At 36.8% G+C, this 117,350-nt stretch overlaps 1 protein-coding gene across 9 annotated transcripts; it reads left to right on the forward strand.

Annotated features, from left to right (window-relative positions):
* Positions 1–505: 505 nt before the first annotated feature.
* rgs3a (regulator of G protein signaling 3a) lies at positions 506–111,226 on the forward strand. Of its 9 annotated transcripts, none has more exons than XM_055040464.1 (17): positions 506–775; positions 14,257–14,324; positions 23,960–24,041; positions 25,136–25,241; positions 25,597–26,029; positions 27,727–27,766; positions 27,942–28,270; positions 30,156–30,233; positions 33,571–33,682; positions 38,790–38,833; positions 51,322–51,456; positions 78,375–79,340; positions 98,363–98,433; positions 106,943–107,044; positions 108,025–108,086; positions 108,901–109,067; positions 109,160–111,226. In XM_055040464.1, the coding sequence occupies exons 2-17, from the start codon at positions 14,310–14,312 to the stop codon at positions 109,358–109,360; spliced, it is 2,943 nt and encodes a 980-aa protein (XP_054896439.1). In that variant the 5' UTR covers positions 506–775; positions 14,257–14,309; the 3' UTR covers positions 109,361–111,226. The 9 variants fall into 9 exon arrangements, with proteins under 9 accessions (XP_054896439.1, XP_054896440.1, XP_054896438.1 ...); XM_055040465.1 differs by lacking the exon at positions 506–775 and adding an exon at positions 12,577–12,591; XM_055040463.1 differs by lacking the exons at positions 506–775; positions 14,257–14,324 and adding an exon at positions 20,445–21,132.
* The last annotated feature ends 6,124 nt before the right edge of the window (positions 111,227–117,350 follow it).

Genomic DNA, 117,350 nt, shown 5'->3' on the forward strand with positions numbered 1-117,350 from the left:
TTAATTATATTTTCATAATGTTTAGAGCTATTAGACATCTCTGTTAGCTTTACATTAAATTTTAATTTGTCATGTCAGCAACGTACATCTGTTTATATTAATAAAACAGATTCACTGAAGTACAATGAATCTGTACTTCTTTTTCTGTGCATTAAAATTTAACCTGATGAAACCAGTCAAGCCGAAAACACAAACTAACATGTAAAGCACACGCAATAATAAAATTTAAGTTGGAAGCAATCCGTTGTTCATTAATGCATGAAAGTAAACCATGAAGAGACAATGGTCTTTCTTATATTATGTGCTTGGCCACTGGAAATAAGTTTTTATCTGCCTTCAGACCAGGAGGCGGACTGACCAGGGAAGGAGGGATTAAGAGAGAGAAGGAAAAAGGGATTAGGACAGCGAATGAGGGGGAAACGGAGAGAGTAGAGTGGAGAACACGGGAGAGGAGGGAGGGGCCTGGATGAAGCCCTAACGCGTCACAGTTGCCAGAGAGCGAGATTGAGACAGAGCTCTCCAAAACCATTCACTACTGAAGCAGATCTGCCCCTACACTCAGACACACACTCACTCAACTCACACTCACTCACACACATTCACCACACACTGACACAGTGGTCTGGACAACTATTTGTTTCTTCGCAACATCTCTGAGTGCTCCCTCTTTTTTCTGCCTATGTTTCTTCCACTCGTAGTTGATGGCTGTGCTGGTTTGTGTGTTTGTGTTGGAGTCATGCTTCTCTGTGCCAGCCATAAGGGCAGCCTAGACTAGGTGAGTACCACGTTTATATTATTCTACTTGACAGTACTCACTTCACATGGTTTGAAAGTTGTATGAACAGCTGCACAGCTGTGAATTTGCAACTTGGACAGGCACATAAATTATTGAGGGCGTTATAAAAATTTGAATCTTATTAATTTTTTGTTCTCCTGCTGCTTTTTCATTTACTTTGTGTCTTTTTGCATGTGGCCAGTATTATATAAGTATGTTTTTGCAGCGCTGTGGGCATGTTGCCTGTCTGTCAGTCCTCATTTAATTTGTACTTGGTAGGCTAAATTGGTCACAATTATTTTCCACAATATATCCCTGAAGGGGTTAGCCTACCCATCGACTGGCTTATTGATTGCCTAGCATCAGTGTGACCCTTTGACACAGATATGTGCTCCTATTTCACCCCTCACAGCTCAAAGGCTCTTCTTTCTATGATACTTTCCTATCTTTTTTTTCAACATAGCACAAGTTTGGATTGCTAATATCATGGATATCATAAGATGTTCACAAACTCAGCCCAATTTACACTGCTTGGCTGAACAAGGCTAATCTGCCTCATGAAACTTTAAAATGAGTTTTATGCTTCTGTGGATGGAAGTAGGACAGGAGGATCAGATTGGACAAGACCCAGCCAGGAGGAAATAATTGCAAAGCTTGCATGTGGAGAAACTGACTTTTACTTGGGGACGTTATAAAGGCAAGTTGTCCTTCTTGCTGTTAGATCTGATCATTTGAAAAGCTGTGCAGATATTTTCTGCTGATAAGGGGAATGTGGGAAATTGCTGGATTGCCACTTTTAGAACGTGGCTAAAAAGTGAAAGCCAAATGATTTATTGTATTATTAAATGTGTTGTCTTCATCTGTCGCTTGGACAGTGCTGCCCTACTACTGTCTCATCTGGCCTCTGCGTATGTGTGTCAGTGGAGGATGCATACTCATGCATGCTCGTGTTCATTGACTGCTGGCAGAATATAAGCCATGGAGGTGCTACTGCAGGATGACATGTATTAAAGTGAAACACTCCAAAATCAATTACATTACAATGGCATCCAATAATCTAGCTTAGTGTTTCTTCCTCTTGCTTTCTGACCATTCATATTTCATCTGTCACAGTGAATATTCATATCTTCAGAATGCTCTCGAGTGTTTCCTTGTCTTGTTCATTTCACGCTTCTTGCTGATGTGTAGTTGTTGTTTACTTGTTTTTTTGTTTCCTCTTATCAAGACTGAATCCTTTGTCACATTCCCTTTCTTCTCTTTGTGTCACTGTCTGTTCTCTGACGCTCTGACAAAAGAAACTTTTTTTTACTAAACTAACAATGTGACAATTTGATAGCAGCCAAACGGTTGTGGATGTTCTGATTCAAGCAGTCTGACAATAATCTAAAGGGCTGTATTTCAGTGTCCAGCTCTACTGTGACATCATTTTACTGCTTAGTGTTTCTTACTTTGCTGTGATTGGTGGTGTGTTAGTGATATGGCACTGCTAATGTAATACACCTATTGCATTTGGCATTATTGTATTTATTCTCACTGGATAAATCAGATTTACACAAATCAGGGATTATACTTGTATTTTCATTGAAATCCTTGTTTTTTTATTTTTCTCTTTATACTTGCAACACCTTATATCTTACGAAAGGCCAGGATCTCATCGGCATCAAGTGCTAACTCTTAACAAGAAGATTGTTTTCCACATTTAATGTTTAAATGAGAAAAAATAAGATGGTACAATTTTGCTAACAAAAAAAAGAAAAAGGAAGTCTTTATATTTAAGAATTTGTAACCAGAATAAGAACCAGATTTTATTTTTTGTTTCTCAAAAGTTTACTAGGACGTCATTACAAAATTTGCTATGTGTATATAATTCTCTGCTTTTTTAAGCAACATTTGCAATTTGGAGGCTCATCTGGGTCCTGCCACCAAGCGACCCACACAGGTTTTTTGGATGTTTATTTTCCTTCTCTAACAAAACAAAATTAGAAAAGAGCTAGACCTTGAAGTTGACGGCCCGTTAAAATGACACTTGAAATATGAATGAGGCAGAACCAGCTCAGTTTGAAATTTCTTGAACTGTAGATGAACCTTGTTTTATTCAGGTTAACTGCTTCAGTGTAGGAAATTCAAAGGCACTTAGATTAATCTCAAAGCAGAAGCTGCCATATGTTCAGCACCTTATAGTCCCGTGTCTTTATTTTAATGAGCCTTCCCTCTAAGGGAAGGCTCTGAGTAGTGTGTACTACTTATTGTATTTCTGTTCAAATGGAATCTATTAAAAATCTAGTATTTTATTTGGTATTTTTCTGTAATTCAGTCGATAGTTTGCTTTTATAGGGCATTTTAACTCAACAAAATTCATTTTTACAGTCTGAACTAAAATCTTCTCACAGCACACAGATCTGAATGTAATGATATTTCTGTTCAAGTAGTTGATAAACTTGAACATGGACACCATAGTTGTGCTGTTTATTGAAATTATGGGAGTTAATCCCTCTGTCAGAGATCTGTGCCAGGTCAGAGTGTTGTCAGTGTCGGGTCAAACCTCTAGAGACAGAATTATCTTTGTGAACAAACCTGCCAGCATACCTGCACTTGATGTCGCAACAGCCTGAATGAGCAGGGAACACATGTTGTTGGCTTTGGGTGAATTGCTTTAAAATGACCTGATATGTAATTGTTTCTATCAAACACAAAATACAGTTGGTTTCTTCTTTTGATACCAAACTCATTCAGATCACTGAAGAGATCAACAGATAACTTAGAGTTTCTTGTGTTGTTTCTTAATTGGGCCATAAAAGAAAATCCTCTCAGCGCTTATCACTTTCCTCCTTTGCTTTTGTTTTTCTCGACAGGGCTTTTGTTCTAGAGATGCCATCAGAGCCCATCAGATTGACATCTGGGTAGTTTGGAAGCACTATGAAAATCCCACCCTCTGTCATAGTCTTTAAGTCTTTTATAAGTAGTTTTCATGGGTTCCAGAGCTGTCCGGCTTACCCCCTGTATGTGGGGGTTGTTGCCATGTGAGAAGAGTGATTGGTCTTCAAAAATGTTTAGGTATAGATATCAAAGTATAACATCCATGGGAAAGCCAGGACCCTGATTTTCCCAGCAAAAACATTGAATCAAGAGGTACCTAACTCTGAAACTAGGTATTAACTTTAGTCTTTGGCACCAATGTTGATATATACTAAATAAAGATGACAAGAGTTTTCTGCTGAATGTAAGAAATCAATTGGTGATAACTTCTTAACAGAACCTCTCTTCATAAATCTTAAGCTCTCCTTTTGAAACTGGACACATCATTTATGTGTAGATTCTGCAATATTCATTAAATCACTGGAACATACAAAAACAAAGAATAGGTTGATTAAGCTAAATGTAGCTTACAGTGGTAGAAAAAGAGTTTTCAAACACCAGCTTTCTTTAATTCAGCCCTGAACAATTTCTTAGAAAGTGATACTTAATACGAAATGTCTCCATATTTTAAAAGATTAATCGTTTGGCAGTCAAAATGTTATTAGTCATGCTTCTCTTTGCTTTCTTGCGCTATTGTTGCTCAGATTGTCCCTGTGTTTGGTTCAGGCTTTCTTTTGCAACAACAAGACCAAGCTGCTGAGTGTTGACAGCTAATTACACTGTAGGGCTGTAATAAAAAGGCTGCCATGTTAACTTTGCTAAACAAGACTGGAGAGACTGAAATAGAAAGGCTGAGCATGAGTGGCAGCTAAACAGAAAGGCAAGATGGGGCAATTGGTCCCAATCTTCAACCAACCTTTATATGACATTAAATCAAATCTCTTTATGCCCTTGTAGAGTATTAAATACTAACAAAGTACCAAAGTTTTATTTTTCATAGTATCACTATACATATTATACAATCCTGGAAGTACAAATATAAATTCTTGCATCTTTATGGACACAAAAAAGTATGCTTTAGATTATTGGCATAGATGGAATAACTAAATATAGATATATTTTTTTAGATTGTCATTGGTAGAATTATTTATATTATTTATTATCATAAGTTAATGCATTTCCAATAATTCCACAAATTTTTGGAAATTTTCAAAGTACTAGTTTTAGCACTTCAAGTCTCTCTTTTTTTATTACTAAAAACACAATATCCAATTTATGGATATTGGCGTTTATTATCTCAGATTGGTGGTGTCAAAAATAGGCATTTATTTTCTTATCTGCTGCATGCAAATTGTTAGATTTTAAAGTATATAAAAATTGCATTTACAGTGGGAGATGCTGTCAAAAAGTCCAAAAGGATGCATATTTTCCCTCGTATTTTAAAGAAAGACATAAACAATATAAATATTTAAAGTCATCCCAAACACACCACCTGGAAGAATATTATTTAATATGGATAAATGTGGGATGCATAAAATTAAAAAATTAAAAAACACAAAAAGGTCAATGGAGCCTTGAGGGTTATGGAAGGAAAAGTATTGTACGAAACTGTAACGATTATATTTACCTTAATTTTAAATGTACTTGTTCCAGTTTTTTAAAATTGGAACGATGTATGGTTTGAGGGTTCAATAGATTTTTAGATGAAACAGTTTTTTTTTGGCTTGCCTCCATTGTGCCAGTGGAGACAAGTGACCTGTAGTGCCATGTACGTGTGTGTGTTTTTGACCATGGCTAATGCACTTCCCTCCAAAAGGCTTAGGATGGGGGTCTGCTTATGTGTAAAAACAAGAATAGCAGAACACCCACTGGGGATTGTGGATATAAAACTGTGTCATCTGCATTTTTGCACACATTTGTTGCACATTTTTCCAACCCATTCACACTCTGCAGCCATCCATAGACACTGCCAAGCTTTTCCAGATGGCACGCTGGGCCTTTAAATCAGAAGATTATATTGAACACCATGTGATTAACTTGAATCAGGGAGATTTTACATTGACATTGGGGGAGGGGTCTTCTCATTTGCACTGGTGAACTCTTGCTATGTGTCTGTGTGCATGTTTGGGTATATGACAATGCTAGATAATTGGTTTGTGGGTTCATGAAGGTCTGACATGTCTTGCATCTGATGCTTGAACTGAAGGGTAACACTGTCTCCAGGCTCACATCCACTTGATGTGAAGCAAAGCATTTGACCCAGTGGTGCTCCCTGAGCTCTGTGCTGCTATGTGACACATCTCTTCTGTAACAGCTCATATAAAACGCATAAAAACAAAATGAACTTAAGCGAACTTGAAGCCATTTACTTAAAGCAAAAATATACACTGTGATAAATTTTAAATGTTATTCTAGCTACATCATCGTTATGCATCGTCGTTCCGTAGCAACACAACCACATTAGGCTTAATGAGTATTTAGTGTCTTTGAGACTAATCTGAGGTGGCAAATCATTTATCTCTGGTTGGAAAACGCTCCTATCAGCTTGGATTCAGACAAATAATTTTTGAGGTTAACAAGGTGTGAATTATACCTTGACATTTGAGCTGGTGCAGCACATTTTCTTTCACAGTACCATAGCAGATCTATATAGTTCAACAATGAAGACTTAATTCTATATTTCTGTAGTTCTCTGGTTTTAATGAGTTGTCTACATTCTATATAGATTGCAATTAAATATATTCAAAGGGTCTAAAAGGGGGGGAAAAAATCTGTGCAGTCAGAAGTCACTTAAAAATGACTTTCCAACAACTTGAGGAAGACAAATGTAACAAAAGAGTAGATCTGCACATGGTGCTGAATTTAAAATGCAATCCTCATGACAAACAGGGTAACATTACAAACATAAAGCTTTTACATGACCTTTGTTTCTCACTAATTATAGGAGGGATCTAACAACTTAGATTGCAAACTAGTCTCAACTTATACCACAAGTCAGATGTAGATGAAAATATGCATTACCAACTACAAACAAAACCTTTGCTGTTGTTGTACCTAGAAGCCAAGTTATTTTGAAAATAATGAGTCTGATCTTGAGTAAAAGGGACTTGCTGGACTTTTATTGGCTCTTGGCTTATTTATTTTAGTCCTACTAGGTTTTCTCTTTAGCGTTGACACAAGATCTGCCGTTTAACAACCATTTACCTGGGTGACTAAAAGGCTGTCCTAACTAAGTTCACATTTCTTTCAGGTTAATAAAACCCCCACTAAAGTCAACCTTTGATTGAGAGCTTTCAATTGTCAATTAAATAAACGAAATAGCGCTTTATGCTGCTCCCACATCAAAAACTTTGAGGAAGCTTGACAGGAACTGCCACATCTGCTCGCTAACATTAATTAGCAAAACTGTATCTTGAGCCAAAAGCGAGGGAGATTAGCAATGATCCTCAGGCTCTTTAGGTGGTTTAATTGGGAAGCTTTGAAGAGAAAACCTGAAAGTGGTCGAACTTGAACAATTATTTACGCATTTGCTTTAGCTTTAATCAACTACAGTTTCCAACAAGAGCATACTTTAATGCCACATAAGTCTTTTGTTTGTTTCATGTTCAGTTATTTTAATGAAAATTATTAAAATTTAATGATTCATACATAATATTTTATATTTTTATTTCATGTATGTTTTCTGAGAGCCAGTTCAACATGAAAACTTACCAGTGTTATTACTGGTAAGTTTTCACTCTTGCACAGGCCCAAAGCATGACCAATCAGGTAATTTGCTTAGAAAATGGATGCTTATTATTTGCAATCATTTCTGCACCCCTTTAAGAAACATTAACAATATTATCTTTAACAATCCAAATAGGTTCTCATTTCTTAATTTCCTCTTTTCGTCTGAATTTGTTTCTTTTTTTCATGAAACATAAGTTAAGACACATAAGTTGCTATAAAAAAAACAACCTAAAATCGGTGCAAAAGCAATTAAAATTTAAATAAAACAAATCGGTGGGATGAATTGCAAGGATCCTGTGGTGCCACCGGAAGGTCTGTGCAAATGCACAGGGACATCTCAGAAATTGTGTTTATGCAAGTGCTCCACAGCTGAATTAGTCTCCTAAATAATTTCTTCAGGTTGTGCTCTGCCAAAAATTGTACAATGTTTAACACAAATCGCAAACTTGTTTTTCCCAAGTTCAGTACAAACTTCTCTGGGCTTCAACAACTCTATTTTGATTTCCATTCTTCTTGTCATTTAATATTTGTAAGTACATTTAAAGTGCAGAAATTACTACATTTTTGCCATCTTCTCCTACATGAGCATTAATTATTACTGCTTATGAGCTGCTTAAGAAGTTTCGGGGATTCAGACCCTTTCCGAGGCTCTTAAATGTCCTTATTTTGACTTTGTTTCAGAGCTTTAAAAGTTTGAGCTTCACAGAGCTGGCTGGGGTTTTAAACAACACAAGACAAAAACAAAGCTCTTGTTTTAGCATAGGAAGTTGTCTATTTTTCTGGATAATAATTCTATCTTATTTCCTAATAACTGGAAGTGACAAAGATATTGAGAAGAATTTGGACAAGCCATTTGAAACTTTTCACCTTATTATTATTTATACAGTTATTTTATGCATAATTTTCTCAGGATTTACTTATTTCCTAATTTTCCACAGTTGTCATCTGCAGACAATATTCATCCATAAAGTTATGCCCACTGAAAGGTGATCCTGAATAATAGTTTTTATTTATTCATTTATATTTTTTACACTTTACTTCTTGGAATATGAAATTGAGTGTTTCATACTCGCTATGCGTCAGTTTCTTACCCAGCAGAGGAGATTTTTTTTACCCTGACCACCTCATCCCACATCAGTGTCTGACCTCACAATTGCACTTCTAGTAAAAAGTTTTTATAAACACTCCTAAACCTTGTAAAAACCCTTTCTGGAAGAGTTGAAGCTGCAAATGGAGGCACAACATCATGATAAACGCTGTCAATCAGGAATGTGATATCACCAAAGTTAATATGTGTGTGAAAGGAATTAAGCAAATCATTTTAGCATTATATTGTAAGTACCAGCTAGAGTTGTTTTTTAGGAGTTTTTGTTCAGGAGTCTGATAATCAACTGGTTGAAATTCAGAACAAGAGCCAATTAAATCACATAAATCACAAATTGGCCTTGCATTTTTTCGCTGAGAAAACTTGGGTCCCCGCACCTATAGGTTCCCAACACACACCCACGCACACCTACACACACACACACGCCTACACACCCCCACACACACACGCACATGCACACACACACACACACATGGGAAAACCTTTGGTTTACAGACTCAACTGCGACTTCTCAGCAGGATGTCGGTAAGATCATCTAAAGTTGCTAAGGGGATTGCTTAACAAAGCAAAAAAATGTCTGAGATGCTCAAATTCCACAGATAGAGAGGAGGTCTATTCTTACAAACTAGGTAACAGACAAAATGGCACACTATCTCATGTTCTTAGCCATGCCTTTTCTGATCAGAGCTCTTTTATATATAAGGCTTATTAAATAGTGTGTGGTTATATATTTCTTTTCTGGCACATTTGATACATAATCCTTATTGGATCATCCTTTTTAGTTTAACTGAAATATTATTGTGCAACACTTTGACTGAGTGCCCAGCTGATATTATCTATGTTCTGTTCCGGCAGGAAGGGAAATGTGTTGCCTCCACTGTATGTATGACCAGCATGAAGTGAATTGCATCCTGAAATTAAGAGTTTGACTTACTCAAGAGAGGCAAAAACAGAACACAAATAATTTTGGTTTGTTTGGATGTATCTGGTGTTCTTGGGACAGACTCCGGCTTATTTATCTGACCTCCTCCAGCTTTCAAATCATTTTGATGACTTGCTTTAAGCAGTGCTAAGGCCTAGGCAGGTCTACAGGAGTCATCCAGCCTTCGGAGTTGCAGTTCCTAAAGTGTGAGGTCAAACAGACTCTAATGTGTCAATGTAGTGGCTTTAAATATACTATAAAAGTTGTTTTAGAGTTCTGTTTTCTATTTTTGTATACTTTGCTCTATTTTTTAGACTCTGTTATATAATAATAATAATAATAATAATAAAAATCACACATGTGAATAACAAATAATGAATAATACATTGGAACTCAAACTTTACTGGCATAAATACTTTGTTGGTGATGTTAATATATCTCAACTAAAAGCAATGCATATGACTCCAGGATAAAACAACTCTCCATTAAACAGTCAGAATTCAGAATTAGAATTCATTTTTACTGTCATTGTGCACAACAATAGAAATTCTACAAGTCATATAATTAAATAAAAACAATAATAACTATGCAATATGTCATAATAAATATGTATGTTTAACATTTAAAGCAAGAACAGTTTGCATATTTGGAAAACTATGCTTGAAATGAACAAAATTATAACTTTTTCATGACTTCATTCATTCATTTTCAGTTTGATCATATTTTGTGCTAATTTATATTACCATAGTTTTTGTTGTTTTTCCTTGATTTTTATGCAAATCTATTGTGGAAGCTATATCTAAAAGTGATAATGGGTATTTTTGGCATGAAGTTACATTTTTTTCTTCTGCATAGCAATACAATAGTGACATTGATTATTCAGTAAGTCAGAACATAGTCCCAGTGTTTTTTTTTTTTTTGTGAAACAATGAAGACAACTATTATAGCTCATTGAAAAGGTTTAGTTTTTTTCTTTTGAAGAGCTTTTCATAGAATGCATAATTTTAAATACTTTATAGTTACAGTAAGAGGAAATTAAGAAATATAAGATTATTTTGGATATGCTTCACTTCATAATATTAGCTAAAGGTTTCACTGTCATTAAAGGTTTGAAATGTTGAGTTAGCAAAAAGAACAAACTCAGCAGGGAATCTCTGTGAAGTATGAAGTTCAAAGAGGACATCATTATTGAAAGAGAGGCCCAAAGAGACCAATGGCAAAAAAAAAGTCCCATAGGTATACCAGTCTTTCAAGGATATAATGCATGCACCGAGGGACACCAAATAAGTCCTACTTTAAAATGCAAAGCATTAGCAAGATACTAGAAAAGAAGTAAGAACAGCTGCCATATTGCTGTTGTGTGTTACAAAGTAAATTACATCAAACCTTTTTTCCTGGCTGACCCTGTTCACCCCAAATCTTCAACTGGGCTGTTTGATTTGTGTGTTTACACTGTGGTGCTGTTTATGTGAATTATGTTTGCTGTTGCTGAGGGAATCACTCTTTCCTCTTGTGTAGCCCAATGTGCTGGAAACGGATAAGGTTTCTCAGCAAAAACGATAACGGCTGATTCTCTCGCAGCTTTTACCATTTAACTTGAGCAAAGCTAGCCAAGCCGCTGTGCAAAAATGTAACGTGACATGTTTTAAGTCCACCTTCACCACATTTTTAAATTAAATAAACAGACAATTCTTTCTGGCTTATAATTTAGTGTTGTAAAAGCAGAGCATGTGATTCTGGCAGTTTCACTCTAAAAAGTTCTTTAAGTTTAGAGGGAGCTTATCATTTTAACAGCCTTTCCATTAGATTAGGCCGGTGTGTCCCAAAGTCAGCTACTTTCCTCCTTATTAACATTTCTGGAATTGCACTATTACCGCAATGTGCACATTGCATTTACAGTAACTACTTGGACTGTAATTCATATTAGGTAATATTTCGGTACCATGCGCATTTGTTGTTCAATGCAAAAACAAAACAGTTAAAGATACATTAGTTATTTTTGTTTCCAAAATAGTAACAAACCAAACCAGAAGCAACTATTTGAGTAAAACCTTGTGACTGAGATGAAAATAATACATTTAATTTATTTTCCCAGAATCTGCATAAACTACTTCTCATCTGGGCTTTATTTGTAGATTTTTATTTTAGTGCATAATAATATGTATCAATTCAAGAAATTGTGGACTTCTTTTCATCATTTAGATATTTTTTTCAGTAACCTCAAACATTATAAATAACTACTTCATTCAGACTATTGATTTGTGGTTTCAAGCCAAAATTTGTTCAGCTTCTTTTTCGATGGAACTATGATGTACTCATCTTTGTAAAAGTGTACTGCATTGAATATAAATCTGAGCATTGGGTAAACTTTTAAAAGTCTAAAAAAGTTTTAAAATATGCTGTTTGACAGTTTAAAGTATAATTGTATAGTATAAAGAAATAGGTAGTAGACAATAGAATATCCCACTAGAGATATCTTCATGGCTCTTTCCAGTTTGGCTTATAGATTTTGGTCACAAAACCTGAAGCCGTGAGATAATTGAAAGTTATGTTTTCCCTTTTGACTTTCGTCTCTTTTTATTGAGTGTTTATTTATTGACATCAGGTGTAAATAGGGGCTTGGAGTCAAGTGATTGGGCAGTACAACAAGAGAGAGCAAAGTGAAGGCCTTCTCTTTTGTTCTGGGAGATCCAAGAGTAACTGGCTTAACATCAATAGAGTGTGGAAACCTTTTGACTTATTCTGAAATCTATTTCCCTGTGTTTTTGTAGAGTCTGTCGTTTCAAAACATCTGCTCCATTTATCTGTCTTGAACTTGTCTAGTGTATACTTTTCCCACTATCCACTGTTTCTGTCTGGTATTATTCCTCTCTTCTTCCCCCTTTTTAATGTCAGTCATGCTCTGTCCTCATTGCAAGCTGCTCCACATCTTCACCCTACTGCTTGTTTCTTTGTCAGACAAAAGGCCTCTGATCTGGGCTCGACGCCAACCAGGTTAGCTTTTCTCTTTTGGTGCATCCCCAGGCGGTTTGAGATTAACGTGTGACTTAATCTCTCTTTCACGGCCTTTATAGATGAATTCAACAATGGGCTGTCAGGAGTGTCTGAAGAGGAGGTCAATGACTGTTTCTCTCTCTCTTTTTTTTTTTTGGTGTGAACTGTCAGTCCAGCACAGACGTGGGCACTGAGATGCTGTTTAACAAAGTAAATGAATGCTGTAAAATGTGATATTAACTATAGTGTTCAGTTCATAAAGTGAATTTGGTACATGTATTTTAAAACGTAAAAACAAAATAAGACTTAAGATCTTGTTTAAATCAAAGATGATCTAAAGGGGGAAGAAAGCGAGAATTTTGGCTTTTGCTATCTAGGGTGTAAAAATAACCTGTTTAATTTCAGTAGACAATTTTGATACTTATAGAAAACTAAATTTGGCTGAAGGAAGGAAAGAGGAAACAAATGTCTCCTATAACACTGTTATCTTTCCTCCCAATTGGCAGGAGGCATAGTTCCCAAGACTGCTAACCCAGGATGTCACTGAAAGTTAAAACATATTTTCTACTTTTTACTTTCGCAGGAAGTAGGACACATGGATGAGAAACGTAGACACTTATTCTGACAAATTTTAAACAACACTAAAGAATATTACATTTGTTTATAACTAATTTATATTTATTTTTATTTGTGGAGGAGTAAGTCAATAAAAAACACTCAGCTCAATCTAAATTCCCACCTTCTTCTTTTTGCCTACAAGCTCAGTTTACCACTGCAGCACAGCTAGCTAATATTGGAAGCTACAAAAGTATCAGATAAAAACTCAACTGAGATTATTGGTTAAAAGCTGCATTTTATTTAATCAGTTGTTTAACTTTTTTTTGCTACAATAAGGAGCCTCTGCTGACAATAATTCATATGTTGTGGCTGTGTGTTCAATAAGGCTGTCAAAAGCTAAAGTGGTTTGTAAATTGCATATCTTTTGAGAGGTGTAGTTTTTTTTTTCAAGGAAACTTTCATCAGAAGGCAAAGTATAGTACTTGCTGAAACACGTTTACGACACAGATTCACACATTTAACTGATCGACACCCTGTCAGAAATTATTTGAACTGAGTCGACATAATTTGAAGCATTTCACAGCTTGAGGGAAGATTGAGATAACAGTTTGAAGGAACTGTATATATGACACAAGGTCATACATTTCAAACGGAGAGCCTGTGGTTGCTGTAGAGAGACAAAAGATGGATTGGTGGCTGAGAAGCGGGAGAGGCAGAGGGAAGGTGGATCCTCCAAGGAAAAGGTGAGAGAGATACACAGATGGAAACAGGAGATTGAAATAAATTAAAAAAAGTGAGACAGGCAGATCTGTATTGTGGCCCAACACTGAATGGTCCCTTTCTGAGCAATAGCTAGAAGGACACTGAGACGTGAGTCCCTGTAACCACAGCAACTTCACAGGAGCTCTGTGACAGACGGATAATAGAGTGAGAGAGGAGATCCTTTTCTCTTCCTTACCCCTCCCTCGCTCCTTCCCTCCCTCCTACTTGTTCTCACTCCCATTCCTTCCTTTGGCAAGTTGCTGGATTCTCACATCTTTACGCAATTTTCTTTCATGCGGCTGGCCTGGTGTGTGTGTTTGTTTTAGTTTTGTTTTTTTTCTTAATTTTACCTGTAAAGTTTGAGGATCAGCCTCATGGATGCTGCTTCCAGCAACTGAAGGAATAACTCTAAGCTCTTATCTCTCTAGTCACTTTTATGGACGCTTGCAATTGTTTGAAGATAAAATTTTCCGGGAAGCTGTTTTACATTGGATCAAGGGGAAATGTGCTCTAAAGGTACTGTCTCAGCCCGTGATTCTTTTGTCTACATTTCAGAGGCTGTGCTGTCAAGCCATGGTGCTGCCCCTGAGACTGATCAGCCTGAGAATATGCAATGCTTAACAGTAAGTGCTATTTAGCGTTTTTTAGTCTATGTCCTTGTGTGATTCAGCGATTCTGCTCTCTGTGGCTGCATGTGAACGTTCTCAATATAAATGATCAAATGTGTATGAGCATAATTAATAGAGCTGTTACTGTGTTTCTCTAAAGCTACAATATTTCTCGTCAGAGATTTTTAACTTTTTCATTTTAGATTACTGCGCAAGTGCTTTGTCTTTTTATTTATTGTACATTTATGTGTGTGCACGTGAATGGATAGGCCTTTTTAAAACAAAATAGTTGACCCGTGACTTAGCATTGTGCCAAACAAAGTCATCACACAGAAACATGCCTTCAGTAAGATGGTTAGTGCACAAATTCCACGTTGCGCGTCCTTTGCAGCCGTAGCAACTAATTAAATTACTTATCTGAGCTTTTTAGCAGTGAATAGAGGATGAAGTATTTCTTTTCGAGACGAGGTTTGTCAAAAATGCTGGCTTGCATGTGAATTGCATGTGGAGAAGAAAATTGAAATAGTTCAGTCAGAAGTTATTTTGATTAGTTTTTTTTTCATGCACTCTCTTCTTCTTTATATTTTCTGTTTAAAATATTTCAAGGCATGAGATCATTAAAGAGCCTGCTTGCACATCAGTACCACAGGTGAGGCGCTGCATTAATTTAGTGAATAGTAGACAGAGAATAAAGACACCTCAAATCAAATATGAGCCATAAAAGGAAAGGAATACTTACAATAGTACAGACCTTCGTGCATAGTGAAAGAAGAGGTTTTCTATATCCATGAGCACAGTTTTTCATGTCGTGCTTTGAGAAAGTGTTCTGTAGTTTGTGTCAGATGAATGAACAAAAAAACATGTTTAGTGGACAAGAACAGCTTGAATAACAAAGAAATTTTCATGTGATTATTTAACTTTCAAGATATAGAAAGCAAATCTGGCTCTTGTTAAATTATTAAATAATTGAGAATGACCACATTTATTGGATATCTGAGTTCAATTTCACAAAATCATTGAAGCCCGTAGGATGAAGTGAGAAAAGTCAATCAATCAATCAATCAATCAATCAAGTTCTCTCTATGTATAGATAAATACTTAGGACCTGACAACCTGAAGTAGGCTGAAAGATCACAAAAGCAAAGCTTTCATGGCCAGTTCTAAAGAAAATGTTCACAATTTGTGAGCCAAGTCAGAACCATGGGACTTTACATTTACCATTTGTTTATTGTTCAACCATCTCCCTGTTTTATTCTGATTAAAACAACTCTGCAAAGAACAGTGACATAAAACTGATGCCAAGTTTCAGCTCAGTAGTTCCACCTACATTTAACCAGTTTTATATTGTACGTTTCCAATTACATAAATATGTAAATATTTTGGGTGTATTGATTTGCTATGGGTTATTTATAGTTCATTGTGTTTGCATTATTAGTTTTTTTCTTTGGTGTCCCATAATTTAGGTGCATAAAGGTAATACTTTCTGGATGCTATAATGCTATAAAGCCTGACCATAAACTTGAAGCAGAAAGTCAGAAAATAGCACAGACAGTTCAGCTTTAGTAGCTACTTAATAAAAGATGCTGAGGGACCCTTTGACCTTGCTTTGGTAAAAAAAGAAAAAGTGGGTCATAGAGACAGCTGTACCCTACGCTATGTTTATTGCTGTGGTTTGATGACCCGTACTTTAACTCTGACTAAGCACCCCTGTGAACGGTCAGTCTGTCATAAGACCAGTTGACTTCTCCCATTATCCTTGTCAGGGAGGAATGTGCCACTTTGACGAGGACCATTTGGAGAGAATAATTCAAACCATAAAGAATGTTTTGAAGAGATTTTCAACAATTCAGAAGAATGGTTGAATTAACAACTTATTCTCTGATAGAGTCAAGAGTCAAATTTAAATTATTTTCTGGTGTTACCTCAGTTAAATATATCAACAAAGGCTCACTACAGACTCAGCTGGTGCTGGTACCAATTTTGGAATAACTTTAATACTGTTTAATTTAAATTATATTAAAGTTTTAGTGATTGTGAAAACATGGCTCAAGTTAGTTACTTTAAAATTTACTGGTGCAGTCAAATGACAAAAATCCTTGTGAATCAAATTAAGTGGTTCTCATCCATTTCAGCTGTTTTCATTTCAGATCACTAGAGCATTCATTAATTTATTAAAGGGAATATTCGATAAAATAAACCCTTTTTTTGCTTCACATCGTGCTATAATGTTGTCCCCTCATCAAAACCATACCTGGAGTGTTGCCTTGATTCTTTCATGCATGTCTGAGAAATCCTGCTGGCTAGTCTGAAGGTGCCTAATGAGGGAGTTGTAGGGGAGAGGTGAGCTTTGCCATGAAGGTGGTGCTCAGTCCACCCAGGCACAGATGAATAGTTGCCCTGGGAGATCAAAGGATTTATCAAATGTCCATAAAATAATTAAGGCAACACTCCAGGTATGTCTATTATAAGGGGATAATATTAGAACTTTATTTAAAGCTCAAAAAGTCAATTTTACATAATACCATCCCTTTAAAGAGACAGAGGCCCAATTTCAAGGTGGAAATTGCAAAGTCAAAATTATTTTCAGTTTTAATTTTAAACAGTTCAGCTTCAAATGAAATCTTCTACAGGGATGGTAATTAGCCACATTTGGACTAAACCAGAGAATTGTCTAAAAAATGCCAGATACTGGAATACTAACTTTGGAGACCACTGTGGATGTTGTAGGTGACGTATGAGGAAACACTCAATTCTCACTTGGAAATTTTCACATTTGTATTTGTGAATGGTTGTTTCCTTTCTCTTTCCCCTCCCTCCCTCTCCCACTATCCGGCTGAGTCGGAGTAACATATGATTAAGCAGTTTGTGAAGCACATTCTCAGGGGAGATTTAAATCAGACAGGGGAGAGCACATTCAGACTAAATTAGGGGCGAATGGAAAACCTTTCAGTCTTTCTCCTCTTTTCACTTCAAGTTTTTTGTTGCCGTATTCTTGTTTCTTTCTAGACCACTGAACGTTTTCCCCTCTCACTGTGCAGTGCGCTCCTTCACCTCGTTGTCCTCTTTTCCCTCCCTCTGTTCCATGTCATTTCTGTCTCTGTCACCCCATGGTCATAACCCTGACAAGACAAAGAGCTCCCTGGTACCATCTGCTGCCCACTACCTAGTAACTCAGACAGTTTTCAGTGTTTGTTGGCCTTACCCATAAACCACTTTGCAGATCTGCATTTTTTTTAAACTGCAGAGTTTATTTATTTATTTGTTGCAAGCTAAACTATGCTTGAGAGGTGAATTGTGACCGTCAGAATTTGTGCCGTTCAAAAGTAATGTTGGAAATATCTCCATCTAGAAAACCCAATAACACTTATACACTGCTCCTATATTTTCCTATAACTGTACATGCAAAGAAGAAAATAGTAGCTTCCTAATGTAATGGATAGGACGTTACATGTTTGTGATTGTTAGCAAAAGGTTCCACCTTTGGTATGTTGTCCCCCAGCATCACTTTGCTTGTCAACCAGCATTAGCTCCTTAACAGTCCCTGTGGAAATGGACTTGACAACTCTGTCCATTAGGGAAAAGATAAAAAGGAATGGTGAAGGGTACAGGAAGAGAATAGAAAGTTTATTATTTTTAACTTTGTAAAAAATTGTAATATGGTGTTTACTTGAATGTTCTTTTTCAGTATTCGGGCCTGCTGGGACTAAAAGCTCTGTCTTCTGTTAAAGATGCAGAGGACATTTTCACCCTCCTTTATTTTGCTCCTTCATTTGATGTTAAAGGTTTTTAATAGAAGCTGAAAGCAGCACATACATGTTCGTAGAGAGTTAAAATTTAGATGAAAGGATGAGTCTTTTATTACCATCACTGTATGCACAAATCAGTTATAGTTCATCCTAATCAGTTTGAGATCTGCTCTAGAGTTAGATATCTCTGTCAGTCTCTCAATAAATACAGCTCAGCTTTAAATAGCTCTTAGTATGCTATTTAGTATATTAGTACATTAATTAAGTCATATTGTACTTTTAACCGATATATATTTATATTAATATATATTTGTCCTTTTCTTGTAATAGCATAATTAGTCTGGAATGTTACATTTCTTGCTGAAATTATTATGAGACACTTATTAAATGATCTTAACTTGGCCTATTTAGAGATCTTAATCTATCATGACATATTTAATTTTATGGTGGGCTTTTGTCAGTCACTAACATCCTAAATGAAAATGAGAAAGATTAAGCTTTTATTCTTAAAAGCATGTTTGAGGTTGTCTCTAATATAATAAAGCACTCAGGCTTTTTATGAACCATGCCAATTTTAGTGTTTGATGGAGGAGGTTTACAGTTTCATGTTTCCAAATGATTATGCCAAGCAGGAGACGGTCACATTGAATCCAGCAGAGAAAGGCGTCCGTCAGAACTGCAGTCCCTTAACTCTAAATGCACCAAAGTACAAAGTGCATCCTGTTGATTGGTGTGTTTATAGATGGAAGATAGTTTGCATCGTTTTTTACTGAACAGTTTTTTAATTCACAACTTTTATGTTTCTCCTACAAATAAGTTTGCACAAGTTTTTAATTTTGATAACAAACTAAATTACTTTTGATGGCTATTTGAAGTAGCTTTAGGGTTGCATTTGGAGAATTGCTCTGCTCCAAGAAGTTTATTTTAATTCTGCCTTTCAAATAAAAATAAAACATTCTACCTTGTGTTGAGTAATTATGACTGTGTAATCAATCTATCACTGTTCAAATTCCAACTGCATTGAGCTGTGAGTCTGAACTTGGCCTTAGACCCATCTTGTGTGTCCACTGGCTTGGAAGAGACGTCCTCCTTTGATAGCTATTTATTCAGGTCAGAAAGAGTGAGATGGGGAGACACAAAGTAAGACAGAGATCCCACACTTCTGAAAACCAGATTGGCCTCGCCTGGCTTCTCGACAAGCTTTTCAAAACTCTTCTTTTAGTCCTCTGCCCGAGACGTGTTTTCTTCTCTCCCTCTAATCCGTCCGTCTGCCCATTTAGAGGTGAACAGCGCAATGTGAAAGAGAGAGAAAGTGTTTTTGTGAGCTTGATGGCTAACCCTCGCCCTTTGAAAAGGCAAACAGGCACAGGCTACCATTACCACTGGCATAAAGAGACCCTAAAACAATGGTGTTTTCTGCCACTTTATTAACGTTGTAGAGACAAGTGCAGCATTGCTCCTCTGTCACTTCTCTGTCCATGTTTCATCCCACGAGCCAGGCATCCAAGCAATTAAAGGAGAAAGAGGGACGCTGGGAAATAATGGGGCTGCTAAGGGTGAGACAGGCCACTGCAGTATTGGTAATTAAAGAGGCCTTTTCCCCTGCTCTCCTTTTAATGTGTTTATTATTTGCAAAAGTCCATACGGATTTTTAAAAAACAGTTATGTTTGGATAACTGGAAGAAGAGGGAGGCGGGGGCGGGGGACTTTTTAAGAGTTCACAGGCCTGTGAATTTCCGTACGTAGCGGTTTGAGGTGAGAGGGAACAGCTGAAAGGAAAAGCAGAGGAAATATGGAAGTTGAAAGCATAACAAACAACCACAAGGTCTGGACGTAGACTGGGGAGTGTGGGAACGATGCTGGAAAGAGTATGATGAGGTGTGAAGTGTGTGTGAGAGTAAAGTATGTCCCTGAGCAAATCTGGTGTCATTGTGTTTCTGTTGGGAAACAAGGCCATTAAAGTCTCTTAGACACAAATGCTGTAAGCAATCTGAAACATTTTTGCATTAATAAACAGTATTTGGAGATTGACACGAATGTTATACAGCGACTTCATACACCTTTATTAATATAGTTTTCATTAGTACTATTTTGTTTGAACGTGTCTCTGCCATGCCACCTATGTTAGAACTGTAGCACCTCTCGCAACCTCATAGTGAGGACTCAGGAAGCAAACTGGCCTTATCGGAGGCAGACACACAAAGCCGCTCGGCCTGTAGGATGGCGGGGTATGCATAAGTGCATGTGTGTCGGTGTGTGTGTGTGTTTTTGGTGGGGGGGGGGTGCTGTTGAGGTGGGAGGCACTTCCTCCTATTCTTCTACTGTTGAAGAGTTCCCATGAGCACCCCTGCCAGGAGCTACAGTGTGGCCTCAGCAGGCTGAGCCAGCGCCAGTCTCGCCTGCGTGACGCCACGACACACACTCACACAGCTGATCTCAGTAGCTTCTGCTGCTACTGTTGTTCTGGGCATGGAGCGGACAAGACAAATATAAGTTGGAAGAAGAGAAGGAACTCGAGAGTGAAGATTTTACCAAAGTTGACGGACAGTAAGTGAGACGTTTGGAAGCTGCGGTTGTGAAGAAAGTGATGGAAAGCTTGCATACATGAATGTGGATTGACGTTCTTGAAAGGAAGACGGTGCAACTGGAGGTCAGTGGTTAAGAAGGAGAAAAAAGAAAACAGGATTGAGAGTCAATTTACCCAAAGTTAATGCAGAGAAGATTCAAGTGTAGTTGAAGATTCCTTTTGGGGCCACCTTAACTGAACTGACAACTGGGATATCCAACATTAAGGTCACCATATCCACCTTTTGGAAACTATCATGATGATACACAACACGCTGAAGTCCACTCAGCCTTCGGAAACCAGCCACAGGAGAACAAACTCTGCCGCTCAAAGAAAACTGTGGCGATACTCCGGCTACAGAGGGGAAAACCAGGTGGAAAGCCACCGTCGTAGTGTGTGCGTGTTGACTGCTGACCTAAATGGTGGAGATGGTGGAGGGAGAGGAGGCGGTGGTGTAATGCACACTATCCACGGGCTGTGTCACCTTTGCATCGGATGCAGGCTGCCTCAGGTGTGTAAAAAATAAATAACAGGAAGAGGTAGTAAAAGGATGGAGTTAAAAGATGCATTAGCTGTTTGGTATCAATCTGTGTCACACCACTTTAAACACTAGCACATCTTCTTTTTATATATATATTTTTTTATTACTGAAGAGTCAAATGCACTTTTTATGGTCTTTCCACAAGTAAATGCAGGGGATGTATTTCTTTTAAAATAGGTGCACAAGCTCTCTGTTTTTAAATTATTTACCCCTCACATTGTGAGAGAAAGATCTGATGGAGGAAAAAGCAAAAATGGACACGTTACCGAAAGGATACAAATTATTAAAAGCTGCAAGGAATAAAAACCTGAAGGGGAAAAACATGAAGAGTCGAGTTAATTGTTTCCAATCTAAAATGCTGTTGCAGCTTCAGAATAAGATTGAGTTCACATGACAGAAATACAGCAGAACATGTAATTAGATATAGTGACTGAAAATATCTCGCCAGATAACATTGTCTAATCATGTGCATATATCATGACGTGTCTGGTAAATTTCATTTAGTCTGTGTTAAACTGTCAGCAGTTAATGTTTACCCTTTCCTGCACTGCTGGAAAGTAGATAAGACATGTCCTGCAATCATCGGATGGAGACTGGAGACTGACCTGCTCCTCCCTTCATATAGTCAGGTCCAAAAATCCTGGCTTCACATTATGGTCTGGGGAGTCAAAGGGAAAAAAAAAACAGACATAAAGAGGAGGTTTGCATATATTTTCTTCTTGTTGCATCCTAATTTTATAAGCAATAAATAAATATAACTGGATTTCAAAACATTCAGTTAATCTTGCCGATTTTTCATTTTTTCAAACAAATACTAGTCAAATACCAATAAACTGACCAGCCAGTTTTCACTCAAATGTTTCTAATCAGCAGGTCAAATGTTAAAAGTTTAATCAGAAATTGTTTTGTTGGTTCATTTTCATCAACACTTTTAGGTCTTGCTTTTTGATGCACTTTGTTTTGAGATCATACCCACTTTTGCATGAAAGCATAAGCGGGTATGATCTTATACCATTAAAAGAACAAGTAAAATCCAAAATTGGCTAGAAAAATAGATGGCATGTGAGGATTTATCATAAAATATAATCCAAAAAAAAAGTGAAATGAAAAGATGTGAAGTTAAAAAGAATTATGATGGTATATTTTATGGCTTCTTTTAGGTAAAAGATTCATTATTTTATTTTTCCCCATCTTGAATTAAGTTTTCCTATTCTCTTCTCATCCCTATTTGTGAGGAATGAGAAGAGAATAGTAGTTTTTATTAATGTTCTGAACTTTGGGTTTAACAGAATTGTTAGTTTTTATTTATCTGAGTCGGTCATTGGTGTACCAGCATCTGGCTTTCTTTTCTTCCTTAGATGAGAAAGATTTCACTGAGATGTTTTGTCTTTTCTAAATACACAAGAAATGGCTGTTCTTATGGTAAGGCTTTGATTAGTTTATGGTGATCTCAGCTGTTCAGGGAGGAAAGTCCAGGACTAAAACGACAAATTAAACACACTGGTGACTGAGTGTGTACACAATAACAGGTGATGTCCAGAAGTAAATTTTTATTGCAGGCAAATGAGTCATCCGATTGTATCCGTAGCCCTACAATTGTTTTTTCAAACTGGTTAAGTATAGCGACAGTCTAAAACCGAGCCTTATTCAACAGACTGAAGCTTGCTGTAAGATGTCAAAAGAACAAGTATTCAGGGCAGATAAAATCAGTGGGCTATGAAAACCTACAATTTTACCCGACATTTTAGGGTCATCATGAGCTTTGGGCTTCAGAATAATCACCAAATTTCTCCAAGCTGCTGCGTCCAGCTCATAGGCAGATTGCGCATGCACATTGCAGCTTACTATAGAAAAAGAAAGAAAGGAAACAATGTGAGTTTCATGTCCATGGCTTTTATTGGATGGAAGGTGAAATGTTTTGGATGGGATTGTTTACTTTGGCGCAGACATCAATGAGTTCTTAAGAGTGGGTTGCGGTGGGTTACAGTCATCCGAACTGTCATTTTGTATCTGGTGCTCTGGATACAATAAATGTGAGATTTTGAGTAGAGAGAATTATGTGTAGTTTTAAAGAACATTGAGATTGGTCTAATTATGCCACTACATCCTCATCTGTCAGTAAGACCTGCTTTATGACTTTCAAAGGTAGATTAAAGCTGTTGAGGTACACATTTTATGAAAATGTAATCATTTTCAAACAACAAGGACTATAAAAACTCAGACAACCTCATTAGGCAGTAAAAATTATTCTGCTGCACTCCATGTCATATTGCTGTTCAAGCAGATTAAATATTCATTACCTTAATTGGAGCAGCATATGCAGAAAAATTATGATCTATATTCACTCTTTACATTAAGAAAGAACAATTTTGGCTATGTGTGAATATAAATGCAATTACTAAGCTTCTTTAAATATTTGTAACATCTGGAATTACCAAGAATAAACTTTTATTTTTGTTTTTCCTTTTTAATAAACCCAAAGTTCAGAACATTAATAAAAACTACTTTACAACAACCATTTTGTTTTTCTTTCCTTTCCAACTGTTGGATGAACAGCGATTTTCTTTCTACTCCAAAACTGTTTTTCTTTCGCACTCAGCTAATTGTGTTCACTAGGAATCTGCTGTCAGGACCGTTTTAATAGGAAGTAGTAGCAGAAAACAAGTCTACTTAATCGTCCCGTAGGAAGGAAGCTGATTATTATTATTTTTTTAATCCTTGAGCAACAGGGGTCGCAAAGAGAGTAAATCACTGTAACACAGATTGACTAAGATTTTTGTTTGTGTGTGTTTTGCAGGTGACCATCCTTCGAGGGAAGGATGGATATGGATTCACCATCTGCTCAGATTCCCCTGTGAGGGTGCAGGCTGTTGATCCAGGCAGGTTTTGTGTGCTCATGTCAGTGTTTATAAGATTGCGGTCAATCTCCAGTTCAATCTATAAAATGTTTATTTTTGCCAACACTTTTATTGCTTCTGTCAGTTTTCAGAATAGTTATATTTTATTGATTAAGCCAAATATTAAAAATCAGATTTTTTTTTTCTCAGATTTTTTTTGTTACTTGTTTTTTTGTTACGATGGACTATGGCAAATCTGTTGGGGTGAAAGTTCCTCTTGTTTCACGCTGACCTCAGATTGGTGTCTGTTTTTTTGGATTTATGCTTTCGAGGCAGGAATAGGGTTGAAAGTGGTCTCTTGACTTTATACATATTTCTTCTGACTGTAGCATAAACATTTTAGAGCAGCACAGCCAGAGTCCTCACTTGAATCTAATCAAGAATATATGTAGGGAGCAAAGGTCAGGGTGATGGCAAAGTGTCCTTTATTTCTCAAAGACGTGGAACTCAAATCTTGAGTAAAAAAATAAAAAATAAATAAAAATTATTTTTCTGTAATGCCAATGAAGATTAAAAAAAAAAAACTAAATGTAATTATACAGATATTGGTTTTTCTTTTCCAATTTGATCCTTCTTTTACATGGTTTTATTATATTTGAAAAATACCAGTTTGGTTTTCTTCCTTATATCTTGATTGAGTTAAAATAATATTTTATCTAAATCTGCATGTCATATGAATAATTTAGGTCTTAATAGTAGCATGTTAATGTCTGACAGGACAGGAGGATCACGAGAAAACGAGCCAGATGTGTTGATAGGTTAGGCCATCCTGTCAAGCCAGAATTTACTGTCACATACCTATAAAATATAAAAACATATTATTCTGATTGCGCTGTGTTGGATTTAATCAGAACCCTGTATATTACGCAACTTATCATCCCCCTCCCCAGATGGCATCTGTCCTCATTGAGATATATTCCTTAATATGACAGGCAAGCAACAAGAGATAACTTTTTCTGAAAACATTCAAAAGATAAATGTTGTGTCTGTGCAATCCATAATTCCTTCTCTGTCGAAAATATAATAGTAAAAGAGATACAGTCTTCATGATTTCAACTCTTCTTTCCTTCTTACAGGGGGTCCAGCGGACCAGGCTGGTCTGCAGCAGCTGGACACACTCCTGCAGTTAAATGGTCAGCCAGTGGAACAGTGGAAATGTGTGGACTTGGCCCATGCAATAAGGTAACCAGAACATAGGAGACCAGTTCACATACTTAATTTACAGTGCATTTTGAGATCCATATCCAATGCTTCTACCAACACGAGTTTGGAAATCTTCCAGTTACATTTACTCTTTAGACAAATTGAAATAAATGTGTAATGCAATGCAGGCTTTTGACCAGTTTACCTTGGAGACCATAAGAAGTAGCTGGTGGCTGCCATTGCTTAGTGACTGAACTAATTTTAAGCCAAAATAATTTTTTTGTGCGTTTTTAATTTACTTCTTTACTCCTCTGTCTCCATTTAAGCAACATTTTAATCTATTCTTTCACACAAAGATAGATATGATTTCCTGTATTTTTTTCCTCTGTTGTAGAAACAGTGCCAATGAAATTACAGTGGTGGTATGGCGCACAGGTCCCTCGGCTAAACCTAATTTTGAAGGCCTTATCCACCGGCCCTCTTACAAACCCTCAACCTCAAACTACGACGCTCCCTCCCCGCCCACCCGCAGGCGCGCACCAGATGTTGGCCCAAGCAAAGCTCCACCAGCTGTGCCGCCTCTCCCAGCGCACCACCGCCCCACTACAGCCCGCAGGCTGCTGGTGAACGGCTCTGAAACTGGAAACGGTGTCGGTGGGAGCAGAGGGACGCTGGCGTGGGGAGCCCACATGGGATCGGCTGAAGAACTGGATGGTAAACCACGTCTCCTCCATCATCCTGCAACCGCCACATTAAAGGGAACCAGGGTGAAGGCATCCAATGGGGACAATTACATCATCCTGGCACCCATCAACCCTGGAAGCCAGGTACCACAGACTGGTGGAGGGCTGCATCTTTATCATCTTCTTCGTCCTCCTCATCCTCATTATGGTCATTTGGTGGCACAACCTAGATATGTTTCCTTACCTTACATCCCTGGCGCTGATAGATAGATTGATTGTCTGTTCAGTGTGTCCGTGTCCTGTGGATTAATGCTGTTTCAGTGATTTATGCATGTTTTCGACACATTTCATGTTCCACATATAGATCATTTTCTTAGTGACTTATAAAGATAGATTTTAATAATACAGTATAATCAAGTTTTTTTGTGTTATTTGCTTTGTTACATTTCTACCAACCAGTAATTATTTTCATTTTCGAAAATAATGCTTTTGTGCATAATTTATCTACAGATATCATCCAGATACATTATCTTTGTGTCATTAATTACATATACACACCTTTCATTTTAATTTAGAAAATCCTCAAAAATATCTCTTTGAGGTATATATAATGAAATCAGTTACATACTTTCTGTAACATGCATGTACATTCACAACATGACATGTCAGTTATATTTTATTTTGTATTCGAAGTAAAGTTTCAATCAAAAAAATGAAATAAAGCAAATCAAATGAATCAAAAAGACTGATCTGAATTTCTCAGCTAACACAATACTAACAAACATGTTGAATCAAAATATTCAGGATCTGTTTAAAATACTGCTGCAGTCCCTGTTTAAGTCAAATTTGCATCTCAGCTCATATAAGGCTGTTTTCATTAAGCAAATCTTTTAAAAGAGCTTAAATGATCTATAATCTGTCTAACTAACTCATCCTTTTCTTTTTGTTGTTTTATGTCTGTCACTTGAAGCTGTCTGTATGTTGTGCTTAAAGTATTCCTCTTGCAGTTTCTGCATTTGTACTTTCCAGCTTAAGGTTCATAAGAAGGACAAAAATGAGTGTTACTGTCTGAGTCATAAGAACAGTTAGATGTTCGAAGATAAAGCAGATAGACTCACAGAAATAACTGACTAGTTTATTGAAAAAAAAGTATAGCCTGAGGAAAAATATACTTTTATACTATCATTCTGAGTAAACCTTTTTCTTCAGACAGCTTAAAAATCAGTCTCTGCACCAAAGGGAAGCAGAGCTTTGTTGAGTTTAGACATGCTAAAAATAATAAAGGCCCTTTGGAAATGGGTCATGTTTGTGGCATCTCAAATGAACAAAGTATTATAGTTCACAAAAATGCTTTGAAAGTGCACACCAACTCCTCTGTTGTCTCTTCTGTTGCATTGTAGTTTTACAGTAATGAAATACCTTGAAATGTTGCGATGCTTCCCAAATGTTACTTTAACTTCCACATAAATCTGATTAGTATATCTGGTACTGACTTCCTCTACTGCAGATTGTATAACAATGAGACCAGCAATACCTGACAGGGTTTACAGACTGATTAGGTGGAAGATCCCTGCTGCACATTATGTTTCACACCAAACAGCACACAATTGTGTAAATGCATAACTCAGCAACCTGAGTCAACAGCATCAGTAGTTGCTAGAAAAAAATTATAAACTCTCACAGCCAATTAGTGTTAAAATGTTTTGCTAATTACAATTAGCATAGTGTGTGGCATACATTAGCTTAGACTTTTCGAAAAGATCTTTTAATTTTATTGATTGTAACTCATAGATTTGCTGATACAAACAATCTCAGTGTTATTTCATCCTGCTTGCTTTCAGATACTGAGGCCTGTGTATACCGACAACCAGGGTACATTAGGTAGGACATGCACTCTAAGTTATATTTTTATTATTACTTTGAATCTAAACCTTCACACTTTATTGTTTTTACAAATCTCTTAAACTTACAATGTTCTTTGACTTGACTGTTTAGTAGAAAATCAAAAAAAAAAAAATAAAAATGGATGACTTTATGTTTTTGATGTGTTTCTTAGCTTCAGGTTACAACAGATTATACTCCACACAGCAGACTACTGGTCCACAGCCTCAGAGCAGTGCTGGTGGTAGTAATGCTTTTTCTGGTGGTGGCAATGGTGGCGGAGGCTTCTCCAGCCGTACTGGCTTCCTGCGACGGTCTAACAACTCCAAGGTGTCAAAAGGGTCGTCCACCTCCCCCACTGTTGGCCTTGCTAACTATCAACAACAGAATGCCAATTTTGCTAACTACCAGAACTGTACGATTGTCCGCTCACATACTCCACACGCCAATTATGGATATGTCAAAGTCGCACCGAAGATCCTCATCTTCCCTATATTTGTTCAGGTTGGTCAGTCTTATATTCTTTAATGTTTTAGTTGTGAATTTTGACACAACTTAAATTCACATATTTTGCTATACAGGTAAATTGAATTTTGCCATGGTAGTATTTTACATCTGATTCTTGTTCCTTATCAGGTTCTTAACATCTGTGATGAAACAGATTGTTTTTTTTTTAAACCAACAGCTGTAACCTTGTTTTCTTGACATTCAGTCAGACAATTTTTTTTTTTTAATTTTCAAGTCATTTAGTTTTGGTGAGTTCATTTTTGCTTGGTAATACTGAGTGAGCAAATCATTTAGAGATTTAAAAATATATATTTCTTCAAATACTGAAGAGACATTTTAATAATGACCAAACAATGTGGATGTCTTTCCAGAAAGTTCTTATAGTACTTTGCTTTCACTTCGGCCAAGTCCTCATGACAAAACCACTTGTAACTGATTACAAATTGGGTGCTGCATTCCTTGTATACACCTTTCCAGCTCTGCGACATCCATTTTACACTAATATGAGTGGACAGAGTTTAATTTGTTTTCCTTAAACCACTTTTAACTTATTCAACTGTATGCTCACAGTCATTGTTCATTTGGAAATACCTTTTTTCCCCAAGCTCATTTCCTGGTTGTTTTCAAATGCTTTAGTTGTTCCACATTATGTCCCTTCCTCATTTTGCTATCTAGTTTTTTTTAAGTGTATCTGTCTTTTCTTTCTGCAGCAAAACACTCCCACAACATGTAGCTGCAACTCCGATGCTTTAGTGTTGAGATGGTGTTTTCACCATCCATCTCTCTCTCTTTTTTTTTTTTTTAATTTACCATTGGTCTCTGAAAACAAACACAAACATCTACAAAATTTTGTGAGCTTTTCTGTGTTCACTAGAAAAAGGTATAAATATAGCATGTGCAGACTTTTCCGTGAATGAATTGGCTCAGAGGAAGTATATTTAAAGTTTGTGACTAAAATATACTTTTGGCCTTTTTAATTTAACTACACTTTTTTAGTCATGAGTTTGCTATTTTCATACAGCATTACACAAGAGATGATTTAAAATTTTAGTCTTAAGGCTTTAGCAGTTGTATAAAGAGACTGGAGATGATTGTTAAATATGACCATAGGGGATAATAAACTTAACAATTGCCAAAGAAATAAGTATATGGTTTATGCTAGAGTTGGCTTGGGGTTTTTTCAACTTTTCACTTGAATCACAGTGGATAAAAAATTTACTACTGAACTTTAGAGCAAGATTGAAAACTCCAAAGTGAAAAAGTAGGAAGCAGATGGGACTTTAGTGAAGTAATATTTCGTTACTAAATAATTAGTTCTGCTTGTAAAACACACACTGCTCTGAATATCAAAGACAACATTTGGAAATATGGCCACAATGTCAGAAAACATTTCCTACTACAATTGTTTTTTCTATCAAGCATCCCTCTGAAATGTATATCTGAAAATGTACTCAGACATTGAGACGGGCCCTTTTCACACCCTGGACTTCAGAGGAAGTCCCCCTCCTCCCACTCATGTTGTGGCACTTGTGCATTTTTTGTGTCTGTCTTTTGTCACCACACATTTTGCTTCTGTGTCATGACTCACTTTGAGTCTCAGTAGAGTAACTTTCAGTTGTGCAGTTGCTAGTTACAAAAAAATAATACTAGCTCTTTGAGACTGACCAGATCAGTGGGATTAAGGAATCATAATGGACTTGGTATTGTAAATTTCTTATTATCTGTTACATGCAATTATACTTGTTTCTTTGCAAATCCCTTAACATATGCTCATGAGTATTGCAGTGATGATGGTTTAATGCTTCATGGGATTTGATAATTGCTTTGCATATTGCTAATATGGTAAATAATTTTAGCTAATATGATTTTCTCCTGCAACCAGCCTCTGGATCTGTGCAGCCGAACACTCATCATATCCGAAGAGATGATTCTACATGAGAGCAAACACCACTCTTTAAAGGTGAGTCAGATTGAATAACATTGCATTGAAAATGGATTCTGGAATGAGTGCACGTTTGTCTGAGTGAAATGTAAATATATGCAAGAAGAGTTATCGTAGTCTTTTTTAGCGATGTAAAAATGAGTCATCTTTTGAAGTGGTTTACATGGAAAGCTATCTAAAACTCAAAGTAGGATACTTCACTTGGCTGAGAACAGTATTCACGTATTTTGGAGCTTCCCTGTTGCATCCAAAACATACGTCAGGACGTCATAGTATTTCTGACTTTGGCTATCAAGGAAATTGTTTTACCACACGTTTCTCAATCACTCATGTTTTGCTGGAAGCAATCTTGATGCTTTGAAGGTGCTTATTTAATTCCCAGAAAATGTAATTAGATTTTGTGGCACTTATTGCATATTTCTGTACTGGACAGAACCAAATGGGAGGAAAATGTGCCAACATTTTGTGTGTATTTTTCTTATTTTTTTATTTTCATTTTGCATTGCATTAACAGATATCTGCAGATACGATTCAGAAGAATTTATTCAGTGAAAAAAACAAAACGTTTTGTAGAATAATCAGCTTTACACAGTATTTAAATTGATTTAGTTCATCTGTATGAAAAATAGGATAATCATTTCTGCCCCAGAAATGTAAAATACTCTTTATGCATCAATTGCTCGAATTTTATAAATACCATCATTCTGTGCTATTCTGTTTTTTCATGTCAGTGTGCAATAAAGCTAATAAATTTTGGCCAGTGGACTGTGGGTAATCAGACAGAAAAACCTGTGACCCATGTTCTGTTACAATTCTGTAGAGAAAGTTTTAATTGTGACCACAGTACCCACATAACGTCTTTCTGCTTACAAAAACTAATGAAGAAAATGCATGGTTGCCTCAACTTTTACTATTTAAAATGTGCAGGTAAAGTAAGGTCAGTGAAGGCTGGTCTACAAAAGGTGTCTTTTTTTATTAAAATAAATATTTTGGGTGCCAGACATCTCAGTGGTAGAGGAAGCATCCCATACTGTCCTCCATACAGTTGTCTCCGGATCGATTCTCTGCTATGAGCCTTTTCCTGCTGATAAATAAAGGCCACAATAACTTAAACAACAGAATAATTCTTATTTTTTGTAAAGTACATGTGATCTCTGCTATGCAGTACAGTAGATTCTCATTGGGGTTATAAAACAAATATTTTGCTGCCAATGTTTGTCATGAGGGAGTTTCTCTCCACTCTGCTTCTTTAAACAAGCTGTTTTGCGCTCTGTGTCTGTTGTTGCAGCTTTATGAGAGTTGAGCGAGTTTCTGTGTGTGGGGGACGACTGTTCACTCAAATTGTTGGCTATGCAAGGTTTTTTGTGTATGGCATTGGGGAAGGAATTAGCTGCTATTTATGTATTTTTTATGATTGAGAGTATTTATGAAACAGAAGAATGCAAGCATAAAACTACAATAATTATGCTATCAGTTACATATTTGATCCAAAAAAATCTATCATAAGGAGTGCAACTTAAACTTGTTTGTTTGACAAGAACATTTATTTAAATGTTTTCTTCATTTCATTCAAATTTTTCAGAATATTTGCTTTGCTAAGATTCTCCATTATGCAGATGAGACTGTGCTTTATGCAAATGGCTCGACTTTGACGGCCCTGCTGAGAAGCTTGAAATTCACATTTAATAAAATCAGATCCAAGATGTCTTTAATTAATAACTTCCATATTGCAGATAGGTTTGTGACCTTTACCCAGGCGAGATGTCATGGATAATTAAGGGATATTGTCTAAAGAATGGTATTTGGCTGGATGATAGCAATTCTTTGATTTGAAGATTTATTAAAAAAACCCTGAAGGTTAATGTAGGTTTTCTTATCGAAATAGGAAACACTGAATGGACTACATGATTAAAGGTTCTGCTGTTGGATTATTATCTACTTAGTTCCTACTTCTATTACGTAGAACCCATCAGTTTCAAACCCATATATTTCAGTCATTGAGAATTTGTTTCTTTTTCATAATTGCAATTTAAAACACTTAAATAACATAGTATTAAACCAAAATACTTGCAGATATTTGTGGTATATCCTCTTAGAACACAAAACATTCTTTTCTGAACTTGTGTTTTCTTATTTTCCCCCTCTACGGTCGTGAAGGTACCCCCTCTCCACCCAGTTCCTATGGAACTTACATGACGAGATGACAACTCCTTTCTCTCCTCCAGGCAAACCACCAGCGAAAATCGTGCATGCAAAATTTGGAGTTCATATACTTAGATGTGCACATGCGGACTAGCGACATGACACATTATAGTTGAAAATGTTCAACTTCATTTGGCTGCTGCATGCTATTGTGTGTTGGAATCACCCTGAGTGGCAGAAAACTTTTGCCGTTTGCTGTTGTTTGTGTACCAAGCAATGGAATAATTTTCAGAATATGGTAAAAACTCTCACTTACCTACGAGTACAAACTTTTACTTGCCGATTTTATTTTGCACAGGCATTTTGTTCTTCATTTCCACTTTTCACTTTTGACTTCTCAAAGGACTTTTATTGTTAACAAACAAATAAATTGGAATCCAAAGAAAGCACAAAATGGAAACTCACAGAACCAAAGCCAAAACTTCGGAGATCATTTAGAAACTATATACGTATTTTATTTATGTTTGTTACATGGGGTGCAATGTCAAAGTGCTCATTTCACAGTGTGAAAACAGTTAGGTTGCTTTTGCATTATCTTCCACCCACTCAAATTTCTACACTTTCAGACTGAAATTATCTCTCTGTCTCTCACACACACGCACACACACACCCACACACGCACACACACACGCACGCGCACACCCACACACACACGCACACACACACACTTTATACACATGGGCAAGAACTAAAAGCCCTGCCTGCTTTCTCACGCCCTTAAGAGGAAGCAACAATGCAAAAGCATTTAGTTGAAATTTTGAACATTTAAACTGATCACTTTCTACTCTATATATTTGCTTCACGTTGCATTGAACAACCTGCTGATGAATTTTATGCCTTTTTTTTAGTGTCACGTTTACCAAATTGGTCAAAATGCTTTTGTTTTTGTTCATCTTAATGCATCAACAAACTACTTAAATAAGTCTATCATTTGCTTCTGTGTTTGGACATAATGCAAGATCAGTCAGTAAGACATCTACTGGATCACAGGTTTGTAAGGTGTGAGCCACAGCAGCTGCCAAGTAATGCACAAGTATCATCACCTTTTCTTCTGCCACTCACACTTACCAATCCCCTGGCTTCATTTACTTACTTTCAATTTCCTGTTTCTCTCTTTGTAATTGTCTTTCCCTCCACCCCTGTTTTCTTGTAGGTCACAGTGTTTGTCTACAATGATCTGTTGCTCATAACGAGAGAAAATGAACCTGGAAGATGTAATGTCCTGCAGAGTCCACTGTACCTCAGACACCTTCGTCTACAGGATGGTAAGTTTGCCTCAATACCCCTGTAAGATTCAGAGATTTTGTGATCATATGCAAATAAAAAAAGAAAGAAAATTAAATACTCCATATCCACTAAGAGTAAAACCTTGTTTGACCTTCCACAATTCAACACTGAATAATAAGAGAAACCAAAAACTATACAAACAGAATTAAACATGCGGTACTGTGGCTGTTGAGATATTTTTAGACTTAGACTTCCTTTATTGTCATTGTACAAAAAAAACACAAGGTGAATCTTGACAACGAAATGTCATTACTTGGCTACCAGTGTAGCAGAGCTAAAACCTTATACTACCCAATAAATAAATACAATACAAGTGCGTATTACTGAAGTATATTTGAACAAGTGCAGAATTTTCTGTTGCCTTGTCTTCGATGTGAACAACTGACTTCTCAGGCCTAATTCAGGGAATATCAAGCCCATCAGAGTCACACAGTAACTGAGCATATAAAATAAATAATGCCGTAAACATCTACGTTTTTGAGTAGTGTGCGGAAACAGAGGGCAGTGTCCAGTGGCATGAAAGGCCCAGAGCCAAGATGTAACGGGACAAAGAAACTTGAAATCTGATCTCTGCATTGTTCAGAAACCTGCTACAGCCAACGTCAAGTTCAGATAATAAGTAGGCACAGCTGGATATTAATTATGACACAACAACTTTAGCATTGATTCATAAATATGAGTGGGGTTGGACTGAGTGGACTGAGTGGAGAGTCTTGCAGTAAGAGTGGAAGAAGTGTAGAAAAGACAACAAACTGTGGCTGTGAAATCATTTACATGGAAACATCAGTGATGACTGTGATGAACAAAACCAATTGGAGGGTACCAGCGGAGAGTTTCACCTCGGTTTTTAAGAAAGAGATAACAGCATCTGCAAAAATGCTGATTTTTTTCTGTTTTTTGCCTATTTACAATCTCCGTTGAATGTTTCAGATAATCAAATAAACTTTATTATCATCCATAGAGTCAACATAAAGATTAAACAACTGCTTTCAACTGGTGATTTATTTTATTAAGGGAGAAAGCATCAAAGCCAAAAAAGTAATCGAATTTAAAACCTATTAACTGGTTATGCCACAGTTGGCAGCAACACCCAGCATTGATTAAAGTTGCAATGACTCTTAAATTTATAGATAAGGTCATAGCATGCACTGCTTCCAAAAACTTTTTTTTCCCATCAATTCACAATCTTTTCATAAAGTCTTGGGAGTCATCAACATGTTTTTCAGCAGCGTCTTACCTCTCATCATGAAAAAATAATATATGTCGCCAATAAAATGACTAAAAAACATTTGATTTATCAACTGATTTCCCATAATTTAGCTCAAACGATCAGCTAAGAGCCTACTCATAGCTGGGCTGATACGGAGAGTGAGAAAGAAGTGGTTTTGAGCTGTACTTTAACTTCCTTTGCTGTGGAGCATAGCACAAAATTAATAATATATACATGTCCAGGTTTGATTGTGTTAAAGGAATTATATGGCGGCAGCGTGGCTATGCTATGCATGACATGTAAAAGAATAGTCTTTTTGCCCTCAAGCATTTCTGCATGTGCAAAATTTCCTTATGTAAACTACAACGTGCTTGGGGTCTAGATTTGTAAATCTGGTTATGATTAAGTCAGTGCCTCACCAGCTATGAACCTCACCGCACGTCACTGAAGTACACATACCTTAATGATTTTGTCCACGTATCTCTGGCAAGTGAGACCTCCAGTGATTTAGATGAATCACTGGAGGCAATCACATTGCCTTCCTAAACGAGTTGCCAATGTGAATCCTGGGAGGGTTCATACCTTTTCCATGCTTTCTCCATTTGTTAGCCACCTGTGGTTCCCTGAGTCTCAAAACCTTAGGAAAAACTGAGCAACTCTTTCCAGACTAATAGACATCAGTTAATCTGTTTCTTGCCTGTTGTTGTGTTTTCATTTACAATGAGGCCAAATATGTTGGTTTTTGAGATTGTTTAGGGTTCTTCCTGTTTTCAGACAGGTTGATTTAGCAAATGTGGTGGCATTCAGGTCTGTGGGTAAGATAGTGAAATTGAACCCTGCTTTCTGAAAAGGATGTGGTCAAGCTCTCTGTGAGGCCTTAAATGCATTATTGAGAAGTTACATTTCAAGAGACATGAAGTTAAAGATAATACTTATTTTTACTTATGAAATGATTGCCTGTTCTGATAGTTGTGGTGAAACTGCTTTGTGTGCAACTGATACATAGATTTTGTTGAGCGAGAATTGAGCATATGTGTAACCAGGTTTGTAATTGAGAACTAATGATGATCATCAGAAACCTCAAAACACTGACGTGGTTCTCAGTTGCAGTACTAGATTAGCATGCTCAATGGACAATGGAGTACTTTTTATATTCATAATATAAACCATAGATGCAGATGTGAGTTGCTTTGTCCTTTCTAGACACTGCTGATCTCCTCTGGGCCACTTTTGACCTCCCTGCTGTACCCTATCAATCAAAAGTCACCAGACTAAGGACTCAGAAGGGTCTGTGTGTTTGCTTTGTGAGGGGATACACACACAGTTACAGATATTCACCTCCACCCTGCAGCCTGTCATTGTTATTTCACTTCGGCAGCGTCACTCAGGAAGGAGGCGCCGGGGGATTATGTTTGTTTCAGTGAGGGCGTGTTGGACTTGTCTGTGTATGTGCATGTAATGACACAGGACGAGTTCAATACAGGGGCTTTCCTGTGTTCCCATTACCCCAATACTAGCCCGAGGAGCGTGGGAACCAACTAAAGTAGTATGAAAGACAAAAGCGAAGAAGAAAACACTATCTTTACAATCGAGCACAATATATTTCTCCTAAAGTCTTCAAGCCTGTGCTAAAATATGGAGCCAGTCATCAATTTATGAAAGATCCAGAAGGAGCCTTATAAAAAAGAAAATAGCCTTCCTTATTAAAAATATCTGCAAGTTAGTAAAAAAAAAACAAACAAAAAAAAACACCTAAAAGTAAGCAGAAAAAGAGACAGACATCCTAATCAGGATAAGATAAAAAGACTGCACAGAACTATACAAAGTTAAGCTTCAGAAACCTACTGCAGTAAAATGTTTGTTTGTGGACCATACTTTATTTTTATAACAAAGGGGTAAATTGTTAAATAAAACCACTATTGATTGCTTGCAGATTTAAAGTCAATATTTACTCATTTAGTGCTTTTATTTTGGTGAGACTGCTGGTTTTTAGGAATCAGATAGTTGTCCAAGAGCGACCTCTGCTGTTTGGTATAAAAAATTAGGAATGGGAACTTGATTTTGCATAGGGTGTTAATTTACTTGCAGAAAATGTCAGTGAATATCTTGTTCTTGTATTATGTTCTTGTATCTTGTAACAAAATTCAAGATGTTCAAAAAGTTCATAAATGTCCTAAATAATGAATATAAAACATTAGTTGGTGATCTGTTGAACTAATGAATAAACAAAATGCTCCTTTAAGTTAGCTTTAAGAAATATGTAATGACAAAATAATAATTAGAATGAAAATAAACTTCAGTTAAATAACATCAAATTGTCCCAAGTAATTGATTAATTGCTACTCATTTTTTGAAGATTTATTGGTTCTAGTGATCTTTATTTGAGTGGTCAGACAGGAAAGTGGGTAATGAGAGAGGAGGAAGACATACAGTGGGGCCTTCTGGCCAGGATTCGTACCTGTGACGGCTGCGTCAAGGACTAAGACCTCCATGCATGGGTTGTGCTTTTATGCCTGAGACACCAAAACACTCAATAACTGCAAAAATGATGAGTACGCCCTGTGCTCCAGCAACACACAGAATCACCTTCAGGATTACTAAGTTGAGGAAATTGTTTTTTTTTATGATCTTATCAGTCTCATGAGTTTGTGGAGGAAGTTTAGCCCATCTTTACCAACAGCACTGCTTGAATTTGGTTACAATAGCAGATCTTTGTTTGTGTAAAGCACTGTTAAATTCAGTCACAGCCATTCTAGTATTTTGAAATCAAGGACATTTTTGAAAACAATTGTTTTGACGTTTTTCTCCCAGCTATTGTGTTGTATATTTGCTGCTATTCCATGACTCAGTTTGGGCTAAGCTTCAGCTGTCAGAGAAATTGTCTCACATTTAACTCTCGCTTTGGCCTATGACGAGAACTGTTGGGTTTTTCCAGATTGTTCTTTTGTAATTTTAGGTTTCCTTTGGTTCAATAAATAATCACAGTAGCATTTGTTTTATTGTTTTGTTCATTTGAAGCCGATTTAAAAAGAAATTTGGAAGCTGGCAAAGACCAGATGCGTTTTACTATGTTGCGATACTTTAGAGCGTATCCTTTCTTTTTTACTTTTACAATGACTGGATGTGAAAGTAAATGTTGCAATGTCAGCTTGTTGAATAGAAAGCTGCAAAAATGTTTATCCTAATGCAGCAGTTTTAATAGCCAAAGCTACAGAAGAGAGCAGGGGAAAAAAACATATAAGCTAAGTTAGTATAATGATGTTTGGATGCACTTTTAAAGAACATTAAAAATGAAACCAAGACAGATCAAATTAAGCCTCTGTGCATTTAGTCAGCATTTGTATTCTGTTTTTTTGGTATTCTTTATATCTATTAAAGTATGAATCTGACTGTGATTAAATAATCTGGATTCACATATGTCTGTAGGGACAGTGGAAAAAATAGAACAAATTATTGAAAAAAATCACCATAAAGTGTGAATAAAATATTCCTATTGTTTTTATGTTTTTGTATTTGTTTCTGTGTATAACGTGATGTAGGTTTTGGATAAGTGCTCTTATACGTGCACAGAAGTGCAGTGTGGGTCTAAGTGTGGATGGTCACTCGATTAAAACCATTTATCTTGCCTCCAGAGCCACAGGCTTGTCTCCCACAGCGTTTCTTCTGTGAATTATGGAAGGATGTCTATATGGCTGACCCACTGTAAAAGCTTTCCATCAATAAAACTATTCTGTCATAATTGGAAATCAACAGTGCTGCTTTATGCACAAGATGGAGGGAAATGTGTGAAAATGGGACCAGAGGAAAGCTTTCTGTTAAGGAAATACATTCCTTTAAAAAATTGAACATAACCTTATCCCTATGTTGTTTTACAGATTATACTGATGGGATGAGATTCTACCTGATTCACATGACCGAGGTAAGAGAAGGATTAAATGTGCTTTCTGAAGCAAACGAAGAAGAGAAAAATGCAGGATTTAATGTTAACAGCCTGTTTTGTCTGTGAGCCAGAGGGGCAATAGACTGTGGTCAAAATCACATTACAGGGAAGACTTTGAGGATTAGCAGAAAGCACTAATGAAAATGTCTTCTCTGTCTTTCAGAGAGCTTCTTCTTACAAACATGCAACAAAGATTTTCACGTTTATTCCCCAACTGCAATAGTGAAATAGACCTAAATGTTCAGGTGGCTGTTTTCAATGAAGCAAATAAGATTTGAAGAAGCAAAAATCCAGAAATGTAGCACATTTTAACATATTTGAAAATGTGATTAATCTGTTTACACTGGGATTTGTTAAGCTCTCAGATGATTCAAGTTATTGTGAAAATGATCAGATTTTCTTCCATCTGCTCTTAGAGCTCTCATGCTGGCCTTCTGAGATGAAAGAGAAAGAAGAAAATGACTCTTGAGTGGTTAAGATTTTGTCAGATTTAATGCCATATAAAAACTACAGGACTGTGTTGAAGTCCTGAACTGATGGACATTTTGTTAGATCTGCTTTATATCTTTGTCAAGTATCTGGATTTTTTCCATTTTCAAAGTGGTGGTGTGCAATCATTGTCTCACTTTTTCATTTTGTGCAAAAGGTCTATGAAAATATGTACATAAACATTTACGAAACTAGGTAATTCTATCTGTCCCTCCATCTGTGTCTGTCCAGACACTCTTTATCCCAAATCATATTCACTATACAAAAAAATCTAACTACATTAAACACTTCATAGATGTTTTAAGGAGTTGAATTTCTCAAAATGTACCATTTTCTTCATGTTCACTCTTTTAAGATGTAGTTTTACATGGCAAGATACAAACAGTGTGGCCACAGCTTAAAGTGGCTTGAAAATCTTCAAAGCTTTAACCCCAAAATGGTTTATCTCGAGACCAAAAATGTGAGGAAACAAAGAAATTTGTGCATAAATTAATAACAATTAAAAAAATATAAATACATAAAATTATTGAAAGACTATAAGCTGTCAGGTGTCTTGACTTCTGGTTGCTTCTCTCACAGAACAGATTTTCACTAAACCCAAACTTCATTTCCTATGGACACAAACACACATTGTCACACTATTTTATCATTTGAAATGTGCTGCACGCCCTCATTAGGAGCTTATGAATCTTTTAAAAGAGCCTTTTTCCCCTCCCTGAACTTCCAGACAGAATGAGCTGCTATCGGTCCCTTAGGCGGAAAAATGAAGAAGGAAAAGTTTCCAATATTATGCAGGCTATCCAATTAGGTGACATATATAAATAGAAATGGAAGTGAGAAACTCTTTGAGTATGAGTAAGTCTCTAAGAGTGGTTGCATCAGCTCTTGGGTTGAGGAGTGAAAACAGTTTCAGAATTGCATTTTACTCTTGTGCTGCTTCTGTTTGTAGATTTTGTCTTTGGCTTGCACATTGGCGTTGTTTCTTCCTTCAAATATGTTGCAGTAACTGTAATAAAAAGTCAAACCTATATGTTTAGATCATAGTAACAGCAATGTGACAGAGTTCGACACTGTAAGCTTGACAAGACCTCTTGATGTTCCTGCAAAACAGTGAGCTGAGAAAACCTCACCAGCACTCCTCCAATCCCCCCGTTATGGCAAACTAATGCACTGTGCTGGATGACAGATGGCAGACAGAAAGACAGACAGAGAAGTGGCAGCAACTTCCTTTGTCCTATTTTAGATTTATTCGTCCTGCGTTCCTGGGAGATGCCACCGACAGAATCTCACACACACACATAAAATCTGAAGTCATCTGTTTTAGTTGATACGGCCGTCAGCAGTTTATTTCGTACCTCAGGGAGTAAACAGTAGCCACAGTAAATAGCACGCAACTCATACTGCTGCTCTTATTGCTCACAGCCACTGTGGGAATGATTTAGAGTATCATTACTATTTAACATTTACTATTTAAACTATTTATACCACATTGTTTAAGGAAGGAATTTATCAAATGATCTACAAAGGCACTCTTTCATCTCTTTTATTATTCAGGTAGGATGGTATACAGTGCCTTTTAAAAGCATTCAGACCTCTTGAGCTTTTTCACAATTTATCATGGTGCAATCAATTACAAATGGCTGAACTCCTGTTTTCTTCTACTGTGAATTCTGAAGGCATCTGGTTGCAATTGACTTTATTTAGACGTGTCAACATAAAGAAGACTGAATCCAAATGCACATTACATTTCTCAGATTTTCTTTTTTGTTGCAAGAAGTTTTGAAAATAATACATAATTTTCTTTCCACTTCAAAATTACTCTACTTTGTGGTGCTCTGTTGGATAAAATCCTAGAACAAATACACTGTGGTTTGGAAGTGTAACAGGACAAAAATGTTCAAGAGACATAAGAACTTGCTCACATTTGCCCCTTTTTGTTAAATTTATTTGTGTGTTTGAAGAAATGCACAAGTAAAAAGCAGAATTGAAGAGGCAAAAATGAAAGACTGTACTGTCGAGCACTTCTGATCACAGATGAAGGTAAACACACAAAGCAACCCTCAATGTCGACTTTGCTGCATCTGACAGGGTGTGGGTGTTTGTGTTTACTCAAATGAGAAATGTGCGTAACGTGATGGTCTCTAATTACATTGCTCTTTGTGGCTTGTCTGTGCAAAGATCACAGATGTGTGCACTCTACCAAAAGCAGCAAGTAAGAAAGATGTATGTGACACACACTTCTTATTGCTTGGTTTTTCATTAAGCACTATAAGGAAGACTCTTCTGTCTTCAGAAATGAAAAACATGCATCGTGAAAACTGGGTCCTCCTACCATCTTCACTTAAAACACCTGATAATATTGTATATTGGTTCAAATGTAGCATATTTGTTTTTGAAAATCTTTGAAATAAAAAAAACCTTATAATTAAAATATAAAATTAATAAATAAATTACAGACTTTTATTAGCATTTACTGAATCACTATATGACAAGAACTCACTCTCTGATTAAATATTGAGTGGGTGCAATATTTTTTCTGTGTTGCTCAGGGATGCCAATAATACAGAGAAAGAGATCTTGGACTTTATGTGGTTTGGATCAGTGTCTGAATCTTTAAGTCCAAGTTATTCCTACACAAATGAACAGGATACCTTTTACACCTACTGCTGCCGTTGCCTGGCTTGCTGAAAACACAAAAAAGTAAAAACAGAAAGTAAGAAAACTTGCATATTATATTAATAAATGGAAGTATTTAATGTCTAATTCAGAGAATTTTGACTTCATAATTCTGGAGTTGTTTATATTTTACTACATATTCACATCTGTTGAGTCTACTGAATCCAATGCAAATAGTTGCATCAGTCAAAAGTATCAAAGATGTTTAAAAACTCAAAATGTTGATAGAAACATGAATGCACGCCTGCACTAATTATTTTAATACATTTTCTTTAACCTCGCCTGCGTTCTTCAAAAATAAGAAATAGCTTGTCCAAGAACTAGCTCCCATCCTCTGCTCACAAGCTCTCATACTGACTGCATCTGAGTCGACTCCTTTCCTTTGTTGACTCCTGTCCTTCTCCTCCATCGCTGGAGGTCATCCTATTTTAGCACTTGCTCAGAACGATCCTGATCTAACCCAGATTTACGTGAAAGAAGAACTCCGTGTGTGTGCGCGTGTCCGTGTGTGAGCGTATTTGAAGGGCGGGAGGTGCAATTACGTGTCTGGAAAGTCCAGTGTCTGTTAGGTGTCTGTAAGTGTGTCAGTGACGCATGGAGAGTGAAAGAAAGGGAGACTTGTGAAGGTAAACGGAAAAGCATATAGGGAAAGGAGACATCGTAGGAGAATTATTGACTAGTGAAGTCCATCTGGGTCATCGCAGAGTGATCATGGGAAACTTGGCTGACCGAGTTGGGCCTAAGAGACGGTTCGTCAGGGAAGCAAGCTCTCTGCAGCGGCACCTGCTCTCCGACAGTGGAGATGTAAGTCACAGAATACAGTTAAAATGGTTTAAAGGCAGAAAATTTTCTGTTCTACTTGTATATTGTAAATGTGTGAAGCAAATTTAGCTAAGAGAAAAAAAATATTTATTCGTATTAACCTACATTTATAAATAACCTAAAGGTGAAATTGGTGAAAATAAAGCTTTTTTATTTCGGTTGTATAAGATGAGATTTTGGGTTTTCCTAAGATGCCGGTCTATCTGTTTTAATAGTTTTATGGCCTTGACATTATTTGAGTGATAAGGATCTTTCTAAAATTCACAGGGCATCTATTAGTGGATGACAATGTATTTTTTCTGCTTGTGAAAATCGAGAATTCAAATAATTGTGCAATCTGTCATTTTCTGCAATTTCCGAGAAGACTCCATTAGTATCCAGCTGCTCCAATTCCAGCCCTCACTAACGACTACAAAATTATGAATAATCTTCACTTACTAAAGACCATCAGTACCATTATACCAATTCACTCAGCCCACATTAAGTCTACTTACATTTACTCCTCATATCACGTTTTTTTTTGTCTCATGAACTCATATTTAGTAAGATGTTATTGGCTTAGAATACTAATCAGCCTCTGTCCACTTGTTGCGGTGTTCAGATATAATGATTGAGGGGAGATTAGATAAGCAGCTGCTGTGCCAAAATAGGTGAAATCACAGTGTGACGGCTTGCATACAATCTGTAAAACTCCAAGGATAGTAATACACTGTAAAATATCCCAGTGACTTGTTCTGCTTTGCTCCCCCCTCTGAGCCAAAGTGCACTCAGTAGGGGGAAAAATTATGGAGGTGTCCCAATTTATTTGTCACCAAATTTTAAATTTTTTATTGCATCTTAACGCATCTTTCTAAAGGTTTTCTTTTTGTTTGAATTGATTGAAATGGTGTATTCGTAGGTCTGGTAAGGAGCTGGCTGTTACATCTGTTATTTCCAGATGTAAATATACTTTGGGTGCTTGTTTTACAATAATTACATTTCAATAATCTTTTTTGCCTTTTTTTTCAACTCTGCTTTTGTTTGAATCTTTCTTGACTTTTAGTTGATCATTGGCTCAATGACACACAAGCTGCCACATGCAGTCAGGGCCTGGTGTGAATTATAGACTCCCAGAGGCTTTTGTCAGCAAAATATCTACTTTGTAATAGCCATTTATAACAGAACCAGGGCAGGCATGGTCCGTTATGGCTTGAATTGAAGCAAGATGCACCATCATCCCTCAGACTTAGCCACAACTTAAAGGTCTTTACAGTCAGTATGTCAGGATGCGGTGGCAGCAGCGTGTAGCAGTATATCTAAATCTAATCCCTTCGATGCCTTCATCTTAGTAAAATTATTGCTTTAAGATCTATGACAGGCTCAAAGTGTCGTCATAAACTGCTTTGAATAGTTTATATCCCTGGTCCACTGAGATAAGGACAAATGGTGTTCAGTATGTAAAGTATTTATACACCTAAGTGGAGAGAAAAACTCCAAAAGTAATTGCATAATTATTTATGTATTTGCCATTTATGTATGTGTGCTGCAAATTGAAAAGAGCATTTAGTTTGGTGTCTGTTTACTAAATCAAACACACACAGACTGATGTTTTTAAGTCATTATTGTTAATTATCTTGATTTTCCACTTATAGCTAATGAAAACACATTTACGAATTAAAATATTATATCTGACCTTTGATACTTGCTTAAGCGCTATTTTCAAAGGCACTTTTAATCTGACACACAAGCCTCATCAGAATATTTTCATTTTTTGAGTGCGGTAGCATCAGATTTTACCACTTAACGTTGTTCAGGACAACACAGCTGGAAGGTTAATCTTTATCTTTTCGATCTTTATATCTGTGCATGTAGAGCTGACGAGATTTAATTTCGTGGAAGATGATATTTAATTTAAAAAACTATCAATGCAGTTTCTAAACGAAGAAGCTGGTGAAACAAATTGTGCCTGAGAAAACTGAGAGGAAAAAAAAAGTAGAAACATCACTTAACTAGTCATGTGCTTATCATTCTCCCTGGTGGCCATAGGAAGGGCGATATGCCAAGAACTGTAGTTTACATGCTCCATTCATGTCAGTTTTGGATCTCACACCAGGCAAACAAGCTAGAAATAGACCAAAGAGTGTGGGAAAGCCACCGAGTCTGGAGGAAATTGCTTTCTGTGTGCAATATTGAAGTAATGCTCGCTTGCCTGCAAAAGATTTGGCCAATAATTGTTTAATTTCAACATGATCTTAAATTGGATGCTGGAAATTAGATTTTTTTATGGCCTTCAAGACAGACTGTAATAAGATATGAGGAAGGTATTATGACTAACATTTAATATATGCATTTCCTCCATATAATGCATTAAGAAAGATTTAAAAAATGTGGTACGCAAACCTTGACTGAATATTTTACTCCACAATCAATGCTGCAAGTCTTTTGGGGAACTTAGGGTCTTTACCAACTTTTCATGTCTGCAAGCTGAAATGTTTTGGTAATTTTTAGCTCAACATAATTCAGATTGGACAGAGAGTGTTTGTAAAATCAATTTTTGCATCTGTTCATTCTTCTTTTATGTATCAATTATCCTCTACTACTTGTTGGTCTATTTCATAAAATCTTAGGGTATGAATACTTTGGCAAGGCACTGTATCCCATCTAGCAAAATCTACACATCGGTAAAGTCAGTGCAGATAATTATGTGTGAATTATAAATATCGCAGGAAATTGGCACTTAATGGACAATTTAGTCTGGAAAGTTATCTGAATCATCATGTCGATGGACTGTAGCTATAAAGGGAGTGGCAATTTAAAAAAAAATAATAGAGGGAAACAATGTGGAGGACAGGAAGGTCTAAGCAGTTTCATTGACATTAGTAGGAATAATATGTTGCAAGATTTAGCCTTCAGCATCATCATTAACTCTTGTCACTTATGTGGCAGCCATAAAACCCATTAAATTCAGCAGTCATAAAGTCATCATTTTGAAGGAAAAGCATATTATAGCGAGAAGAGAGGAGTAGAGAGTTGGACAGAAGAGTTTAGATGTGAAAGCTTAAAACAATTTTTATCATAATAGTCCATCATAAACGTATGAGTCATGATCTCTTGATTAGCACCAGTTAAAATACAATGACTAACAGAAAATGATGCTGTTTGTAGTGATGGTGGGTGTGGGTTTTCATTATAATTTCTGATAAATATGGTTCTGATGGAGCTCTCTGTGAAACTGTAACATTCTAACATTCAGTGTTTCTAGAACCCATTTGAGGGCCTTGTTTTCCTGACATTTCCACAAAAAACTCCCAGAATTCCCTGCTGCGTTTTTACCCATCATTAACTGCTGGGATTGTGTTTTCACTCAACTCCATTTTATTACCATAATAGAGGCTGTGGTTATCATATTAAACATGTTCTTACCAATTATAGTGCTGTAATCATTTGTGGTGGACAGATTCATTTGAGAGGGCTTCTTATGGAATTAAAAAAAATAATAGTACAAAATTAGCCGTCTGCTTTTATTTATTTATTTTTTCTTGAGCACATAACTGAATAACAAGTGGTTTATCTGAATGCCAAAGATTTGTTTCAAATCACACAATGCAGTGAGCAACAGGCTGAGACAGAGCAGTGGGTGGAAAAAAAAACATTCAGCATCTAGTGACCTAATGATATTTAAAAAAGAAATAATCCCTTCATATTGTTATTTTTGCCAAATTAATGTTTTAGTTTTGGGAATTTATACTTTAATTGAATAAGATTAATTGTTCTCTAGTTTTTGTATGCAGAAATAATTAGGCATAGAAGGACAGAGACTCCCCTATCCGGTTCTGGCACAAGAACGCTGTTCAGTTTTCTTATCTCAGTGCAATGCAAAACACTTGGCATGTTTCCACAACTGTCGAACTCTGCTTGAATCTCTGATAACAAACATATGATGGCTGCCATGTTGCAGCGGAACATCTCAGCTGGCTCATTATCGCCAGGCGTTATGAGGCAAAGAAAGATCCCAGTGAAGCCATTCAAACGTGTACCTACGCAGTTTAGGTGTGCTGTGGTGACAGCGAACACGCTGAAAACTCATCTGCCAGATGGCTCAGGGGGAGGGCTTCAACCAAGGAGCACTTTAATCAATCTGATTACGGGGAAATGCTGTCTGTATTTTTAGCTACGCCATGGCAGACCAGTGGCCATTCATTGAATTTGGTTTCATTAAGTCTTATGTGCATCTTGTGGAGGGGTGGATTTATAAACGGGGTGAACTAATGTAGGAGACAGAATAGGGGGGCGGACGAGCAATTTTAGCTAATGTACCTTTTTAGGCGATTCTTTTCTAATACAGACACTCACTATATTGTTGAATTAAGGAGGGATTCATTTGTGACCTGGCTCAGCCACTTACGAATTATACGTCGTCCAAAAAAGGGTACCACGGCTGAGTGACTGCATCCTGTTTTAATGCCAAGAAACTGCATCAGTATAAACATTCCTAACAAATCTGAAAATAATTTACAAGTTTGGAATCAAAATATCAAATATTTCCAAAGGTTTTTCAAACACTAACCATTGTGTTTGATTTTTCTTTTTGTCATTTGAGTGAAACATCAGTAGATATTAGCTGTAATATTCAAATTTATGGTTTTCTACTGAGGTCTACAGTATTTTGTTGTATAAATTACAAGAATCTGGATCAAAGGAATGCACAATAAGGATGACTTGGGTCAATGAAGGAAACCCTCACTTATGACGGTATGATTTCTAAATTATGGAAACATCTCTTTTCTTTGGCAGATGAGAGGTGCAAGCCTTCCTGTGTCTCTGGGACTGTTAGATTCGCTGTCCAAGTTTGTTGTCTTCATATTTTGCTCTTATAATCATTTTCTAAACACAGAGCCAAATTGTACTGTGGAATTCAATCAGGTGCTGTGCAGGAAAAGTAACTTTGGTTTGTATGTTTGTCTGTGCCTTTCCAAATACTTATATTTATATATTTTATATATTTTTTAAACAAGAATAAAATGATTTTTAATTATCACTCATGTAGATTAAAAGAAAGATCTGCGTCAGGTTTCTGGTACTACGTTCTAATGTCATTAAAATGTCTTGCTCTTTGGGAAGCAGTGGGTACAGGATTATTTCCAGCATGATAGCCGTGCTTTTTTCACTCCACCCCGTGGATTTTTGAGGAGCTTTTTGTGAACTGCTTGTGACCTTTCACAACATGTAGTGTGCAACTCTGTGTATGGGAGCACAAAAACAATCTTTGATGGAAATACAAGATTTTCATCCAGAGCAATATGGAACTAGTTTACCCAGAGGATGCTTGTTTGTGTGTGTTTGACCATCACAGGCGTTGCCGTACCCTTATAGACTCCAATTCGGTCTAAATGATGGATATCAAAGAACACCCACATTGATTTCTGCCTGGTCTGAAAAAGCACGTATTTTATCATCTTGTGCTGCAATTGAACAGTCAGGTTCAATACAATAAATGCTTTTGCTGCAGTGTCTGAGCTGATTCGCTTTCTAAGTTTTGCCTCTTTATTTCTCTTTCCACCCCTTTGTCCTCTTTTCATCTAAATGCTCTACTTTAGATCAATACACTCCCAGCCTTCTCCAAGCTTTAACTTCCCTTTTCCTTACATCAGCAACAATGACTCAGATTTAACTGCAGAGCCCCCCAACAGCAGCACTCAAAGACGCATGGAAAGACTCTGTGGTGTTACAAATAGTGTCAGGCATGAAAAGACCTCATCGCCTGAAAAACAGGCAAATGTATTCCCCAAATGACTCACCACTGACCAGGGCTTCAAGCGTCGAGACAGGCCTAGAGGACTTCGGTCAATCTCTGAAGACTTGAACAAAATGGGTAAAATTCTATTCATAGCCCGACTTGTGCCCAAAAAAATGTCAGGACGAATGTTTCTCCCTGGCACTGCCTGAAACTGAGCAACTGAGGTGGATAAGAACTGTTATGTAGGACAGTGGGGACGAAATGAAAACAATGTGTTTCATTGGTTTCATTTTCATCACATAAACCAAACATAAAAGAGTAATGGTGAGCATGGTCTCTAATGCTGCGGCTCAATAATTTATCAGGAAGCATTGATTAAACATCAAAGAACCAAATAAACAATCTTATGTTTGTCCCTATACAATAATTAAAAGCGTTTCAAATAGGGCCGGGAGATTTGAAAAATTCTAACACAATTAAATGCTTTTCTGTGTTGATATATAAAAGTCCCAAGCTGTAACTTTTTGTGTTGTGTTCCTGATACAACCATAACTCTGATGCACAAGTGGCATCCTCAAAAAACATACAAAATCTATTTCTAATCCTCCAGGGGGTTTGATTTTTTTTTCTTTTCAAAATGACTATTATGTTTAAAGTTGTGCAAAAAGAGAGCTAGCCTATCACCAAAGCAATGATAGGCTTTGCATAAACATGTTGCAACATCTTTGTGCAACATCCCTTCATGGGATTCACACTTCTAAGTCATTTTTACAAAGAAGTTAGATAAATGATGTTGAAACACTTGACAGCTGAAACTTTGCATTGGTTTTAGTGACCCATAATGTGAAGTTGACATGTGAAACTACTGTGTAACTTAAATACCATAGCATGCTTGTTATTGAGCTCATATTTACTTAATTAATAATTTAGAAGCAAAACAGGTTTTTGAATTTAAATTGTTGCTTATTTTGCTAATATATGGTTTCTATTAAGATGTGATTAACTGTGATTGATTAATTAATTACAGACTGCAATTAGCTTGATTAAAAATGTTAATCAAATTCCAACATTTATTGAAATAGAATTTCGACACAGCTACTATTGACAACAAAATAACAAAAAAGTTTAATATGGGTAAATCAATATATGAAAACAGTTATTTGTAAAGCAGTTGTTACTGTCAGTATTGTGGAAAAAAATAATAATTTTTATCAATCAAATCTAATTTGTTTATCAATACAGTGAATTGTGGAAGTCATGCATCTTTTCCTCTTTTTATCACATTGTATCCATAAACGTTGTTTTCTTGGGAATGGGTATGTTAAAGTGAGTTGGAGTTTGACTTCAGTCTAACATGTTAATATCCATTGATGAAAGCAAACATATCCACTGTGTTGGTACGTTATGTACGTTTATGGTGACTTCTTGCTGGAAGCTGAAACTCCAGTCTTTCACAGTCTCCAAAGGTTTTATCTCAACATTTTCCGTGTATTTTAACTCTGTTCATCTTTCCATCAATTGTGACTTGGTTCCATGCCACTGCTGCACAAAAGCATCCACACACTATGATGCTATCACCGATACTGTAGGGGTGATATTTTCAGTGGCGTGAGTTTTTTCCAGCACACACAGAAATTTCTGTGGGTCAAGAAATTAAATCTTGTCTTATCCTACCAGGGCGCCTTCTTCCATGTGTTTGCTGAATCTCTCACTTCGCTTGTAACAAATTGTAAATGTGACTTTTTAAGGTTTCCATACAACAACACCAATGTTGTGACATATTAGGTGGATGTTCCTAAATAAGTTGTGATTTGCCTGGTGTTTTTTCAGTCTTCATTAAGTATTTTATTAACTCATGCTCACTACCAAACCTTCAATACAGTGACAGAACATCTTTATTTATACTGAGATTAAATTACACACAACTGGACTCTAATCATTAGGTGACTGGATTTTATTTAATACATATGGACTAACTTTTTCAAATTCTTTTTCTTTTCATTCATAACCCTTTCTCCTTTTTTGTTGGTATGTTAAATAAAATTAATTTGGTTGCAGTTCTAATTGAGCCAAATATAAACAAAACTCAAGGGTAATGAATACATTTAAAAGGACAACATTTGTTTATAAAATAAAAATAAAAATGAACATGCACACATCACTTTATTCCATTGCACACGAGTGAGTCAAAGGTTGAGGACATTGTGATAATTACAAAGAGGTATTTTTGTCCTCTTGTGCGAAAAGCACCTAAACCAGCAGCCTCTGCCAACTCCTAACCAGTTTAGCATTGGTTGTCAGATGTTCTTCCTCTTGTACTTCCAAGTGATGTATCGATTTGTTCACTTTCAGTGAGTGCCATCTACAGTCTGGTTACGCAATCGTTCCGTCAGCATATCAAATTCTGCTTGAAGTAGAAGCGAGCCCATTATTCAAGTTCACTAAAGCGAGCATTTCAGTGTTCAAGACAGAAGAAAATTAAGAATGGATAACATCTGAATGTGAAGGCATTATAAAATGCTGTAAAGGAATATAGAGCTACAAGAAAAAGCTTGTAAAATATTTTTAATGCTACAAATACTTTAATAAATCTCAACTTATAAAAAGACTTAAAATCTCAAGTTTTTTCTTTTAAAGGAATAGGAAACATAGTTTTCTCTTTATGTGTCTGACATTAATTGCTAACTGCCTGCTATCTTTTCTCATCCAACCCCCACATGTTTTATTTTTTTTTGCTCCTCTCTCTCCCCCCGTCTGTCTCTAGAAGTGTGACTGCCTGCTCAGCCTGGAAGCCTATTCAGCGGACCAGAAGCGCCGCGTGTGTCAGTGCCTGAAGGACAACATTGACAAGCAACTCCAGCTTCACAGGAGGGAGCCCTCCGTTCCGCATTTTGAACAGGTAGGACGCACGAACACGCATGCACATCCAGGAGCGTTTTCAATTTCCAAAGATGAATCAGGAAATAGATGAACACATGGGAATGAATATATTTGCTCCTGCCGCCCCACTATCACAGACGCCTTGTGAGCATCACATGCTTCCAAGTATATACGGTCTGAAACATTGCACACTTGGAAACAGTTTTTGCTGTTATAAATAGCGGCCCGTATATTTCTTCAGCACTTTTCTTTTATTTGGCTTTACTGAAATAGTATCTCTGCTTTATTTTTGAACTTTGTGTAACTGATCAGGTGCCGAGATGAGATCATTTGGAGCTGTGCTTCATGCTGCTTAATTTAAAAATCAGCATTGTAACTTGTCAGGTTTTGGTTTTCTATCTGAGTAGTGGTGTGGACCATAATAGTCTATTGAGAAAATTCATTTACATCCACAGAACTCTACATTCTGTAGACTTTAAATGAAGCTTCTTCTTGTTTGAAGCTTTTATTGGGTCTTGTTTTCAGAGTTTCCATGTCACAGTACAGAGCTCTTTGATTACAGAAACCAATTTTACTTAAAATCAATGCATTAGGGTAAGAATATGCCAGTTCAGCTAATTCAGATAACTTTTTTTTCTTTCAGATCAGCCCACATTTAGGCAAAAGGGCATTGCTGACTTTCAGCAGTTTGCTGAAGCTAACTTTTTTTTAAAGTATGGTTTGATTCTAAAGGCTTTCATATTCCTCCAATGTATTGAGAAATACTCAACTCCAATGAATCACATTTCACACTGCTATGCATGCTTATTACAAGCATTCTGATTGAAAGTTGCAGTTTTTTGAATGAAGCAAAAGGAATAAAAGAACCTTTCATCTGAACTGAATCCTCTCCCAGTTGTGACCATGACCAGTGCATAAGTCGTACATTTCAGAGCAAGTTTGTAGAGACGGTAAGAGAGCTGCCTCCTACGACCTGTTTTGAAAGTAAAATTGCAGAGCGAAATCCAAAGAAAAGGAGATGTAAAGCTGCAAACAGGGAGTGTTTTAAAACTCCAGTCGAAATTAGATAAGCATCCGGGCTCCAGCGCTCATGGCTGGAGCCGGGATGGAGAGGCCCTTTGATCTATGTTATCTTGATTTGAAGATAATTTTAGCTTTTTTCTTTAATCTGAGATTTTATCTGAGATGCCAAACACGGAGAGCACCTTTGAGTTTGCACTGTGATTTAGAAGTGCTTCTTGGCTTTGTCTTTGGTTGAAGTGAGACTGAGAATGCAACCCTCAAGTTATTAATCTTAAGCTCCACCATGAGAAATAAACACAAAATTACTTTTTGTTGTTTCACTGTCAGGATCTTTAATGTCTGGTAAATAATCAGTCATAATACAGACAGTTCTTATTTAGTGTGCTTGAATTATTTGTTGAATTTTATATTACTACCAGTAATATGAATTTGTTTTGATTTTATCTGACTAGATTAGCACTACATAATTTATTTTAACAGGATTCCCAATTCTTGTTAATTTAAATGCTAATGCCTTTTCTGTTTTCTCCAAATCTTCACTTCTTTTATGTTTGATGGGCGAGGTAGCCATGCCATTCTGTTCCCAGCTCATTTGAGTTCAGCTGAAAGGTGAATAAAAGAGATAAAAACCTTGTGTAGAAGGCCCACCTGTTGTACATTAGGACTTCATTTCATCAGCGTATTAAAGAGAGGAGTAAAAAAAAGGAAAGAAAGGCCGGCAATCTTTCATCCCTTTTTCATTGCTTTTTTTCTGTATTATTTCCTCTGTTTCAATATACAATATATTTGTGATGCATGTGTGTTTCTGCACTTTAAATCCTTCTGCACTCAAGAGATTTATCCAAATACGCTGCCATATTCAAACCACTTTGAGATGCACTTCTTCAGCCTTGCTCAGGAATTTGTCTGACGTTGTCCTAAGACAGTTTTTCAAATGTAAGTTTTACAAATGCAGTGTTTTGTCTTAATAATGTGTTAGAATGTTCTCTATTAAACTCCACAGCAATGCCAAAGCCGGGTGCATATGTTGTAGTTTCCTGTGTGCTCATATGGTATCAGTTATGTGGATCTGAAACAAATGAAAACCAAACACAGGCAACAGTATTGGACATAATCAATGATCAATGTGGCAAGCATGCCGAGTCATATATATCAATGCTTCTTAAGAAGTATTTAGCAAACTCTATGGAAAACCTCCTTTCTGTCTCAAGTCAGACATGTTACAGAAACATCCTTACTTCACCACATTTCCTGTTATTTTAATTTGCTCAGTGCTTTTCTTTTTTTGAAGACATGTCTCACAGTGAAAAGGATGCTCTATAATTTATTTTATTGTTTCAATCTGACTAAACAGGCAGGCATTATAGCTTCAAACCTTTAATATCTTTAAGAAAAAACAGAGATAAAAGTTTTGTTCTCATGATGAAACGACTTGCCCTCCTTCAGGGCACATTGTTAGTTCTGCGATGCGTCACTGCAATTAATGTGCATCAATTTGCTCCTTTAACACAAGGACGTGTCATGATGGGGTGTTCAGGGAGAGAACAAATTATTGGACGTCAGTGTTGAAGCTTCTGAATGGAACATATTTGAAAAGGATTGCTGGACGCAATGGCATGGCACATAGACCACCTACCACAGATCACCTTATGTGTTGAATTTTACCAACCCAAATAAGGCGCAGGAATTAAAAGATGGTAGCAACAATCATTTTAATCGATCGTCTTTTAGTGTGAATTGATGCTTAAAATACCTCCAGAAATAGGTTCTCCAGGTGGGTAGAGGTGCATTTGCTTCCATATTGGGAACATGGGATGTTCTGAGATTATCTGTTGGTCAGCGTCTCGTGTTTCTCATTTTTCAATTATATGATCTGCTTTTTTGCCTGTAAATAATACTAATTTACAATAGATGCAACAGAGCTAATAAATAACATCAAAATAGACACCCCAACAATCTCTAACTTGAACATAAACCGGCTAGTATTAACTAACTTTTCAAGGTAGCCTTATTGCAGATTCTTTAGTGTCTATTTTTAAAGCTCAGATAGTTTTCCAATCGCCACATGATGGAAACATATCAAAACATTAGAAAAAATGAGCAAAGAGCCTTTTTTTTTTGTAATTTGTCTTTCATCTGGCTTGTTTTCATGGTCTTTGTGCAGCTCTTTGGATCTTTTTCTTGTAATCGCTTATTGCAGTAAATGAAAAGGTTAACTCTTTCCTGAAGGCAATGAAATGCATGCTTAATCATAGTATTTTATTTCTTGACAAATTAGTTCACTTTTGATTGCATTTCTCCAGAGTACCTTAGAGGCAAATAGTTTGTGTTCAGTCACCTTTAACTATGTTTAATTATATGCAAATCAGTTTTGTCAAGTATGAAAGATGGGAAGATAAAGTCCTTGTGTCTTCTGCGTGTTCCTTTGGGGGTCCCCATTTCTGGAAAGGAGGGCACACTCCCATAGATAGATGTGAGCATACATGTGGGTCACATCCTTCAACAGAGCCAATCTACTTTACATAAAAAAAACAAAAAACCTCACAATACTTAAGTGTATTTTCTTGCTAAGTAAGAATTTGAGATTATTTATTCCTCTGTTGATGAGTGTGAAACTGTGCTTTAGGATTTATTCCACAATCATCACTCCTTTGAACTTAACCAGTTCTTCCTTCGTCAGAGGTGAGCTCATTTAATTTCTTCTTCACTGTTACTATTGTGTCATCAACACCAAAAGACATTTTTCAATCTGAATCAACTCCACATTTTATGTAATAGGCATTTTTGTGCTTGTATTCAAGAAGTGCTGAAAAAGAGCTTTATAAAATTACCCTCTGATTCTCACATGTCAGATCCCTTATGTCTCCCCTTCACACACAAAGCCGAGCAAATTTGCACTTGGCTAAAGTGCGCACCTCTCTCAAGAGTTATTTTCTAGTGTGCAGGGAAACCAGAATACTTCTTTAGGGAAACACGCTCAAAATCCAAATCCATTCAGACTCTGTTCTCATTCATGTCTTTTTTGGCAAATAGGCTTATTTCTTCACAGTGTTGATGTTTGCAGCTGCCCTACTTTCTTCAGTCCCTGAACATTGTTGATTTATCTTCAAAGAAAAAAAAACAGACTTTTTCAGTGGGATGGTCAGTAATCGTCTTGTGACTGTAAAAGTTTGGTTTTAAGAGTATTATGAAATATTCTTAGGCCTCTGAGATTATCTGTTGGTCAGATACTGCACTATGTCAGAGAAATAAATCGGAGCAATTTTTTAAATTCTGATTTCACTGACTCTTTGCAGCCTGATTTTAAAAAAATATGACAAAAAAAAAAGTGATGTAAGATTGCATGGAGCCCAGATCAGTGCTGTTCAAGATTATTGATTGATATATGATATTGAAAGTTTTCAAGAAATTATAAAATTTTTGTTCAAAGGCTCATTTTTTTATTGCTTTGTTTACCAAATGGCTATCTGTCCTTTGAGTGCATATCTGCATTGTCAAACCAGATATTATTACAAGATAAAACAATTAGGCATATTCCTTTCTTCACTATCACTTACTCTTTTAAGTGGATGATGTACAATGGATATATTTTAAGTAATGTGGTTTTGATTGTATATACAATTGAATAATTTTGATCTCAGGAAACCAAATCCTTTCAGCAGTAAATGCAGCAGCATACCTCAAATATGCATTTAAAATCTTGCATTTGATGTTATTTTTATAAAAGAAAACTAAGAAAAACATATAGCCTTGTGGAGAAAAGTCCTAAAGCCATCAAATGTCTCCAAACTCTTCCACTGGAAAGCTTCTGGTCCATTTTTGTCTCAATAGCATCAACCACTAAGATGCAGGAAAAATAAATTTGCACAACTGTGCGGACAGGCACACACATGCACATCCACACACGCACACACAAAAAAAGGGAATCTAAACAGAACCGCCTGTATTGAAAATGACAGTCACGTTCACACTGTTAGCATTTGATGTGTAATGCTGGCACTCCTTCTCTGAGTCAGAAGAGCAAAGCAAACTATGTGGAGTTGAAAAGTTGTATAATTTTCTACTTGAGCACAATCAGCACATTCACATAAAAAGTGAAGAAAGATGACTGCTTCTGCTAATGAACAGTTCGGCTGTCCTCCTCTCATTTCACATTTATGAGAATCTGCTGCAGCTACAGACATGGTTACATTCAAGTACTTATGTTGGAGGGAACTTTGACGACTGACAAGGGGGCCTTTCTTTGGTACCCTTTGAGTGTGATGATGAATTACATTCTCTTCCACTCTAATTCATCACATCCCCCATACATCTCAAGCAGGCACGTAAGCATTCAGTTAGAGATACGAGAAGTTCAGTGACTGAGAAGAAGTGCTTAGAAATGTGAAGCTTTTGATAGGCAGATCTTTCCTCCTCACAACACTGTTTAACAAGCAGCACCAAAAAACAACTTCAAAATTAGTTATTTGCTTTTATTTAGTTGGACTTATGAATAAAATAATTAATGAGTTTTGTCTAATTTTACCACATGCCCTCCTTTAATTATCCCAATCCAGAGATTTTTTGTTCCCTTATTTTAGTGTGTAGAAAGCATACAATGGATTAAACATCAAACAATTTTTATGCTACAGACGTTTTTGATTAAAAATTCAGTACATAGTGTTTTAAACATCAGTTTATTTTTACTGTTGCAGCGAGAATACACTCTTCATTTTGACGTTTCATATTAATTTGGTTAATTTGGAAGATTTCTTTTAATTTGGTCGGTTTTCCTGCTATTTTGCTCCCATAACATTTGTGTTATGCAGTGGTGCAGGGGAGAAACCTTTTCCTTCTTAATTTTCAAAATCTTTTTCAGCAAACATTTGGTGTCATAACTCAGACTAAGTTGTATATTTTGGTTCAGCTGTAATGTACATATTGTTTTGTCAAAATTCTCAGTAGTTATTAATGGATTCAAAAGCTGGACTTTGGCTTGTCAAGCAAGAAATGGGGATCGTAGAATGATTATGAGAAAATAAAATAAAGTTTACAATTACTGCTGAAAGCATAATTTCACTCTTGTTTAAATGTTTCAAGAAGTGAGTTGGTCAAGCTCAAAAGTCTTTATCAGTGGTTCAGTAGCTGAAAACATTTTTCTGTAAATCAACAAAACATCTGTACCATGCTGCTGTGGTAACCTTTAACCTCATCCAGATGAGTATGAGTGTTTGTCTTCTTTTCTTGTCTAGTTCAATTGTGCTGCATTTTAGCATCGTAACCATCGAGTGATTCACTATGATGTGTCACCAATTGATTGTTCAGATTTGTCACATTTCAGCTGTATCTAATTTATAATTTACTAAATTAATTTTGGTGTTCTTTTCTTATTGTAAAATCCTTATGGAAATCATTGTTTTCAAATATTAGATTTGCTGCATCACCTTCGATGCATCTGTGATTGGTGTGCACACAGTTTTAGATGTTGGCATTTAAACATTTAACAAAATCAACAACCCTGACAATGTTATGATTAAAATTTAAAAAAAGATTATTTGCAGACTCTCACTCTGAGATTGATGTATCAACTTACACAGCTGTACATATTACTGCTTCATCTGGATTGAGCCAATTGACATTAGGTCAGCAGGTCAATATTACAGAAATATTAGCTCTGATTTCTCTTCATCCTTTCAAAGTTGTTTGAAAGACAAGATTAAAGAAGAGATAAAAATATGGGGAGTGACACATGAACTTATAAAACTTTTTCAAGTTTTTATTCTTTTTCTACTCAGTCGCCGCCCTTAGTCTTGAATTTACAACATCTAAACATAATTTTAATCACGGTAAACATCTAAAGCTGCACATATAGAGTAATTAACGTGCCTCCTGCTCTTGTTGGTTCACTGTGCTGAAGCAGTTTCCCCCTCGGTGTCTCTAATTAGATATGGATGAATTCTATTCGTCTTTCCTTTGCTCATCACCTCCGTTCACACATCCAGGCTCACACACACCACTCACACAGCATGCTATTTTTGGGGCATGTTGTCTTGACATCCAGATTTAGCACTCACTCATTTGAATATGGCAGATGTGAGTTACCTTTCTGAAATATTTGAAAGATGACGGACCATTCATAATTTATAAATGTGCTAGTTTGCTATAATAGCTTATTAATTGTGGCAGAGCACAACATCAAAGATTGGAAAAATACAGAAGGCATGAAAACTACTGAAAAGGACTAGAAAAGATCAGCATGTCTGAGACTGGTTAAGGTTGAATGGAATCTTTTCTTTACTTTTGCACACAGATGGTGTTATTTGACTACATGTTTGTTTGATTTTTTTTCTTTCTTCTACTTTCTTCTCTGTGGTTGAAAATTTAAAGTGACAGAGCAATCCTTTTTTTTCTTTTGCCTTGTCTTGGTTTTATTATTTCTGCTTTTTCTCTTTTAGGTCTTTACATTTTCTTATGTTAATAAATGAAACATTTCAATTCCTCTCACAAGTCTTTTTCTATAGTCTAAGTTGAAAAATAAAAGATAACACCCAATTTTTTTAGTTTCTATTATTGGTGCTTTGAATTTAAAGCATATTTAAGGTTGTGGAAATTAATGGTTAATTAACTCCCACAACTTAATTTGCACCTCTAGTAATTTGTGATTGAATAAAACATTACTATCTATGCTTGTGAATATGCTTCTTTAGTGCTGGAACCTTTAATTAGAGAGAAATGCTCTGGTATTGCCTTGTATTGCTAGTAGTAGTTATCCTCACAGTTAGCAGTTCCCAGAGGCATAGCTTAGAGGTGACGTCAATCCCAAATCCGAGTTGCGACTTCACACTGAATGCAGGAAAAGCACCGATTCTTTCTTCCACTTTCATTCCGTTGCTCTCTGTGAGTACCACTACACTTTGTCTCCTCTTCTATCACCCGGCACCTTCTCCTCTCTGATGTTCACGGACACATTCATGCAAAAACAAACATAAACGAGGCTGAACAGTGTTAATCATTGCGACGTGCCGTGCTGAATTAATTCCCCTGACTTTCTGAAAGAATTAATGATTTTCCCAGGATGGGATGTTGCTTAGCTTGATTTTAACTTACCTTTTAACTATTCATAACTGGATTACATAATGGAAAAGCATCCCCACAGAAGGTGCTGTAGATAAGAGCCGTGCAGACTCAGTCCTAAGAAGGGAATGCAGAGCATGAAGTCCATCCCTCTCAGGTTCAATTATGCACATTCTTCACAGTGAAAAATGATGCCTGCTCCACCAAGCATGTAATGGAACTGGGATAAGAGTTTAATACCTACATTAATAGGCTCACTTTGATCCAAAGAGCCTTTTTGATTAATACAAGCATTTATACAGCTGTGACATTTAGAATTGTAAACAATTTGCCAGCCAATAAAAAAGAGTAATCAGGAAAAAAGGAAAACAATGAAGTCTAGCTTCCCTTAAGTTGATCTTTTACCTTTTAAATGTCACTCATTACTTCATGCCTCATCTGGGTATGTTCTCCCATACCTTTGGCTTCATAGGAATAGCAGGACAGCAATCCAATCAGTATAGCCAACGGGGTTTGAAATAGCTATTTAGGCAGCTCTTTCTATATTAGCACATGATATGATTAGGTAAGGCCAGATGAATAGCTTGCATGACTCCCTTTAGGTGCAAAGCAGACACAGTGAAAGAAAGCAGGTTAGTTTGTGTGTGTGTGTGTGTGTGTGTGTCTCGTTAGAAGCAAAAGACACTGCCCTAACCATTCTGCTCCTTTACAGGTTTTAAATTGAGGCTTTGATTCACGGCCGAGCAAGTTCTAAAAATAGCGAGTTGGGGAAGAAAGGGGGAAGCGATAGAAAGGGAGAAAGAGGGAGGGAGGGAATGAAGGACACAGGCTGCTTTGGTCTCAGCAGAGTTAGTTGTATTTGATCTTTTTCCATCAGCCACCCCCCCCCACACCCTCTTCTAAAGGTTTTTAATACATCACATTTTCACAACTCCTCCTTTTCACAACTCCGTCTCTCCCTCTGATTCCATCTTTCTTTTTTTTTTTTTTTCCCAAATCCCTCTTTTAGCCCCCCTCCTTCCGCCCACCTTTTTCCTTCTCGCTGTCTTTTGCGCACACGTTGGCATGCACGTTATCACTGAGCTGGGGCAGAAGCCGGGACTGCAGCAACAACACAGACAAGAAACAAGAAGCAAGGAGGAGAAAAGCAGCGCTGAATTGTTTTTGAGGAACACACAGAAATACAGAAAAAAAATCTCAGGATAAGTAGTCTGCATCTACTTGTGCGGCTGCTGGCAGTGTTTGTGGATGAACACTGGCGTCGCACACTGGGACACACAGCAACAACAACACACTTTATACACTCATTCAGACAAGCAACAGCGCTGCCTGTCCAGATGCCAGTGTCTAAGGTAACGTAGATGAACCTCTTTGGGATTCTCACTCTGAGCTCATTCAGAGACTTTTGATGTGGTGATTAGATTTTAGGCATGTGCTTCGTTTGGGCTTGTTTTATTTTATTGCTGGTAGAGATTCCTGTTTCTGTTCTCCTGCTGTTCAGTTTTTGACTGATTCGAGTTCCTGATGTTCCACAGCCAGAAAGGCTTAATATCTGCTTTTAGTGCATGAAGTGCACAGTTGTGTTTTTAAAGAAACGTGTACTAGTGTTCCTTTGTTTTGCTTTGTCATTGGACTGTAGTCCCATGTTACAGCTTTTAGATTTCCTCAGTGATTGACAGTTTATGACCAGGGCAGTGTGTGAGATGTGTGTAATCTTCTCTTCATTGTCAATCTCTGTTATTGTTTATTCAGATAACCGTCTCAGGGACTGGAGAATGAATGAAAGAATAAATGCCGTGAGCTAGTGTCGGCCGCTCGAGATAAGTTTTTTGAAGACTGACTCACCAATTTCTGAAAGGCTTATTTTGAATTTATTTGCCTTTGAAACTATTGTTGTTGATGCTGAATGCACTAAGATCAGAATTGTTCATACTTCAACCAGATTTGGACTCAAAGTGCCATTTAAATTATTGTTTTATCTTAAACAAAGTTCATGATTGAAAATGAGACAGATGTTTCTTAAAATATATTAAAGATAACAATGTGAAAAGAGTATCAATTTATTAGTTTATTAAAAAATTATGTTTCAGTGCCTTTTTCAGTAATCAATGGACACAATTTCTCTGGAATTAAATATCTTAAATTAATGACCAGATCCGAGTTTTATGACCGTATCTTGAGCTCTAAGTCTTTGAGACTGCATGCCAACTTGACATTACACTTATCTTTATCCCATATCACAGATTCTGCAGATTCTCTCTGTGCCACCCCAAAAAGATTAGCGTTGCTTTGAGGTAGATGACACAGTACCAACATTTTTTATGTCTAATATAAAGTACAAAATCACTTTTGAAGCTGAAAATCAGTGACATTTCATTGTAGATGTTTTATCATAATTTTCTTAACTTTTTTATTATTATTTATTTATTTTTTAAACAATAAAGTCTTTATAACTTTGGCTGAGATACAAATATTTAGCTCTACAACAGAAAGTAGAGTCAATGATAGTTTAGCAGAACCCACAAAAGCAATTTAAATCTTTGGGAGCTTCACTATCAGTTCAGGATGTGAACAGTAGTTATAAGTTCAGGACATACAAAGAGCTACTAGTATATTGCATTTATATTTGAATGTTGTTTTTTATGTCTTATATGATTGATAGCATTGAGATGCTTGTAAAAAATCATGTCTTGATTTACTTTGGTTTCCTCAAGACTGTGCTTATTGAACTGTGAACCCTATGGGGTTCCTACCTCCACTTTGAAATCTACTTTAATATGCATTTCCAATGTTACAAACATAATTTTACTTGTAAAAGAAGAACAAATCCATTCAAGAAATGTCAAAAATTTGGTAGGTATTTGTCTGGCTTGACCAAAATCATCTTAATCACTGAAAGTCTTAGCTTTTCTAGCATCTAATTAAGAAATGAAATAAACTAATACCAACTCTAATATATATTGCTGCTGTTGTTTCTGCAGTTTTCAATATAGTGAAAACAACCTAAAGAATCATCACAATAACTGTCTATTCAACTAAAGCCTGTTCTGTACCTGAGTACTTGAGTACCTAAAAATCCTTCAGTCTGCTTAATAATGAGACGGTTGCAGACAGTAACAAATATGCAGCCATAAATTACACATTTCAACCTCCATGAAATCCTTCCAGTCCTCTTCTATATTGAGACTGTTCATTTACAGAAGTTCCATTCATGTCATCCAAGTCTGGAAATTTGGCAGGCTTTGACTGAGCGCTTACAGAGCACAAACATATCTATATTTATAAACCCTTAGAGTTCATACTAGGAAACAAATATGATTATTGTGAAACAAAAGATTATCAGCAACAACTTTGTTGAATAAATGCTTTAGTGACATTTGTATTGTGAAAAAAAATATGCAAGATTAAATATGTAAAATTGAGCGTGTTTTCACCATACAAGTTTGACATTTGATTTTGATCACTTGCAGATTTCACATGCAGTATTGTGATGGGGTTGTTCTACATTATCATTTTGCTCAAAGCACAAAAAAAATCCATATCAAGATTTATAAAATGCTCTAAAGTACCAGCAATTTGTACAGAAAGAGAGTTTAATAACCTGTAGCCAACCATGTTGTTTGCATTTGCAGCCAACCTTATAATAAACTGCCTTTTAGGGCTGCGAGCACAACAGCTGCTGCACAGAAACTGAATGTCTCCCCTCCAGATGCAAACCCTTTAAAATATGACATCCGTCCAGCTTTATACATGGTGATTCTTTAACAGTAGCTGCATTATGTGCACTCAGTTGATGTGTGTGTTTTTCTCCCTGTATGTGCTTTTCTGTTTTTACAGCAGTTATGTGTCCATTGTGTTCTTTGTGCATCCTGTGGGACCATACTGTAGTGCCTTAATGTCTTTGCAAAGAAAACTGAGGGCGGGAGTGGTGTAGAGGCACAAATGGACGCAATATGGACACACACATGCTGAACAATATTTGCAGACACACACGTGCAATCACAGAGGGCATCACAGAGCAGTCACTCTGTTCTGGAGAAAGCCATATTTCTCTCTTTCTCCATTCGTTAGCCTCTTCTCATTATCTCTGTCTCCTCCCCACTCTACAGCTTCTCCTTTCCTTCCCACTTGTTTGTGCAGCTTGGGAGCCTACCTACTTTGTCTCTTGGGCATTTTCTCTCTCTCTCCTGCTCTCTCTCTCTCTCTGTCTCGCTCAGACTCTGTAGATTTGCACAGTTCAGTTGGCCTAGCCCACACTGACAGAATCACACACCAGCTCAGCTGGTCAGACACAGTCACACACCAGTGTGACAGCGGAAGTAGGCCACTTTAATGGGGATGTGTGGAGAGCCTCTGTCTGTCTTTAGTGGATTGTAACCTAGAACTGCTTCGTCTTGCCAGGTAGGGTTTCTGTACTCTTGCTTTATTTTTCCTCTGTTCTCATGGCATCATTAATGTTCTTTGGGGAGCAATTTTTTGTAAATGATTAGTCAGCAATTTATACTGTTAGTTTTGACATCCTGATATTGTTGTAAAGCTGGGAGACAAGTATAGGGTTTCATTATGGGGAGAAGAAGGAGAGAAGACCATGAGATGAGAGAAAAGACGGCAAAAAGTTATCAACGGCAAATTATCACGAGACAAACTTATGGCCATCCCAGATGAAGAGTATACATATAGCTGAACTATCCACTTTGTATTCATTCAACCTTCTCTTACCCACCATTTAACCTTTATTTTCTCTCCTTTTTCCTCCAGTTCTTCTCTTCTGTAGCTTTATTGTCTCTTTTTCATGTGATTGTCCTTTTGATTCTACCTCACGGTGCATAAACAAGAGTTTTTCACCCTTAGTTTGGTCCTTTAAGTTTAGTGCTACTTGTTGGCTATGTCCCAGCAATAAAAGTTAATTTGTCATGTAGCTGGGAAGTCATAGTGTTGGAAGATGGCCATTAAAAGGACATACTCTAAACCATGTCAGAGTCAGGCTGAAAGTGATACAAACAAGAGGAGGGAGCAAAGTGGGGGACCACAGGGAAAAACAACAGGAAGCACACTGAGAAAATTGCTTTTTGCTTCTCCTCATTAGAAGAGTTGTTGGGTAATTCTCTTCTCACAATGGATAAAAAAAACAAGTTGAGGAGAATTAAATGCAAGATGTGTAGTGTGACTGTTAATATGCAGCAGAATAATCAGTAACATCATTTTTTTGTTGTTTTGGAGGGAGTTAAATCTAGAACATCATGGCTGGATGTAACCACAAGAGTCCTACAGTTATTCATAATCACCAGCAAACATCTGTCTATCCCAGGATGCTGCGTACACATGCAGACAAGCATGATTGGGAATTATCAGCTGGCTCCGCAGTCTCAGCTTGAACAAATGAGATGTTTGTTATAACCCAGGAAACAGAGTCACATACATAACAAGGCCTTGTTTGTCACTCAGAAAAACACTCACAATGAACAGGAGAAACAATAGAACATACATGCACATACCCACGGTACGCAAAACATCACGCCAGGAGCATCATTTATTTTCCAGATATTTACCTTTACATCACCAAAATCTTGAAATTTATAATGTTATGCTTCTTACCACCCTATTTGAAAACAAGTCCTCTGAAGGTGACTGTTCAAACTCATTTATGCTCTCATATATTTTTCTGTTAAGGTCTTTTCCCATCTTCCTCAGTGGTCATACTGTCTTCAGCTGTTTAGCGTCATGGGGCAAGTTACGTCAATGACATTTTCTCTTTGAACTCGCAGCTTACACCAATAATGGCTTTGCAAACTAGACTCATCCTCCTGCCCTCCCTGCTTATCGTGGACAGTGCTTTGCTTGTTCTTAGAAGGTCTCCCTGTTCTTTCGCGCATAAATTTGCAGAACAGAGACTAGAAATGGGCTACACTATTCCACTCAATAAATTTAGCGTTAAGTATCAAAGTGTGTTCATGTGCATTGATCATTATAACTTTGTTGTGTGAATAAGAGATGTTGAGTTGAATTAGAGTGCCAAGTACCTGGTACAACTCCATGATTTATGACTGACCCAAGAGTTAACCAAACCTTGAACTACTCAAAGAGTTTGCTACAGGTAAATGTCATTGTGGGAAAGCACAATCCCTCTTATGAGTCTTAGCAACAGTTGCTGTCAGATTGCGCTACTCATATTTACTGGATTAAGTAATCATCAGTGAGTCCAGCACCACTATTAATAATCACGCACAAAGTGAAAAGCAAAAGGATATGGGCAGGACACCTAGCATTCATTGAGTTAACAATGAACTATTTTGAGGTAAATATATGTTACTCTGTCTAATAACTGAAGCTTGGACATATTTTAGTCCTACTATAAAACAATGACCCAAAGGAAATGAGCTTTTAAGCTCATTGCAGCAATGTGAGAAACATCTGACCGCATATGAAACACAGCTGCTTCAGGTTATTGTTGTTAAAATTAGTTCTTAAAAGCTGTGAAAGCATGACATTTGCTTTAAGGGTTTTCCCACAGTGCTTCGCACACCATTCCATTTTATGTTTAACAACATAAACATAAGTTGTGGTTTATTACTAGAACTATATATAGATACTTGAATATTATGATTAAACTCAAATAAAACCAGAACAATGGAAACATTAAATAGTGAAGAACAGAAACTAATAAAACCAGATTGGTAAATAGAACATTTATCTTAATCTGGATATTTTAATAAATACAATGATACAATAGACATATTTGTGACAACAGTATGGTTATTATTATTATTATTATTATTATTATTATTATTATTATTATTATTATTATTATTATTATTTTATGCCTCTTGCATCCATTCATCACAATTAAAAACATAATTTTTCAGTTGTACAGAAAAGTGTGATGCAGTCAATATAGGGATTCAAGCGCTTTGAAAATATAAATTATATTGTCAGGATTTGTGTATCCAGACGTATATAAAAGTCATCAGTGAATAAATAAATAACTTGAGACAAAAATAGCAAAGCTGCCTCCAAGACAAAGTCAATTTGTTTTAGAGTTATTATTTAATAATGTCTACTTTTTCTTTAGATACAACAAAAAGAAATTCACCAAAAATAAACAGTTAGGAATGAAGTTGAAACCAAATCTTGCATTTCCTGAAATATATATATATATATATATATATATATATATATATATATATATATATATATATATATATAATATATATATATATATATATATATATATATATATATATATATATATATATATATATATAATATATTTCAGGAAATGCAAGATTTGGTTTCAACTTTTTTTATATAATATATATATATATATATATATATATATATATATATATATATATATATATATATATATATATATATATATATATATATATTTATAATGTGTCTCTTGTATACTTTATACTTTTTCACCTTCTTATATCAGACTAAAAGTTTTCTATTTTAGATCAGTTATTATCAATTTTAGAACATTTTGAAAGATTTATTTAGATAATTTTTACTAGTTTCTTTGAATTTACAACATTTGAATATTCGGTGGGATTTCTTCTTACCTGTTTGACTTGGGTGACAATATTTTGCTGAGATTTAGTCTCAATCGTCCATACAGAACTGGTTGGTACTAAGTCTGGCTTTTAGTTGCCTTTTTAGGCAGCTGGCCAAATTTCTATAAGATTGAGATTTTGCGATGGCTTCTCCAAAACATAAATTGGCTTTATTGTTCAAATCTCACTTGGCAACAAATTTGTTTGTATCTTTAGGTTCTTTGTCCATGTGGTAGACTCTTGTGTGCAAATGCTTAAATGTGTGTCTTGAGATGTTGCTTCAAAATTTCCACAAAATCACACTGCCTGCGATGTGAAACACAGCAGTTCCTCCTTCAGCAAATACACACACAACACATTGCGCCCACCAAGCTTTCACATTTAGTTTTGCAAGCTTCCCACTTTTTTTACCCTAAATGACTGAACACTTGAATTTTTGTTTCATTACAACACTGGATGTGGCTGTAAGAATGAGGGTGGGTTAGCTTTTAGATTAACTGGTTTTTCCTCACTGAACTGTACACATAAAATACTAGCTTTAGCATAACAATGTCAACAACGAGGTTCAGAAGCTCAAAAAGAGCAGATGTTACAGTAAAGTCATCTGTGACATAGCAGGTTTTTAAATAATTTTAATTCATTTCACAATTTACTCTAGTTTTTAATTTAGCTTCCTGTTTCTCTGAATATTGAATTAAATTGTGCATCAGTTAATTAAATAACTTGTCAGTTTCATTATAAGCAGTGAATGAATATTGATATTAAAGCAGTGAATGAATATTGATATTAAAAAGGTGAGTGAAAGAAAATCTGTACTAGGCTTATTAAGTAGATTCAGCCCCAAATTTCCACTTCACAATTTATTCCAAGAAAAACAAAGATAAGCCAATGTTCTGCTTTTCATGTTTCATGAACATGAGAGATTTATGAGCTTAGACTTCCCAATAATTAACCATCATCTCCAAATATGAAGTCACTCTAAAGTCTTTCTGTTAAATATTTGGCTATAGTACAACACAACAAAGTTGATGTGTTGCAAATTTTACTGCATTTTATGGAGTAAAATGCAAGAGATACATTTGTTTTGAACATTCAACAAGATGCACTTAAAATATGTGTTCAGAATTTCACTGTTGGAACAAAAATGTTTTTTTTTTTTACTTTGCTGCTTCACAAAGTTAAAAATTAATGGGACAATTTACAACTACTGATTGTAAAAAGAAGAAAAAAAGATTAAATAGGTCAATAATCTTTTTCATGCATTGGTAGTACATTGAGCTTTTATGATTCAATGTTCCCTTTTATGATTTACAACACCTTTTACACACTCACCCTTCCTTCCTTCCTTGCTCCTTGTTCTCCTTTTTCTTGTTTTTTTTTTCTTCCTCTCTTTTGGTCGGATCACAATGGTAAATAAATAACTATCACTATCTCACCCGTCTCCACTCGGTGAAATAATCGCCAGAAGAGTCTGGCGCATTGCAGTGAATATAATAAGGCTATTTAGGGATTGATCATCTATTTGTTCAAGCCATTTAAAAGGCCTTTGGCAAAAGCAGCAAGCGGTTGTGACTCCTATACCTTCAGATTGGAGATCGTTCTGGATGGCACATGTTACATTTTTAATATATATTTAGATGACACAGACGTAAAGGCAGAGAAGCATAATGTCTCGCAGATAAAGGCCCTGGAATAACATCTTGTTGGATATTACAAGATGCAGTGTACAGAACTGCTTCATGTTAAGTAGAACATGTGATTGGAGGAATGCGGAAAATGGATCGTGAGCATCTGAGACTGTGTTTATGCAAAAACCTGTGATGTAGATTGGAACATGTGATATCACTTAAGGCAAACAAACAACTTGTGTGTGTGACTATATTTGGTGGAAAATAAAGCTCACAAACAAGTTTTTCTATCACTCTTAAGGAAAGAAAACAGCAGCTTTGCGTCCCTGAAGGAGTCTCTAACAATTATTTTCCATGAGATGAAGCTTCCAAGTGCTGACTGATATCTGCTTGAATATTTTGCTTTTGGATTGTGGGCCTTTAGTGGCCAGGTGTTTCATCTGTGCTGAGTCATTTATCATCCGAATCCTGTCTCTAACGGAATATTTTTGGTGGCTTTCTGAATTAGATCTCCCCTCATAATCAAATAACTTTATTTGATAAAAGACTTTGACCTTGTTTTTAAATTTTACATATTTTGGTCGAAAAATTAAATCCTTGTGATATAGATCTAATTGTAATATTTTCAAGGAGGAACCCAGAAAGTGACCTTGAATGGGTTTGTAATCAGGGCCTTATTTTGCCTTTGTAACGCATTGTACAGAAAATATGAAATGATGTGGTCCTTCCAGATTGTAAGCCATTTTGGATACTTACTATTTTTAATAGGGGACTTTGAATTGCTCATTTACAGCATGCTATTTGATAATAGCATGCTGTTTGATAAAGAAAGGTAAGATGGAGAAGAAGGATAATTTAAGTTCAACCGAGGACAATTGGAGTTAAAATGGTGCTTCGCTTGCAGTGGAGTTACATCATCAACTAGCAATGTACACCAAACTTGATGCAGATATTTCTTAGGTGAGAGATCAGTGCTTAGAAAGTTGGAAAATGATCTCATAACTAAGAGATTACTTGGTATTTGGAAAACAAGATTGCCACTTAGTGGAGGAATACTTCCTTTTAAGTTGTTTTTAAAATGTTTGAGATCCCCTATTATTATTTGTAAATGTGACAGGAAACCATTTTCCCACATGATTTAGTAAAAGACAGATGCAGGTTTTACTGAAACATGGGTGCAATAAGACCAAACCAGCATCATCATGAATCGTCTCTCATCTGTTAACATTTTGTTGAGAAAAATCCAACCTTTCTCTTATTCGTGTGAAGGTTGGTTTATAGCTCTAGTTCTTTATTTATATGGGGTTGACCTATTTTTTTTAAAATACATTCTTTCAGACAGAAATGCAGGAAAAACACTTTCAGTTTTTCTCGATGCCTGGAAAATATTTACATGGAGGTCTGTGCTCACATTCAAATTTTTTTCTCTCTCTGTTTTCAAACCATTCCCTATTAATCTGGTTTAGCCAGAGTAAATGTATATTATATGTATATATACAGTCAGAAAATAAAGTAAAACTAGAATATTCTATATTTCATCATTAAGTTGGTCTTAATGATGACTGCATCGTTTTTCACAGATGCAGTCATGATGATTCACTGAATGTTTGGAACAAGATAACGCACAGTGAAAAAATAAAGATTAAACCTGTTCTAAACCTGTTCTTGCTCTTTTTTTTGTATTGACATGTTTGTTTTAAGTTTGCCCTCTGGGCTATGTAAACAGGACGTGTTCTCCAAATTTGTCTGACCTTACACATCCTTTAAAGAAATCAATGAGATCACTCAGTGAGTAAAGGAAGGTATTGAACAGGGTAAAGGCGAGTCAAACGTTGCATCACTCGGATATTCGGCCAAACGGCTGTTATAGAGATCAGAGTCAGTGAGTGGAAGAGAGAGGATATATTGACAGGAAGGAGCAAGGAGGAGGAGAGTTTATGTGCTCCTGTATGCTAGCGCTCAAGATTTCTGACAGCTTGTCTAATTGAAATGAGTTGGTCTTAATGCGGTGAATGGGAAAGGTGAATTTAGCATGATGTTTAATTCATTGAACCATCAGTTGCTCCGGATAGGTAGAGTAGACGTATGCAAGGGATCTTATCAGTTGAATTGCTTTCTTGAAAACAGAAGTGATGCAGCAAAGAAGGGAAGATAAAGATGGCACCTTGTTTCTGGTGAGCTTGAAGGGTTTCGGGGTAAGATATAATGACCTGGGAAGTTATACAAGACCTACCTTTAGCTTTTGGAAAATGCACGGTGCAGCTGCTCCCTTTGGGATGGGTTTCTTGTTGCTGTGGTAACTATGGGGCACACAAGGTCACATGATTATCCCTGGGTGACAGACTGTAGGAAATAGGGCTATTTTTCCTCCGCAGCACATTTGACTTTCAAAATATTATTGTTTGTCACAAAGTGGAACAGCGCTGATATATATGTAGATGATATAAATTAAAAGTTTGTGTTTGTTTTTTCCCCTCTGATCTATTTATCTCTTAAACTTGAGACCTAAGCCTAATTGAGGAAACAAAACTGAACCCGGCTATTTGTTCAGCATATAAAAATATGGCTAAAAAGACCAGCAGCTGCTGCTGAAGGCTATAAGGGTCACTCTAAAAATGTGTGAGGGCGGTGTTAGTGGAGAGGCTAACTTGTTTTCTTTCTTGAGAGTTTTTTTTTTTAATGACACGTGGGAGTTAGAAATGTCTGGGTAGATGTGGGAAATGCTATTTTTATTTAGGAAAAACATTTTAATTTTCGAAATACTTAAATATTTTCCTTTGGATCAACAGGAACAGAGTGTGCTAAAAGGTTTGGTTAATATCCTAACTATATTAAAACATTGTAATGATTTGTGAACATTTCTTAGGTCCTCTGTGTTTTCATTCAGTTTCTGCTCTGCCCATTATTCATCCTTTAGTTCACTGATTTCCCCCCAGCTGCTCTGCATACTGCTGATTGTACTTACCTGGTTTCTATATTTCTTGCCATTACTTTTCATTTTTGGACTGGCTGGCTTTGTTCATAATATATACACTCACTGTGAGGAGGCTTTATAACTCACATGAGCCAAATCTGAGAACCCAGCATGGCTGCCTTCTACCACTAAATGTAAGCAATGATACCATTTTTAAAGCGATACATCAATATCACATATAATGGAAAAGAAAGTCACCAAGCTAAATGTTTTTTTTCCCCGGCTTTTCTGATGAAGTAGCGTGGCTTTAATTAGAATTTAGTCACTGAACCTCTCCACTCCAAACGTCTCCCTTCCTCTCCCACTTACTCGTCTCATTTCTGTGTCATTGCCATTCACTGACTTCCCTCCTCCCTTCTGCTTGTCTCATCCACTTTGTCACCTTCATCTATTCGGGCTTTCACTCCGCATCTCCTTCTCCCTGCTTGTTTAGTTCAGGTTTTGTTTGCTTGCCTAATTGAGTCAGTAAGAGAGGCATTTCTCTGTTGAGTCATTGCTGAGTTTGCGATGCATTCAAGAACATGTGCATTGTGCATATGCATATCCACAATACACATGTGCTTGCATGAATTGAGGCTCAGAAGCAAAGAGTTGTTACACCCCAGATGGCTGTTTCCACATTAGCTTTCCCGTTTTCTTTTGTATATATATAGAAAACCTAATGAAAGACATGGTTTAAAGAAGAATAGCCAAAAACTTTATTCTTTTTAAGAAAAGCATTTTGCTATTGTTTTATATATTTGGATAAGGAATAATTGTGAGTTTGAACAATGAAGCTCATGTGGCTTTTTTCTTTGTTTGTTTCTGTTTACATACCTTTGTGCAAGGAATGCGAAACGAATTGTGTATCTGACAAGACAGGTGACTCAGTTGTGTCTTGGACCATAACCTTAATAGAGAAGAGCTGTTGTGTGTGACTGAGTAAGATGGGCTGACCAAGCTCCAGAAAGAACCAGAAGCTGCAGCTTCTGTAGGCAAAATCCCACATGATCTCATGATAACAATGTCCCATGATACTTCGAAATTAGCAATGGTTGCAAAGCAACATACTGAAAATATGATGATCTTCAGGAGGTAATCAAAAACAGTGACTCTCCATAAAATATAGACATGATGTATATATGAAAAAGGACAAGTCACAGTGGCTTTACTATAATTTATTTCCTTCCCTGCTTTTACAAAAAGTACATTTCTTTCTAAAAATACCTCCCAAGCACCCAGAGGAAAACTGAGAAGTCTGAATGTCCTGCTTGTAACGGTACTATGAACCATTAAAAGGGGATCACAGGAAGGTTAAGGACACTCAGAAGTAGAAAACGAGAAGCCTGCATCCCCCTCAGGCAGCTACATGAGCTTCCCAAACAAAGGAGGAGAAAGTCTGACTTGTCTTTCACAAGCTCAGCTTCCAACCTCAGGCATCAAATTCCACCATTTTTTTAAAAAAATGCTGTTTGGATTCCCAAATAATGAGGACCAAACCATGAACTTTTCCTCAACTCAAGCCTACAAAGTTAGTTTGTGGTCTAAGCTTTTGCTGCTTTAAGCTAGACAAAGTGAAATAGCAAAACAGAAAAAATCCAGCTGCTCACAAAGAACAAAACCTGAATTTTCCACGCACTAAAGCACCACTCAAAAGCTTGACTCTTTTCTTTTTAGATATTTGAAGATATTCTTATGCTTATTAAAGTTCAGCATAAAATATGCAAAGTTTTCTTTGCATATTTTGAAAATTTAAATATTGAAAAATTCAGGAAATATTTTCAATTTAAATCCACCTACTGATAAAATGATGGACTCCCCTGTCTTGTTTTCTGGACTTCATAATTTAGAAAATGAAAGTCACAATTTCAAAAACAAAAAACAACTTTTTACATTCCATATATTCAATTTAGACCATTTTGTCTTTATCTAGTCTGATTATCATGAACACACATTCATTCAAACATATAAAGATAATTTTATAGCTTGTTTGGCTTGTAAATTAAACTCAAATGAGTCTAACATAGAAACCAACAAGAACATAAGCATTGAAATTTCTTTTTTATTATTTTTGAACACAAATGTGAGAATCCAAAACCATCAAAGTTGTACTTAGTTCAATGCTAATGTCAAACTCTGTTCCTTAAAGGCTGATTCTGTATGTTTTAAATGTGTACATGCTCCTTTAAATTGCTAAATTATTTCCTCAATTTCCTCTGCTGTCAACTTCTGAAGGAGTCTACTGGTGACTCATTCATTTGTTTGAAAGACCTGTCATGCAAAATTGACGACCAAACTCACTTTGACTTGTAAAGCAAAGCAGAAGAAAACAATGGATCGTTCAAAAGTTTTGCACAGCATGTCATGAATGTAATCCCCAGATCTACCTGCGAATAAGACTTTCTTTACAGAAAGTTCCACACAGATCCTAATCGAGACCATCGCTCTTTAAAAAAACCTTTCCAATGCTTACATCCATCTTTTTTCCCTTCAAATTGCTTTTAAAGTCCAGTTTTAATGCCTCAAATCACTGTGAATTCAAACATCCTTCACATAATCCCATCTAACAAAGTTTTTAAGAAAGCAAAGTAAACAAAAGGAAACAAAACTTCTACAGTTCTTCCCATCCTTCTCGCTTCTCCATTTCATGTCTCTCACTTTCCATGCATTTATATCCCTACACAGTCATATAAACAGTGTGAACTTATATCCATCAGCACATGTTCAAATGAAGAAATTACATGAGATGAAGTTAGTTCAAGAAGATTCACAAAGATATACGCCGGTTGACTAATTTCACAGAAGATAGAAAATCTATGAAGGGTTTTTCCAAAGGCTGCCTTTCTTTCACATTATACTATATCATACTAAATCTTTTCATGCTTGCAGAAAGAACTTCTTTTATCACAAAACACTTTGATAGAATATCAAAAAGAAAGAAAAAGGATTAAAGAGAAAAGAATAGAAAGGAGGTTGAACAAAAATAAAAAGAACAGTGTTAACTGGATCACAGACCTCAGTCTGATTTTGGTTCCACTAGCAGCAGAGAATTACTCTGTACCCCTGAGATACACCTGCAAGTGTGTGAGATGGAGCAATTCTTTTATCAGCGAGTGAAACCCTCCTTGATCTTAACACAGTATTGTATTACCGATATCCTCTGTGGTCAGTTTAAACAGATGCCACATGTAGCTTTTTCTTTGTAACCATTGAGAGCATAACAAATGCAAAATGTGTCTGCAAATAATTCTGGGTGCCGGTTTCCTCAATGCACTCAGATTCTGATTATACCACATACCTGAATAACAAGTCAGCCAGCATTTTTCTGCTTCACACCGCTCCAAAATATTCTAGTTTATGCTACCCCGTCATCAAGAAACAACCCAGATACTCTAATCCTCTTTAAGTGCATCCATGAAGGTCACAGTCAGATGAAGCGAGAAAGAACCCTTGAAGATCAAAGTACCCACTTTTTCAAAGCTGTAGTTAGTCAGTGTAGGTTTCTTAAACCTCTAGGTGTTCAAATTGACATAAAGGGATTAAATCTTGTGGTTGGCTGATTAGGCAAATCCTTTCAGTCATAGGTATCTGACAATAAACACATGCACACCTAATATATAATATCTGTGTTGTCTGAATATAAACAAATATGTTGTCAAGAGTGTTTAAATTGACTGAGAACACCTTTTACTCACAAGTATAATGCAACTTTACTGTTATTTTTCATACAACTAAATAGAAGAAACAGAATTTTATTTGTAATAATTTTTATGACAAACCTTTATGCAGTGCTCTGAGAAATTAGATATTAGTTTAAAGTCATGTTTTTTTTTATTCTTAATGAATTCTCTGGGAATTTTAAGTATAGGTTATATAATTTATTTTTATCTTTAGAATATCTACACATCTGAGAGAAGACAACATCATTTCTGGTTAAAACATAACAGTATCTTGTGACTGCAGATTGACATCATGGGTTTAGTCATCCAGCACAATGAAGCCCTTCACAATATTGAGAGCTGACCTCAATATACAGAATTGATTTGACATAGTTGACTGAAGAGTTTAAAACCATACGGGGGTTTGTAATCTATTTCATTACAGTCCTGTTACATGTGAAAAGTAATCTTCTGTTTTGATCAATTTCAGTAAAACTCTATTTTGGGTTGATGGCTAATGTTTTCATACAGTTTTAAGCCTTTTTTTAAAAATGTAATTCAATGGCTAAAGCTCCAATCAGGAGTTTACTTTCAGACATTGCTGGCTTGATTATCACCCTGTTTGGTGTTTTGTTCCAGGATGGGATGATTATGTGTCGTGAACTTGCAGTGAAACCCTATAAAGATTAAGCTCCACAAGCTTGAATTTGTTGTGGATTTTCTTCTGTCCAATTCTGACTCAAAAGTACATACACCGTGTTCCAAATTATTATTTAAGTGATATTTTATCAGATTTTCTTAAACGGTCCATGCAAATGATGGTCAGTGTAATTTTTAAGTCATAAACTATTACAGTATAAATCAAATTTGACTGAATAAAGCTCCCAATGAGAACACTATTTTTTTCAAAACTAAAAAAACTCAAAATGCACTGTTATTATAATTATTATGCACAGCAGATTTTCTAAACATTTTATGGATTATAAAGAACTGCAAAGGATCATCCTTTGAATGTGCAGCATTAAGCGGTCACTTGTACTAAAATCAAAAGCTATTTCAATCATAAGCATCTTAACACACTGAGTTACATGTTAACATAGAACAATTTCTTTGATATCATTTGCACAAATCTTGTATCCGTTGAACTTGTGATTTTTTTTTGTCTTTCTCTTCCCCATATTACTTGAAACCTGCTTAATGATGTGGAACATCCTTCTTAAGTAGATTTCCAATTGAGCTCACCAGACAAACTAATCAACCAGCTCTCTGAAATTAATTATAGTGATTTAAAGAGCCCTAAACACACAATACTATCTATAAATTTAATAGAACAGCTATTATGTCACTAAAATCCAATTTGCATAATAATTTGGAACATGGTGTACATGCAAAGTAATACTTGGAAAAATGCCCTTGAATGCACTTGGTTTGTTCTGTTGGTTGCTATCAATATAGTAGCATTCTCACTGGTATATGTGACCACTCTGGTCAGCAGAATTGGTTTAGTTCATTTTAGTGGTTTGTTTTCCAGCATGGACTCAGCTTTTAAGCACAGTCAATAAATATTTAATGGGGCAAATGTTGGGACATCAAAGGGTTCATTCCAGGACCTTAATCTTAGTCTGCTTTCTCCATTTCTACACCAGTTGTGTGCTTTGGGGTTGCTGTGGTTTAATAGTCAGAGCGGTCCTCTGGCAAATGGAAGGCTGTGACTTTGATTACAGCTTTGATTTGCGGACAAAAACAATAAATTTTAAGAAGCTTTCCAGCCTGCAGTATAACTGTGTTAATAATGTAAGAGAGTGTGTGAGTGGATGTATGGTCAATATGGATTACAATAACTTTAAAGTGAAAGTACTTTGAGTGGTTGATATGATTTAAAAAATATATTCTTTCAGTCCATTTCTTTGTTTCTGCTTGGACAAACCAGGTGTGTCTTATTTGTTAACCAGATGACCAAAAACCACAAAGGTTTAGTGTAAAATGATATTCACTCACATATGTATTTTTAAATTTCTAAATAGAACTGCGAGAGGTCACAGTGCTGTTTTATGTCCAATTAAAAAACTTCAACAATGTGTGCTAAATGATGTCAAATGGTATGAGTGTTTGGCCAGATAAAGAAAGGGCAACTGTGCTGTTATCACTTTCCAAAAACATTCAAAAGCCACAAGCTTCTTAATCTTTAATCTGCAGTGAACAATTACACTAAAACACAAATTATGACTTATAATTTCCAAAATTAGTGTGACTTGTTTAAACCTTTTGCAACCTTTTGTCATATTTGCAAGCAAATTCTGTGGTTCTGATGTGGTGCTGGCCCACTCAAAATGAATTTGTAATGATCCTCCCACAGGGCTCAGTGAGCTTTAATGTGGAGGCTGGAGGAGGTTAAAGATACATTTTAAACCAGCAGATTTTGAGAAGGAGGTGAAACAGAAAGAAGAAAATAAAACTTTCCATGCTAAACTGGGGAAAGGAAGTATTATTTAGCAAAGAAATCATTGAGGAAAAAGATAAGGTAGTGAAGGGAGAAGCTTCTTCTATCATCAGTGGTCCTGAAAACCTTATTAGCAGCTTAGTCTGAATAGACCACTGCAAAGGCTCTTGAAGTTTGTAGCAGCATTGAAGGGAAGACCAGTTCCTGTCTGCATTAATGGAAAGATGTGTCAGGCATTTTTTACCCAAACTGGTTTTTATCCAGACGATGGTTTTATGACACCTTGGAAGCTCAACTGCAAAGGCTGCCAGATTTGATCAGTTTTTCTTTTCTCCTCCCACTGATTCTGTGGTTGTATTTGGGATCTGTTTCTCTGTCCCTTCCAGTCAAAACACTGAGGTCAACGGCAGGACGAACGTAGCTTAAACTGACACGTTGACCTTTTCAAAAGACATTATTATTACATACTGTTCCCTCAATGTTGCGGCTCATACCAGACGGGGTCAACACAAAAATGTTATGCTGGAGAATGAACTGGTTGTAAAAGGCAATTTGTGGTTTGTATTAAGCAAATTCTAACCATCTTTCCTCTTCCTGTGGTTTTTTTCTTCTTTGTCTTTTGTAGATGTTGGAGCCTAAGGTGGATGCCTCTTCTTGTGAGCTGGGTAGTGTAGAAGGAGACAGAGACAGTGTGGGCCTCCACATGCCGACGCACAGCCCTGAAGGTGAGGACAGCAGCCTGTATCCCTCCAGCCCCTCAGAGCCTGCGACGCTTGGAAGTCCTCATCCCTCAGAGCCGCTCACACCTTTGGATGAAGTGTACACACCCCTTGGAGGTCTGTTGGGATCGGGTGACCGACATAAGGTGCCTCCCACACCACCTCCTTCCACAGAAGGCGAAGACTCAAAGAGCATAGACGGGCACGAGATGGACATATGGAAAGAGAGTAAAGATGTGGAGGAGAAGGCAGCGGAAGAGGAGGAGGAGGGGAACAGCAAACGGAGTGAGGAGGGGGAGAAAGATGGAGATGCAGAGGAAGAAGATAGATATGAAGAAGAGGCCAACTTAAAACTCTTAGTGTCAAACACAGATGAAGACAATGTCTCCGAGCCTCCTGACACTAATGCCCCCCCTTCTTCCTCATCCTCCTCATTTGTCATCCCCGAGCTGCGTCTCGATCGCTCCTTCAGTGCCGACGCCCTCTCCTCCCCCAACACAGACGAAGAAGAATACGACGAGGACGAAGAGGAAGAGTCAGAGGATGACGAAGACGACAGCGATGACGCTTACTTACAGCGAAGTGACAGCAAGCGCCGTAGCATGGTAGAGGGCGCCACGTGCGAGAAACACGGCGGAGGGCGGCTCAGCGTGCAAAACTCCCTGCGTCGGCGCACGCACAGTGAAGGCAGCCTTCTGCAGGAACCCCGCACGCCTTGCTTCACCTCTGACAATGCCATCAACTGCCTGGAGGCTGGGGGTGTGCACCCAAAGGGTGGCTGGACACTTCCTTCACCCAAAACCTTGAAGAAGGAGCTGATGAAGAACGGGGGCTCCATGCACCAGCTGTGCATGCTTTTCTCCGGGAGGAAGGTAAGCAAGTTGAATCTGAATGAGTTTACCACAAAACAAATATATAACCCAACAACACATGCATACACAATGGCTGGTTTATATTACTTTTTATGATCTTATGATTGTATATGATTTTTATTTGTTTTATTAAAAGTGTTACTTTCCCTTTGCTACATTTCCTTGACACTGCTGTCTGTGTAAAAAGGATGACATCAAGTGGTGAGCATGAGAATGTACACAAGAGGAATCTTATGACGCTTTCAAATTTCTACTAAACATATTGACAGTGTAGCACAAGTTTCAGTGCTATGCAGAAGCATTCGTACCCAATCACAAACTTACAAACTTCTGGAGAATCTGGTGTGATAGACCATCACAAAGGAGTGCATCGATGTGAAGTGGGGAGATTTAGTGTGCTTTCAGCATTTTCTTTTGACCAATAATAACCTTTAAGGTCAGCATGAGTTGTCACTCTGACTAGCTTTCATATCCCTACAGAGTAAGAGCAGCTCAACACCATCATGATGCCACTACAATGTTTCAGTACAGAAATTGCGTGTTTAGAGTCATGTGCAGTGCTAATTTTCTACCACACATGGGCTAAAAAATGTATGCAGATCAACTACTTCTATGAGTTTGCTGGCTCCCCTAAGTTGGGGAGGAATGCAAATGCTTCATCTTATGGATTTCTCTCAACAGATTGTCAGATTATGGGAACTCTTCTCATCTCTGCCACTCCTGCCCCTCCCATGTCTTGGTAGCTTTCCTGGAGGTGCCATTTTCTTTCCATTTTGCATTATAGATTGAACAGTGACACCCTGAGATTTGTAAAGCTTGGGATTTGAACTTTGACATAACTGACCTGTCTGCTGTGTTTCTTGTTTTTTGTGCTGTTTGCTCAGTCCTCTGAGGCATCCACAAAACAGCTGAGCTGAAATAATACCCGATGCATAATTTACTAATTATGATTACTTTATAAGAAAATAATTTGCAGTGTTTTTAGGTATGTCAAAGTTAAAAGACCAAAAACAAAAGCAAACCACTGTTACTAGGTTTTTATTTGTCTTCTTCCTTTTATTCATAATTTTGCGTTGATCTATTTCATAAAATTTCAGGAAAATAACAGGTTTGTGGTTGTAATGTGACAATATTAAGAGTGTGATCAATTGAATTGCAGTTTGGCCATCATTGAACCATAATGTCAACCATAGTATTGATGACACAATGTAAATACTAACAATTTCCTATATTTAATTAAAGTTAAATCTACTTTTCTTATCCAAAACAAGTGTCTAAAGTTTTAAGCTCAATATTTATACCCAGCTTTTACCATTAAGCTTTATTTTCAACATTCTCCGATAACACACATAACACATTAGAGGCTATATTTGAATAAAATACACAACTTAAATAAAAATAATATACTATATCAAGCAATTCTAATTGATGAAAAGTTGTTTGTGCTTGTATACATATATAACCATAATCATGGTTATAATTAGTGATATAATCAGTGATTACAGCAGGAATAGGAAGCCACAGCTCAAGAGCTAAAATGAGAAATTTAATTGTGATTCTTTTTTGTGCAGCACTAATTCTCTTTTGCTGGTAGCAGTTCCTAACGTTGACCAGCAGAGGGGAGCATCACATCCCTCTCGACCAGCAGTGCTGTACTGTTTTCATCAGTTGTGTAGAAATTAAAGTGAAACATCCTTCTTCCCATGGCTCACTTGTTAGCTGAAAAATGTTTTGACACGCACTTTTACATTTCTCCCGCATTTACTGCAATGCACACAAATCATCTGCTCTGCTCCACAGCAGACAGCGAGAACTCACACACACACACGAAGAGAGTTGACAAATGAAGAGCGAATGGAAGTAAGATCAGGAGGACAATCACATCAAGATTCTGTTGACATTCATTGGACTTAATGACAAACTTGTTACCGAGGTAATCAAGAGCACATTTTATCGTCAAACAAAATCACAAGTGCTGCTCCTCCTTATCTGCTTCTCCTTCCATCAGTCTGTCAGCACACTCGACAGCCTTAAATGGCTGTGAGTGCACTCTGCAGCAGAGGAATGCAGCAGACAGAGATGGAGCCTGTTTGTCTTGGCAGATTCAAGGGTAATTTTACTACCTATTGGCGTCATGGACACATTTCCTTTGAGGGGTTTGTTTCCACTATTCAAAACGATCCCTAAACCCTCCACCAACACTTTTAATTTTGTAAATATTGCAACATTTTGAGAAGCAGAAAAGGTTATGGATTTCTGTTCATCCTCAGAGGATGAGAAGTTTATCATTTCACCTTTGAACTGACTTGTTCAGAAATTAAACTTATGCTTCAACATTGTTGGCTTTAAGGATTATATTGTTCCAAAAGACTTAAAAACAAATGGCCTTTAAAATAAAATATTTGCAACATATAGTACTAATAATGTAAGTATTCTGATTATTATGGCCAGATGCTTGCACATAATCTCCAATATAAATCTGTTGTTTTTAAAGGTTCTTTGGAATGAGTTTCAAGGTTTATTTTGCATTTTATAGCTAGTGACTTTCATCTTTTCTTATTACCATTCAAATGACTTTGTTTAACTTTGGTTTCAGATTCAGTGCAGTTCCTTTCATCACAAAAGAATCAAAATTGTTTTATTGATTTACTTTGTGCTCAACCTGATGGATTTGGCTCTTAGCTTTAATGTGGGTAATCATGGCTATTCGGAGAATTGCTTTCACTTCATGCCACTTCACTATCTGCAGCTCTTTGTGTCACCTCTGTTTTCTCCTGCCAGGCAGTGTTTACTTGGCCCTTAATTGGCACCAGCTCTGCTCCTTTCTTTCTTTCCGCTCTGCATTTTTTCCTCTCACTGGATTTTTTCCCCATGGGCTATCAACAATGCAAGTAGGGCCAACGACATCCAAGGAGACTCTGAGGAATAAGTTGTCTCCTCAGCCAATTCAGAATATTTGTTAGATAATATCTACAGGTGCTGCTGCCAGGGAAAGAAGGACAAATTAGGTCAGAATTGTCTAAACTTGATGTCAGCTCAAAATATGTCTTCCAAATCTATACACTCAAGTTTTTGCTCATTTTTCTTCAAGCTCCATCTGGGTGGAAGTCGAGTGTCAGTGAACATTAGGAGTAAAGTCTCACACACAATTTGATTTATATCTGAACTTTGATTAGGCCATCCTACCAAATGGATATGCTTCTGATGTTATTGTCTTTCTACCCCATTCTGTAGCCTGTTGTTACAAGCCATTTTCTTGTGATACCTCTATTTAATCCCTCTTCCTATTGACGCAGTTTCCCTGTCACTTCTGAAAAAAAAAAATCTACACAGCATGATGATGCCATCACCACATTCCACTGCGGGGAGGGTGTCTGCATGGTGATGTGCATTATTTGTACTTTGGATCAGTTACACAGGCAGCTGTGCTTACTAACTGATGACTTATGATCACAACTGGTTGTACTCGAGTGTATTGTTTGCTATTTTTTTAGGTCATATGCGCATCATACTTTTCAGATTTTTGTTTGCAAATTAGTTTGGAAACCATTTATAATTTTTCTTCCATTTCTCAATCATTTTCTACTTTCTGTTGGTCTATCACATATGTTAAAATTTGGGGTTATTAATTTGATAAAATGTGGCACATTTCAACGGGATACTTTTGCAAGTTACTCTAAACTACCACTTTGAGTTCATTTCCATTTTGAATTCACTCTAAAAAGTCCTGCTTTATATCACTTGATGAGAAAACATAGTGCTTGATTGGTCTATTTACTGTGTTCTTCACAAGCTAAATATTTTGTTCATGAGGTCATAATGCTTGTTTGAAGATGGAGTAAATATCAGCTCTCTTTGCAGTGGTTTGCGGGAAACGATTTTAATATGTTTACGGATGCTTGGATTCTCTTGGTGTGCCGATAATAAGCTGATTCGGGCAGGGTGAGATGGGAATCAGTTGGAATATGTTCAAAGTAAAAACAGGATTTGCTAAAAGTGTTGTCAGATTCAGTTGCTTAAAACTGAACTAACATAAGGTTCAACCTTTGTTCTTGCATGATAAACTGCGACTAGCTCCCAGTTGTAAAATTTGTCTGTTGGGAATTTCACAAATGCTTCACTTTTTGTATTGCACAAACAACATTTATTGCTGTGTCTTATTTTTAGATCACTGGCTTACAGGCATCCCTTCTCTTTTTTTGTTTATAATGTGGTGATTTGAATTTATAGTACATAATAAAAGGAAACTTTTTTGTGCATCAACAACTTAAAGATCCTGTGCACATATTTTGTTTTACAGAGACAAAATTAGACCAGAGAATACTTACTTATACTTATCTAGCAACACTGAATAAGGAGCATCTAGTTTATATACTTTGATAGATAAACATTAGATTATTTTTCTTCTTTTGCTTTTTGCTTTAATTTGTTGTTTTGTTTGCATTTCCTTTTGATTCGTTTAAAGCCCTTTGTATTGCCTTGTTGCTGAAAATGTGCTATGTGAATAAATTATATTTACTTTTTAGCCACTACAAATCTGTAGCTAAAGAATAAAATGAAAACTGCATAGCTAACATTGGTCAACTTTTAAATTTTGTTATTGTAAAGTAATTATGAAAGTAAATAGCCTGCATTTTTCTTGGTGCACTGACCATTTTAATTACTTTCCATCAAATCACACACATATTTATACTTTGAAATGCAGGTTTGGGTTAAATGCCTTGCCCAGTGGAGAAATTAAACTGAATTAACTTAATAGTTTGTTAATGTGATCTGGGTAAGTTATGGAGGTAGCTAATAAAAATGTGACTTTGGTCGTGTTATGTGCCAGTAAAATCCAAAAGGTCCTTTTGATTCAAAGACATGAGTCCAAAAAAGAAGGGGAAAAAAACAGGACAATGCACGCCTTTGCAAATAGTAGTTTTATTGGTGTTTTGTTTGGGCTGAGGTGAATGATTAATTTTTGTACTAACTTGTTTGGCTTTTGCACAAACAAGTCAAATACTAATAAAAAAAGGTCTGAGCAACGTCTGGATCCTGTATCATTTCCAAATATTTTAGAACACAAACATACGGGAAAACCAAGTACACGGAAATGAGCTCAAAACATCATTTTGGAATAATGTACCTTGAGAGAAGAGGTTGCCTTCTGTCACTATGACCTCTTCTAAACACCAAATTGCGATAGGCAGAATAAATACTCACAGGAACCCAAACATACTATTTTCGGCCTGATTCCAAAAACCTTGACGTTGGTTCTATCACGTCATCTGTTGGTGCCTGTGCTTCTCGATGTGCAGACCCTTCCTGGGCAAACTTATTAATGAGCTCTCTCCATTCCCCAAGCTCCAATAATTGTCTAATTTTAGCTAAATGGTTGCAGTATGCACTTGTGGCAGTACTTGTTGATATCAGTTTAGAAACTTGTACCTCACGTTGGTCTGGGCATGTGATCAAATCTAAAAATAGTTTTTTTACTGACTGAACTAGGCAAGAGATTCAAGGCAAATCAAATGAACCAGTCAGTTATTTTGAAGTGTTTTTGCAGCCGTTTGAGCCGAAGAGATCCCACAAATAGTTGGACCTTTCTAAATTGATATGAATTAGTTGATATTATTGTAGGTAAATATGTTGAGTGTGTGTTAATTAACTTGGTTGGGACAAAAGGTCTTGAGAGGTCAGATTTTTGCAGAAGGCAGCCAGATTGGATACGTCCAGAGAAAATGCTAACTGACTAGTGAGTAAATATTTACCGTCGGAGCCAAGCAAATGTTCAGAGCAGGAAATGTAACATCTACTCACCAAAAGAGCTATTGACAAAAATGTCCCTGACTGTACAAAGTGTAATGTTTTTGGTTTACATTTAAATCACTGTTTTTAGTGATGCACATACAAAAAGTGATGGCACATTTTTGGAGGGCAGTGCTGTAACATAGGAGGTCCAGGAGAGAGGAAGTAGTCAGGAAGGAATGTGTATCAAAATACACATTTTAATACACATTCCTGCCGAAATGGCAGATTATAAATCTGTAAGTAAACTGTTTATAGGCAGAAAATTTCTGGATGGATTTCTGTAGCTTTCGAGCCACATACTCTGTTTTTTTTTTTTTTGATCTGGACTTGGAAAAAAAGGAGGAAGATTGTTATATATTGTTAAAGCTTTATCTATATGCATTTACACTTCATATTGAATGACGATTAATTGGTAAAATGCAAGACAAAGTTATTTCACCCTTTGTAGCTGTCATACTTAATGCTGTTTTGGTTTTCTTTTTCCAACCTTTGCTTGAACTCTGTCATATTTCATTATAACACACAAATACAGAAGCTGTGAATTGTTTCCCTTTTTATATTGCTTATATCAGCCATGTCAAAAGTTGACTTTTGATTCACATAAGATTTTAAGATATCTACATTTCATACATACAAGGTATGTTACTTAATGTCTGGTTTCCTAGTTGCTTCCACTTAAAATACCACTGAGAGTTGAACAAAGGAAATCTTACAAATGAGCTTTCTGCACAGGTGTCACACTTCCTTCCACATTACCATGCCTGAATTTGCATGCTTGAGATGGATTCAGTGTTTCTTAAATCTTCAGAGAAGCAATCTACAGGCCTACATGCTTGGTTGTGTAAACCAGTGGCCATGGAAATGAAGAATGTACTTGAATTCAACAATTTGGAGAGATCTCTTTATTTTTTATAATACAACATATAGCTGTAGAATCTAAAGCAACAAGTAAGTGCTAGTCACTATTGTGATCTACATTTACAATGTGCCAAAAAATGTAGTTACTCCCTCTTTTCCACCCTTAACTTGGATACAAAGTGCAACTTCACACAGCCAAGTTTACGTTTTACATCCTCCTATTGTTCCACCCATATTTCTGCTCCAGCTCCTGCTTCAGCTTTATCAACATATCTTGAGAATATGTGATTGTCCTCCTGATCTTACACCGACACTACCCAGCGCATAATGTTTGTATTCTGAATATTAGAATAAAAATGCTATTCAGTTAGACAACAAAACTGTTACTTTTTTAATATAGTTTCAACAATTTATTTGAATGGAAAAATATTTGCAAAGAATCATGGAGGGTCAATTTTCTGACCTATTTTCTTAAATACTTGCAGCTGGACATGTCGCTTTTATTTTTTCCTCACCAAAATTACGTCTAGCTTTTCTCAGCTTTCAGCTGTCTGGCACAGCATGTGCAACGCAAACAGTTTTGATTTTGGAAAATGTGAAATTATTTTCCCTGGCTCTGATTTATATAAATACGCATCTAGATGTGTGTAGGGCAGTTTTAAATGTGTAATCCTTCATTTAAACGTGGCCAACCTGCGTCAGCACAGAGAGTTGTTGTTCATGAGTTTTTCATCAATGATTTTTTTGGATTAGTTCGACAAACTGTGTTTTAAAATTAGATGCATGTGCAGGCTCTGGTTTACAAACAGTTATCACAGACAAATAGCTTTGCACATCTACGTGCAGCATGTAAACTCAAGTTCTCTAACAAATCTCCACCACAAGTTGCTGCTTGTCCTTAATTACTATCATTTATCTGATGGCTCAGTCGTTTGTGATTAATTTGCTGTTATTGGCTCGTTACCTTTGTGAGCTGGATGTGAGGAGGTATGGGAATGTACTGCACTTTTCCAGTTTACTGTATCCTATTTTTCTGCAGCACAATGTCAATTAGCAATATTAGCTTACTTTGAAATCCATCCAAGAATAAAATGCGATCCAGGTTGTGTCGTAATTGAAAAGAGAAGCACAGCAGTCAAATCTCAGCCTGAACATTCAAATGTTCTTGGCTCAGGCACTGTAACAATACCCAAACTATTATGGAAAACTTGACATTTTCTAACAGTACTGACATTTAAAAAATTGGCAGTCGAACAGCAGCTGGATTTTTATTCTTCTTGCATGAATAGTAGAATAGAGTAGAAATGCTGAAAAAGGACAACCTTGGCAAGTCATAAGCACAAAGGTTTAATACTTTTAGTTATTTTGACTCTGAAAAATAATACAGCCAAGAATTATACACATACATCATTTCAGGAGTTCAGTCAATCAATCAGTTTTATATGGGTCTTGAAACAATTAAAAACATCAACATATGCTCTCCGGCACTCAGCTTCTCTTTCAGGCTATTCCACAGACATGGGCCATTAAACTGGACAGAAGACTCTCTCTGTCGTAAGTGTGTGTTCTGACCCTTAGAACTGTTAATAGTCCAGTACCAGTGGACCTTTGGGTCCGCAGGGGTTCTTAAGTTAATAGCAGCTCTGTAAGATGAGATGATGCAAGACCATTAAGACATTTAAAGACCCACTAACGGAATCCTAAAATCAATCCCGAGACGTACAGGGAGCCACAGCAACAATTTTAAAACAGGTGTAATATGAGCTCGCCACTTAGTCTTGGTTAGCAAATGAGCAGCAGAGTTTTTTAACAGCTGAAGCCTGGACAGATTTTTCGTGGTTAGACCAAAAAGCAGGACATTACAGTCCTCTAAACGACTAGAAATGAAAGCGTAAAAGCTTTAAAGTCTCAGTATTTGAAGAAGGTGAAATCTGGCTATGTGTTTTAGATGATAAAATCCTGTTTTGACTTAATGTTGGAAATGTGGAATAAAAGTAAGCTAAAAGTCAAGAAGAACATCTACTATGCAGTAGTAGTAGTCGTACTTCCAGTAGTTTCTGTTTCCTCAGTTTCGTTTGTGTTGCATGTGCTGAAGTCGTGAGGCGAAGGACTGTTGTCGGTGCCACTGGCACCAAACAGCACTCTCTTGACGTGCAGCAAATCCGAGAAATGATGCAGATGTGTTTCCAGCGCTTGTTGCCATAGCGGTGTTGTTGACTGACTCAGCAAATGGTAACATAAATGTTGATGCAGTAGATGGTTCTTCACATATACATATGCACACTAAGACTAAATGTTTAAAGATGTGTGATGCACGAGTCGCGGTAAACATGCGTTTTAGCAACTGCACATGGCATATCTTAGTGCGCAAGAAAATACCATCACAACACAATTTGGTTTTTCAGATGCAGGAGTGTCTAGAAAACAACACAGTTAAAACAGTTTCTGAATTTATGTTGCTAATAATGTCTGCAGGGAAAATCAACTGATTGCAATTATAAAATACAAAGTCCACATATTTTATAGCTGTAACATTAATCATGATTGATCATGATTTCATTCAAGAAAATCATCAAGTTTTATAAATTTCAGATTTTTTTAAAGCACTGAGATGCCGATGCTGCATGAAAATAAACAAACTCTATGTTAAACTTTATTTTAGGAAAATACTATAGCTTTTATGTTCGCTTTTTAAATAATTCGTTAAATTTAAAGAAGCTTTAAGAAACATCTATCCTATGATTAAACATTTCTTATGTACTTCAAATTTCACTGTAATTTCAAAAAGACCTGAATTTGAGTTACAATTGGCAGTTATGGTTGGCACAAGCAGCAATGCTAACTCTCCATAGACTCTTCAGTTTTCACTTGGTGCCACTTTTGTGGCTCAGGGTGATTGGTTTCAATTTCCAACCAGCTGATCACTTTTCACAGCCGATCATGCAGATAATCATTCAGTTTAGATCAATAATCTTTCCAAGTTCAGATCTCAGAAACTAAAGACTACAATATATTTTTATTTTATAAAGTTCCTTCCACAATATTCAGCATTGTTTCTTCCAAAGGTGACACTTTTAAGAACCACTTGGAGTTTTTGTCTGAGGGCCCTGATGTTCTCAAATAAAAAAAACAGCTACAAACAGTAAGGCAGCAAGAACTTGTGCTTTGTCTGAGTGTAGCCTAATAGGCCTGCATCAGCACATAACTCTATATGTTTGAAGTATAGACACATGTAAGTGTTTGGCAGCATGCACAGAAACTGGACACAGAAATGCACTCTCACTTACACGTCCCAGGAGGCCAGAGTTGGAGCAAACAGCATCTCTGTTTTGATGGAAGCACATATTCTGTCTTCTCAACATGGGATCAAACAATCCTCAATGTAGAGACATGCAAATAAAAGTTGTACCTTGGTGTTCTTAAAAAATCCTTTTGACAAAACCCGAACAGCCCTTTTCTGCTTCTCTCCCAGGAAATCAGAACAGACTGTTGCTTATGTGACATTGCCATTAATCTAGCATCAAAGCATATCTCTTTTGTTTTAAGATGTTTTTGTGGTATGTTTTAAAGCTTGACGTTTTTCTTCCCTGCAGTTGCTCATGAAGGTCAACGACTTGTTTCTACTCTATCAGATTTGTTCTGTAGCAGTTTTGCTACTTAAGCTGAAGTGGCATTGTTAAAACAAGGTACGACTTTAAAGCTTTCAAGGTTGTTTGGTATTACATAACCAACTTGATCAGAACTGAAACTTGTTCTAACGTCATTTGTCAGAGCATTAATTAGACTTTAATTTCATGCTTTGGTATTTGAAAGGTAACTTAACCCTGAATCTGCTCTCAAACTGGAATGCCTTCCAATGGGGATGCGGTTTCCGCATCCTGAAGAGTGCAGGATGTGTATAAATATATAAAATATGTGTATAATCAGTATCTGTTCAAAATATGCATTGTTGTTAGTTAAGCAAAAATTGTATGTGTTCTGTTCCTCCTGATTAAAGTATTAGCTGTGCTGTTGCCATGACAGAGTAGATGCAGACCTCAGCATTATCTGTTTGCAAAATTAGTTTATGATGCTGGAATCCCAGGAATCTGAGGGATCTTTTATGTCTGACTGCAGTTCATTTTTGCACACATATATCCTGATTCTTATGAACAGAATAAAGTTGTTTAGATGACATCTGTTTAAAAAAATTGTTGAGGAAATATTTTTGTATTTTCATTGACTGGTTGTTCAAAGTTTGACATCTTTGTGTAATTTTGCTTTTGCCTTAACCGAAGCCTCAACTCTAAGAGTGTTAGGTTGAAAAGAAAGCAATAAATGTGAGTGATGGAAAGTGAGCTACAGTGCCAGTTTTCCAAGACACAAAGCATGTAGGCTAAAATGTTCTTCTTTAATCTCCTCTGACTATATGTTTGCCCTTTCTCCTAAATGATTTGTGGTAACCTTTGTGAACATTGCATGGCCTTTTTCCATCTTTTTTTTTTTTTTTTTGCCTTTTGCTGATTTGTGGAGAGCACATCAGTACTTTTCCATGTAACTTTATTCAGTAATTATGAATCATAGCCTCCTAATGCTACCATGTGCTGAAGGAAGAAGCTATTATAGTTGGAAAAGTTTGAGTTTTTATGCCCAACATTTATTCTTTTGGTGCGCTGCTGCAGATTTGGCTTCACCTATAAAAACCCTGAGCAGAAAGGTTGTCTGCTGGGCAGGAGATAACATTTTGATGGGTACCATTAGTTCTAGGGCTGAATAACCTCACACCTTTTTCTGGAGCACTTCAGAGAAGTGACGTTGCACCTGCATTGTTCATGAACATCCTGCAACATGGGAAATGCTCTGGCAGGAAACGGCTATCGCTTTGTAGCTGATGAATAACCAGAAAACAATTTATCGCAAAAATACAGACTGTGCTATGTCACTTTCTTATTTTTTTGTATTAAAATCACATCCTGATCCTCACACAACAAACAAAACAATGCAACTACTATTAACATGTAGTTGGAGCAGATGTCAATCAGTATCACCTCTGGAAGTTAATTATTTTTGGACATTACAAACTTTTATAGTTAGACCTGTTAAAAGTGAAGGTGTGTGGTGTTTGATGGCATTTGCTATGAATTATGAATTAATGCATGTGTGGACATTTTCAAGGACATACGCCCAGGCACAGTTACAAAACAATCATCCATGGTCAACTAAAAGTTTATTTTTCCCTGAAATTTCCTTGTATTTGTAAAGGAAGTTGAACAAAAATATTTCCTGAAAACTTTGAAACAATGGGGGAAGAAAAAGTAACATGGCACTAGGGCAATTATGTAATCGTGTATGAAAGAAAATATTGAGGCGGAATACTTCAGGAATGTTTTCTTGAGGCTTTTGATATCAAAGATCTGTGGGAAAAATGTCGGGCACAAGGAAAACGCTCAAAGACTCATTTTTAGGAATGCATTTTGCAAATCCATGTGAAGGAATTCAGAATAATTTAATATTTGTCTTTTGAGTTGCTGTGTAGTTTTCCTTAAGTCTTTGTATTTATTAAGTGTTTTTCTATATTTTTTGTTTTATTTGGCTGGGATGAGTTATCCATTTTTGTTCATTGCTCAGCAGAATCCCTCAAGGACAAGAACAAAAGAAAAACATTTGCTGTTTGCTGTTACAAAAAACACATATAAATGGGAAGTAATCATATTAATCATATTTCAAACCAGCCCAAATTGTTCTATTATTTAACAAATGTTAAATTAGGCTTTTGACTGGTTGTACATATTTTCAGTACGCTACCCAGTAGAGAAACTAAATATAAATGTATATTTTTCACTGGTGCTTACTTTGGATTTGATTTGTTATTCTCATTTTGAACAAAATAACAGAATTCAAAACAAAAAAATATTTTTTAATTTTTCTCAGCTGGTTTAACGCGATGACAAATGTTCATTGGCTGATGATTAAAGATGATTAATTCATTTCAGTTGAATTATAGAAAAAAAATGCATCTCTGAAACAATGCTTCTGATTGGGTGGCAGGGTCAATTCTTATAAAAATTAAGGAAACTTTACCTATTTCAAACCATATATTGATTGATTACACAAAATAAATTACCCCAATTTTTTCCTGTTTTTATAAAAGATCAAATTTTATATTCCAGATAACAGTAAAAAGGGTTTAAACATATTTTTGTACCATATGCTTTATATTAATATGAATTTAACATGTTAAATGCTGTGGCCTGATAGGCTGTTAGCATATTGGATGTTTCACACTTACAATCAACACTTTTAACAGACTGTGACCGTGACTCATGTCTTCTGCTGTTCCCTGTGTGGTCCAAGGCCTGAAAGTTGTCAAAATCTCTGCTCACATCATCGTAGGCTTAAAAAATGGACACAACGATTGTATTATGCATCATTTGTTTTTATAATTTTGAGTTTATTTATAGTTTGACTATCTAGATCATCCCCACTTTTACTGGTTCTCCTGGTAAAGATGTGTAAAATTGAAAAAGTGATTTTTTTTTTTTTTTTTTTTATCAATCAAAACAGATTGATTTTTATCTGAATTAGTCAAGCACTTTTACATCATATGTGGGTGGTGATTATATTTCCCCCACTGGACACAGAGGGAAATTTCTCTTAGTAACTCATCAAAATGGGAGAACAAGAAAACATACTGGATGAGTTTTGATCCTCATATCTCATACAATCACTCTAAATCAATAGCTGCTTATCTAAACAGACTGACATTATATTATAATAATGAAGCATTACTTAAAAACGTAGCTGGATGAGGACCAAGGGTTAGGGTTAGGTATTCTGTGAGGGAAGTGATTTATTAGTCAAAATTCTAGTTTTAGCTTCTATTTTGTTCTAACATAAAAAATAACATTAGTTAGCACAACTTCAAATTGCATGAACCCTCTGCAAGATGACACTGGAACCTGTGGATCTGATATTTCAGCGTGTCCAGTAACTCAACAATTGAGCTTAATTTTCGCCCATGGATAAATCACCTGTTAAACAGATGTTATTACATCATTGTGGACATATATGTGGCCCACCAGCGCACACATCACACATGGCAGAGCCACACAATGACAGGAAGCAGAGCTCTGACATGTAGCACCAATCCATGGCCTCGCTGAAGGGGGAAGTAGATTGTCTGAGTTCCCGAAATCATTGTTCAGACACCAGCTTGTAAAACAAACAAACAAAGGAGCCGGGAAATGAAAGGAAAGAATGAAGCAACTTGAGAGAGCGGGGCAAGTTTAAATCCACACAGACAAGGTTAATTAAAGAAATTCTGAAGATTTAAGCCTCTGAGGGATATTGAAGTTTGACTGTAAAAGCTGTTTTTGACTAAAACACACAAAAACACATTCCTCTGAGATTCCTATTAGAGATGTATGCGTATAATCATTATCAAGTTTCTGGAAGCAGAAATACACCAATAGGTTTCAGTAACACCTGTGCATGGAGCCAAAGTTTTATCTGCAAAACTATCCAGTAACCCGTAACACTGTCAACGTCTGCATGTCTAGTCTCAGGGCACATCACCCTGTGGTCTTTGGCAAATTCTCTGCTCTCTAGCTGTCTTCATTGAGGCATGTAAAACACACACACACACACACACACACACACACACACACACACACACACACACACACACGCACACACGCATACATACCAAAGTTATTTTTAGGATAGCTGCTGTGTGTAAAGTCTCTTTTGTGTATTTGGGGCCAGGGTAGGATCAGACTGAGAGATCACATGGAAAGCTTGAAACTTTAAAAGTCATGTGTAAGCATGACAGTTTTGAGACTTTTGTTTTGAAATTAAAGACTTTAACGTTGCTACATTCCACCTTCAGTAAGCTGAAAAGTTTGATCACTATTCAAAGGTTTTTTTGCACCGCTGCAGAGGTGTAACACAAAATATATCTTTAAGATATAAAAAAACTAGATAAAGATCTCAAAAAGACAGAAATTATGCTGCTAGTTGTTTTATAAGTGAAACAATTCAGTCAACTGCAAAAAAAAAAAAAAGACCCCCACCTTTTTAATTTATTGGCACCACATAACTTACCAACTACAGTTTTGAACCAATAAAAATGATTGATGGTGTTTCTATAATAAACATACCATGACTGAATTGTTTCTAAATGGCCAATTTTTTTCTGTCATTATATGGAAGACAAGGTTATGGTACTCTTTTTTTCACACAAGGTCTTTTAGGAGTAATTCAGATGGATTACTCCTATATATCTCAAGAAAAACTTTAGCCAAGTACTTTCTCTGGTGTCTTGTTTAAAGACATTTTTGTATTTTTGAAACTGATTTAATATTAACTTGGTCATGCCTAGTAACTTGTCATATAAATATTTTAGCCACCTTTTGAATGTAAAGATGATCACCGTTTTAGCAGTCCTACTGAGCTGATATTAAATATGTCTTCAATTAAGAATCATTACATTAATACATCTATAATATATCTTTATTTTTGTCTTCATTAGGGCTGTGACTTTAATGCTCTGAAACAATAAGTTGAAACAATACTGTAAAACATTATGCTTTTCATAGCACTGTGGAATGAAAAACCAAATATGCTCTCTGAATTACAGTGTTTACCTGAGTAAACATCAAAATGTTTGAGTTCAAAAGAGGAGCAGGTTGATCTATAAGTTGCTTGGCCTTCCCCCTCCTTTGTGTGTTTAGCTGTTGTTGGGAGAACCGTGAAGTGGTGGGAGCAGCATGTAAGTGAAGTGGAGTGAAGTGGAGGGAGAACTGAAGATGGAGCCACCTGTGGCCCGATGTACGTCAGACGGCCTTTCTAAAAATATCAGATTTACGTAGCCGTTCCCTTGTGTCGTGATTTTATTTCCTGCTAAAAGGTGATACTCATGTAAAGTAGGGAAGTCATATTTTTGTAGCCTGTAATGATCCCTCTAAGGTATAATGCAATTGATGTGCAGTATATTGCACCTCCACTTCCATAAATAGGTATTAAAGGAAGATGGAAGTCCACTTTTGTTCTGTATGAAGTTATGGCGATGCGATTTGTGTCTCAGTGATGTGGTACATTCATGTTTTCTGCACGTGTTGTTGGGGTAAGGTTTTGTCAGAAAGTTAGGAGGAGAATTTTCTTTTGCATTTGTTGTTCAGGTGTTGTGACCTAGATTTCTTAGATTAAACTGCAGCATTAAACATGATGAAAAAAGGGATTTCATAAAAATCTTGAAGTAAAATTCATATGTACTTTTTAAAAGATGTTTATATCGTTCATAGATTAAATTAGTGCAATGGTACATGTATATGCAAAATAAGAAATTCAGTCTTCCACATGGAGGATTGATGGTTCTAATCTCTCCTTAAATGGCTTGAAGTGCCTAAACAAGTCATCAGGTTGGTAATTTAGATCTCTAAAGTAAAATTTACAGATACTCTTTAGAATAAAAAATGTATAGATATTTACCAATAGAATTAAACTTCTGTGGAAAAAAAAGGTTCGCACTGTCATTAGGGATTTATTACCACACAATTGGATCGTAAATTCATTGTCAACCTAGACCCGTATTGAAAAAGGTGTCAGTGTTTCAAGATGAGGCTCTCAGATGAACTTCAATATTAAAGTCCTGGATCAGATTATATAGAAAGTTGCTTCAAAAACCACTGATGTCTTGAAGGAACATCAATCCCTCCTAAGTCATTGCTGGATAGTTTTTTATTCTATATATCTAACAAGAAATCCAGAACTGTATTCAATGATGCACACATTCTTCAAAATTCAAAATTACATTAGCAACATATTTGTTGTTTTTCTTTGGCAATTGGTTTGTCCCAGCTTGGATGCCATCACTGACAGCTGATTAGCATCTCCCCAAATGTGCTCAGCAGGTTCCAGACTGTGAAATGTCTGTGACCGGACCAGGCTACTGTTTATATGGCCTTGCAGATTTCATTTAGCTCAGAGCTAGTTGTTTTGTTAAGCACTAGCTGACCTGACATGATGACAGATGTCTCCAAAAGGGGGCAAAGTCTTTGCCTCTTTTTCGAAAAGGTTTGTATTTGTATTTCAGGAAGATGTCAGTCGACTACCTGTGAGCTTTATTCTTCTGAAGCGAAGAGCTGGATGTCACTCAGTGAGTTTTTGCAGGGAAAAAAAAAACACATCATCACTGTTATTTGAAGTAGGTGCAGGTTTTAAAACACTTTTTTATTTGATATGCAAATTGTATAACAAATGAAGACAGGCATTTATCTCCACCTTTAAAATGAAAACAGGCGGTTCAATTGTGAGATGCATAGGCTTAATAGGCTTTTACTGCTTTTTCATTGCACTTTTATCTGCATTGGTAAGACATATTTTTTATATATCTGTGTAGAGATATACCTATTAAAGATTCACACATATTTTATAGTTCTAACCTGCTGTTAAAAGAATAAAATACCAAAAGACATATCTTCCTCCTTTGTGGACATTTGTAGGAGACAGAGAGGGAGGGATCAGAGTTACACAGCCACAATAAAATACTTGATCAATTCAAATGCTCCTTTCAACTTACTTCCTTTCATATTCCACCAGGGATAAGTACCTGCTCTGCTATAGGCAGTTTGAGTTTGGATCTGTTTCAGAAACTGGTCAAAACCTTAAGCTAAAGTAATTAATAAACTAATTGAGAAATAATGAGTAAAGGTTTTATCGTGTAAAAGTAGCTTGAATAAATTAATTCAATGTACTTTTTAGTTTAAACCTTTGTAGGGAATCAATCTTCAGTAAAGGCTATAAGTAAATGTTAACTTTACCATCTTAACTTCTCAAGGTGCTAAAGGTTCATCAAAACCCTTAATCATTTTCAGGTTTACAATGAGAGATAAACAAAGAAACCCAAATCAAGGACAGAGCCATGAAAGGAATGGGTTTTCATGTGTCTTAGTTTTTGTTACTTAAAGTATCCTGAAGTCCTGCAGTTCACTATAACATTATGAAGCTGATTTATGAAGAGTGAATGTAAATGAGGCTCAGCATTATTTTTTATTGGACTTTAATACATTGAGCCCATCCTGACAGTAGGCAAACCCCACTAGGTTTACCATCCCACACATGCGTTCACAATCTAATGCTAGTAACAGATTGCTTGTTAGATGGTTGCCTCTAAAATTGGAATAATAGACAAATTCCATCTTTTGTTGTGGTTTAGTTGTAACTGTGACCCATTAAAAGCATTTTTTAAAATCAAACTTTGGAAGATGGACATGTCATCTTACAAGAATAAGTCACTTTCGAGATCATTTCATTTTAGGTAAAATAGTATTATTTTTCAACTCTTTGGGCATTCGTGACTTGTGGAAAACAATTGACTGCAAATATTTCTAGACTTGAAAGAGGACCTGAAAATGACATGATTTCCAGAAATTACTGAAAGCAGCAGCAGGAAATGTTTTAAGTTAGGAATTTAGTAGGAATATCTCAAATAATTAAGAGGGTTTTATATTTGTAGTAATCTTTGGTAATAATAAATATTTGTAGATGTCTTATTGCATTTTTAGGTAAAGTTGCAATTTTTTTTTTTAATTTTGCTCTAACTTCAAACTTTACAGTCAGTTTTAAGACCAGAAGGAAGACAGAACAGCTTGAATTACTGAAGGCCTGCCAACATGCTCTCTCTGTCTTCACCCTCAAGGTTGGAACACAAATTGGTTCCCATAGAGGTAGAAAATACCAACAGTGTGTTAGCAGCCATAGCCAGGATCTAGCTCAAATTTAACTGCATGGTCCAGTAATACAATGGTTCATTATTTAGAATCAGAAACTCAACACACACACATGCACACAATGGGGCAGCTTCAGGCCATCAGATTAGTGAGGACTGACCCTTTCCCCACCCTGAAACGACTTCCCTTTTCTTATTGACCAATCAAAACTCCGGCCTGGCAGAAACTGTAATGTGAAACCAGGGGTCCCAGATCAACACTTTAAACCTTGGCCACAGCTGGAGGGCCACCAGAAACAACAGCTGTGGTCCTTCACACTCTCTCATTCTCTCTCAGTTTCCTTCCTTTGCTATATAGTGTTTATAACCGCGAGCCCCTGGCTTCTCGCACAGTTTAATTGAGCAAGATATACCCGTGCTCCTCTACAGAGCGTTGTGGGATTTACAATGTGGACTACTGCTGTGGGTTAGCCATTTTTGTCGGCTTTGCTGTGTCACACTTCGTCTATCTCAACTAGACACACTGTGGATTTACAAGCTTTAAAGCTAACTAGGTTGCATGTAGGAGCTTGTCAAAATATCCTGCAGGAGCCTACCAAGGGGCCCCCATTTCAAGTGTGGGCGGTGGATGACGGAGTGTGTCTTCTCTTTCCTCTCCCCTTAGCTGAGCGCCGGATCCCCCTGCAGCTGTGAGGTCAACCCCAACGGCACCAAAAAGAAGAAGTCCAAGAACCTGTAAGTCCTCTGTTTACAATCCCTGAAATCAGCTTTTATAAAAGTGTCTTAATACATAGGTTATGAGGATGAGACTGGGTGTAGCAGTGTGGACATAGCATAAAGTGAAGGAATGAGCCTTTAATGCTAAGTTAAACAACGATCAGTTTCACACACTGAGGAAATTTGAGGTGAGTTTCTTGCAGTTGAAACATCAGTACTTTCTCCAGCATTGTATTAGTTTGGGTGAGAAGAGTTCATTGTACTGTCCCTGTGAGAATATTCTAAGCCTAAACTGAATTAAAGACTAATTTGGACTCATGTAGAAATATTCACAAACTCTAATAACCTCTTATCAGGTAAATTTGCTCAGTGGTTTGGTAAATGCAGCGTGTGATACCATGTATGTGTCAGACATTCTCAGAGGTGTGAGAAATGTTTGTGTATTTTCTGGTGTCAACACCTCTGGGATTCATCAGCTGTCCTCCATAAGATCAGAGCCCTTTATTAAGACTTATAGACTATGAAGCAGAGGCTGTCCACAGGCCTGCTAGCTGCCTTTTTGTTCTTCCTGTCAGGCTGTTTTTGTGCTGTTTAGTTAAACAGCAGATTAAGCGATTAAAATTCCAGCGCTTTATTTTACACCGGTAGCCTACACTGTGGTTTTAAACCAACAGTTTGCGATGTTATAACTTAGTTTAAAAATTGGTTTCAGAGATAAATAAATGACATGTGAAATGTGAGATTTGTTTTTAAAATATATTATAATAAGTAGTGATTTTGTTAATGTAAATGACAGCGTTGAAGTATAGTAAGATGGTTTTAATCATAATATAAAGAAATGAATTATGTCAAGTAGGAAAAGAGCATAGTTTTGATTTTTGTTTGTGGGAATATAGTGGAAAGTAAGTGAGGTATTAATGCCTGTTGCAATCAGATGCAGACAAAGACAAGCAGCAAATGAAGATTCATCTTCAAGTTGGCTTTATTAAAAAAAAACTATAATCAAATCAAAAGCCACAACTCTTGAGCAGTGTTTCAGAAATGGTTCTATGGATAGATTACTTTGTTTTGAGGTTTTTAGACATGATATGGGTCATACAGTGCCTTGCACTTTTCATACACCTTTGACTTTGTTTTTACATTTTGTCCTATTTACTCACAGCCCTAGGCAATGCTTATATTTTCATTTACATTTGCAAAGCTTTGCAAATGTGCAGCCCAGAATTTTGTCAATTGTTCTTTGCAAGGTAGCTCTAGTTTGGTCAGACTGAATTGAAATGATGTGTAAATATCCATTTTTAAGCCTTGCCACAGATTTTCGACTAGATTTAGGTCTGGACTGTGTGTGACATCATTAAGTTACAAGTTGGCTCTGTTTAATAATAGGGTGATTTGTGAAGGCAGCTGATCATACGAGGTTTTATTTGGGGTATTATGAAATTGGCTTGATGCAAATATACATCTCACAATTGTGTTACTTTTGTTGGTCTATCACATAAAATTCCCCCAAAACACATTTAGCTTCGTGTCTGTAACACAAAATTCATAAAGTTGCATGAACACCTTTGTAGGAGTTTGTAGATCTAAACTCAGGAACAGTAAACACTTATTGACAGAAAATGTCAGGCAACTTCATGGATCAACAGGAGTGTTAGACTGTATACACATTCTTATCACGCAGCAGTCTACACTTCCTTCCGTGCTACAGTTCTATATGCTGAATGGTGTTTTTGTTTTTTACAAATGTCCGATGAGTTATCCAGGTGCAACAGCCATTAGCTTTAAGGGTTCACCTCCACAATGTTTGACAAGAGGCATCTGTTCTGCACAGTTACAACTTCAATGACAGCTGCATAAAGGAGAATAGTTTATCTTTTGTTGATGAAAAGTAAATCTGTCATAACGCAGCTCTCTTCTGTCATCGTGAATCAATAAACTGAGAATGAGTTACAAAGCTTCTCATGCAGAGTGGACTGTCTTTGTGCCCAATGAACTGACAATGTCTTATTGGATGTGTAACTTTAAGGTTTTATCAAAAATAAATGTTTTTTTACATATTTGTAAAAATTGTCATCATGTCAAGACAGAATGAAATGAAACAGTTCCTGCCTGTTGTTCTACAGCATTTTGCAGAAATACACAGCTCCCAGTCAGAAACAACTATTCAGAGCCACGAGGAAGTTCTTAGCGCAGTCAATCATGCTTTTGTATGCATTGCTAAATAGTTAAGAAACAAGTTACCATTACAGGAAAATTGTTTATCCTCCATATTCAATGGCCATGATAACTAGCACAAGCATTCACAATAAATATGTTGTCTTGAACTAGCTATAGCCTAGCAGAGAGCAAGGTAGGGGGTGTGAGCAATGAGAATAGTTTTAGCAGCATCAGTCACATTTGTCAGGAAAGAGTGAGAATTTTAACAAATATGTAAGAATTATAGTTGTTTAAAAGTTACATACTGCAGCTTTAAGCTGTTTCCTGACATTTTTCATCTGACTTGTCTGAAAACCACCAGTTTTATCTGCTCATTCACAGGAAAGTCACACAAATAAGCATGCTCTATACACAATATCTTTCAGTGTGATTTTGTATTCAGAGGAACACAAATTCAATATCTTGCTGCTATAGATTGAAATCTTAGACTTCCCAGCCACAGATGAAGGAAATGAAATTATTTCCTCCAGATGTTGAAGGCTGATAGGTAACAAACAGAGAGCTATGGGAGCCAAGAGATCTATGTCAGTGTGTTGAAGAAATATATCTGCAGCTGCAAAATCTGTTTGAGCTATTTATAAGTTTGGACTGTGCTCTCTAACCTCTGACCAAAATCATTTTTGCACCTTCTCTATCCACTAAAGATTTGTTCTTCTCATTTCCACTAATAATTTGCTGCTTGTGGTTTTTGTGAAGGCTTCAAATCCAGTTCACATTGAAAGATGGCAGCTTAGAAACAGTTTCCAATGCTGTGAATAAGTAAAACAAACGTTCAGAAAAAAATAAAATGACCCCTTGGATAATGAAAATAGTCTCAGTCGGCTGTTATGGGGCAACTTTAAAATGAACTAAGCCGTGGTGAGAACATACCAACTATGACGCAAAGGGAAAAAAATGTTTGGTGATGAACCGGAAGACGTCTGATTCAGAGTAGCGCCAAGTCACAACTTACTGGCCTGTAAAGATCTGCTGCTGACATTGTGGTGTTAGATACCACAGGGCATCTACAGAGATCTTGAAGGGTACAAGTCTTGGTCAGCCAGTGCTGTTTCACAACCTGTGAAGGACCAACAACATGTTTGGAAGGAGTAGTCAATATGTTGACTGTGGAAAAATACAAGTGCTCCAACTACTTTAAACTAATTTTATTTGAAATTGTGTAAGGAAATGCAGCTTCGTTCATTCAGCTTTTCTCAAAATAACCAATTAATTCAAGCTTAACAGCTGTTTAAAAGTTAACTATGGCTTCATGAAGGACATTGGCATTTTTGATACAGTTGAATCTGTATTTGTACCAAGTAAAGACTCTAAGACAAAGGTATTTTCCAGATGTAACTGCAACTGCACAATATATAGAATCCCAATCACCACTGCAGCATCTATATGTGCAAAATTGCAATTTAGGCAAGTGGATAGAATTTCTGAGCATTAGTTTCAATTTTCCAATGGAGATTTCACAAAGCAAAATGTGAAAACTTCCAGAAAATGATGGGAAAAGAATAAAGAATGTAGTTTAATCACTCTATACCATTATTTATTCACCAATGATATTGCAATTTTTTGTTTTACTAACTCGGTTTAGATGTCCACTATTCTGAACTATCCTTATAAAATGTTTTTGAGGAATTTTTTATTATTATTTGTGGTATCAGGAGTCATTCTAGTCTGAGTTCACTTATTTTACAGTTCGAAGCAAGCTCACCACCACCAACATCAAAATATTTGCCTACTATAAAAGAGATGATATATGTTAGAGTCAGCAGGCTTAAAAGGGCTCTCCCACTGTTTGCTGTACTGGTCAGTGAAACAGATCATTACATTAGTCAAGCTTTGTTGAAGGGACAAACTTTATCTCAGCTTAAAAAACAAAACAAAACAACTCTCCAGACCCCAAGCAGAAGGAATTCATGTCCTGAGTGCTGCCTGTGGATTGGGTGAGCCCAGGGTCCGCCTTCTCCAGACCCCCTGAACTATATAAAGCTCCAGCAGAGCCTCTCGGGGGTGAGAGGAATGTGATTGCCAAACAAATCCCTAGGTCCTGACCGCTGCCACTCCTGACATATGCTTACATGCAGCTGGGTTCATGCCAGAGCCAATGTTCCACACCATGGTCGACTTCTCAGAGAAATACCTGGAAAGGTAAGAGCAGGACTGTGGATTTTTCGATCCAGATTGATTGAAGAAGGATTTACTTGAAGTCCTGCTGGACTGGCCGCACTTAGGGTGGTATGCAGGCGACTTGACCTCTACTTGGATTTTATTTGACAGTCTCAGTGAGGAAGATGGAGCCCCCTTGAGACTGAGGTGCTGGAACTATTTTGAAGGAAGCAGCTTTAACTTTAACTCGAGGCTGTCCCTTTTTCCTCTTATAGCCAACCTGGATTTCAGGAATAGGATTGCTCATGTGGTCTTTGCAGCCAGAACAGTGGCTTTGCTCAGAAATAGAGTTATTTTTAGGGTCTCGATTGACTGAAATTGTCAATGTAGCGGTGCTATATTTAAGGAGTAAATTTTAGACAGTTTCCTTTTTTCATTTTTTTTCTAGGAATATGGCAAAGTGATTCTTTTGGCTACAAAGCTCTGTGTATGTTTTTCTTTTTGTTGGGTGTTGTGCTTTGAAATGTTGTGTTTAGTGGTAATTTCAGAGCTGTTTGTTGCTAGATCTTTTAAATAGAGACTAACTTGTTTATTTGTTGCATAAAGTTAGAGACTTTGTAACACTAAACTTGACCCATTGTACTCCAACATACACAAACACACAAATAGGTCCACACTCAGTCTTGTTTGTGTGTCCTGTATTCAGTTCACAAGCACACAGCCTTTGGTCAACAAAACTGAAGTGGGACTGACGGCGTGCTGGGATAATGCTCACCATTTGCTTTGCTATATCATCTAAACTATATTACCCATTACTGACAAAGTGGCACGCTGTGATTAGGCATGGGAAATGAAAAGGAAGGTAGCAGATTTGCTTCCTGCCTGCATGTGGTGCACTGGGATCTGCATTATGTCTGTCTGCAGCTTTCCCCACGTGCCGCCAGAGCCTTTCCCTGTGAGTGCGGCCTACTTTCCGCAGCACCAGGAATAGCCAGAGGGTTGCTATTAGTGCATCTAATGTGAGCCAAGCAAAGAGGGAATACAGAGCATTGGATAATTGCAGAGCAAAAGACCTCTTGGTTCTTTGCTCAAGCGTGAGAGCTCTCTCGTAGATGGACATGAGCGGGCAGCGAGGTGGACGTGCTGCTAAGAGCTTGTTGAGCAGCGGAGCAGAAATGTCTGCCTGGTTATTGCAGATCAAAGATCATCTTAATTTGATAATTTTTGACAGAGCATGTGTCAGCCTCTTAGCGGATCAAGTTAAGTACAAGAGGTTAGTGGGTGTATTAAATCAAATGGAGGGTGATACATGGCTAATAGCGTTAGGACCTGACTGGAGCGGGGTATGGGCAATGAGGTGGGGGGAAAAAAGCAACTTAACATGGAGAGGTACTCAAAAGTAATAACATGAAAGGAGGAACAGAGAACACTTGATAAATCAAATTAAAATGACTGACCCAGTAAAACGGCACGTTGTTGTGCTTTTAGATGTCAAAAATAGCCTCTCCTGCATGTGACTCTATATCAGATTCCCGTTTTCTCTTCTTTTAACTCTGTTAAGCCTTGAGCTATTTTTGAGGCTTTTAGAGGAAAAAAATCCAAATACCATCAGTAACTGCTCCACACATTTGAGAGGTCAAGCTGAAGTGGCTCAATGGATTAGAGACACTTGGTAAAATTCTGAACAGTAGCAAGTCTACTAATCCTGATCCCCAGGCCTGAAAAAAAAAAAAAAAAATCAAATCAAATAATTTTATTATATTACTATTGGTTCTTTGATTTAAGCTTTTGCTACTTTTGCTGGCCAATGGATCCATCTGTTAAGATGGATAGCCACACAGTTGAAGACCAAACATCTTTTCTAAAACACTGATTGATGCAAAAGACTGACGGATAAAATAAACTCATAACGCTGGATCGCAAGACTAAAAGTAATGGAATACATTAATTTCTTAATATTTTGTTTTAAAATATAATAAATAAAATATGTGATTAAATATCTCTACATTACTCTCTGAATTTCATATTTAATACATTCAATGAACTGAATGTAATGAGCTGAATTATTGTAATACTGTTTGATATCAGTTCTTTGGGGAGAGGGTGCAGTAACCAGTGATATCCACATGGTGGCAGAAGAGAAACACAGATTTTTCTTTAAGTGTCTGTTGTTTTGACATTGCTGTCACATAACTCTCACATGAGCTCAGCCTGTTTAAATCCATAAATAATAAGGCATCTTTTGTCAGGCCAAAAGCCGACTTTCCAGTGCTTTTAAAATATACATTTCTTTTTTGCTCACATGTTTTGGCAAGACAAGAGATTCCTTTTTATTTTGAAACATCTCTCATCCTAATTGCCTCGAGTCAAAACCCCAAAATAGAATTATCTAATAAGTTCTGCTCTGGTATCATGAGTTGTTTTTTTCTTACAGGATGGGAGATGTTATAACAGTATTTACATCGTTCAGGCTTTCAGGATTGAGCTATTTTCAGGTATACAGCATGAGAGAAGCCCTGTTGTTTTTCTAAAGCCCAAAGCTCTGCATTCGTGCTCTGCAGTTGAGCATCTGGATTTGAGACTGCTTCAAGCAGGGCACTTGTGTTATTTCAGTCAATGGATGACTCATCCGGCTGCGTGGGGAGGCAAATTTTCTCTTTTACCTGGCCTTGGATATCGTAAAATAAAATGAGAAAATACCTCCTAAAAGGTTCATTTCAAAATGTTTTTTTTTTTTTATCTGATACGCGCCTTATTGAAATGCATATTCTAATTTATTGACTATGACTGTATATATATATATATATATATATATATATATATATATGTTTATCCCTATGCAGTTTTGAAAAAGCCGACTATTAGACCTTCTTCCAAGTTTAAATACACACAAATCAATCTCATTTGGATATGTCAGGAGCTCTTCAGCTGCTCCTTGTTACAGCTCATCTATTCATTTGTTCAGGCATGTTTTGACTTCCCCTGTCCCGCGGTACGAAGAAAACGAATCTCCACAGCTGGTTGGGCTCTCTGTCTTGTGTGAAACCACCTCACTTTCCGGCGTGTTTAAACAGACTCTTCTCTATTGCCTTTGTACATCAGCAGAGATTTTCAACACCTGTTTCTGCCATGATAGCATCAGTTAGGCAGGTACAAATTTGCTCTGTTGGAAAGGTTCTCTTGGAACTGGTTAAAGAGAAGTCCTCTCTTCAGGATTCATGTGTATTCATGTACAGTATTTGTACCACTCTGTAGTTCCATCCCAGTTCATGCTAGCTTGAATGAGAAGTGTCTATAACAGGAAGTGCTGCTTCTTAATTTGGGGGATACATGCTCTCCTGAGGCCTGTGGTTTGGGACAGCTCGCCGTGATTAGGCCTGGGCAGCACACGAGGCTGCTCTGCATTATTAGCAGGCCAGTCAATCCACAGTGGAAATCAAAAGCAAGGACTCAGGAAATGGGTGTTGAGTGAGGTCACATCCCAATGAGGCAGCACGTGCTCCAGGTCGGGAGAAGACAGGACACGTACCATGGGATTATGGGAATGTGCAGAATCCTATTGAACCACATGTACCAGGAGCTGGGTTTCTACTGCAGTAGAGTCTTAATGTGCTCATTTGCGTGAGATGGTTGGAAGAAAGGTGGTCCGGAGGATTTTAGATTTGGAGTCTCGAGGGAGTGGAGATGTTACTGTGGCCTATTGCCCCTACGTTGGGTCAGCTTCTGCTCTGCAACCTCTGTGGACACATGGAGGACGGCGTGATGAAACAGATGATTGAAGGCTGACTCTCTCCTCCTCTGGCTCATTTGCTTAGTCCCTGTCGTGCAACCTGCCAGGGACAGTCTACCAAAAGGACCGAGTGAGATATTAGATTGACAAAAAGACACTGACGAGAAGTGGGGAAGAGGCGATTTGCCTTTCGCAAAGCTGTTCCACCAACATACCTCAGCTGAAGGCTACAATGTACATTTTCTTTTATGTTTTATGGTGTTTACTCGTTTGGTTTTCTGTGGACCGGCTTTGAGGCTCTGCTGATGATTCCATACTTTGGATTGTTTCCGTTGTGGATTACAGACTTGGAAACTTATCTGGCTTTCTTCCTGTGTTTTCTCCTTCTTCTCCATTCCCAACCTTACTCCCCCAACCCCTCTATTCTCCTCTTTTTACCTACCTTTCTCCGTTTTTCCCCTCCACCGTATTCCTTTCTCTCAGGGCCAAAGACATGAAGAATCGGTTGGCTTTCCTGCGGAGGAGGAATGAGTCCCCAGGAAGCAACCCAGCCGGGAAGTTAGACAAATCTATGAAGTCAGTCAAGTAAGTGGCCACTTCCTGACAGCATGAGCATGTGGGCGTGAGTGTGAGACAGGTTTGTGGATCCTTCACTGCGTTGGAAGGCAGACATGTGGGCAGCAGGAGAGACAGGAGCGTCCCTGTAGTGTGGCATTCAAGAACTGAATGAGAAAAATCGAGGCAACAGTGCAGTTTGCATGTTTTTCAAAAACTGCATTGCATATATTAGTCATTTCATAAATCTTTTTAGCTACTAGTTGCACACAGTGCAACATACTGTGATCTCTGTATTTTATAGTTTGTCTCCAAACCTATATAAACATGTAATCCTTTTGTAAAGTTTCATAAAATATTTAAGACATTCAAGGTAAATGTGACTTTTTTTCTACTTTTTGTACCTCAGAGAATAATCTGAGGTCTAAATTTGCTTATAATTTATCATAGACAACAAACCAAAATGCCAAAAAACAGACCAAGAGTGAAATGTTCATTATTTGAAGTGTTTAAAATCATACATTACTCAGATGATCAAACTGATTGATATGTGTCCACAACTCCAAACTGAAGTGGCTCAGTTTGGGGCCTAAAATGTGGATCCCAGTGAGGGGAAAATGTTAGAATGCATTCATTGTAAGCATGAGAGGCACCAGGGGGCAGACGCAATCTGTCAGTGGTGGGAGGGCTCTAAAACCCAGATCACCTCCTGATTGGCTGTCCGAAACTCCCTCCCTCTTTCTTCAAACTGTCATTGAGAGGAATTATAAAAAGCAGACCCCCACCACAGAGAGGCATTCAGACTCATGGCTAAACGTACTGCTGCAACTTCTCACCAGCTCGAGCTGAATGTGTCAGACTGAACCGGAGCGAAACGTCAGACAGGAGCCGTCTGCTCACACGGTCCCACTCATCTGCACAGCGTAGCCTTAAATCCTGCGGATGGGTCACACAATGAGAAATCTGGCTGAAATGGGCTTGTTAAAGAACCGCTCTGCTTTCATCTGCAGGCCCACCCCAGAGGAAGCGCTCAAATGGGGGGACTCGCTTGACAAGCTGCTGACGCACAAATGTAAGTTTTTTTTTTTTTTCTTCTTCTTCTTTCTTATTTACTCACTTTGCAAATGAAGTGTTCAGCTCGCTATACATGTCTTAGAGGACTGGGAATGAAAGATACATATGGATTACATGCTCATACTGCTGATCTATGTGGGCAATCTGCTGCATAATTCCTTAATCCCAACATACAAAGTCCACAGTTTACAAGACAATGAGTCTTAAGATCTTAAAAAATTTAGTTTGCCCCTGATTATGGTTTTCTTTTGTGACTGACATAAATCCAGCTCTACATCTGTTCCTCATTCGGCGCTCTGGGCCCCTTTATTCCCCCTCTTCTCATTTCCTCTCCTCAACCTCTTACCTCACTGCTACTCACCAGAGTGAGGTAAGAGATGATGGCCTGCTCCAGCTCCGCTTATCAGCATGTGTGATTCATGGGAACGGAAAAGGTACAGAGAGGAGCCGTGGGTGGACTCGGTTCCTGCCATTCTTTCCCCTGGATGCCCTCTTCCTCAAATCATTAACTGGGCAGAAACTTAAAAAGGACCAAACTGCTGTAGTTAATTTGTTTCCCTTTGAACTCAAAACCATCAAATTCTTTGTTTGCTTCCAGGGCCGATATGATAAATATTAAGAAGTGACAGAATGTTTTGGACATTGATCATTTCTGCCATGTTGAGTGTTTTTTTTTTTTTCTTCACCTCTCACTGTATTAAAACCACATGACTTGAACTATTTTAGGAGCTGAAACTCAAAGGAGGGCTTAAATGGGGAGGTTACCATGGCACTTTAGTCAACTCTTCTCTGTTTACTTTCCTCCCTCTCAGATGGTCTGGCAGCCTTCAGAGCTTTCCTGCGCACAGAGTTCAGCGAGGAGAATCTGGAATTTTGGCTAGCATGTGAGGAATACAAGAAAATAAAGTCGCAGTCCAAGATGGCCTCAAAAGCCAAGAAAATCTTTGCTGAATACATCGCTATACAGTCATGTAAAGAGGTAAGCTGGTCAAATGGATGCTGTTGCTTTAAAAAAAAGTCTCATTCTTGCATATTTTCTCTTACAATTTTCTCACTCACTATCCTCTGCAGGTCAACCTGGATTCATACACACGAGATCACACTAAGGACAACCTGCAGAATGTGACGCGCTCCTGCTTCGACTTAGCACAAAGGCGGATATACGGGTTGATGGAAAAGGACTCATACCCCCGCTTCCTGCGCTCGGAACTCTACTTGGACTTAATTAACCAAAAAAAGCCCAGCGCCACATCGACCTCATCCTCCTCATAAGAGACGAGGAAGGACATAAGGAGAAATGAAAGATGACGACAGACACAAATGGGCAGACTTGGAAAAAACCCCAAAACAACAGTGGTTGGGGTGTGACCTTCATTGTTTGCCTTTTTGATTTTGTTTTTACGTGTGCGTATGTACGTCATCCTGTTCACTATGATTTCTGTGATATGTGAGAGGAGATGAGCAAAGTTTTGGCACTGCAAAGAAATGTAGTTTACACAGTTACCAGATAGATGAATGGGTGGATATCACAAAATTTTCAGACACCCAAAAGAGAAGGGCTGTAACAGAAATTGAACGCCTGTCTGATCACTGTTTCTGACATACTTTTTTTTTTTTATGCTAAGGTCAAAAAAAAGATGCATTTGTTTGTGTTCTTGTCCAGTTGTACTGGAGAAAAGGAGGGGGTTGCACCAAAAACCCTGCAGACATGAAGACAGTCCGGTACTGTTTTTGTCAATTTTTCCCTTTAGCTCCGAGTTTAAACACTCTTCTTGCCCCGCCGCATTCTCCTCTGTAAAGGAACTTCACCGCTGTTGGTACGATTAAAAGGTCATTTCTTTCTTTTTGCCCTTTCGTCAGGGCTTTGGTGATGGAGGTCTCAAAGGTGTTTGAATCTTAATTACCTTTGTTAGAATTTCCATTCACTCAAAGCTTCTATGAATGGCCCTTTGTGTTCTTAATTCAAGACTGGACATGTCAGCGGAGACAGATAAGCAAAGAAGATGAAATGATGAACCAGAGTCACATTCAAACACCAATGTGAGAACTACTCCCTTCCCAAGCACATTAAAAGCTTGAAGCCTGAGTTGGACAAAAAAAAAAAAAAATGACGACTTGCTTCCTGCCTCCAAAGACTCTCTACTTAAAGGAACTGAAAATCCAGAACTGAACATCTCTTTTAACATTATAGCTCATTCTGGACTAATCAGGAAGCATTCTCAGGACATTGCTATTACAGCTTGGTTTATCTTCTTTGCTGTTACTGGTTTTCTACACACTTGTTGCTTTTTTTCCCCGCACTACGCTTTAGGGATCCAATCTGCACTCCCTTATCCTTCTGCGCTACGCACAAAAGTTGCTCATTTCCTAGAAAAAAAAAAAAGAAATGTTTCATGTGTACAAAGGTTTGCCTATTTATTTAGATTAACTTGCTGGATGCTTCTAAAGAGACACCTTCATGTCTTCTCAAGCAATGGCCCTAAAGCTTTTTACTTTCCTCTTAACCACCAAACAGGTCCAATGTTGTCTTGATCTTTATAAGTGCAATATTTTTTTATTTTATTTTATTATCATGTTTGATTTGTTCATTTATTTAGATAAATTTTGATTTTTAATGGGGAAGACGGAACAGCTTGAGCTCTGCATTACCTTTTATTTGTTAAGAGAAACATAGTTCAAGCTATAAGGTTGACTTAACATAAACTTCAAGATGCATAAGTAGTTTATTGTGTTTAAAGCAACTGATTCTGTGCTAACACCCTAGCAGCAGGCAGCTGGGGAAGTAATGGTTGTAAATATAATTCTTTAAGAAAACTATGTGATAACACATTAAAAAAAATGAACAAAAAAAATAAACAACAGGTCTCTTCTGGTATGAGTAAGGGACGCAATTGTATCTATGTAAATACAAGAGACTCAAAACTATAAGATAACATATTGTTAAAAATAGGTTAGAGCAGGTACAATCTGCTCTTTTTCCCTGGTCGTACACTGCTTGTAAGGAGTTTGACGAAATGCATTTAATCATTTTCACTGTTTACAATTCAAAATGCATCTCCTATGATAGCAAGTGAAAACAGTAGAGTACATTTGGTGTCATTGCTAATGATAAATAAACCAACCATCTGATAAAGTAAACTGTCTAGTGTCGAGTTGTTTTTTTTAATCATGATGTGAGGATGCTTGTGGATGAGGTTCATCAATGTTTCAAAAGATCACACTTTTTAAATAAAAGGCAGATGTAGTGACAGGCATGAAGCAACAGGTTTTAATATCCATCATAATAGCTTATTCGTTCATTGCATTAAAAAATGCAAATTAAATCATACTTCCAAAATTATTTACTTTTATTGCTGACAAAATAAGAAGAGGGCAAATTTTTGCTCATAGTTCCTTCAGTCAGATCTTTAGTAAAGGTCAAATTACAATGACTTCAAGCGTAGATAACGATGTCACGGCTTTGCAAGATTCAATACGTTTAATAAAATTGTGAAATGTGGATATATTTAAGGTGCACCCCAAACACCACACACTGCTTTCTTATGTGATGCCATGAAAAAAATCTAAATGCACCTCAGCCATTATGGATAAAGGGTGTCTGCCTGTAATGGACGTTCTTACATTTAAAAATAATAAAAAGTGAAACCTGAGAACAATATTACAACTGTGAAGTATAGGAGTGGCAACATCATGTTGCGTTGGGTAAAACAGCGTCACAAGAAAACGTCATCATGTGGAAATATTAAAGAAACGACTGCAGACAATATCAGCCAGGACGTTATGGCTGGGGCGCTATTGGGACTTCCACAGCACCAAAATCACACCACCAAATTACTTACAAAGTAAAGTCAGTGTTTAATGTACGGTTCTTTTTACAAGGCCCTAAAAAAATATGTGTGAGCAAAGTGGTTTAGAAACCTGGCTCAGTTAAACCAACATTTAAATGATCTGTCTTGTTGAAAACAGACTGATCTCATTTTAGATTTCATTCAATTTAATTGACCATTCGATTGGCTCCCTAAAAGTATTATCATAATTTATGAATTTGAGTTGAAGCTTTATATCTTTTCATTGAGCTTCTTTGCTATCACACAGTGAAATTTGAGTAAATGGCCTATTAAATTGCAAGATGACTGAGGATCAACTTCCACTGAAAAATGTTGTGTATCTCAACAGCACAGCCGTTCAGACTCCTGTTGATCAGGACGAGCATGTGAATGTAACAGCAGGTCGAGTGTTGGCAGGATTATTGGAGAACGATGGGAGGAAACGGCAGGAAGTCTCTGAGGGTTGTGTGGATTAGTGTGTGTTTGGGGGTTGGTCAGTCTGATTTGGAGCTGGATAGTGTAGTAACTGCACCTAATCTTCTTTACCAGCTGCCATCTGTTTTGACAGACATGGTTTCTTTCCCCACAAGTGTTTCAAGTGTTTCTTGCTCCACACTGTGACTGTTTCTGGAAAACCCTTGCTCGGGAGATTTAGTTTTTCCACTTATTTTCCTATGCCTCACAATAGTCCCACTTTTAAGCCAAGTTTCTTTGCCATATTCTTTTGTTCAGACTTCCTTCCTCTCTGTCTTAGGTGGAAACCATATTGAAGTGTCGGCCATTGTTTTTCAGCTCAGCTTTAATGTGTTCAAACTTATGTTTCCTGCTATGATCTCTAATGTCCGGCAGCTTCAGATGTGGCGGTCAGTGTTTCGTCTGCCTTCACAGTTAAGAAAAATCTATAAATAAAGACAATGGCTCTTGGTGTCTGACAACATCTTAATTATATTGGCTTATTTAGTGGCTTACCTGCACGAGCCATTCATTTAAAAAGAGCCAAAAACAGAGAGGCATTTCACTTCCGGCTTTCTGCCTAACTGCTCATTCAGCTAATTTCTGTTGTATGTTTGTATTGAGAAAACAGTAAGACATTGTCAGTTATACACATGCAGTAACAATTTTCATGTGGATTGCTGGGATAGCTGAGACATACATAGGATTAGAGGAAGGAAAAAGCAGGTACAGATCAGAAGACTGACAGTAGACATCATTCTGGATTCAACGGAGCATTGAAAGGGCTTAAAATCTTCATTAATCATTAAGTCTCAGATCAGCCAACTCTTTCAACTTTTGGCAAAAAAACAAAAAAAACGTATGAATGCCCAGCTGTCCCTGCTGACTCTGAACTCTTTAACCCTCCTGATGCGGAGGGACTTTTTAAAATAATTATTTGTTGTTCGCTTAACTGCCTGTGTCACTGGTTTTAATGCAATTAGCCTATTACTCAGCTGCGCAATTTAGTAACAATAAATCATTTCATTATAGTTCATGGATCTTGATCTGCTCAGTGAGGCCTTTAAATGCATGTTCAGAGCTACATGGTCAACATCAATTCAACTCGCGCTTAGTTTTCCTCACTGCTGCTCTTGGACTGGCAAAACTCTGAAAAAAAGCAAGAATTGTCATCAGAAAGATGTGGTTCCACAAGCTGTTGTGCATGTGGGATTATAACAAAAGTTTGGGTTTAGGCATCAAGAAAACATGGATGTGACAGTTCAATAGAAAAGTGTTCACACTCTATGCTTTTTACACATGCAATATGTTTTGTTGTGTTGTAGTTCTGATATGCTAGTCTACAAATACAACAGCAAATCATCATTTTGCAGCAGAATTAACTCCCTTTTTTCGTTGTTTGCTGTTTCTGTTGCCTTGAAAGGTCAAAATCTTCCTCCAAGAGGTTAACACACTCCAAGTAGTGTTCACATAATAACAAAGAATTCAGTCAGCATGATCTATTGAGGATATTTTGCCCATTAAAATAACTGTGTGTACAGTAAACAAGAAGAAAAGCATAAAGTACCGGGAAGAGATGTTTCTTCTTGATGCACTTAATTTCATGCAGCCGCTTTGAACCATCATACTTATAGCTGATGTTTCCACTTTCGCATTTCCTTTCATCAAATGGGGTTTAGCGAAGCAGCTTGTCTTTATGTGCTCATGTTTTCCTTGCACTATATCTTAATCCTGCCTGTAATTTAGGGATTTGGGGAATTTCATTTCAGGACTTCAACCAAAATAAGCTACATTTGAATGATCTTCAAATTAAATGTCGAGTAGTACTAACCGAATCTCCACTCTTACTTGTGTTGTTTATTTTTTTAAAAGTATCAGTTCCAAGATTATTATATCCCATTTCCCAAGTTCTTTGTCTCACTGAACTGTTTTGACATGAACCCGGTTAAATGTTCCAGGAGGGCTAACATGATGAAAAGCAGTGCTGACACAGAGCTAGCCAGACAACAGAGCAGATTTTAAGTGACGTCCCTCAGGGACAGACAAGCGTGGAGATAACACAGGTGTTCCACGGCAAAACTCTTTAAATGACGAAAGCTTGGGAGAACTCTAAGCTTCAATAATGCACTTCAGTAATAGGATTGCAAGGAAAAAATATCCACTGACATCATCATATAACAGCCCAATATATCCCAACAGATACTCAAATCTGCCACTGTGTGGAGGTTTTGTGTTCTGGTTGACTTTGTTGCCTCAGTCATTTTTGCATTGACCATACAAATTACTATTTATGTATGATCTCAACCTTTTGGTCTTTCTAACATTTTCCTTCGATGTGCCCGTCCTCGCGCCAATGTTATGAGCAATGGGGACTTTTTCTGAGCCCCTTAACAAAGTTGTTTTCATTTTAAAGGAAAGTTATTTGTTATTTCCGTCACCTTGGATTTTTATTGAGAGCAGAAGGATGCTGATCATCCTTCTGCTCTCCTTAGACTAAACTCCAAGGTTGGGCTTTGCTGAGTTTTGAGTCGGAAAATCTAATAGTCAAAATGTCAACTATTTTGACTTTAGCCAAAATAGTCACTCAAGTGACACACAGAGTTTCTTCAGTCTTTGAATATATAAAATAGAAATTTCTTTTGTACTTGTATTGCTAAAAGTACCTCTGCTGATCATTGAGCACAGAAAGTTATTATATACTTGTGACCAAAGTCAAATTCCTTCGTTTTGTGCACAAAGTTGGCTAAAAAATAGCTAATCCTGATTTTAAGCTATTAACATTGTAGCAAATATGTTAAATTAAAATTCAACCATCCTTTTGTGGAAACGATGTTGCATTGTCATCTATGGTTTCTTTGTAGTAGAGTGTACGACTAGCAGACAAGGAGCAGGGCTCATCCCAGTTTACTTGGCAGTAACCTGCTTTGGGATAGCAACCTGTTAGCAGCAGCAGCAGCTGCCAGACAGATAGATTGAAACTGTCTTCCAAAGAATCACAGCCCTTTGTCAAAAACAGATTAAGACTGTAAAGCAGAGCCAGCTCAGTTACTGAGATCAGAAGTCATTAAAAATGTTTGAAAATGCTAAACTCGTATCCGGTTTACATAGCTATCAATTTGAGTAATTACAAAATGTAAAATTGAAATCCTGATTTTATTTGTTTAAGGAAAACTGCTCAGTAAATCTTTCTTTACCATCATATAACTTTTTAGGCATCATTTAATCATACAAACTTGCCCAGTTTACTTATCTCTTGTAATTGAATCTGCTACTGTTTTAGACATTCGTTATGTAATTTTGCTGTCAATTTGTTTCCTGTTTGTAGTAAAATGTTCTAGACTTGTTGTTTAGATTCCAGTCAGATGGGGGCAGCCGCTCAAAGTCTTCCTAGTTCAGTGTTTTCCCTGCAGGCCTTGTGCAGCGCTGATTGTGTTCCTTCAGTCACATTAATGAGCTGACTCTGTGAACTGGCATCACAGAGCATGTGTGTCATTAAAAATGGGGAAGTGAAACAACGGAAATGAATCAAGTGCATGATGTCACAACAGCCCATCCTGCATAATTCACTGTATCCTCAAGCTTGATTGAGTCATGTGCTGGTTCACAGTTTTGTCACATAGCTATGCTACTTCCCTGTACCCAACCTTCCTAGTTATAGCGCTTTCACTTCCCTGGAATGAGAAGATTTTAAAACTCAAAATAAACCAGGGCAAAACATATTTTAACACAGCTTCCTCTTTGTGCAGACAAGCATTTCCCTGTAGGCGTTGTGAGGATCTGAAAAAAAATAAATAAAACGGGAAAACATAACACGCATTATCTGAAGAATGATAATCAATGAGTGTGAAATTGTGACCTTCACTCATCGTTGTTTCATGTGACTGTAAACTCTGCTGAGGCTGAAACTTGTTTTACTTGCATGACTCTGGAGTTCACATGACAGCATATATATATATATATATATATATATATATATATATATATATATATATATATATATATATATATATATATATATATATATATATATATATATATATATATATTTTTTTTTTTTTTTTTTTTTTAAACAAATCTGATTTTATGCGTCACGCAAAGCTTCATTATCTCTCTGTGAGAATACACATTCCTTTAATTCCCAAACATTTTTTTTTCATTTGTACACAATGAAGAAAAATCATTGTGTGCATTGTTTTCATTTATAAATAACACAATGAAAGATAAATATGCACTTTATACTTTTTCTAGAATGATTGTGATTTATTCTTGATGTTTAAAGTGTTCTCAATGTCTCATTGATTATTCTCTCCAAAATGTTAGCAATCAGTATGATTTTTGCCATCACTAAATATCAACCTCCTTGTGCATTTTCAAGAGAATAGATCTTTATCTTAACTTTGGGATTTGCCATTTACCAACATTTTCAAATCCAGTGTGTTCAGAAGATCCATAAACATACACAAAAACAACACTCCTGTCTTTCTTATTTTAGCCATTTTAATACATTCATTAGTTGAAATGTTTTTCAGCTTGATACAACTGAAAAGAGCGATCACCTAATAACACAAAAGCCTGCATCAATGGAAGGGGAAATATTTTGGCTGAGTATAAATCTGACCTTAGTTGTTTAAACCTTGTCTCCATCACCAAGAGTAATGAGCTAAAGATCTACGCAACAGTTTCCATCTTGGCTGTGAGTCATCCACTCACAAAGTGAATCTCCTTTGGGATTTATGCTTCAGCCAGGTCACAGCAAGTTATGCAGCAGGCAGAAAGACAAACCGAGGCTGTAGTATGCGCACTGAGGCTCCTTCTCTCTCCATTAATACTGATAATTGTAATAAAATGCATAGATATGTAATATAATGTAGTCTTATGAAACTGATAATACAAAGGACAACAAGCTTAACATGGATGAATGATTCAATGTGGGAGCTTAAACCAGCCCTTATCAGTCTTCACCATTGGTTAGACTAAATGTG

This window comes from Poeciliopsis prolifica, unplaced genomic scaffold (genome assembly GCF_027474105.1).
Source record: "Poeciliopsis prolifica strain line A6 unplaced genomic scaffold, Auburn_PproV2 SCAFFOLD015, whole genome shotgun sequence".
NCBI lineage: Eukaryota > Metazoa > Chordata > Actinopteri > Cyprinodontiformes > Poeciliidae > Poeciliopsis > Poeciliopsis prolifica.

Coding starts and splice junctions, on each gene's coding strand:
- rgs3a (XM_055040463.1), top strand. CDS start 20,878: ATGATGATACACAACACGCTGAAGTCCACTCAGCCTTCGGAAACCAGC. Junction 30,234..33,570: donor GCAAACACCACTCTTTAAAG/GTGAGTCAGATT, acceptor GTTTTCTTGTAG/GTCACAGTGTTTGTCTACAA. Junction 98,434..106,942: donor AAGAAGAAGTCCAAGAACCT/GTAAGTCCTCTG, acceptor CCTTTCTCTCAG/GGCCAAAGACATGAAGAATC.